This window comes from Trachemys scripta, chromosome 3 (assembly GCF_013100865.1).
Source record: "Trachemys scripta elegans isolate TJP31775 chromosome 3, CAS_Tse_1.0, whole genome shotgun sequence".
Taxonomy (NCBI): domain Eukaryota; kingdom Metazoa; phylum Chordata; order Testudines; family Emydidae; genus Trachemys; species Trachemys scripta.
In genome coordinates this window covers 159283101-159427279 of record NC_048300.1, presented here as the reverse complement: position 1 = coordinate 159427279, position 144179 = coordinate 159283101, and the positions used below count along the sequence as shown (strand labels likewise).

The 144179-nt window shown below is 42.4% G+C and overlaps 2 protein-coding genes across 4 annotated transcripts in view; both read left to right on the top strand.

Annotated features, from left to right (window-relative positions):
- Positions 1 to 17564, top strand: part of LOC117875227 (elongin-A-like) — a 55742-nt gene extending 38178 nt beyond the window's left edge. The window contains exons 10-12 of one of the 3 annotated variants that reach the window (XR_004645230.1): positions 4222 to 4355; positions 4496 to 7668; positions 9230 to 10469. Coding sequence is in view for 2 of the 3 variants with exons in the window: in XM_034766327.1 (XP_034622218.1) it covers positions 4222 to 4355; positions 4496 to 4557 (196 nt within the window). In the remaining variant the exon portion in view is untranslated. Of the gene's footprint in view, positions 1 to 4221; positions 4356 to 4495; positions 7770 to 9229; positions 10470 to 17150 lie in introns of those variants that run through there. The other 2 variants (XM_034766328.1, XM_034766327.1) reach the window with 2 other exon arrangements.
- Positions 17565 to 42632: 25068 nt separating this feature from the next.
- Positions 42633 to 142067, top strand: LRRC1 (leucine rich repeat containing 1). Its single transcript, XM_034766322.1, has 14 exons — positions 42633 to 42993; positions 61723 to 61840; positions 96539 to 96617; positions 101993 to 102082; positions 111529 to 111585; positions 113325 to 113388; positions 114541 to 114615; positions 116656 to 116800; positions 120504 to 120622; positions 124609 to 124692; positions 134939 to 135054; positions 135908 to 136080; positions 138228 to 138364; positions 140839 to 142067. The coding sequence occupies exons 1-14, from the start codon at positions 42835 to 42837 to the stop codon at positions 140995 to 140997; spliced, it is 1575 nt and encodes a 524-aa protein (XP_034622213.1). The 5' UTR covers positions 42633 to 42834; the 3' UTR covers positions 140998 to 142067.
- Positions 142068 to 144179: the final 2112 nt, after the last annotated feature.

The window sequence follows — 144179 nt, the reverse complement described above, 5'->3', positions numbered from 1 at the left end:
GGTGTGGGAATCCCCCCCCCCCCCGTGTCCTCTGAATCTAATCCAAAGAATTAATTTAGCTTGTCTGCAATCACCTTATCTTCCTTGAGTGCTCCTTTAACATCTTGTGGCCCCATTGATTGTTTGGCAGGCTTCCTGCTTCTGATGTACTTAAAAACAAATTGCAATTAATTTTTGGGTCTTTGGCTAGTTGCTTTTCAAATTCTTTTTTTGGCCTGTGTAATTATACTTTTACACTTGATTTTTCCAGAGTTTATGCTCCTTTCTGTTTTCCTCAGTAGGATTTAACTTCCAGTTTGTAAAAGGATGCCTTTTTGACTATAACCACTTTTACTTTTGTTTAGTGGTGGAGGCACGTTTTTGGTTCTCTGTTTTATAATTTGGGATATACATTTAATTTTGAGCCTCTATTATGACTTCTTTTTGTTTGTTTCTCTGCAGCTTGCAGGCATTTCACTCTTGTGCCTGTACGTTTTTTTAAATTTCCATTTAACTAGCTTCCTCATTTTTGTGTAGTTCTTCTTTTTGAAGTTGAATGTTATTGCAGTGGGCTTCTTTAGAGTCTTTCCCCCCCCCCCCCACCAGATGTTAAATTGAATTATATTGTGGTCGCTATTATGAAGCGGTTCAGCTATATTCGCTTTTTGGACTAGATCCTGTGCTGCACTTAGGACTAAATGAAGAATTGCCTCTCCCTTGGTGGGTTCCAGGACTAACTAACTGCTCCAAGAAGCAGTCATTTATGGTGCTAAGAAACTTTTCTCTGCTTTCCATTCGGCACTGACATGTACCTAGTGCATATGGTGATAGTTTAAATACCCCATTATAAAAATAGAAAATTCAATAATATCCTTTCTAGCAACATATTGGTTTTAACATGAAAAATAAGCATCTGTTCTGTAGGTTGTCTAACATTTACCCAATGACTGGAAGTTAGCTAATGTAATGCCAATATTTAAAAAGGGCTCTAGAGGTGATCCTGGCAATTACAGACCGGTAAGTCTAACGTCGGTACTGGGCAAATTAGTCAAAACAATAGTTAAGAATAAAGTTCAACAGTTTGTTTTTTTATGTGTCTGAATAATAGTCAACATGGTTTCTGTAAAGGGAAATAGTGTCTTACTAATCTATTAGAGTTCTTTGAAGGGGTCAACAAACATGTGGACAAGGGGGATCCAGTGGACATAGTGTACTTAGATTTCCAGAAAGCCTTTGACAAGGTCCCTCACCAAAGGCTCTTTCGTAAATTAAGCTGTCATGGGATAAAAGGGAAGGTCCTTTCATGGACTGAAAACTGGTTAAGACAGGGAACAAAGGGTAGGAATTAATGGTAAATTTTCAGAATGGAGGGGGTAACTAGTGGTGTTCCCCAAGGGTCAGTCCTCGGACCAATCCTATTCAACTTATTCATAAATGATCTGGAGAAAGGGGTGTGACGGGTTGGATCACAGAAACCCCCTTGGGAGCTGCCACCCGATGTGCAAAGACTACCCCTGCTTCTGTTTTCCCTGCCAGCTCAGGACTCCAGCACCCTGTCTTGCTGAGCCAGACACTCCCGTCTGGCTCCAGACACAGACCCAGGGTCTGAATCACTTGTCCCAAAGCTGCAAGTTTACCTGAAAACAGCTCACAGAAGTGTGCTTGTCTTTAGCACTCAGATGCCCAACTCCCAATGGGGTCTAAACCCAGATAAATCCGTTTTACCCTGCATAAACTCATAAATTGTTCGCCCTCTATAACACTGATAGAGAGGTATGCACAGTTGTTTGCTCCCCCAGGTATTAATACATACTCTGAGTGAATTACTAAATAGAAAGCGATTTTATTAAATACAGACAGTAGGATTTAAGTGGTTCAAAGTAGTAACAGACAGAACAAAGTAAGTCACAAGCAAAATAAAATAAAATGCGCAAATCTATGCCTAATCAAACTGAATACAGATAATCTCACTCTCAGAGATGCTTCAGTAAGTTTTTCTCAGACTGGACACCTTCCAGGCCTGGGCACAATTCTTTCCCCTGGTGCAGCTCTTGTTGCAGCTCAGGTGATAGCTAGGGGATTCTTCATGATGGCTTCTCTCCCTCTCTCTTCTCTTCCCCCCTTTATATATCTTTTGCATAAGGCGGGAACTCTTTGTCTCTCTGGGTTTCCACCCCCTCTCGCTGGAAAAGCACCAGGTTAAAGATGGATTCCAGTTCAGGTGACATGATCACATGTCACTGCAAGACTTCATTACTCACTTGCCAGCACACACATATACAGGAAGACTCACAGGTAAACACAGCCATCTGCAGACAATGGGAGTCATCAAGATTCCAAACCATCATTAATGGTCCACACTTTACACAATTACAATAGGCCCTCAGAGTTACATTTTATATTTCTAGTTTTAGATACAAGAGTGGTACATTTATACAAATCAGGTGATCATACTCAGTAGATTATAAGCTTTGTAATGATACCTTACAAGAGACCTTTTGCATGAAGCATATCCCAGTTACGTTACATTCACTTATTACCGTATTTTCTCTAAAACCATCTCAGTTACATTATATTGACTTATTATCAAGTTTTTATAAAACCATATAGACTGCACAACGTCACAAGGGTTAAACAGTGAGGTGGCAAAGTTTGCAGATGATACTAAACTGCTCAAGATAGTTAAGACCAAAGCAGACTGTGAAGAACTTCAAAAAGATCTCACAAAACTAAGTGATTGGGCAGCAAAATGGCAAACGAAATTTAATGTGAATAAATGTAAAGTAATGCACATTGGAAAAAATAACCCCAACTATACATACAATATGATGGGGACTAATTTAGCTACAAGTAGTCAGGAAAAAGATCTTGGAGTCATCATGGATAGTTCTCTGAAGATGTCCACGCAGTGTGCAGAGGCAGTCAAAAAAGCAAACAGGATGTTAGGAATCGTTAAAAAGGGGATAGAGAATAAGACTGAGAATATATTATTGCCCTTATATAAATTGATGGTACGCCCACATCTCGAATACTGCGTACAGATGTGGTCTCCTCATCTCAAAAAAGATATACTGGCACTAGAAAAGGTTCAGAAAAGGGCAACTAAAATGATTAGGGATTTGGAACGGGTCCCATATGAGAAGAGAATAAAGAGGCTAGGACTCTTCTGCTTGGAAAAGAGGAGACTAAGGGAGGATATGATAGAGGTATATAAAATCATGAGTGATGTGGAGAAAGTGGATAAGGAAAAGTGATTTACTTATTCCCATAATACAAGAACTAGGGGTCACCAAATAAATAAAATTAATAGGCAGCAGGTTTAAAACAAATACAAGGAAGTTCTTCTTCACACAGCACACAGTCAACTTGTGGAACTCCTTGCCTGAGGAGGTTGCGAAGGCTAGGACTATGGCAGCGTTTAAGGGAGAACTGGATATATTCATGGTGGTTAAGTCCATTAATGGCTATTAGCTAGGATGGGTAGGGAATGGTGTCCCTAGCCTCTGTTTGTCAGAGGATGGAGATGGATGGCAGGAGAGAGATCACTTGATCATTGCCTGTTAGGCCCACTCCCTCTGGGGCACCTGGCATTGGTCACTGTCGGTAGACCGGATACTGGGCTAGATGGGCCTTTGGTCTGACCCGGTACGGCCATTCTTATTTGAAACTGATTAAAGTTAGTGCTGATAAGGTGGCCCTAAAAGGGAAAGCTTTCATTCAGCATTGTGGACTGACCTTTTTAGCACATAGGATTACTTGTGCTCAGTTGGTTTTAACGAGGTACCTGCGAAAAAACAAATTAAAAAAACTGTAAGAAAGATAAATTGAAGCACTAGTTCTAAAGGACTTAATGACAAGCCATAAGTGATACTGTTGCTAAATATCTTTGCACAATCTGACATGAACTGTGGTCCCTGAAATGTGATTGGTTTTATCGGTCTTTACCATTAACTTTGAGTGGAAATATAAATTTGGGTGAAAGAATGAAGTACTGATGAAACACATTCCTGTTAAAAATATGGACAAGGTCTAAAATATGGCCCTTATAATCCCTTGGAGACAAGGTGGGTCAGGTTATTGCAAACAATATGATCTGTTGACTTCCCCCCTCCCCCCGAAACTTCAGTTTCATAATCTTAGTGATTGTTTTTCAGAACAGGTTAGTGTTAATGACTTAACCCCCTGTGAGGTTTTTAAGCTGAACTCTTCCCCTCCCCCTCTCATTTTGGTTATTTTTAATAGAACAAAGAATCCAGAAAGCAGAGACCGAAATAACACCTCACCAAGCCCAAACGCAACCACTAGCAATGTAACAAATGGAAGCTCCAGCACTTACTCAAGTGGAGTGAGTCAGGATATAAAAAAAACAGTCAAAAGTAAGTAGTTGCAGAATAATTCCCCTTCACTATTTCTATTTGGCTGATAATATCATTAATGATATTACTTTTAAAGTCACTTTGAGTTTGTGTTGAGTATTATACAACTATAATCCTAACTAAAATGTTTTCCTTTGAAGAAATTGCACCAATGATGAGAAAATCTTTGAGAGCATTCAAGAATAGAGTTGGACCACGATAAAACAGGATCTTGCATTTCTGATTAAACTTGTGTTAACATTTGCATATTCTACGCTATGTCTACGTAATATAAATTAGTGAATTATGACTATAACCTGCATTCAGTTAACAAAGTAGTCTCTTCAATGAAATAAAGTGGCAGAATGCACACAGTGGTTTGTGATTTAGAATAAAATCTAAATCCTTGATTATTTTTTCCCCCTGCGCGTCCGTCCCCCCCCATTCTTACTCCTTTGTATCCACGAACCAATTAGCAAAGTGAATTGAAACAAGGCAACTCCATAGGAGTCGAATAGTATCAATAATCTGTAGCCAAGGAAGTTCATGCAGATTTTCATAAATGATCCTTGTAGATTATGAAGACTTGTATATGAACTTCATTATTTTTCATTAGTGACTGATGCAGAACTTAAAATATTTATCCCTTTTTTTCTATTTGTTTAAAACAAAAACTTAAGTAGACCAAATTCCATTATAGTCTTGAATGTTTCACAGTACAATCTTTTGGTAGCCTCTAAACATCTCTGGAAAATGTGCAAGATTAGACTTGCATGAAATAGACAGTAAATGAGTAACTCAGAGGAAATGATTAGTGCTGCTCTTTGCCCCAAAAAGTACTACTACAAATAACTTGTATTTTGATGTTGCATGGACACATGAAGAGTGTCCCAGCTATGGCTGGTACAATACTTTCTATCAAAAGTATTTTTGGAAAAAATGGGATTTTCTAATGTATTTTTTTTTTTTGTGAAAGGTGTCCGCTTTTTCTGCGGAAAATTGCAACTTTCCAGTTTTTGAACAACAGCTTTTTGTTTTCATCTGGCCCTGTGTGGTCATGGAACTAATTCCTATTATTTTTCATTGTAATACTGCCCTCTAAACACACACAGGACCTACAGCAAGAGCAGAGAACCAGAAGACACTAAATTCCCTGAGCTTGTTCCATTTGTTAGGGATGGTGTTTGGGGATCTTGCAGGAATCTTGGCAACCCCGACACCCTCAGCATGCGGCGTGAAGTGTCCAGACTGGTGCTGTCATGAGACTTGCTACTTTAAACTCAAGGAAAACATCTGGTTGAAAGATGTGTTGGTTTCCACTGGGGTCTATTGTTTGCAGTTGGAAGAGCGAAGCTAGTGCAAGTATCAATAGAAGTGCAGCAATGGTATCATGGGTAGCAGTAGCAGAGGCAGAACTTATTCGTGCCGAGTACATACCCAAACTAGCTCTCATGGGGAGCACTGGATTAGCCATGCTGAATACAAACCTGCCTGAAACTGGTGGGTATGTGCATGCGAGCAGGGGAAATCATACCCCTAGCTCATAGTGCAGACATAACCTATTTCTAAACCAGTTTCTAATCCATTACAGAACTCTACATGTCAAAGTATAGCCACTCAATTTCCATATTTCTTCCCCGGAGGCTAATCACTCAAAAGCTTTCTGAAACTGTGAGTGAATTACATCAACCAATTCTCCTTTATTGACACTTTGACATGGTCAGACAAATAATTAATGAGGCATGGTTTTGTGGTGTGTGGGTTTTTTTTTGTTTTTGTTTTTTTAAAGCAGAAACTATGCTGGTAAAATTCTGTTGTCATAATTATCTGTATGTCTTAGAATTCTAATTGTAAATAACATTTAAATCGAGGTCGATCATGATTTAAATTTTTTTAAATTCGTTTACATAGATTTTTTTTTTTCAATTTGATTTTTATTTTATATGTTGCTAGTACTTCACTTGTCCTATTTTGCACTTTGCTAAAGTGAATGTTTTGGACTTGTTTCTTAACTGTCCTAATCGTTAGTAAATTTCAGATTTTACATACTTTTTTTTTTTATCTTAAGAAGCTTCACACTTTAAAATGCTATTGTATGGTGAAAAGTCCAGGGCCTCATTAACATCCTTACTGTGAAACAACATAAATTCAAGCATAAAATTGATAAGCAAATAGGCCTATAATAAGTTTCAACCAACAGCACCTTCCAATATGTTGAACTACCAAAAGTAAAGAAAAGTTGAAATTCTTTGGCCAGGCAAACCCTGAGATTTGACCAAACCTCCCTTACGGTTTTGCAGTTTGAAGTCAATGATACTTGTGCCCCTAACTCACATAGGTGCTTTGGAAAATGTTACCTCTATGCCTTATCTCCCAGCCTGTGGCAGCAGTAGACTTAGGCCTTGTCTACACTACAGAGTTTTGTCAACAAAATGTCACTTTTCCCAACAAAACAGTGGAGGTATACACTACAATGCTGCTTCTGGCGGCAAAACTCTCCAGTTTTGGTGACAAAATAATTCCCTTCCCGTCTTGATAAGAGGCATTGAGCTTTCTATTCGTGGCAGAGTTATATCAACAAAGTGTCAGTGTAGACACCACACTTGTTTTTGTCACTATAAATGGACACAGGAGGTGTCCCAAAAGCCCCATGCTGACCACTCTGGACTCAGCTGCCCTGTAGCCAGGTAAACAAGCATCCACCTCGCCTCCTTCTAAGGCCCTGGAATTTTTGAAATTCCGCTTCTTGTTTACTTGGCGTGGAGAGCTCACATCACATCTTCCCAGGTGGCCGCGGTGGCTCCACGTGGCAAATGCTTTTCGGCTTCTGCGAAGCTGTTGGATCTGTTGAGTATATGGGGGGAGGAGGCTCTCTAGTCCCAGCTTCACTCCAGTCTTAGGAACTTCGATACCTACAGGCAGACTTCTCGTGGCTCATGTGATAAGGGCTACAAATGGGACACTGTGCAGTGCCAAGCAAAGATAAAGGGGCTGAGGCAGGCGTACCAGAAGGCAAGGGAGGCAAACTGTCGCTCTAGTGCTGCTCTCAAGGGCTGACGCTTCTATAAGGAGCTGGATGCCATCCTTGGTGGCAACCCCACCTCCACCACCAAGAGCCCCATGGATACTTTGGCGGGGCTGGAGGCAGCAGACAGAGGACCTGACCTCCAGGATGAAGTCGTGGATGAGGAGGTAGAGTTGGTGGACTATATGGAGCCCATGGCAGGGTCGTCCGGTGGTGTGGCAAGTCAGCAACTTTTCCCCACTCCAGAGGTGTCTAGCCAGTCCCAGCAGTCCCTCTCTGGCTAGCAAGAAGCAGGAGAGGAGACTCCTGGTAAGTAATCTTTTTGAGTTACTATATCTTGGTTAAATGACATTCAGCTGTACATTTGCTTTGTAAACTATACAAGCGGGTGAAGGGATAGAAATGTGCAAGACTAGTATAAGGCACTGGTGAGACCTCATTTGGAGTACTGTGTGCAGTTCTGGTCTCCAATGTTTAAAAAAGATGAACTCAAACTGGAACGGGTGCAGAGAAGGGCGACTAAGATGATCAGAGGAATGGAAAACCTGTCGTATGAAAAGAGATTAGAGGAGCTTGGGTTGTTTAGTCTGACAAAGCGAAGGCTGAGGGGGGATATGATTGCTATCTTTAAATATATCAGAGGGGTTAATACAAGGGAGGGAGAGGAATTATTCCAGTTTAGTACTAATGTGGACACGAGAACGAATGGATACAAACTGGCCGGGGGGAAGTTTAGGCTAGAAATTAGACGAAGGTTTCTGACCGTCAGAGGGGTGAAATATTGGAACGGCCTTCCGAGGGAAACGGTGGGGGCGACGGACCTGTCTGGTTTTAAGATTAAGTTGGATAAGTTTATGGAGGGAATGGTTTAATGATAAAACATAGTAGTCAAGGAAAACCAAGCAATGGTACATGAACAACATAATGGCCAACAAGGGTCAGGCTAGAGACTCTTGCCTATATGCTCGGGGTATTACTGATCGCCATATTTGGGGTCGGGAAGGAATTTTCCTCCAGGGTAGATTGGCCGAGCCTCTGGAGGTTTTTCGCCTTCCTCCGCAGCATGGGGCAGGGATCACTAGCAGGAGGGTCTCAGCCGATTGAAGTCACTAAAACACAGGACTGGGGACTTCAACGGTAGAGTACAGGGAAGGGTCTTGCGGCCTGCGGCATGCAGGGGGTCAGACCAGATGATCATAATGGTCCCTTCTGACCTTAATGTCTATGAGTCTATGAGTCTATGAGCTGTGTTCGAGTGTGTTCCAAATTCCCCATTGCAGCTAAGCAGTGCGGCGGAACACTGTTGCACACCAAGATTTCATGGGAATTCTCTTGAGCTCTCTAGGGAACTTTCCTGGAGGTACTTGCCAATCCTCTGCCGAAGATTCCTTGACAAAGTTGCTTTGTTCCTTCCCCCATTGTAGGAAACTTTCCTGTATGACTAAGCAATCACTTGTTCAGGGACCAAAGCAGTGCGTGCACAGGCAAGCAGCATGGGGACCAGGTCTGAAGCCACACGTCTGCAGTAGATGCACTCTTGCATCCTTGCTAACCCTCAGGAGTGAGATCTGCTTCAGTGACCCCCCCGCCCCCACCTATGGAAACGGGTGGCAGAATTCACGATATTGTCCCTAGTAGCCTGCACTGATTGCCTTGAAACATCAGCATCACTCGTTGCCCCAGCTTGAGTGCCCTAAATCCACCTGGGCAAAACTCACCATGCGTAGGGTGTTCACTGAGATATGTGCTTGCCAAGAGTCAGTTGGAGAGTGACTGGTGTGTTGTAAGAGGAGTATTTTACTGTAATGATTCAATGCTGTGCGTGAACTAACAATCATGCTTCTGTGTATCGTTTCCTGTGCTTCTGCAGATGTTGCCTTCAGGGGAGCCCCCTACTCATGGGAGGAGTGCCTCTGCCAGATAAGGAAGTGACCAAAGTGTAGCAAGGAAGACGTGCTCCAAGTGGTGCTGCAATCCTCTGAGGAAGAACAAAGAGAACGCAGGGAGTGGAGAGAAATGAAAGGCGGGACAGAGTCGAGCTCATTCGAAAGGCCCATGGGCAGATGATAGGTCATGGCTACTTAAGTTCTTAATCAAGCTACAGTCAGAAGAGATGCATGCTCACCCCCACCATAGCCAATACAGAACTGTTTTCCATGTCCTCCCCAAACTCCTCCCACATATTCCCTTCAACTTTCTGGAACATCTTGGTATCCTGCTCACTCCACCCCGTCAGACCCCTTCCAAAATGATAGTTGGATTTATGCACAGCTATGAGAGCCTTCAATGCCCTGCACTGCTGCCTCCCTTCCTACCAAGTCTTTAGTGTGCATTCATTGGTGTTTAATAAAAGCAAACTCTCTGAAAGATAATCACTCTTTATTTGTGTCCTCCACATAGTGATTGCAGTTAATAGTTAAACACATACATGCAGTTTAATCATTTGCTGACTGCAATTTTCACTCACAAATAGTCACAACGGTTATGCTTCATTAATTGGAGTTTTGTTTGTTTGCCTGACAGATTTCTCTATACAAGCACACATTACTGGTTCTCTCTCAAAATGTTCCCTTAAAGCCTCCCTGGTTCGAATTTCCCCCCATTGTGCCCTTTTAATGGCCCTGGCATCAGGCTGCTCAAAATCAGCAACCAGGCAATCTACCTCAGCACTCCATCTCCTGGACAAACTTTTCACCCTTAGCCTCTCAAAGATTATGGAGCATGCAACAGGTAGCTATGACCATGGGAATGTTTCCCTCACTTAGATCTAACCTGCCGTAAAGGCAGCACCAGCATGCTTTTAATCTGCCAAAGGCACATTCCATGGTCATTCTGCACCTACTCAGCTTATTGTTGAAATGCTCCTTGCTCTTCTCCAGGTTTCCCATGTAAGGCTTCATGGAGAAGTAAGAAGCACGCTGAGTTTCCCAGGCTCACTATGGGCATTTCAACATCTCCCACTGGAATCTTTTGGTCTAGAAAGAGAGCTCCTGCTTGCAGCTTTCTGTACAGACTAGTGTTCCTGAACATGCAGGCGTCATGCACCTTCTCAGACCACCCTGCACGGATGTCAGTGAAATGCCCTCCGTTGTCAAAAGCACCTACAGTACCATAGAGTAGTATTTCTATTTCTTTCTATTGATGTATTCTGTCGCAAGATGGTCTGGGGACAAAATTGGAATATGCATGTCATCGTAGTGCCTCGCCGCAGTTTGGGTATCCCATTGCCACAAAGCCATCCACTGTTTTCTGCACGTTGCCAAGAGTCGCGGTCCTTCGTAGCAATATGCAATTAATGGCCCTGCACACTTGCATTAATGCTGACTCAACGGTTGACTTCCCGACTCCAACCTGATTTGCGACCGAGCAGTAGCAGTCTGGAGTTGTCAGCTTCCACACTGCAATCCCCATCTGCTTCTACACGGAGAGGGCTGCTTTCATTTGGGTTCCTTTGCACTGCAGGGATAAGGCGAGCTCCACATGCAGTTACAGGAAGGTGGCTTTCCATATCTGAAAGTTCTGTAGCCACTGCTCATCATCCCAGACCTGCATAATGATGAGATCCCACCACTCATTGTTCGTTTTGCAAGCCCAAAAGCGACAGTCCACCTTGTGCAGCTTCTCTGTGAATGCTAAAGGTGGTGTAAGCTGTGCCACTATAGCACTTTATATATGCGAACAGGAGAGGTTCTCCCATTCCTGTAGGTAATATACCTCCCTGAGAGGCCGTAGCTAAGTTGATGAAAGCATTCTTCTGTTGACCTAGCTCTCTGTACAATGGGGGTTAGATTGACTTAACTAGGTGTCTCAGGGAGGTGGATTTTTCTAACCCCTGAGGGTGTCTCTTCACTACCAGCCAGATCAGTGGGCAGCGATCGATCTAGTGGGGATCGATTTATTGCATCTAGTCTAGACGCGATAAATCTATCCCCAAGCACTCTGCCGTTGACTCCAGCTTGGCGAGAGGCACAGGCAGAGTCGACAGGGGAGCAGCAGCAGTCAACTCACCACAGTGAAGACACCATGGTAAGTTGATCTAAGTACGTCAACTTCAGCAACGTTATTCATGTAGCTGAAGTTGCGTAACTTAGATCGATCCTCCCCCAGTGTAGACCAGGCCTGAGAGACGTAACTATGTTGATATAATTTTTCAGTGTAGATCAGCCCTAAAATGTACATCCAAATCCCTTTCCTAGTTGGAAAGTCCCTGTTTAGAAACTAATGGAATTACCGGAATATATTTATTTAAGAGGGAATCTGATGTTTCTTTTCAGGTTTCCAAAACAACTAATTTTATCTTCTGTGCTATTTCTGTTGTGGAAAAGTGTACTTTAGTAGCACAGCTGCTGCTTCTCTGATCTGACATTTCATGGGCGTCATGTTTGGCTTTTCTTGTTGTTTTCCATGCCTGTAGCAGTACATAGGATCAGAAATCAACTTCTGAACTGGTATCTTTAATCAGGTACCATGTTGAGCTGTTGCCACGTCATTTGCTTGCACCCATTAAATTAGAGGAAAATTTGCTAGATTTTATATCTAAGGAATCTAAAATCACATCATGCCAATAGTCGCATCCAATTTTTCTGTACAATCTAGTGATTTACAATGGGGCTGGACTATGGGCGAAGCACACCACCCTTCATTCAAGATGCATTAACCAGTCACTTGTGTGTTCTGACAATGGACTGCCACTTTCCGTTTATGAAAAAGTAAGCATAAAAAAATTGAAAGAGCATGAGGAGGCTTTCAAAAATGTCAGTGCATTTGTTTGCAAACTGCAGAGCTCATTGCTTCTATTCAAAGGGAGCAACACCAGCTCGTTTTAATTTTTATCTTCCCACCTGCTTTCAATATAAAATACTGTGTTTAAAAAAAACTCCCAGTTCTGGCAGCTGTATAAGACAACACATGGTAATATAAGTGCTTCAGAAGGTTAGGGAGGCCTGATGCCACCAAACATTGAGAAGCTAATGTTTGCTTTATGAGTATTAATAGGAGTTAACCATGTAAATCCTTTGTAGTTTTGATTGGAGAATAAATCTGGGGAAAGATGTTACCTCTTGAAAATAGTAGTGGGCTAGATTGAGGGCATGTAGGATCTCACTTGGAAAAAATATTTTACCAATGGTAGGATTATCTCTTCAAAATCTTTTCTGAACAGTGTGCCAAGGATACCATTTCTGTATTAACATCTGTTGTGCTTGTCCTCTGAATGAGATGTATATTATCAGTGCTTGTATTCCTGACAAATGAAAAAAGTCTTGATGTAATGGAAAGTAAATTACAGATTGTCTTAATATCCATGCAGCCACTTGGTTTTTGGTAATTGTGAGCTAGCATAGTTAGAGCTGTGTTACCTTTCAGGATTTTTTGATTCTTTTATCAAAGAAAATGTATTACATAGCACGCAGATAGATCACGCTGGAAAATCAGGAAAAAGCTTACAGTAAGTGTGAATTTCAAGAAAAAGGGGGAAGAGGATCCACTCTAATCTGTGGGGGGAAAAAGTCTACTCACTTTCCCTAGAACACTACAGATGCATATCAGGAGAAAGGGAAGGCAGGTGCCAAAGCTTTGCACAGCTGTAATTATTTAAGAGAGCTGAGTGATAAAGAATAATTTTTACAACTGCCATCTTATTGAAAATTATAAAGTAGCAAACTAAGCCTTCTTCCTAAACCTCAATCAAATGTAAGATACTTTACAGAGGATGAAATTCACACCTGTGCAGAGGACCACTTAAACTCTGGTGTCTAGTCTTCACTGGGACTTATGCTGACTCTGTGCATGTGTGTGAATTTCATTTATTGTGCCTCTTGCTTTTCCATCATACTAATATGATACAAATACCAAACACAATGCTATCTCGAATGGGTTTCCCCAAATCCTCTATCCCTGCTGTAAGCCACAGTCTCCAGTCACTGAACTGAATAAACACACCTTAGATTGGATTTAGAAAGGTGTCAACTTGAGCCTTCTGCAGACTATCACTAGGGACAAAGTTTCACCAATGAGGGGTTTCTTAAAACAAAAAAACTCTACCACCAGTCCTGGAAAGTTCAATTTCAAGATCTGACTGCTCCCACTGAATCTGAACTGTTGTGATAAGAGAAACATCCAGAAAGGAGGCCGGTTAGATGGTAGCTTCTGAGTGATCTCATTGGTATTCCTAAACAGAGCCCATTGCAGTAGTCTAGGCTGGATAAAAGTATGAATGACTGCAATTGGGTTCTTATGACCTTTCCTCCTTATAAACCCACGGCCAGCCAATGAAGGTAAAAAAAGGCATTACAGGCCAACACATCTGTCTGGAAATTGAGGGTGAGTTTAAAAAAAAAAATGGATCCAAATAAGACTCTTGCAAACCATCTAGATGAAAATTAAGCAAACCTCCTCACTACATAGACTGGAGTGAGGCAGTGTACACTTTCTAACACTTTCCTCAACTGGCAAACATTACTTTGGTCTTATTGCAGCCAGCTGGCTTTGAGCCAGATACCTAGCTTAGTCAGGCACTGAGAAATAATGAGATTGTAGTATTTAATGTAAAAGGAGACAGGGGTCTGTTCTTATCTTATGAAGATATAGCTCTGCATGCTATACAGATTTTTATTGTGAACCTGTCAGAGCACATTTAAATGACCTACAGGAGGATTGCTTGATCACCTGTTATACAGTGGTGGCAATGATGCCTACGTAAATTCCAGATTATTCAGAAATAAGCATTTGCTACTGTTCACTCTTAGTTTTTGCTTACATTGTTTAATTTTTTTTTCTTGGTGAACAGCAGGAGGATCTCTTCCCCCCCCCCCCTTTCCCCCACCTCATTGCATCTCAGAGCTGAGGGATGGCCATTTAACAATAAATATTGCATACGCAATTAAATCTCCCACTAGCAGGAACTAATGATGATTGTCTTGCTGTTTCCATGGTGGGGTGAGCAAATACTGCAACTTTCTGTTCTGTTGGACATGTGAAAAGGGTGGTGGGGAGAATTACCTGGCTGTCATATCTGAGGCAATCTCTTCAGGAATGGGTACAAGTTTCTTAGCTGTGTTTATAATCAATTCAACCAATTTAGATCCTAGTGCCACACTGCCAGTATAATCTGTCCATAATGCTATTTTGAGAGTTAACATCTGCCCAGTCTCAGAATGATCCTCTGGTGGCATAGAGTCAGTGTCAGGACTCTTATGCCAATCACCCATCTTGTTGCCGGTGTAGCAAGGGAAAAGGGATGAGGACAGGAGAGGGGCATGGCCATGACATTCCTCTGCATTGTCAGTCCTCAATGGCTTTGTCATCAGCCGGTGGCCTTTGCAGAACGGCAAAGGTTAGACAGGCTGCTCTAATATGGTACCAGAGAATCAGCCATAGGGCTCAGTCCTGCAAAATGCTGAGTACCCTCAACTCCCCATGACTTCTGGCCCCATGCACCCACATCCCAAACTGCCAAATCAAATGTGCTCCAATTGGTTTTTCATCAGTTGCACAGTGTTGTGAGTGATTTTACCCAAGTTCCCAGGGGAGCTAAGTAAGGGCACTGTAAAATTGTGTTCTTTAACATGAACATGTTGTTGGATATTGTTTACATGCCTGATAGATACACAGTTCCAGAATGCAGTATGGCAACAGAAGTTATGAGAAGCAACACTAAAGGTTCTTGCAGATGAGGAGAAGGAAGAGAGAGAGAACAGCAACAACAGTTGGGGAAAAAAATTCTCATCCTTATTACTTGCCTCTAAATCCCAATAGCGAGACAAAGGAGTATAAATTCAATGGGCAAGCAGAGATAACCATTCCAAATACCCACAGTACAACTCCAGAAATAGTTTCTGTAGGAGACTGGAGATTCCATTTATAGTGGGAACCTAGGACTTGGTAGACCTGGGTTCAATTCCCTGTTCTGCCACACACCTTGAACTTGTGACCTTGAGCAAGTCATTTAGCCTTAATTGTGCCTCAGTTCCCCATCTGTAAAATGGGGATAACAATAGTTCACTACATCACGGGTGAGGAGAAACACATTAAAGACTGTGAAGCACTTTGAAATACTGATGCAAAATGCTATATAAGAGTGTGCCCCTAAGTGCACATCAGTGCCAATTGGCACACTGTGGTTATGATATATACCCAACAGGTGGCATGCAATATATCATTGAAAAACTAATAACGTATTGAACACTAATATTCTTGTGTGATGCATGTACAATACACCCACAAAAGACTTTATACATATGTTCTGGAAATATGTTCTTTAAATGTATCAGGCAAGCAGTACCTAAGCTATGCCTGTTCCAGACAAAGGACTGTCTCTCTAATGTAAATTAAGCCAGGTATGACCAAAGACAAAGAAAAGCACATACTTATTTGGTTGGTTTGTCTTTGTTCATTTTAGAGCTTTTGTTTTAGGGTATGGTGCTCCCTTGCTAGGCCTTCAGTGATGAAATGTTTGTGCCTTATTCTAAACATTTGTGTTATTGATGTTTAAGTACCTATTGTGGCAAGATGGCTGATGTTAGTATGATGGGTCCTGTGCTTTTCTTGGCAGGGGGCCTAAGATGCTACCCCTTGCCCCTGATCTTGAGGTGCTAAGGTCCCCACTAGTGGCCCAGGAAGGTGGTAGAGGAGGGAAGTGGGGCAGGGGTCTGGGTTTGCTCCTCACTCTGAGCCCCAGCCCCTCACAACCCCTGCAGGTTCTTCCCCCTTGGGTGGGGTACTTCCAGTCCTTAGATGCTGGGGTAGGGTCTCCTTTCAGTTCTCTGGTCGTTCAAATCTCACAACACACCTCCAAGCGCCAGTTTTGTGGTGTTGTGTGTGGTGGTTTTTTTGTTGTTGTTTGTTTTCTTTTTTTTTCTTTTTCTTCCTCCTCCTTCCCTGACTGCCTCAAGCAGGGGGTTTTATTAGGTTCCTGACAGGGCCTTAATTGACTACAGGTGCTTCAATTAACCTGTAGCAACCTTCCCTAGTCTACAGGGAACCACACCTTAATTAGCCTAGGGTTTATATATTTCCCCTCTACTACTCTTCCACTGTTCCCTGGCCCTCCTGTATCACACTATATGGAAAGGTAGTGGCTCATAAATGGACTAGTTTTTCATTTCTAGTTGATTGCTGTAATTCTTTTGTTTGTGAGTTTTGCACCAGCTCTTTTCTCACAGAATCAGAATTTTCACTTAGAACAAAAAATCAAACAAACAAAAAACCCCCACCTCTCTAATCTTTACATTCCAAAGAAGATAGCATTTCCAATATAAACTGATGTGTTGCTTCCCTGGCAAATAGTTTAGTCTTGCAAAAATATGCCGCCTACTAAAAAAAAAAAAATTATAAAAAACAAATCTCACCAAATTTTCCTCAGTGAGTTAGCTGAAAATCCTATAAATCTATTTGGGCCTATTGAAGTGTTAATACTAAAAACAGTCTTAAAAAGTCAGTAGTTACTGGAGTCAAAAAAGTACTTTAAATGATAATCTTTATGCTTTTCAGACTCCTTTTTCCCCAAACTGGGCTGCTTGCTTAATTGTTTTGGTTTTAAAAAGATTTTGAAGGATGTACATACCACATTAAGAAACAAATGTGTTTTGGGATATGTGACACTACGCCCCATATTCTTCATAGTGATATTATTATATGATTGACATATTTATAATGTATTTTATGCAAGAGAAGTCATGTGAGGTGTCATTGAAAAAGTTATGATTTGCTGAATATAATTATATTTGTATGCATGTATCATTTTTTTATCTGAAGTTATGAATATTGACTATGTATCTGTATTTCAAATGCAGTTACACCTGGGTAACGCCCACTAGACAAGATGCTTTCAGTCTAGATAGTGGGTGGGGAAAGGCCTATTCAGGGCAATGGGCCATTAAGAAAAAGCAAGAGGCCTTAGGAGAAGCCCATCTGGGAAGCCTTCCTGAAAACGCTACAGACAGTCTCCAAGTAATGGCTGCTATCACTCTACAAGGACATGTGATGAGACCATATGCCTCTGGACTCCATCTTGGAATGTCAGTATTTTTCCACAGACTGGTCTGGGAACAAAGCTTTGGGAACAAAGGGTTCCCGCCACATGCAAAAGCAATATAAGGCAGGGACTGACATCATCTGGTGTTCACTTCCCACACAAGAAGATGCCTGGAAACACCTGAGGAACAAAGACTGAACTGGGGAAGTGCTGGACCCAGGCTAAAGGGATTTCAAGCTGTAAAGGAAGTGAAGCTTGCCCCTTAAGAATCTGCAGCCTGCTTGTATTATCTCTTAGGATGAGAATCTGCTAATTCATATCTAATCTATTTAGTATATTAAGCTTAGTTTGCATTTTTTTATTTATTTGCTAGGTAATCTGCTTTTGTCTGTTTGCTATCACTTATAATCACTTAAAATCTATCTTTTGTGGTTAATAAACTTGTTTTTGATTTATCTGAACCAGTGAGTTGGAGTGACATGTATGGGAATCATAGCTCAGGGGCAAAGGTTGTTGCATATTCCTCTCCTTGTTGGGGAAGGGGGTGAACTTTATGAGCTTATGCTGTACAGTTCCCTGTGCAGCACAAGACAGAATAATTTTGGGTTTATACTCCAGAGGGAGTGCATGCTGGGGAGCTGCGAGTTGCCATAACTGTAGCCTTCCTATTCAGGGGCTGGTCAGAGAGCCTGCATGTAACTACAGCTGGGTGTGTCCCTACCTGTATGAATGCTGATGAAAGTGCAGGGTGGAGAGCTCTGCAGCTTGTCACAACAATACCGTGCAAGAGGGAGCCCATGTTGGTGGGTCAGTGGGCTCAGTGGTACCCCAGTTCTAGGTGGCATCCTGGGGGCAATCCAGTCACATGAGCACCAAAGTGCTGCCTGCAATTTGAATAAACATTACCAGGTACATTCAACAAACCAACCATAGGTACTTTGTTAATTTAAACCAGTTGCCTGTGGATAGAATTGTGAATCACCTCTAATGAGATACAGCTCCCAGATACCACTAGGCCTTTGCTATATTCCAGGAGTCATTTGTTCCCTACAGCTGGCAGCTGAATTATATACATCTTTCTAGTCTATCCAGGTCACTCTCCCAATTCTTTGTCTCTGTGGTTGCCATGGTCAGTTCTAGAAAGTGACCACAAAAATGGCATCATAGCCTTCATGTTTATTATAATAATTAAATGTATTATTCCTATTACAGTAGCATGTAAGATCCCCACTCAGGGAGCAGGCCTGCATTGTACTAGATACAGTAAAATAACACAGTGACAGTACCTACCTCCAAGAGTTCACAAGCTTGGAGTCTGACAATCCACACCAGGTGAATTAGCGAGAGGGTGGGAAGACAAAGTAACAGTAAAGAAAGGTGTGCTTGAATAAATTGTAGTCACGGACTCAATAGCCACTAGAGGGCCCTGAGCCTAGCGAGGGCTGAGTTTGATGGCTCTTGCAATGAGAGAAGAGGGCAAAGAGGACAAGGCTGGCTGGGTCCCATTAGAGTTCCAGCCCCGCAGGACTTCCAGGGTAACTGGAGGTCTCATGGGATTTGGCACAAAATTTGGAGCCAGGATAGGAGCCCTGTGCTTAGGGCCATTTCCTGTTTGCTGTTTCCAGCAGCCAAGGAGGACCAGAGCACATGGATCATAGGCAGCAGTTGAGCAATGACCAAAACCTGTTTGATTATGCAGGACACATGGCTAGCTGGCTACAGGGCTGGGACCTAGACCCAATGGGACATCAGGATGGGCTAGGAGATGATTACAGCTGCTTGATGCAGGGAGTCGTGTTGACTCTTCTGAACCAGGAGGCCGGAAAAGGCAGGAAGGATAGAGGAAAGAGCAAGTGGCCAGGAAAGGAAGCATGTCCTAAGAGACATGGGATAGGGCAAGTTGTGGAGATGATGCAGTTCAATTTGGATCAGCTTGGAGCCCAGGAAAACAAGGGTCAAGTGCAAGAGGAGATGCCCTGGGTCCTGCAGCAGGGGGAATTCACAAACAGTTGGGGCTCAGTGGGAGTATAGGGGGCACTGGTGGTCCGTTCCCTCAGTGGGCATTTTAGAATTCAGCACGGTCCTCCTAGTGTGGCCCCATGGTCTCAGGCAGTCAGTTCTGGTGGGAGCCATGGTGGGGCTCTAGGTGGCTTCAGACCTTTCGGGGAGGCTAAGGGGGACATGAATGGGGGGTCACAGAACATGTTGGGTGTCTGTGGGGGTGGTACCCAATGCCCTGGTCTTCCAGCTGTCGATTTATGAGCCTCTGGCCTTACTGCTTCTGGTGTCACAGCTGCTAGCCCCATGGCTCTACAGTCCCTGGCTCCCCCGTTCCCAGCCTTATGGTCTCAGACCCTCACTACTTGCCCCACAGCTTTTATTGCAGCAACCCAGTAGTTCTACTATGTTGATCTGCATGCCGTCTCGAATGCAGCAGCTTCTGATCAGTTGGGGCCCATCTTCTTCAGTCAAAACGGGACAGGATATGGCAGGCAGAGCATATGGATGTATTTTCCCTGCTGTTCAGAGAACCTGTACTAGAGGAGAGGGATAAGGCTGAGAGAAGAAAAGATAGGATAAGATGCCACAAAAGCACCTGTGTGCAGAATGGCAACAGGTAACAGTAACTGGATAATTTTCTGTTTGCAGGGAAGGCCAGATCAGGTGAGTGTGAGGGGCTGCTTTGGGTTTTTCAAGAGCTCACAGGCAAATTGGGTGTTCCCCCAATTAATGAAAAAAACTGGGGCCCTGCTACCACATTGACATACCTAGGCATTGAGTTTGACATGGTAAAGGGGCATAACGCTTTCCTCTGGACAAGCTCATGGTGCTAAAACATATGGTTGTGTGTCAGCAGGGCCAAAAAAAGGTTTGTTTGAGGGATTGCCAATCCCTGTTGAGCCATTTGAATTTTGCATGCAAAATCATAGCTCCTGAGCACACCTTCTGTGTGCAGTTCACTACTTCTACTAGTGGGGACACCAACTATAAGGGTCACTGCAGAGATGAAGGAAGACCAGGCGATCTGGCACCATTTCCTCACTCATTATAAATGGGTGTCTGTATGGAGGGATGCTTACATGCTTTAGGCCAACCTGCAGGTCTATTTGGACACAGCAAGTGGGATAGGTTTTGGCTCATATTTTAGGGTTTGTTGGTGTGCCCGTGAGTGGAAGAAGTCTGGAATTTGAAGGATTCCATTCCTGGAGTTCCGGTGGTGGTCACTATCTGGGATGGGTCTTTCAGAGACAAGAAGGCCAGGTTTTGGTGCAACAATTAAGCAGTTCATGTGGTGAACTCTCAGTTTTGCCAAAAAAATCAGGATGGCTGGGACAGAGCTTAAAAAAGGGACTGTACTGACCAAAACGGGACATACGGTCACCCTAAGCATTGGAGAAACCCCTTGTTGGAAAAGCAACCAAGATGACAACCAAGGCCCATTGTCATTGTCTGTCAATGATTCTAGATCAAATCATTACAAGGAGGTAGATGGTTTTCTACTTGTCATCCCTGCACACTCACCCTCCCTCAACCTGAGTTCTTTCTGGCTCCATTATTTTAAATGTTATTATAATTACTCGTCAGAAAATCTTGGGTAGCCATTTAATGCATACAGTGGCATTACACAGCTATTACCAAAGGGAAAGTAAATGGATGGAGTACTGTACTGAAACAATCTGCAGGTGTGCAAGCAGCTGCAAAGGCTGATTTCTATTGGATATTATCGAAGATATTGTACATTTTCATTCTGTGAGTCCTATTTATTTTGTACAGTGGAAACATGCTTATCCTACAATTTTATGGTTTTTGAGTTGTCCGTTGATTCAGTAGCATTACAACAAAGGATGAATTTGGTCAAGTATGTTTTGCTTTAATTCATTTTTAAGTTTCTCTTCTAAGATGCATATTTACAAATTCTATTAGCTTCTATAAATAGCACTTAAATGCTATAATAATAAGAGCTTTATAAACAAAAGTGAAAATATTTGAACCTGGATACCTACAATTAAACACCTAAGTCTGTATTGAAACACCCAAATACAAACAGCCTGAGTTTCAAAGGTGTGGAACACTTGTAGATCTCATTCACTTCAGTGGGATTTGTTGGGTGCTCCTCACACTCATATTTACTATGGGTGCTTAAAAATGGGTGTAGGGCCAAATGTTAGATCCCTGGCTTTGAAAATGTTGACCCATGTCTATTCACCTGCAGTATGTGAAAGTTAAAAAACACAGAAAGAGAAGAAAAGACAAAAACAATATGAGTGTAAAGAAACTGCAGTGCACACTGGCTCAAAGATTGTACCAGTGATACTTAATCAGGACACCAGCTGGTAAGCAGCTAAGTCTTCACTGATCATTCACTCTGGGTGAAATTCACCCCAGTGCACAGGGCCTCTGCTGTCACTCAAGCCTCATTTAAGCCCAATGTTAAGTATTTAAGTGTGGTGTAAATGGTACATTGGCTTTTTTGAGAGTCCTCGGCACTGGGGTGTATTTAATCCACTGTGAACTCCTTCATAGAGTCTGCTGCTACCATGTTCAGCCACTGGATGTCCTCCTTCTCAAAGGTCCAAACCTATGAAGGCTGCTAGCAAAGGAGCCTCCACACAGCAATGACCTCTTTGCCCAGAGTTACACAGAGCATCCGTAAAATATCACTCAGATTGTATACCACCAAGCCCCAAGGTTAATATACATACAACAGTGGAAAGCAGTTTCACTTCCTAATGTTATTAAATTCCCTATTGTATTTGGAACACATTTATACTCTGCTCCTCTTCACTTTCTCTCCCTAATCTCTCTGATGATCGAACTGTTATTTCCGCAGGTCTGTTCTTTATGAATTCTCACTGCCTTGTCCTTTCAAGTTTCTGTTCCTTCCCAAGGGCAAATCCTTTGGTCTCAGCATTTAAACACACCACAGAAATTACCTGTTGCTGACAATAGGTGTCAGCAACAGGTGCTGCTGAGCCAGTGCTGAACACAGGTTAGCAGCAATGTAGACAAAGGCAAACCATGCTCAGCACTGCTTCAGCTGCATCCATGGAGTCAGAGACAGGTAATGGTGATAGTGCAGTCAAGTCATGGGGCTCCTGTCATACATTTCTAGAGAGCTCAGTCTCGCTCCTGCTCTAAAGACCTAATTTCTCCTGCAGTTTCTGGGACATCATCACCTGCTTTTGTTTGCCACAAGTTTACATGATGCCCACACATCTTATATGGTGTTTCCCATCCAAAGCTGCCTCTGGGGCACAAGCCGCTCACCAAACCTACCGTTTCTCCTTCTCAGCAACTGTTTTCCCAGCTGCTGTGAAACCGTCCTCTTGGCCAGCATTCCTCTCTCTGGATTATTAAAGGGACATCACCAATCAAATCTTTTATGTCAATATAACTTGGGAAAAGACTTAGCCAGAGAAATGGGGGAAGGTGTATTTGATGTGGAAATCTTATGCCCCTTTAATTAGGCATGCAAGAACATTTGAGTTTCATACACTGTCCAGACCTTTTAAAAAAAAAAAGTTTTGGGTTTCATGAAACATGTGTTTCTCTTAATTCTCTTTCTTTTCATTTAAACCACTATTTTCCAAGGGAAATTTAATTTCAGATCTTGTCTTTCCAATTATGGGGAAACTTGTGCTATGTAAATACTAAAGATTCTTGTTTGTCAGCAAGGTGCATTTTGCTTGAAGAAGGACTCAATGAAAACTGAAGATACAATTTTCTCTTTACACAGGAAAATCCTCACTGTGAGGAGTGGGATTCAGAAAAAGATTACAGATTGAACTGTACTACCTTTCTGTAGAGCTCCACAGGACTGTGGGGGGTGGGGAGAGGGGACAAGGGACAGCTCCCCTCACACTGATATACACATACACCCTGTGTAGGAGTTGCAGATGTGTATATAGAGTGTTCCCTCTGATCACAAATCAAGGGCACAATGCCTGGACCTTGGGTATGGACCTCAGGAGTTAGACCAAGTCAAATAATGTTTCCAAATTTGAAAACTCCCAACCCAGGTGCAAAATGTTTCATCAGAGAGTCACCCCAGTCTTAGGCATTTCACACGCAGCAAATAATATCAGATTTACTGTAAATCCAAAACCCTTTCTTCCTCAGCAAAGGACTTCACTGCAGCTAGAGGGAAAAAATCAATCAGTAACTTTCCGTATTTGTAAAGCTGAAATCAAAATCAACCCTGCTTTTTGGCTATGGCCATAGGCGATGGGTATAATAGGCCAGGGAAGCTAAGCCTCCCCTGTGGCACAGCCGCCGACCCGCTGCCTTTGAGAGCACAGATGCCTAGGCCATGGTGGCCCCTCCCTCTTTTCCCCTGTGGCCCTGCCCATGCTCCACCTCTTCCTGTCCCCGCTCAGACCCTCCCCAGAGGAACTCACTGCTTGCCAAGTCCCTCCTCTCTTCCATCCCCTCCAAGCCGCCCGCCACTCACTGAGTCCCTCCCTTCCTCCACGGGGGTTGAGCAGAGGAGCGACATGTTGAGTGGTAGGGGTCTTGGGGGAGAGAGGTGGAGGAGAGGAGGGATGCGGCAACTGGTGGGTGGTGGGAGTCTCAGGGGAGATGGGTGGAGCGACTCAGCAACCAACAGGCAGACGGAGAGGCCTTTGGGGGAGAAGGGGGTGGAGGAGAGGAGGGATACAGCGGGCAGCAGGCGGTGGGTATGTCAGTGTGACATTGTGTAGTCTATATGGTTTTATAAAAATATAAGTGAATATAATGTAACTGGGATATGCTTCATGCAAAAGGTCTCTTGTAAGGTATCATTACAAAGCTCATAATCTACTGAGTGTGATCATCCTATTTGTAGAAATGTACCACTCTTGTATCTAAAACTAGAAATATAAAACATAACTCTGAGGGCCTATTGTAATTATGTAAAGTGTGGGTCATTAAGGATGGTTTGGAATCTTGATGAGTCCCATTGTCTGCAGATGGCTGTATTTACCTGTGAATCTTCCTGTATATGTGTGTGCTGGCAAGTGAGTAATGAAGTCTTGCAGTGACATGTGATCATGTCACCTGAACTGGAATCCATCTTTAACCGGTGCTTTTCCAGTGAGGGGGGGTGGAAACCCAGAGGGACAAAGGGTTCCCGCTTTATGCAAAAGATATATAAAGGGTTGGAAGAGTACAAAGGGGAGAGGAGCCATCATGAAGAATCCCCTAGCTATCACCTGAGCTGGAACAAGAGCTGTACCAGGGGAAAGAATTGTGCCCAGGCCTGGAAGGTGTCCAGTCTGAGAAAAACTTACTGAAGCATCTCTGAGAGTGAGATTATCTGTATTTAGTTTGATTAGACATAGATTTGTGCATTTTATTTTATTTTGCTTGGTGACTTACTTTGTTCTGTCTGTTACTACTTGGAACCACTTAAATCCTACTGTCTGTAGTTAATAAAATCACTTTTTATTTAGTAATTTACTCAGAGTATGTATTAATACCTGGGGGAGCAAACAACTGTGCATATCTCTCTATCAGTGTTATAGAGGGCGAACAATTTATGAGTTTGCCCTGCATAAGCTTTATGCAGGGTAAAACGGATTTATCTGGGTTTAGACCCCATTGGGAGTTGGGCATCTGAGTGCTAAAGACAAGCACGCGACTGCGAGCTGTTTTCAGGTAAACTTGCAGCTTTGGGACAAGTGATTCAGACCCTGGATCTGTGTCTGGAGCCAGACGGGAGTGTCTGGCTCAGCAAGACAGGGTGCTGGAGTCCTGAGCTGGCAGGGAAAACAGAAGCAGGGGTAGTCTTTGCACATCGGGTGGCAGCTCCCAAGGGGGTTTCTGTGATCCAACCCGTCACACCTCACAGTGGGGTAAGTCGGCTCCGATACGTCGAATTCAGCTATGCTATTCGCGTAGCTGAGTTTGCGTATCTTAAATCGACCCCTCCCCTGTAGTGAAGACCTGCCCTCAGATCCACAGCGCAGATGTCTACTACTGGAGCTAGGAGAGTAACTGGTATCAATAGTTAACTGTTGTCCAGTGATGAATCCACTTAGAGGCTAGGAGATGCACACTTTGCCAGTGAGTTTTACAGCTATTTACTAACAGCAAAGTAATATAGAGACTGTGGACTCCTGGATTCAATTTGAGATTCTGTAGGGGGTGTTCTCTAGTAGTTATAGTCTCTTCTGTCCCTAGCCTGTCTCTGTCCTCCTATCAATCACCCCCCACCCCCAATCCTTGCGCCTGCCCCCTTGGTGTCTAGCCACCCTCATGTCCCTTGGTTCCTGCCTACTTCCTGCTCTTCTCTTATCCATTCCTACCACCCTCCAGCTCTGGCTCTCCTGCCTCCCTCCCCTTGTGCTTGTGGACAATCCTTCTGCCCCTTCAGCTGTCCCCCCACACCCACTCCCTCTGCATTCAAATCAAGTAACTTCTTCCTTCTCTTCTTCATTGTCTTGGCCAAGGAGGGGCTCACTGAAATCAGAGAAGAGAGAGACATTCTTCATGCTCTCACTTCTGGTGCTGATGCTGCAGCTGCCCCCAGATTCTGGGAAGAATGATTACTGAGAAAATCCTTCTCAGCCCCTGGAGCCCTGGGATGGAGTATGTTCGGTTGCTCTGTGGCGATGGTGCATGCACCATTCGATTGCCATGTAGGACCTATGTTGTGGGGACGAAGCATGCTAAGTGCACATAGGATCTTTGGAAGTTTAGGTTCAAGACTCTTACAAACCTCTACTGAGCATGTGCAAATGGAGATCTTTTTCAGAGGCTTGTAGCTTGGCCAAATTTGCGTTGTTTTTCTTTTTTCTTTTCTATCAGAACAACAAAGGACACATCCCTGACAGTTGGGAGACTGCCCCACTAAATTTCAAGTCCCCGCCCCAAAGTAGGGGGCAATAGATTGTCTCAGTAAAACAACTGTAAGAATATTTTCAACATGGGCAAGACAATATAATTTTCTCTGACCTTGTTCTCAGAAATAGCGGAACATTTTTAGCCAATTAAAAAAAAAAAAAATCAGCTGGAGCTATGGAAAAGTTCAGTCCAAATGATTAGTTTGGCAAAATTATAAACAACTGGAACAGGATCTTGTAATGGGAAGTGTTGAACATCATTAACTAGAGGCATCGTTACCACCTTGGCTTATAATTATTGGCAGTGGAAGGAGGAAAGCTGCCTCTTTTTTCCCAGTGTCACTTCAAAATGTTAAGGGGGTTGCTTTTAGTAAGGGAATTTGAAATTGTGGAAGAGTTGGAAGGAAAAATACAAATAAAGGAAAATGACAAGATTTAAGGTATTATACATGAGTATAGATTTTTATCAGTGTGTCTTTAAAAATGTCTCCTTGCAGTTATAAAGTGCATAGCATTGGCTTGATCTGTAGTTGTCTCATCCTCTCCGTTTCTTTTCTCTCTGCTTTTGGTCTTGAAGCTTAATTGAGATTCTAGGAGAGAGCGTCTCATCTTTCACAGAAAATATGTTTATAATAAACATTATTTTGCTCTTAGAAGAGAAATGGGGTAGGGGAGCAAAGAGAACGACACAAGGGAAGAGTGAAAAAAGTGTGGGGGCTGGGTGAGGAGGACTGCTGAATCTCAGCAACATGTTAAACATGCACTTAGCTTTCTGTGAAATTATAACTATTCATGCTTATGGACTGTATCCTGAGATCAATACGGAGATCTCACTGGGACAAATCCAGCCCCCTTATCTGTAGCTGTGGAGGGGCCTTTGTGGCAGGATTGGTGTGGTTCTGGTGTGACAAGTCGGAGAAGTCAAGAAGATGGGGGGGGGAACCACATAGGGCATGCGCAATAGCTGCAGGAGACGGAGTCTCACTCTGCAGGGTCTCTCTTCACAGTAGCAAAGAGTCCTGTGGCACCTTATAGACTAACAGACGTATTGGAGCATGAGCTTTTGAGGGTGAATACCCACTTCGTCGGATGCATGTAGTGGAAATTTCCAGAGGCAGGTAAAAATATGCCAGCAAGAGTGAGTCAGGCTAGCGATAATGAGGTTAGTTCAATCAGGGAGGATGAGGCCCTCTTCTAGCAGTTGAGGTGTGAACACCAAGGGAGGAGAAACTGCTTTTGTAGTTGGCTAACCATTCACAGTCTTTGTTTAATCCTGAACTGATGGTGTCAAATTTGCAGATGAACTGAAGCTCAGCAGTTTCTCTTTGAAGTCTGAAGTTTTTTTGCTGCAGGATGTCTACCTTTAAATCTGCTATTGTGTGTCCAGGGAAATTGAAGTGTTCTCCTACAGATTTTTGTATATTGCCATTCCTAATATCTGATTTGTGTCCATTTATCCTTTTACGTAGGGACTGTCCAGTTTGGCCGATGTACATAGCAGAGGGGCATTGTTGGCATATGATGGCATATATTATATTGGTGGACGTGCAAGTGAATGAACCGGTAATGGTGTGGCTGATCTGGTTAGGTCCTGTGATTGTTTCGCTGGTGTAGATTTGTGGGCAGAGTTAGCATCGAGGTTTGTTGCATGGATTGGTTCCTGAGTTAGTTACTATGGTGCGGTGTGTAGTTACCGGTGAGAATATGCTTCAGGTTGGTGGGTTGTCTGTGGGCGAGGACGTGAATAGGACTACTCAAGGTAAGTCCTACTGCTGGCCTGGAACTAGTCAATTTGAATTCTGTTCCTCACTTGGACACTGACCTGCTGTTTGGCCATAGGCAAGTCACTGTATCTAATTTTCACCTCCCACCCTTTGTCTGTTGTATCGATTTGGACTGTAAGAGCTTTAGGGAAGGGAATGTATCTCTCTCACGGGGCCTTTTCCAAAGCCCACTGAAGTTAATGGAAAGACTTCAGATAAGACCCTATCTGTCTGTACAGTGCCTAGCTGGGACAGCTAAGTGTTATTGGAATATAAATATATAATTTTAACATGAATAAGGGTTTGCTGGATCACATCCTCTGTTTGCACAATAGCTGTATAACTACAGAGTACTTGAAAAGATTACTGCCCCAAATTATCGGGCTATAGTTAATGGCAATTCCACGTGAAAAGCATATGTGTGCAAGCCCTTTGGTTATATATTTTACCACATCTGGTATATGGAAAAGATCCACATTGTATTCTCCAGATGTAGCTAGAATATAATTATGCAATTACTTTTTCAGATTTTTTTTTCGCAAATATTTGCTATCATTTCAAATCTATAGAGAAGCAAATGAATTTCAGCACATTTACAGAGGAAAAAGAGCATTTTTAACAGAGCACGTTTATATCGGGGAAAATCTGTTTCCCAACTGAAGGGGCTAAAGTATGGTTGGTAAAAGTAGCTGCCCTTTTGGAGCTCATTAAGCATGTCATAATATTTGCCTATGTGCCAGTACCAAGCTTGAAAATATCCATCTGTCAGTTCTGCTTCCCATTTACTCTTTCCACTGGTCTAGAGCACTTTATGGTGCCTATGAAAAATCCTTGATCTCTCACAGTAAGTCTGTTGAGGAAATGTTTACTTTATTTAACCTATATACCTTTAAAAACAATTGCTTATGACAGTTGTGACACAGGTTTTCTAGAAATGGACAGCTGTTTGATTGATGTTGTGACCAAACAGATTAGCTCTGCCATATTTATTGTGAATTTAATAATTTTATTTTTGCCAGGACTTTTTTAATTCGCTTATAATGGTTAATATTTTCTTTTCTCTTGCCATATTTTTATGTGACTTCTCGAAGTTGGAGCAGTCCTACATATGCCCTTAAAACAAACTATAAATTTTGCTTTTGGTGTTCTGAGTAATCTTTCCCTTGAAGAATCATGTCTAATTCCACAGACAATTCCCCTTACTAAACTGTCATGTACAGTAAGCCACTCAACAAATTCACATGTCTCTGCTTTCATCTTGAATAGTCACTATGAATAGGCAATTTCAAGGCAGATAAAAAAATCTTGTACCTACTGCAGCCTCATCCAGTAATTTCTTTGATTCATTTTCCATTGAGGGTTGCAAATAAATTCCAGATAAGATTCCTTTTGCCCTAGCTCTCAGATTTATCAACTCAACAAATTTCACAATATGTCAGTTCCTCTTTTCAAATGGGGAAATGTCTTTAATCTCTCTCTTTTAATGCTACTCTTCTACCAGGATATTTGAAAGACAAACAGCAAAATAAAATGATTTTTCTTACTCTTAAAGCTATTAAAATATAATAATCTAATTACCATGCAATATATCAGGAAAGTATCATAACAGGAAACTGATGTGAAAAATGCAAGTTTTAATATTGATTCTATCAATAACTGTGTGTGTGTGTGTCCCCTATTTCATTATACTAAGGGCACTAAACTTCCCTTCCAGTTAAGAAGGAAGAGGGAACAATGAAGTTAGGAACCACAATAAAAATTACAGATTGGAAACAAAAATGAGTCCGTTAAAACATTTCTCACCATCACCTAGCCTGCTGGAGCCCCAATGCTGATTACTGTTATTTGACTTCAGATGGACTGGCAAAATATTCTCCAGACAGGGCCAGCCTTAGGAAAAATGGCATACTGGATGAACTTGTGGATGCCCCCCATTGCCTCCTGTGGGCTCCCCACCCCCGTCTTTGCCCCTAATCCCTGCACTGTTGCCCCTTCACCCCTTCTGCATCCCTAATCCCTGTACTCCTTCCTTTGCCCCAACCCTTGCACCCCTCCTCCTGCACCCCAACCCCTGCACTGTGCCCCTTTTGCCCCAATCCCTGTACTCCCCTCCTGCGTTCCAACCCCTGAGCCTCTCACCCTTCACTCCTAATCCCCGCCCTGTGCCCCCCCTTTGCTCCTGCCCCCTCCTGCACCTCTAACCCCTGCACTGTTCCCCCTGGACCCCTAACTCCTGCACCTACCTCCTGTGCCCATACAGGGAAACTGACTCGGATGTACGGACCAGCTGGCAATTGCTGCTCACTCCCCCCCCACCTTGAATGCTGCTCCTCTGTGCATCCCTGGGGGGCGGGGAGGTGAGGAGCAACATCAGTGCCCCCTGCATCCAGGTCACTTTCCCTACCTGGGCTTTGTAAGGGGAGGGTAGGAGAGTAGCAGCTCCTGATGCTCGCCTCACAGCACAGCGCGGGTGGGGAAAGTGGATAAGAGTGCTTAGTGTTGCTCCTTGCTCCCCACCCCCAGTCACAGCCACCTAGGGGGTCATGGAGGAATGTTGGGTGGGGGGACAAGCAGTATCTGTGTGTCACCACTCGCCATCCCCACCCCCATGTTCCTCCACCAGGAGGATGCAGGGAGAAATCGAGGCACCCTTCCACACGGCACTCCCCTACCAGCCAAGAGCAGTTTCTGACAATGCAACCGCAGTGCGCACCTCTGCACTGCTGCACAGCATACCCTTGACCACCAGTGCCCTGGGCAGTCATCCAGGTGGCCCACCCCTAAGACTGACCCTGTCTCCAGATATACCATCCAGCGTTGGAAACAATGTGGCAGGACTGCCTCTGATGTATATCTACTTGTTAGGCCTCCCCCAAATTATCTCCCTCCAACTCAGCAAAGCATTAGATTGTAAGGTCTTCAGAGCAGGGACTGTGTCTTCCTGTGTTTTTGTACAGGACCTAGTACAATGGTCCCCTGATCCTGATTGGGGCCTGTGGGTTCTAATTCAGTACAGATAATAATAATAATAATAATGAATAATGATGTGTTGGTCATTGTCTAACAGGGTCCCAGAGTCCTGAGCAAAGACTGCAGGTGGAGTTTAATAGATTATACTGCCTGTCCAGATTGGGAATATGTATGGGCAGCTTGGCTGAGGGTGTTCAGGTCTAGCCAAATCCAACAACTCAGTTTTCTCTGTTGCATCTGCAGGAGTACAGGACCAGACCACAAGCAATTAAGGGACTGGAGAGCCAACACAGCTGTGATTTGTTACACTACGCTGATGCCTATAAAAGGAAAAGAAGGATGCTGGACTCAACCTGCTAAGAGACCCTGGTGCCTGCCTATACCCTGGCAAGGGGAGGACTTTTGTTTGGGACAAACCCCTGGACAGAGAGGAATGCTTTGCTTTGCAGGCTGGTAAGGGAGAGCCCACCCTGTGACACTGGCCCTCATTAGGAGCCTTCTTTTAAAGGTGTCTCAAGTCAGCGTCTGATTTTGCATCTGCAGTTAATTGTGGGTGCAATATTTGAGGCTGTTTTTAAAAACAGGCCTGAATGCTTGTCTCTGCCTGCTGTCCTCATGATGGTCATGACAGTGATTGGGAAAGCAAAGAATCCCTCTCCAGAAATAACTCCCAAATCCTCACTTGCCAGAATCCCAGCTCTATTTGCTCTACTTTTCTGGCTTCACAAATGTAGTCAGCAGAGGGGTTCAGCCCTTGGAGATGGGTGCAGTGTAATAAACCATGGTTTGTAAAGCAACAGGCTTATTGCTAGCCCTTCCTACAAATCAAATTTAAGTAAATCAGATTAAATCAGAGGACTGCTGCCTGATGTGATTTACAACTAATTATTTTTAAACAAAGGCAGAGGTTACAGTGTGCAATCCCCTTTTTTAGGGTGAGGAGAGGAGAAGAGATGCTGTACAATGGCTCAAAAGTATTACTATTTATACCAGCCTATAAATACATTGACTGCATTAAATGCATTGTAATCAGCACACACCACTAAAGCTTTGCTCAAGAGGTTTATGATGTCACCAGAATTCCTAGATTTTTTTTTTTTTTTTTTTTAGACTTAAGCCTTGTCTACACTGGCAAGTTTCTGTGCAGTAAAGCAGCTTTCTGCAGTGTAACTCCTGAGGTGTACACACTGCCAAGCCACTTAGTGCGCAGACACTGCGCAGTTGAGGTACTGTTTAAAAAAAGAAACCACGTGGATGTGAGGTGTACAGCTTTCTGCACCGGGGCTACAGTGCTGCAGTGCCAATGTAGACACCCTGGTCAATTACAGTGCTGCAATTGGCCTCCGGGAGGTGTCCCACCGCACAATGCCTGTTCTCACCTCTCTGGTCATCAGTTTGAACTCTACTGCCCTGCCCTTAGGTGACCAACTTTGTCATCCCCACCCTGTAAATTCCTTGGGAATTTTGAAAGGCCCCTTCCTGTTTGCTCAGTGACGCGTGCAGTGGTCTTAGCTTATCTTTCCAGGTGACCATGCCTCCTCCACAAACCAGGTGATCCCCTGCTTGGAGCAATGCCAAGCTGCTGGACCTCATCAGCATTTGGGGAGAGGAGGCTGTCCAGTCCCAGCTGCGCTCCAGCCATAGGAATTATGATACCTATGGACAGATTTCACGATGCATGACAGAAAGGGGCCGTGACCGGGACACACTGCAGTGCAGGGTCAAAGTGAATGAGCTGTGGAATGCCTTCTACAAGGCGCGGGAGGCAAATCGCTGCTCCGGGGCTGTGCCCACAAGCTGCTGGTTCTGCAAAGAGCTGGACGCAATACTCAGTGGCAACCCCACCTCCAATGTGAAGGCCACTGTGGATACTTCAGTGGCTCGCATGCCAGTTCGGAGTGGACCGAGCCAGCAGGAGGAAATCTAGGATGAGGATGTGGAGGGGGATAGGGGGACCCTGAGGGAGAGGACGACTCGAAGGTCAGAGATGCATGCAGCCAGGAGCTCGTCTCAACCCTGGAGGAGGCTAGCCAGTCACAGCTGTCAGAGCTTGGCGAAGCGCAAACAGGAGAGGAGGCCCCTGGTAAGTAGCTTTGATTTTTGGGAATCACTGAAGCAAGTTCTTGGGGGCAGGAGGGTTGCAGAAAACAGGCTTGTGTCTATATGATGTGTGTGCCACCTCATACCTAGTCTGAGCGGCGGAACAGGATGTTGTTTGACTCCCTCACTTCATGGAAATCTGCTTCAGATCTCCATGAAACTCTCATGGAGATACTGGGCAATCAGCTGCTGCAGGTTCTTTGGCAGACCTGCTTTGTTTCTTGCCCCATTAAGGGTAACTTTCCCACGCCACTCTGCTGTCGGGGGGGGGGGGGGGAGGTGGCATTGCTGCACACAGGCGAGCAGCATAAGGCCCAGGAAGAAGCCATAGTCTTGGAGAAGACCCTTCCTTGATTCCCTGCTCACCCTCAGCAGCAAGATATCTTCCATAATGAACACAGCCTGTGGAAAATGTGAGGACAGTGCTTATAAGGCCATCCCTACAGTGCTAGCTCTCCCCAAGAGCCTTGTGCCCAGTGTACAGTATGGTCCTGGAACACTGACTTCCCCTGTGGTTACTCACCATTTTGGGGGTCTTGTGGCTTGTGTGCTTGCCTGGGGTCAGCCAGTTAGTGACAGGTATGTGAATTGTGGCTGTGTTTTAAATCACTGAATCAGTGTTCTGTGTGTTGCAAACAATCAATACTGCTTCTGTAAAATGTTGCATTTTGGCTTCACAGATATGATCTTGGGAGCCTAGCCTCCCTCTTTATTATCAACAGCTGAACAGCTGTGCAGAATTAGAAAGTGGCCGTGAAGAACTAAAGAGGACTTTCCGCGTGATGTCACGATGCCCTCCATGGCCGAAAAACAAGAATTGAAGGAGTGGCGGGACAGTGAGAGGAGGGACCAAAAGTAGAACACGACGTGCCAGAATGAAGCCATGGAGTGGCTCTTAAACGTTATGGAGCACCAAGCGGACACGGTCCAGGCACTACTAGCACTGCAAACCGAGCAGCTTCATGCCCGTCGTCCCCTGCAGCCGCTGTCGCAAAACTCTTTTCCATGCATCCTCCAGACACCGTCAACAAACTCTTATCTACCTCCTGGCTCCAATCTGTACCTGCTGCATTCCAATCCCTGCCCCGTCACAGTCCAGCCCTGTGGACTCCCAGTACCCACTGCACTCAACACCTGTCCCTCTGCAGTTTAGCTCTGCTGAAGTACAGTACCCACTGCACTGTACACCAAAGGACAAGGTTGCACATGATACCTGGATATACACAAATCTTTAATTGTCCTGGGACCCTACCTCCTCCTCGGACCCTCCCTTCCTCCACCCCCCACAGTGCTGTGTAGCTTTTGTTTTGTTTTTCTCTCTTCTCCGGTTGTTGGTTTTTCAATAAAAGAATTGTTTTGGTTTGAAAGCAATCTTTTTCATTAATTGAAAGCAAACAGAGCCCTTCAAAGCACCAGGCAATTTTCTTAAACCTTCATAGTGCATCATCTGCACCAATCACAGTCACCACCTAGCATTACAAGCACTGCAATTCTGAGCATAGCAACAAATATTAATGGCTTTCAGCTTCAAATTGCTGTCTGAACGCATCCCTGATCCTTATGGCCCCATGCTGCGCCCCTCTAATAGCCCTGGTCTCTATTGGTTCAAATTCAGCCTCCAGGCTCTGAGTCTCAGTGGTCCAGCCCTGAGTGAAGCTTTCACCCTTCCCTTCACAAATATTATGGAGTGTACAGCATCCAGCTAGAAGCATAGGGATATTGTCATTGGTCAGGTCCAGTCTCCCATATAGGCAGTGCTAGCGGGCTTTTAAATGGCCAAAAGCACATTCAACAGTCATTCTGCACTTGCTCAGCCAGTTGTTGAACCGCTCCTTGCTGCTGTCAAGGTTCCCTGTGTCTGGCTTCATAAGCCACGATATTAAGGGGTAGGCAGAGTCTCCCAGGATCACAATGGGCATTTCAACTTCCTCTACAATGATCTTCTGGTCTGGGAAGAAAGTCCCTGCTTGCAGCTTCCTGAACAGGCTAGTGTTCCGAAAGAGGTGTGTGTCATGCACCTTTCTGGACCAGCCTGTGTTAGTGCCCATGAAATGCCCACGGTGATCCATAAGCTCCTGGAGAACCGTAGAGAAATACCACTTGTGATTAATGTACTCGGTGGCTAGGTAGTCTGGTGCCAGAATTGGAATATGCGTGCCATCTAACTCCCCTTCACAGTTAAGGAAGCGCATTTGTGCAAAGCCATCCACAATGTCACGCACGTTGCCCAGGGTCACGGTCTTTTGGAGCAGGATGCGATTAATGGCCCTGCACACTTCCATCAACATGAGTCCAACGGTTGACTTTCCCACTCCAAACTGGTTAGCGACCAATCGGTAGCAGTCTGGAATAGCTTGCTTCCACTGTGCAATCGCCATGCGCTTCTCCAGTGACAGGGCAGCTCTCATTCTTGTTTCCTTGCGCCGTAGGGCTGGGGCGAGCTCATCACACAGGCCCGTGAATGTGGCTTTTCTCATCCCAAAGTTCTGCAGCCATTGCTCATCATCCCAGACATGCATGATGATGTGATCCTGCTACTCAGTCCTTGTTTCCCAAGTCCAAAAGTGGCGTTCTGCTGTGGTCAGCACCCCTGTGAATGCCACAAGCAATCTCATGTCATAGCTACTACGCATAGCAAGATCAATGTCAAACTCCTCTTGCCTTTGTAGTTTAAGGAATAACTCCACTGCCACTCATGACATGTTAGTGAGAGCGAGCAGCATATTGGACAACAGTGAGGGATCCATTCCTGCAGACCAAGAGGCAGAGCATGCAGTACACAAACCATTGAAAGATGGCACCAAATGTGAACGGAAGCTCAAGGATTTCTAGGATGCGCAGCAATGCATCACGGGGCATTGGGACAGGACCCAGGATGCCCAGCGACCCCCTCCGCCTTCCCACAACTCTTAGTGGCAGAAGAGGAAGAGATGCACTATGGAATAGCTGCCCAGAGTGCACTGCTCTGAATACCGCTACAAGTGTCACAAGAGTGAACACGCTATTGCACAGGCAGCTGTCAGTGTGAACACACAACAGCGGTTTCCCTTCGGCACTCTCTAAGTGGCGATGTAAGTGCCAGCAATGAGTGTTATTTCAAACATGTCTGTTTATTAAGTGACATCTGACTTGTGCACATGAAGGTGTGACACTTTAAGAGTTTGGCATGATTACACAATAGTGAATTATAACAGCTTGTGTTCTGAGATAAGAAGGAGATAATTTACAATTGCACCTGCCTGCTGTTTTAAAAACTCCTTATTTAATTATTTCAATAAAAAGTAAGCGCTAGAAGTGGTTGCAGTGATTGGCAGACCGACCTGAGAAAGGAGAAGCATGTCTCTCATTGTGAATTTACTCTAGTAGTCAGCCCAGTTTGATTTTCAGCAACTCTCAAGACTTTAGTTACTGTTTGTTTGGTAGTATGTTGATGTAATTTGTTTGAAGGGGGTTGGTAATTCCTCTTCTCTTGCAGGCAGAATCAAAAATTTAAGATTGAGAGTTTTACTCAGATTATTTTTTAAAGTAACTAAATCCAATATACCTTGTAGCACTTTACTCTCTAGTTACTTTTTTTCTTACTTTTTCTGCTTTGCCCCACCTTCTCTATTTTTCTGCCTTGTGCTCTGTTTGTGTCTCTTTCTCTTTCCGTTTCCTTGTCTACATAAGGGGAATTCTGGGGGGGGGAAACAGTCTCTTAGGACAGGTCTACACTATGTGGTTAAGTTGACATAAGTTACGCAACTCCAGTTACGTGAATAACGTAGCTGGAGTCGACGTACCTTAGATTGACTTATTGCAGTGTTTACATTGTGCTGGGTCGACGAGAACATAAAAACATAAGAATGGCCATACTGGGTCAGACCAAGGTCCATCTAGCCCACTATCCTGTCTTCCAACAGTGGCCAATGCCAGGTAAAACTCTCCCATTGACTTACCTTATGCTTCCTCGTTCCAGTGGAGTACCAGAATTGACGGGAGAGCGACCGGCGGTTGATTTAGTGAAGACCCGCTAAATTGACCCCCGGTGGATTGATCGCTGCAGCGTTGATCCACCAGTAAGTGGAAACAAGCCCCTAGTGTAGTTAAATTGCTGGAGCCCTGTCTTATTTTTACTGCATTAATTAAACCTGTCTTCCAGCAGTTTAATACGGTGCTAAAAATGCCAACAGCCACCAGAGTATCCATCACCATTGCAATCTCTATTTCCTTCTCCCCTCTTTTTCTTTCTCACCAAAGCACCAACAATAGAAGGGAAAATGAAAGCATATTGCTCTCCTGGATCTGCCCAGGCTGCACACTAGTGTTTTCCCTATGGCAGTGCCAAAAATAACTCCAAAATTCACAATTAATTGGTGAATAACACAAAACATTTTGAAATAGTTGGACTTAATTATTTACCTGGGAGGAACAGGTTCAATGCATTTGCACACATAACTGCAAATTGATGTATTGCCTTTTATGCCATTCTTCACTTTCTTTCCATTGTTTGTTCGACAGAGCAAACAAATGAGGCATTCCTCACATTCCTTCTGAAAGAGTAGAAAGCTGTTCTGTCAAATCTCTGGTACTGAGCAAGTGACACCCACAATTTGAACTCTCACCCACTGATTTCAAATAATAACCCTGTGGATTGGTAGTGAGATCAGTCTAATCTACCTAGGTATTTACATGTGGTATCTGACTGCTTTGAAAAAAATCAGAAAAAAACACAATGATTTTTCATTTCTTTTGTGCAAAAGCATGTAATATGGAAACTATTTAGAAAGGGAGATGGAGACTTTTAGATTTGATGGTCCTGGTATGAATCCAACCCAAGTTATTAGCGATACCAGTCTGTGACTGTTTCGTGGTCTATGTGAAATGAGTTTGACTGCCTCAGTCCATTCCCAGAGGACAGCTGTCCATATCAGAAAAACTGACACTAATTGAGACCCTTGTTGGTCTTTCCCAGCAGAGATGCTAAGGAGGTCAAGATGGAACTACCATCTAACACTTTTAAAGCTGATCCCTGCATTATAGAGTAGAAGCAGGGCCGGTGCTTCCACTAGGTGACCCTAGGCGGTCGCCTAGGGCAGCAGGATTTGGGGGGCGGCATTTTGCCATCCTTGGCAGCAATTCAGCGGCGGGGGTCCTTCTGCTCCGTGTCTTCAGTGTGCTTCGGCGGTGGGTCCTTCACTCGCTCCGGGACCCGCTGCCGAAACGCCCCGAAGACACGGAGTGGAAAGACCCCCGCTGCTGATCATAGAATCATAGAATCATAGAATATCAGGGTTGGAAGGGACCTCAAGAGGTCATCTAGTCCAACCCCCTGCTCAAAGCAGGACCAATTCCCAACTAAATCATCCCAGCCAGGGATTTGTCAAGCCGGGCCTTAAAAAACTTCAAGGAAGGAGACTCCACCACCTCCCTAGGTAACGCATTCCAGTGTTTCACCACCCTCCTAGTGAAATAGTTTTTCCTAATATCCAACCTGGGCTTCCCCCACTGCAACTTGAGACCATTGCTCCTTGTTCTGTCATCTGCCACCACTGAGAACAGCCGAGCTCCATCCTCTTTGGAACCCCCCTTCAGGTAGTTGAAGGCTGCTATCAAATCCCCCCTCATTCTTCTCTTCTGGAGACTAAACAATCCCAGTTCCCTCAGCCTCTCCTCATAAGTCATGTGCTCCAGACCCCTAATCATTTTTGTTGCCCTCCGTTGGACTCTTTCCAATTTTTCCACATCCTTCTTGTAGTGTGGGGCCCAAAACTGGACACAGTATTCCAGATGAGGCCTCACCAATGTCGAATAAAGGGGAACGATCACATTTCTCGATCTGCTGGCAATGCCCCTACTTATACAGCCCAAAATGCCGTTAGCCTTCTTGGCAACAAGAGCACACTGTTGACTCATATCCAGCTTCTCATCCACTGTGACCCCTAGGTCCTTTTCTGCAGAACTGCTACCTAGCCATTCGGTCCCTAGTCTGTAGCAGTGCATGGGATTCTTCTGTCCTAAGTGCAGGACTCTGCACTTGTCCTTGTTGAACCTCATCAGGGTTTTTTTTGGCCCAATCCTCTAATTTGCTCTGAGGAGGAGCGCTGCCGCTTAGGGTGGCAAAAACCCTGGTACCGCTCCTGGGTAGAAGCACATTGGTGGGACTATCTGGGGAAATCTTGCACTATGGTTGCCATGCTGTATATGTTTTCTGAATAAATGTAGGATGCCAATTTTCTGGGCTGTCAGTCTGGCACTGAATATTAAATTTGCATACAAGATGGAAAAAGATCATCCAGATGCTACTTTTTTTTTTTTTACTATAAAATGTAAATAAATGGTCTGCATGCTCAAGATGGACTAAGATTAGCTTGTAAACCTGATTATGGTTTTCTGGAGTGAAATACTGATCCAATTGTGTGAATAGGAATTTTGCAAATTACTTCAGCGGGGCCAAGATTTCACCCTTGATGTATTAGTATTTGTATTACTCATGACTCGTTGGAAAGCCAACCTAGCTGCTGTATTTTGTTGTTTTCTAATACGTTTCTTGTGTGCTAAACTTAATCTAGTCGGTGTTAGATCAGCAATCATTACAATTATTTGATCTACTCAATCTATCAGCTGTTTCCATATGCAGTTTCTTCAGATGTATTCAGGGCCTGCATTTTTTTTTTTGTAAACACTGGATACATGTAAAAACAAATTAAATTTCTGGTTCCAAACAGATATGTCTTGAGGTGTTTGTAACAAAGCAGGAAACATTTCAGGTATTTATTTAATATTTTGTAGGCTAGTTAACTGTTAGCAGTGTACAAAATCCTAAAATGTCAGGGCACATTTAAAAAATATCATCAGATAATTGCAAACACTGCAGAAATCAGACAAATGAAACTTGTGAGATTTAGCAGTTGATCTAACGTGAGAAATAATACATTAGATTTTAAAAAGACTTCCAATATTCTTACTATCAAATAGGAATTATTCAAGATTTTAAAAAGGGGGAAAGAAAAAAGACAATATTGGATTCAACCCCCTCCCAAAAATATATTTTCCATTTTCCAACTTTATAATTATTAATAACATATTAACAAGTTCTAATGTTAAATAGTTATTTTCCTAATCAAGTTATACACAGTTATGTAGAATCCAAAAATGGTATAAGGAAACCCAAGAAACAAGATCTTTGAGACTGAGTTATCTCAGTAAAGCTCTGTAGCCATCCCACTCTCAAAGGCATGAAGGAATGAAGTTTGTAGTAACAGATGGAGAGTTGTTTGTATGTTTGCCTCCGCTAACCCTCTTGACCTTAGAATTAGCCTTTTTTTCAAATGGGTTGAAAACCTTATTTTAGAAAGCCTTCAGCACAGCTCATTGGTTTGTTTTCATGCTATAATAATTTTAGTTTGTAAGGTGCATAAAAATTGTTATAACATTTTCTTTTTTAATTGCTTCAACAATATATTATGAAGAATGTAATGTAAGAAAATGTATGCAGTCTTCACACAATCTTGCTCTTAAAAGATAAAAAGCATCTCAGAGAAGAAAGCTTAGACTTCTCTGGCCAACACTATGGTTAAGCCAGGGAAATTCAGCTGGCCAAATCAATTCGTCTCTTTATTCACACAATATAGTTTGTACTATAATATCTGAATGAAGATTCAAATTAACATTACTGTACTTGAGTCTGCAAATTCTTACACCTATAAATAGTCCCACTGCAGTTCAATGGGACTAGTCACAAGTGTAAAGTTACTCACCTGCTGGATTAGGACCTATGTTAAGTACAGTAAGTTAGAACAGCAGTTCTCAAGCAGGGGGCCGCAAGCAGGTTTCAGGGGTTCCACCAACCAGGGCCAGTGTTAGACTCACTGGGGCCTAGGGCAGAAAGCTGAAGCCATGTCATGCAGGGCTGAAGCCCGGGGCCCTGAGCTCTGTCACCTGGGCTGAAGCCGAAGCCTGAGCAATTTAGCTTCGTGGAGCCCCCTGTGGCTTGGGGCCCGGGCAAATGCCGGCTCTGGATTTTATATGCAGAAAAACTGTTGTTGTGGCACAGCTGGGCCGTGGAGTTTTTATAACATATTGGGGGGGCCTCAGGGAAAAAAGCTGAGAATCCCTATGTTAGAATACTATTATGTACCTTCTAAAATACTTTTATTAGATACTTCTCTAAATTATATATTACATATGCGATAGTAGTAGTATAAATTAGTACCACCAGGAAAAAGTTCTGCTCGTCCTGTCCTATATGAGGGCTGATTCTGCATACACTTAAATAAGTGCATAACTTTATACAAGCGAGTCCTCTGGTGTCCTTAGACTCTGTTAGCCTTGATGATTATCTGTTCTGTTCATGCCCTCTGGGGCACCTGGCATTGGCCAGGTGGAAGAGAGGATACTGGGCTAGATGGACCTTTGGTCTGACCCAGTATAGCCGTTCTTATCAGTAATAAAGTTAAGCACGTTGCAAAAGTATTAGCAGGGTTGGGGCCTAAGTGAGCCTTACTATGGACTGAGTGCAACATGGAGCTACTATTTATTTATGATTTTGTTTTATGTTTAAGATATTGGCTAGTGTAGTATGACAAAAGATTTGTTATAAAGCAGTGTTTCTGTGTGCTGAGGTATACAGGAAAACAAGGTTTTGTCTAACTGGGGCTTGATCCTGCAAAAAGCTATGAACGTAACTTTCCTCAGATGAACAGTCCCACCTGTGTAAGTGTTTGAAAGACCAGACCCTTGTGACAAGAGCTGTGATTACAATCTTTCTACTTTCTGACAATATCAAATGGTGTACTGACAAGGCTGCTTTTCTATGGACGAGGTTTCAGACACTGAAGAGCACAGTCAGATCCATCACCTATTAAAAGTAGAGATAGAGTGGAAAAATTACAATTTCAAAGCAATATTAGTGTTTGTACAAACTTCTGTTTATGGGATTTTACTGTCTATATTTACAGAACCCTTCATTTTAACCATCCAATCAATCAATAATCCATCAGATTCTTCCCCTCCCCCTGGGTGTGTAACCCCACATTCAGCTTGTTTTGTTTTGCTGGTAGAGTGGGAAAGTTTATTCCATTTCTTAATGGGCAGGAAACTTTGAAGGGGGCAATACTCCTGTTGCCTCTTGCCTCATGTTGTTACTGCAGCAAGGAGCAGCAGGAGAAGAGGTGCTCTGGATTGGTGTCCCAGAGCCTCGGGGTCAGATACTAGAGTCAGGAAGGGAGAGGGGGAGGGATCAGGGAGTGATGATGTCAGCCTGGAATGAGAGGGAGGGAGGGCGAGAGCGAGTGTTCCGGGTCAGGAAGAGGAATGAAAGGAGGGAGAAGAGCAGAGCGCCCAGGGACCCGTGCTAACGAGATAAAGTGATTGGCGAGCAGTAGGGCCCCCATAGGAGACCATAAGACGGGCTTCCCCTGCTACTCCTGCTCATTGGGCTTTCTGGAACTGGTCTAGGGGGGAGAGTTTCCTCCTCCAGTAGCGTGTTAGATGCTGGTTCCTGTTGCGGTCTTACTGCCTCTGCTGGGACTCGCAGTGGGAAGAGGAGGAGCAGGAGGGAGGAAGCTTTGGAACCCGTAGTGGGTTGCCGGCGACGGGGCGCTTTGGAACCCGGCGGGGGTTGCTAGGAGGGAGGGGGGCGGACGCTTTGGAACCAGGCGCCGGCGGGGGCTGCTAGGGGGGCTCGCAGCCCTGCGCGGGCTGTTGAGGAAGGAGCGTCGGACCCGGCCGGGCTGCTGGGTGCGCTCCCAGTCCCGCTCTTGGCGCGGCCGGCCGGCAGTAGCCGGGAAGGCGGCGGCAGGGAGAGGCGATCCTGCCAGCCCTGCAGCGGCCGGACCCCTCGTGGGCGGCGCTGGCTGCTGCTATGTTTCATTGCATCCCCCTGTGGCGGTGCAACCGTCATGTGGAGTCCATCGATAAGCGGCACTGCTCGCTGCTCTCGGTGCCCGAGGAGATCTACCGCTACAGCCGCAGCCTGGAGGAGCTCCTGCTGGACGCCAATCAGCTCCGCGAGCTGCCCAAGGTGAGCGGCGGGGGAGGCCCTCGGGGAGGGAGGCAAGGTCCAGGGATTAAATTGCCCAGCCGGGCTCATCAGCCTGGGCTGGGGCTCCTCCCCCTCCTCCGCTATTGTTACAGCCTGCTAGGGTCACAGGTGTCGGCTTTGTGGCGTGGCTGTAGCCGCCTCCCCGTGTGGGGCTGCACCAGGTGAACAGCCCCGGCAGGAGCCCGTGGGCCGGATAACCTCCCTCGGCACCTGCTGAGGCTGAGCTGGGAGAAGTGCTCGCGCTTTGGCCGCTCTCTGAGCTGTCACAAACCAGGCTCCCGGGAGGTGTTTGGAAAAGGGGCGTAAGGGGGGCGGCGGCGGCAGCTCAAGAAGGGCCAGTCAACCCCCCCTTTCCCCCAAGGCTGTGGCCAGCTCTTTTGAAAACCTGCAGCTCCATCTATTCGAGAGCCAGCTGCCTGCTAAAGCAGGCAAGCTATAAAGCAGAAGGGAATGTACTGGACTCCACCTTGAATCCAAATCCACTCGCACAGCTGGTGTTTCAGGTACAGCGTGTCCCCCCAAGGCTTGCAGCAGCGTGCGAGCCATACGGCTCAGTGGTGGTGGGTGGGTTCCCCTCCCTCCTCACATTAGAGCGATCCATCTGAAACAGTGCAGCTCCTCCCCTACCAGTCCCCCAAGGAGAAACCCGCTGGGGATGGGGTGGGGTGGGAAGAAGGGTAGCTGTTTCTGGCTTAGTTTGGTGTTCACCGTCGTAGAGTATTTGCTGAGGCTGTTAGTACTAATGACCCAATAAACGTGTTTAACCTCTGGTGTGACTTGGTGCAGTTCACCAATTAAACAAGAACAAACTTGTGATAGCAATGTTTGCCTAGCCAGGGTGTCATCTAAAAAACAAACAACTCCCTTCCCCCTCCATAAAAATAAAATCGTAATAGATCATAAGATCCAGGCAACTTTCTTTCTTCTAGAAGAGGAAAGCTTGTCAGAATTAATATAGTCTTAAATCAACAGCACAGCCTGCAATCAACTATTATCTGTCTAATTAAAGGGACACAAAAATAAAACTTGATTAAGTTAATTACTATTACTGATAGCACCCTAGATAATTGCAAGTGGAGGGGAAATTAAAAAAATGGTTTAGTTTACGCCACCAGTGTTTATTTACTTCTGGTACTTTTCTCAGGTCTGTAGTATAAAAAATAAACCAATCAGTTTGGCTGTCTGGCTTGCATTCACATTCTGTCGCAAATGTCTAAAGGGGCACTCCATTTCAGATCTTGTTAGTGTCAGAACATGAGTTAAAAGTGATTTTCAGATGCTACATGCTAATATTGTGGGTTTAAATAACTCTCTACTGTGTCTGAAAGGACGTGACCCGATCCAAATAAACAAAAGGAGTAACTTGACTATACATGAATTACTGTGTACACTACAAAGTAAACAGACTACATTTTACATCTATGATGAGGTTAGGTGTTTATATGTAAAACACTCTTAAATGAGTTGTCACTGTCCATTTACGTTTAAGCCAACTATCTTCGTTTAAGCTTTTTAAACCAAGAGCAATATTTTTATTGATGTTGGTTCTAAATTCTGGGCCTAGGCTTGCTTGATAATGCCCATTTAATGTATTATAATGCAACTGGATTATCAAACTATATGCTGATTTTTGGTAACTCTAGTAGCAGAGGAAAATCATAATGTTGGATTAGTTTTTAGTGTTTCACCATGGCTCAAAGTGGTGTAAGTGGCCTTTCAGAAACAATATTTCAAAATCCTAGTGGTGTGGAAGTAGTATAGTACTTGCTGTGGGAGAACTGGGGGGATTAAAGGCCTGAAGCTTGCTGATGTGAATGACAATGACAACATCTATTCACATCTGTCTTTGTGCTGGTGAGTTATAAGTACACTTTAGTATATTAAAAAAACCTGGCTAGATTGAATCTGTAGGGCTGACAAATTCTCTTTTTCCCCCCATGATGATAGTGATCTTTCCTTTCTTGTATTCTGCTTCTGGAAACTGAATACGTGTGATTCTTATTTTGTTGTACTATAGATTTGCTCTTCCTGTTGGTATGAACTCTACTAGGTCATCAGTGTTCTGCTTCATTTACAGAAAGCATTCACCAGAATTTTCTGTGTAGTACTTTGTTGGCATAGTTTGTCATGTTTGACAACATTTCCTGTACAACTTCTAACAAATTAAAACTTGCTACTAATCTGTTGTGAAACATTAGGTGTTGCTACCATGAGTGTCATAGAAGCATTTTATGATTCTGAAAAAGCTACAGTCCAGAGTAATTTCAAAGAATAACTAACTAAAAAAACTTTGTAAAAGGTTTTAGGATGGGAAAAGGATTAGCCAGTTGGTAAATTGTGGGTGTGTTTAGTTATTTGTGGGTGATGGTGTGCTACTTTTTAAAAGCATTTTCTTAGGTACAAACTTTGGATCCTAGTGAATTGCAGTGGTGAAAATCTAACACTGGAAATGAAACATGCTTAACTGGAAACTGAATTTAATAGGCAGCTGAATGTCTGTTAACTCAGAATTCAGTTAAAACAGCCTATGTAGCGGAACAGAAATGGATAAACCATAAAGGAGGAACTTTCAGAGGTGTCCAGTATTATTTTTCTGGGATCAGGGGAGTATAATTCATTCTCTGAAAAATAAATGATGGTTTTATAAAACAAGTTTTCTTAGAGGAGCTATGATTGTTTTTTGACTCTTTTGTAATAAGAGTAATTATGAAATGGTAAGGCGTGACTTTGCATAGTGAAACTAGGAGAAGTGTTTCTAACTGAAGGGAATACCTTATTGGTCCAAGTATCATCTCTTGAAATAATTAGACTCCCTGGAACAACAGGTTTGAATCTTGGCATGCCTGACTCAACTCTCCATCCTTATGAGGTAGATAAATCTAGTTCCACACAACTCAAGCTTGTGTGAGTCCTTTCAGGTATGCAGTGTAGTTGTAGCTGTGTCGATCCCAGGATATTAGAAAGACAAGGTGGGTGAGGTAATATTCTTTTATTGGACCAACTTCCGATGGTGTGAGAGGCAAGCTTTCGAACTCAGAAGAGCTCCGTTTAGCACGAAAACTTGTCTCTCTCACCAACAGAAGTTGGTCCAACAAAACATTACCTCACTCACCTTGCCTTTTGGATAGGTTCTCTCTTAAAGTGTCATCTGCTCTGCATGGACTGAACACCCTATGACTCTTTGTAAGAGTATGGCTATCTGACCAAAATTTTCGCTCCCTCTCAACTCCTTCCTTGTGCAGTGTACTGTGCTCTCACTGCTTACTGTAACTGCTGTCACTCTGCCTCAGACAGGGCCTTATTTCAGGGGTGCAATGAGAGTGCATGAGGGGGTAGTAGATCCTATTGAGACCTAAGGCTCTGTATAAATATAAAATTGCTCGGTGCTATAAATGCTAAAGGCAGAATGATCCATGCACTTCTTGCAGTCATTACTTCTTCTTTCCTGAACAGTGGTGTTGATGTCTGTCAGGGAACAGACAGAAAAAATTATTGTATGAATCACCTATGAGATCTTCTGCATTCAGCCTACTTAATGATGGCGTATAAATCCTTCTCTACTCAGTGTATTGGGAGTCCCCCAGGTATAGAAAATAGCTGACGAATAAGAACAGGTGTGCTGGGGTTGCAATACAGCAAGAATCAGAGTTACATCTTTTTACCTACCAAGATTTATTTTTATTTGAGAACAGTTGCAATCTAGTCTGAAGATTGTGCATGGGTTTTTAGAGGTACTTTATGTGTGGCCAATGCATACAGTTTATGGAAACTGGCTGTCATGATGTCCTTATGCTGCCTGGCTTATCAGAAGCATGTAAACACATTTTATTAGACTGCCTTTTGTAATGTCCTATGGACTTTTCTTCTCCATTGTTCTACTGTGTGTCATTAACAACTTCTGATAAATGGACTCAACTGGGGTAGTGTCTGAATAGATATAAGAAATAACAACAAGTGTGTGTTATAATGCTCTTCTAATCTGTTGAGATCAGAGACCAGTTCTCTAAAAACATTTGCTGTAATGGAAATTTTAAAGTTGTGCTGTTTGGAATAAAACTGCCTTGGAAGAGTAATGTAAGAACTTAAGAAAAAAAAAAATATATATATATATATATTTTTTTTAACTGTGGAACTTTACATTGCACACAAGATGCTGTAGTCATACCTTTATATTAAGAGAAGAGCGAGGCACAAATTTTGCAAAGAATTGGTAAAGGGGCATGTTGTGACCCTCTCTAGGCAGAAGATGCCATTGAAATTATTGAGGTCTGTTTATGAACTGATGGGACAATATGGACCTAAATAGTCACAAATATTATTTTTATAGTGTGCCCTAAACCCACTACAATATTTTTATAAACAAATTCTCACACAAAGCAAATGACTCTTAAACAAGGCTCCCAAAGACTTCCTGAATTCAGCAAAACCCTCTTTAGTCCACAGTTAGAAACTCCTCTTGCTCAGTACCTGCGTTCGCCATGCCTGCCCAGGAAAAGCTGTGGGAAGTTAGGGTCTTGCGACATGCCTTAAAGTTCATTACGTGAAATGTGCAAGTGAAATCATTGCAGACCACAGAGTGAACTGATTCTGTGGCTTACTCTGCAACAATACACACAAACATTTGTTCCTGGTTTAAAATGTCGGTACTTGGGATTGGTTAAAGGAATTACTTAAGGCAGTTCTCAAGGAACTAAGTAAATTACATACTTGACAGAAATGTTTTTGATTGTGCTGCTCAGAGTTGTAGAGGTTGTCAGTAGAGTAAGAAGTTACACTTCTGTAGACAGATTCTTCATGCCACCTGCTACTTCCTTATTAGAGGGCAAAGTCTGCACCTGAGCTTTTGCTGCCATGCATTAGAGCTGATGTAGTTCTGTGGTGCTGAAGGACTGACTGTGGAGGGGCTAGGGAGGGGTCCTCAAGAAGCAACATAGTCCAGTGGATACAACACTGGACTAATGTCCTGCAGTTTTGAGTGAGTGCTATTTAGGATGACCAGACAGCAAGTGTGAAAAATTGGGGCAGGGGGTGGGAGGTAATAGGAACCTCTATAAGAAAAAAAACCCAAAATTGGGACTGTCCTATAAAATCAGGACATCTGGTCACCCTAGTGCTATTCCTACCTCTGCCACAGACCTGTTGTGTGGCTCTGGGCAAGTAATTTCCTGTCTCTTTTCCATCCCATGCATTGCCAGTCATGTCTGTTTTAAATATTCAGTTCTGTGGGACACATTTTGCACGTTACTGTGTTTGTTTGTCCAGTGCCTGGAACGATGGGGCCCTGATCTTGGAGCCTGTAGGTGTTTCTGTAACATCACTATTGATAATACAGGCAGGAGGGAAGCAGTGTGTAGGGAATGAGTGAGATGTAGCCATAGTCTCACGTAAATACGTGGACACACTGGCCAAAATCTCAGTGTCATGCACTGCTACAGTCTAGAGGTCCATGCTTTGGCTGAAGGTTGGTGGAATAATTACACACTCACCGTATACAAACTTTTTGTCATTTTGCTTCAGGCAAGGATGAGAATTTGGCCTCTGTAGGCTTTGCTCTAAGGCAGTGTTTCCCAAACTTGGGATGCCGCTTCTGTAGGGAAAGCCCCTGGCAGGCTGGGCTGGTTTGTTTACCTGCCGAATCCGAAGGTCCGGCTGATTGCGGCTCCCACCGGCCTTGGTTCGCCGCTCCAGGCCAGTGGGGGCTGCGGGAAGTGGCGCGGACCGAGGGACGTACTGGCCGCCGCTTCCTGCAGCTCCCATTGGCCCAGAGCGGTGAACCGCGGCCAGTGGGAGCTGTGATCAGCCGGATCTGCGGATGTGGCAGGTAAACAAACCGGCCCGGACCACCAGGGGCTTTCCCTACGCAAGCGGCGACCCGACTTTGAGAAGCGCTGCGGGCAACAGTCACTTTCGTAATCAGCTTAAGTGAAATCACAGTAGGACATTCTTAATTTTTGAAATGTGTCCACACAGAGACTTACATAGAAATAACAAAAGATGTGAATTAACTAGATTTTAGTTAGTTCATCTCTAGTTTGTGCATAGACAAGGTCTGAATGTGTTGCAAGGATTTCTGTAGAAAATCATAGACTACAGGGCTCTCTCTCTCTGTCCTACAGCCCATGATGCTGCATTTCCACCCCAAAACACCCACCCATTCCTGAGTCAGAGCATTGTCGGGTGGTGAACGCTAGGAATATAAATCAGTGGTGGCAACTTGATTGGTTGGTGGCAGTAGCCTTCCATTACTCCACTCAAATTATTTAAAACACAAAAGCAGTCATGGAATTTATCCCCCAACTGTCACTAGCTTATTTATAGGTTCTTTGTTTCTAACATGCACTGTACTGTATGTTCTGGTAATTGGTCGCCTAAGAAATCCTTATAGTGTTGTATGTATCTGATCTTGATTGGAGAAGAGTTTCTTGAGAACCAGCTGAGCAGCATAACTTCCCTGTGTGTAAACAAAGATATCTGCTCTTTGTTCACCCGGTTCTTGTGTAGTTTAATCTTCCATAACTCTTAGGGTTAAGATTAAAAAGAAAAAGTTGATTTGGTTGACCAAAATCTAGGAGTTAAGAAAAAGACCTTTATAGTCCTCACTGAGTGCCTCTTTTTAACATACAGTATGTGATTGATTATATTTAGTTTTGACTGGAAAAGGACAATGCATGGCCACAACAATGTTCTTAATCACTTGCAACTTTTTATTTATAAACCAGGTTTCATTAAACATATCCCTTCTTTACTCACCTGCTGGAAAGAGTGGAAATAGTTTTTTATTCTTTCAACTTAATTTATAGTTAGCTATCACTTGCTATGGTAAAGAAACTAACCCTCACTGAAGAGTAGGGCCTTTTTAGGATTATTTTCATTTTTCTTAAATTCCTCTTTCACTCCAAATCTGAAGATGCTAGTGGGGTAAGAGACAAATAGACTAAACCCACAAAGCTTTTCTGAAAGGAAGCAAATACACATGCTTTGTGACTCACTTCATAAACATATTTATGTTCCTCAAACATGAAAAGGCACACACCAAAAGTTAAAAGCTTTCAAGTCTGAACATAAGTCTCCAGTCAACTAATGAGTTGCATTTCCCAATCTTGTTCTTTGTATTGGCCCTTAATAAAAATGTGTATCGGTAGTTAACTTCTTTACTTTCCAGCACTTGACCTATAACAAAGTTTGATTCAAACCAGTCTGAATGTTTAAAAACACTATCAGTGCTGAACTGGTTGGACAGAAGTGCAGGTCCTTCAGAATTTTAGCAAATTTTCAGTTCAGCAGTCATGTCTTGTCATTTTACTTCCAACATTTAATGCAATGAATTGAGACACAAATGCTTCTGTATAGATTTGGGGTAGAAAACTGGGTCGTCTTTTCTAGCCTTTAAAACTGAAGGAATGAATGGAGGATTACATTTCAGCTTTTCTTCCTGTTTTGCAGACAACCGGTGACCTTTGTGTTTGGGATCAGTTATGTTGGCAAGTAACGAAAAGGTTCCATGACTTCTCTGAATGGCTTTTCAGTTTTTGTCCTTGTGATGTTCCAGTTTTACACAGAAAAGTAGAGTGGCTTAAACCAATGCAAACCTGTGTGTGGATACTCTTCTTTCATTTTAGTGTGGCTTATTTCAGTTTAGCCAGTTAGAGCAGGTTTAAGCTAAATCGAAATAGCCACTCCTAAAATGAAATGTGTATCCACATAGGTGTATGCATTACATTAAATTCACACCTTTAATTAAACTGGTGCAATTTTCTGTGTAGACCAGCTCACAGTGGTGTGTGTCCTCCCTTTGTAATCTGTCAAGTCCCACTGAAATGTCTTGTAATTTCTATAGTATATCTAGTACCTCTTTGCAGAGTCCCTGTAAACTGAATGAGTATTTTTTTTCTTTCCTCCCCCGAAACTGGTGGGTAAACTAAAAAACCCAAACTTTCAGATTTCTTGGGTCAAATTGAATGTTTCGTTTGCTACAAAATGAATTTTTTTCTTTTAGTTTTGACTTGGTTTTAGATATTTTTACCTTCTTTCTTTTTTAAATTTGAGCTAAATTTAAAAATAAATCATGGTTTCTAAATGAAATTCCGAAGTATTTCATTTTGAAAGTGTCCTAACACAACATTTTGAAACATTTTTTTGGAAAAATGTTTTCTTTCGTTTATGTTGAATTTGGTGAATGTTTTTTGCCAAATATATGAATATGTATTTTTTGCCAACCCAAAGTTGCATTTTTTGGCAAATAAACTATTTGTCTGAAAAATTTCACCCAGCTCTAGTCCCTGTATTTATAAAATGTGTGCCATGTCTTGATCAAAATCTTCCTCATTCAGGATAAAGTGCTATGAAAACTCTTTAAATATAGGTCTTTCCTTCTCTTTAGAATATGTGAGACACTTGTATACTATTTAGTTACAGGTCTGTCGCATCTTACGGGCATTTAACATGCGCAATTTCAACTTTACGTGGTCGGCAAAAAGAAAAAAAAAAAAAGAAAAACAACAATTTTAATACTATACCTGTAGTGCGGACGATTTCGCCCGCCATTGAACTCAATGGGGTTTTGGCTATACGCGGTTTTCGCTTTACGCGCTAACCGCGGAACGGAACCCCCACGTAAGATGAGACAGACCTGTATATGGAAGATGAAACTTAGCTTCTCCCCTTATGTTATGCATTATAATTGTCCTCAGTTATGATGACATATTTCTAAATAGAATTTTTTTAAATTTGTAGAAAAAAGTGCGGCATTTGAAGTTGTCATATGTGGGGAGGAGAGGGTCCAATGGAACGTAGTCCAGCATGCTACCGATGGGATTATAAAAACAATTGTGACTAGCAGTATGGTGATGGCCTATACAAGGGGTTAAGGTTAAACTATAACAAATTACATTTCTATCAGTAGTGTTTAATGGTTCTTGCTGTAAATACTATTCTAGAACTAGCACCTGGAAACATTTCATGTCAAATGCAATTTTAAATTTGCTTGTATTTCAGGCTAGAAATATAGATTGTACAACAAATAATTTTCAATAAATTCTGTGCATTCCCTTACACAAAATTCAAGTAGCATGCATATGCTCTGTGAAGATAATTGAACTGAAAAAATGTTTTTGTGACCTAACTAAAATTATATGATACTAAATTTATATTTTATAAATGTCTCCACTCACTCTCCCTCCCTTTTTAAAGTCTGTAATACACACTTGCACTGACAGTTAAAATAAATGATGCCTTGCAGAGAATTTATACTGTTATTATGTTAACATAATAGTGTAACTATACAAGAACACTGTGTGCTGATTGCTCCAAATTGCAGTAGGTTACTACTGCACAATGTTCATTTAAAATTGTTTTTTGTCCTTTTGCTGGTTGAGGCATTAAGAAAATAATTTTGTATTTTTAGTAGATTTATAAACAAACAAATCTCAAAATTGCCAACGAAAGAAGAAAACAAATTCAGCATAAGTGAATGTTTAGACAGATTCTGCAAAGCCTGCACATTCCCTGTTAGTGCCTCTGAGAATGTGGCAGAATACAAATGCTTTCAAAAATCAGGATTTCCTCTGAGGTCCTCTTGATTTAATATTTCTTTCCCTTTTATTTTAATTTGGGAGCCCCCTGCCTACGGTCCTGTAGAGGCGCAGTTGCAGTGGCATTTATCTCCGATGGGGGAAGAAAGAGGGCGCATGTCTCAAAACAGAGTGTTCATTATGTTTTACTGTAAAACATGGATTGCTTTAGCAGATTGGTGCATGCTACAGATTCATTAGTGAGAAGAAGGGCTGTCTTGCCCTGCTTAAGGTGGGCTAGGGCAGTTTAATTGCAATCTTAGCAGCACCAGTCATAATGCTTGATCACTGGCCTCTCCTGCAGCAGCTAAAATAAAATTGTTTTCCTCCCCCTTCCCCCCCACTGTGATCCAATGTCTGTGGCACCAGATGCTCTTTAATCTTTATTGCTGCTTAGTCCACATAAAGGAAAAAGTAAATCCTTGCCTACAGGAAAACAAAACGAAGCAACCTTTTCAATGTGTTGCATTACAGAGAGGGCATGTGAGTAGAGATGCAGCAGCATGTGAACTTTTAAGCCTGGATAACCCCTTGTCCCTTTTTCTCTGTTTTTGTAAAGGTGAGCGGTAGCAGCATAGTCCTGGACTCAAAACTGGCCAGTTACTGATTGTAGGTCAGGGATGGCATGCCTTTTGAGCACAGCTGCCAAAACCTAAATTGGTGGTGGTGGAGTGCCAACCTTAGTGAGGCTTCAGTTATCCCATTCATTCTCTCTCTTCATTGGCCTCCCCCCCCCACCCCGCCTTGCTGATTTTGTATCTCAGACTTCAGTGCATCCGTTGGAGGGAAGAGAGGGGCATGCTGCATTTCTTATGTGTCTTGTCAAGCACGTCATTTAGAGTGCATGCCAGTAGAATTTGAATCATGAACTGTAGGTCTGTGCTTTCTCTTGCCCTGAAATTTGGCTCTTCTCCTTCCCTTCCTTTTGGTGTGAGTTGCACATGTAGGTGAAGCTTAAGGAAAAGATAGAATGCACTGCATGCTGTCAAGAAGCATGAAGCAGGAGCTGTGGAGAGTGGGGGGGCTGTGGAGGGGGTGGGCTATGGGAGGAGGCAGGGAAATGAAGGGTAGGGGTTATGGAGGGAGGTGAAGGGAAGGACTGAGGTGGGAGTGCTGTGGAAGGTGGGGGGCGCTATGGAAGCTGGGGCCTATGGGGGGGTGGGGGTGGGGGGCTCTGAGGCAGGGGCTGTGGAGGGGGGAGCTGCGGAGGGCAGGCTCTCAGGAGAGGGGGCACTGAGGCAGGAGAAGGCTGAGGATGGGCCCTGTGGAGAGCGGGTGGCTCTGGGGTGAGGCCTGGGGGGTCTGGCGGGCGGGAGGTGGCTCTGGGGTGAGGCCTGGGGGGGAGGTCGGGCGGGCGGGAGGTGGCTCTGGGGTAGGGTTACCGTACGTCCGGCTTTTCCCAGACATGTCCGGCTTTTTGGTCCACAAATCCCCGTCCTGGAGGAATTTCCAAAAAGCCGGACATGTCCGGGAATATAGGGAGGCATGGTAAGGGGACCACCTCCTCTTTGGGCTCCAATTTTCCCGGCTCCCGCCGCTCTCCACCGCAGTGGGGCCGAAGCAACTTCCCCAGCGCAGCAGCAGCCAGGGGGCGGGAGGGAGGAGGGGGAATGCGGGGTGCTCAGGGGTGGGGGCGGAGTTGGGGCGGGGCCAGGGCCCCGTGGAGTGTCCTCTTTTTGCAGTATTGAAATATGGTAACCCTACATTATTCAAATTCTTAAAATTATGCAGTGCCTCCCAAAAGATGAAAGCACTACTCTAACCCAGCTGTAAAATTTTGGGGTGGATGTTTGGAAACAATCCTTACCCATGCTCATCCCCATCCCTCTGCCTGGATCGATGCTTTCTCCAAAAAAACTTCTAACAGGCTCCTTTTCACTGTGATAAATACTGTCAGATGACTTTTTTTTTTTTTTTTTTTTTTTTTTGTGAGGCATCCACAGGCTTGATTCATTGTACAAAAGGCGACTGATTCTTTGGGCCATCTGCTGCTTTCTGCTGCAGAAATGAGGTCAGCTGGTTATGATGAGGTCCAGTAGTTGTTGGAGTTTTTTATCTCATAGCAGTAGTAGGTAGAGGCCTCAGACAGATCAAGGCCCTGTTCTGCTAGGCAAACAGTTAAATGACGGACAGTCCATGCCCCCCAAAAGTTATAATCGTAATATTTTTTCTAAATTGGTGGTTGTTCAGAATAAATGGAGGGGAGCAGTGTTCGTCAGATCCCGTTCTGTTCTGCACCCCACTTACTATCCCAGTAAGTCGTGAGAATGCAGAATTTGCTCACTTGCTGATGGTGAGGCCACTGGGTAGCTGAAAGATCCTGACTTCAGTTATGTTATAATAACTGGCTTTCTGTTAGACACAGAGCTGCTGCTGACTATCCTACAGTTCATGAGACTCCAACAATACATTAATGATGTTCTAAAACAGACTATTAATATACCACCACAATATCACTTCTGTGAAACAATTCATGATAGGTACTGACATAGCCATACAGTAACTTGATTTCCACATGGGAGGCATCTGTTAACCCAGCAGGTGTTCACAGCTGAAACATTTGCTGTTCAATATTAGCAATATCTCTTACATGTTAAATTAGGTTCTTCTTCTGAAGTTTGGTTGTCTTTCCAGTGTAAAAGAGGTTTTTTTTAAACTTAATATATGCCATCTAGCTATACTTATTCAAATTTACCACCAGATTATCTACAGAGTTGATTGAAAAGTCTTCTTCAAGAAAGAAATAATCTTGGAGCTTGTTTCTTGGGAAACAGTGAAGTCCCATGGTAGTTTAAGAGATGAGGCCTTATCCTTCTCATAGAGGATGCTGGTAATCTATCAGTGGGTGACTACTTTACTGCTTTAGGCCCAGCTGCACTTTATGTAGGGGAAGGTCAGCCTCTTATCTTTGGTTGTGATGGATCCTACATCCATGAATGCTGGCTTAAGGTTTTCTTGCCTTCCTTTTATTTTGCTCCTGAGATATATATTGATTGGCTGGAGACCTCCTCCTGGACATATCTTGGAAAAGTGGAGAATTGCCAGGTGTCATTCAGTTGTTCTTTTAGCCATGCAGATACGCAGGTAGTCTGTAAACTGACTTTTAAGACGAACGGGTCTGTAACTTTCAGACTGTTGATCCATTTTTATCTGAACTTGAAGAGACTTCTTTCAACAGAATTTAAATTACGCATTAGGTTTTTTTTACTGGCCTTTAGGGGTTTGGCAGTCTCTTTTTGCTGTAAAAGTTCTTCTAACGTTTTTCAGTTTAGTTTCAGCTCTTGGAATAAGCTCCAAAACTAGAATTCAAATCTGAGGTTAGGTTGGACATGGTAAGTGCAGTTGGCACAACTCCTCACACTTTTGGAACTTAAAATTCAAGAATAACTCTATCGAGGATTACTAGTTAATATTCATTTTCTTACTAGGACAAATAAGCACTTGGAATGACACTATCCTTATATATTCAACAGATGAAATTATGCTTTTAGCAAAGCTAATCAATGGCATAGGTTGCTTAGTATATAAATATCTACACAAAGAACCAGTCTTGTTGTCTGTCATATTTTTAAATGTATGTAATCCTCTTTGACTTAAAATTGGAGACCAGTAATTTTGAAAAACATATACCATTTATTAAAACTATATTTAGATGGACTCTCCAGCCCATAATATATGCAGGCTTATAAAGTTAGTCTGAATTTTCTGCATGCAGTGTAATTTGTAACTGTATGTGCAGTGTTCTGAAAGATTCCATGCTCATAATTGTTTTCTTCTGTGAAAATTGTGTCTTAAGGTAAAGATTTATTTAAACGTTACATTTGAGCTGACTGCTGGCATGACATCACTTGTGACGCCAGCAGTAGAGGATTCCAATATCCAATAAAAAACGTCTGAAGTAAACCCACCGCAACAGTTATTTCCCTCTTCTGATTATTTTAACATTCTTACTCCTAAGGGAGTTCTGTGCCACTGTGCATGTGCAGAATTTATGACCCCCACAGATTTCTTTGCTTCCCCGCAGAAAAATGACTTTCTGATGGGGAAGCAAAGGGAAGCCGTAAGAGCGGTCATACGACACTCCTCAGCAGTATGTTTCTGGTGCCTAGGGCAGCTGGCAGAGAGGTAAATCACTGTGGAGCAGGGGGCAGGACTGGAGAAGACCTGGCTGGTGGCTCCTATCCTGCACCGAGGTCACCTCCTAGTCCCAGCTGGGCTAGGAAGGACGGGACTTCCTCTTCCCCTGCATGGATCTGGGGCCATGTCAGACCCACCACCAGATTTCTCTCCTAGCTGTTGGAAGCTCTGCAAACTCTCTTCTTCTCCCCCCCCCCCCCCGAGCCCCAAATCCCCTTGCGCTTCCTGTACCGATCGCTCCTCAGCTGCAGGGGGAGGGATCACTGTAAGGGGAGCTGCTTCCACATCCACTAAACCCCCATGCATTCAGACCCCCTCATTACCCAGACCCTCCCGCCGAGCCTCATCCCCTCGCACCCACATTCCATCATCCACATTCAAAGTGATGCTCACTCTTTCACACTTTATCGCTTCAATGATATGTTAAAACTGTGCTGCATTTCACTGTTTGGAAGAGGATTTATATCTTTTTTTCCAGTGTCAGCCCCATAGCAAGCTGATGCAATGTTCTTAGTTACAACTGCAAAAAATGTAAGCTATGCCAGATGTTTTACCATCCCAGTACAAAGGTGCTCATACAGGTTATACAAAATGTTCATACCATATCTATGCTATGACAAACATGCATTTAAAGGTATCTGTAATCTCAAAGATTGTGAGATAATTTGGAACAAATGCCTTTCCTTTTAGTTGTCTCTTCTTTCACCAAAACTTCCTTTGGCTTCTGCCTGTTTGCCCAGAGAAAAATTTGTGGTTGTGACAGAGTTTCAAATCCTCCTTTTTTCTGGGGCAGCACAAGAGAAGAATAAAACAGTTTGAAAGAAAATGATTCTAATCAGTGTCCTGATAATTACAGAAACATAAACTGCAAATAGATTATTCAGAACCTGAGGGCTTTTCTCGTTTTGGTGGCTTTCATACTTTGGTGTTAAAAATTGTTGCCGAAAACTAGGCTTCTAAATAAGTGGCCTGAAAATAAGTGTGGGTTTATGAGCGTAACTAAAGGCCCCCATTTAAAAAAAAATCTTGTTCAAATTGTTTCTCAATTTACTGTACATGAGGCTTTTTATTCTCAATCTTTTCTTCCTAAATCTGTAACTCCTATATGCCTGTTTTTCATTTTTTAAAGCTGTAGCTGCCTTAAGACAGGGAAAGTTTTGACATCTGTTCAGTTATTCTGTGCCTTGATATTTAAATTATAGGTACTATATGAAATAGTAAGTAAAATAAAAGTTCCAGTGACTTTCAAATATCCCTATCAATATGTTTGTTTGTTGAATTTGAAATTCCAGCCTTTATTATCTGAAGAAAAGTTGACACCAGAGCTGTGTTACGTATAAAATGCTTAAGGGGCTATTTTAAAATAAACTTTTAACTGCTTCTCGTGTCCCCCCCCCCTTCAAATAAGGCTTCAGTTTTCATCAAATACAACACTGAGCTTGCAACTCATAGTCTCTTCATGGCAACTTACTGTGGATGTAACTGTTGGCGTTTCTTGAAAATCAGGCTCTAATGACCTTTCTGAGTTGCATGCTGCTAGTGGTGGAAGGAAGATGTTGCTTGTGATGTTAAGCATTTTGGTCAATCTGCTGAGTCAAAGGGAGATTATAAACTGACTTCACATGGCTTCAGTGTGGTTGTATCATTGAAAAGAACACTTAAAGCAGCCTAGCTTCAAGAGTGTTCTTTAGCCTTTCATTATCTACGTTTTGTTATTGTCTCTTGCTTTCATCTGTTCCTTATTGTTATTCAGGCAAGGGATTGAAATATTCAAGCAGGATTCTAGTGCATTAATGCTCTGTTTTCTTGCAAGAAGGGAGCAGTCAAAGAAATCAGCAACGTGTGTGTATTTGGCCAGTTGCCCAGCAGAGAAGTTGGAGTTTCATCAATCCTTGTTAGAGACTGACTTTATTTATTTTTTGGTTTGCTTGTTTCCAGATTCAGGAGGACCAATTATAATGTTTGATTTCATTAAGGAGTGAATGTTTGGTGTATAATTTTTTTTTTGTCATGAACATAGAAGGATAAAAATTGATTTACAAGCTCTTAACTTGTGAAATGTAGCTAGTCAGTGTCACAAGTGACCCTCCCCCCTTCCTTTGCAGCAAAATGAACAGTATTAGCATTGAGCTTTGAAGTGTTCCTCTTAATATAAATCCTTATAACACAAGGCTGAGCAAAATGGATAATGTTCCCTTTCTTTTCTTTTCTTTTTTTTTTTTTAATTGAGAATTCTTTCACTAAAGAAGCTGTATTTAAAAAGTGTTGCCAAAACACATGCAAAGAAGTTGGATCTACAGTCAAAACCATGCTGTTGCAGCATATTGTGAATGCTGGGTAGACACTGTGGTCTGGCCCATTCAAATATCAAGAAATTATTATGTTGCACTTGCGTTCCTACCAGAGAGCTTTGTCAGTAGAGTCAGACCATTATGGTAATTTTCGTAATGAGCCAGGTCTATCAGATTACATGTAGCAAATATTTAAAGCAATATGCTCTCTTGATGAGTGTAATGTTCCCGTGTATATAGATATATAAATATTTTAACTAGTAAATACTGCTATTTTGGCCACTAACGAGCAATTGGCAGAAGTATGGGTAGCTCGTAGACTACTTCAAGGGTTCAGTAAGCATTGACAGTGTAGCTCTTGCTTAACTATAAATAGGCATTATCTGAAATGGGAATAGAATCCACTAAAATTGGAACTGAAAAATGATTTAGGCCTGTATAAAAAGTTTACAACAACTTTAAGACTGTTTTTTCACATTTTTATAGTTTATAATTTATCTAAATATGGGTGTTGCCTCCTCAACTGGTGCGTAAAATGGAAATGTAGTTCTTAGAGAATTTTAAATGTATAAAATTTAGTTCATTTTGGGAATAGTAACCTGGCTAAATATCTTGTAACTTGTTCCAGTTTAACTGGTCATATTTGGTCCCTATACATTTTTATATGATGTTTGTAATATATATTGCAGACATGTGTACATGCTGTATATGTAATAAACACTGTGTGGATGAGGAGTCCTCAAATGTTCCTAGTGTGCACTATATATTAATAGCGTCTTGTGAACCATCTCCTCTTCCATATGCAATTGTGTGCACCATATCCCTTCCCATTTGCTCTAAAATCTCCCCATAACACGTAACTTGACACCTTGGAGTCAAGTAATATCAATATTAGGGTTACCATATCTGAACTTTCAAAAAAGAGGACACTCCATTGGGGAGAGTGGCTGTCCCCTAGCCACTCTCTCCCACTTCCCGCCCCCTAACAGCCCCCCCAGAACCCTCGACCCATCCAACCCACCCCCCGCTCCCTGTCCCTTGACTGCCCCCCTTCTCCAACTCCCTGGCCCCCTTACCGTGACGCTTGGCTTAGAGCAGGTTCTGGCTCCGCGCCCCAAGGAGCGCCCCGCCCTAGCGCTGCCGAGCGGCGTGCTGAGGCTGTGGAGGAGGGAGGAAGCGGGGGAGGGGCTCTGGCCGCTGCTGCCAGCCCCACCGCCACGTTCCCTCACAGGCGCACAGCCCCGCCCCCCAGCGCTGCCGGGCGGCGTGCTAAGGCTGCAGGGGATGGGGGGGAGCCGGGAAGGGGCTTTGGCTGCCGAGGCCCCAACGCGAGTGGCGCTCGGCCGCCCTGTCAGCCGCTTTTCGGTCGATAAATAGCCGACCGGGGGAAATCCTGGACATTTTAAGATTTTTAGAAATCCCCCCTGGACGGCTATTTAAAGAGCGAAAAGCCGGACATGTCCGGGGAAACCCGGACGTATGGTAGCCCTAATCAATATAGTTTTTGTGTTAGTCCTTCATTGTTGCACAGTTGTATTTCAAGGGAGTTCTGGATGTTTCTTGGCTTCCCAGTGAGTAATAAAAGTCAGTTTTATTAGTGATGAGTCTAGTATTGTCAACCTTGAGGGTTAAAAAAATCATATGTCAGGCCCTCCTAAAAATTAGATTTAAAAAAAATAAAAATTGGGGCTTCATTTTATTTGCCATCTGTGGGTGTTTTTATTTTTGATTATTTTTTTTTTATCCTTTAGAAAACACTTGGTCCATGTTTTCACTGCAGCCATTAGGGCTAGAAAATTTTCTAAATGAAAGCTGAGATTCTTGTGTAATCACTTGAGTCCAGGAGCTGGGGCTTAAACAAAAACAACCCCCTCCAAATCTAAATATCATGAGACTTGCAATAAAATTTTGAGTTGGCAACACTGTTTTTCTTTTGTAATGTCGTCTTCTGAAAAGCACTTTTCAAAGTAGAAAATTGTGGTATCCAAATCCATAGCTATCACAAGATAGTCGTAGAGATGATGTTTTATTGACTTGTGTGAGCACAATATTTCCCTGCAGTATTAAAACTATGGGAATGGAACTTGCAGGCTTTTTGGAGTAGCGAGTTCTCTTTGTGCTCTAACCATCATAATTGGGATGTGGATATCTGTGTATGCGAATAACTTTTATAATTAATTTATTATACTTTGTGAGATCAGAATAATGCTGACTCTGAGATGTTCTCTGAGAGAGTTGCTGAATAAAATAATACCAAAATAGTATTTATCTAGAAGTGTAGTCAGCAAACTATTGCTTAAAAGCAAGCCTCTAAGTCACAATTAGGTAACTGTCTAGCCATTATGAATCTGCTGTGATTCATAATGGCTAGAATTTTATACATGTTCTGAAAGCTACACTAAACTTTATTTTTCAAAAAAGAGTCCTGCAAAGTCTACTCACCTTTCATAGCAAGGTCAGTACAAATACCTAGATGGAAAGTGTCTTCTCTGGTTCTGAAAAGAATTTGGCTTCTTTTTAAGTTGCTTCTGTACTTGCTTTTTATCAGACTTAGTTGAATAAGAAGATTTGTGAGGCAGTCCCTGGGATTTTAGATGTTTATATCAAGCAGTGCTGCTGTCCCTCCAAGAAACTTCACATATGTGAACTTAACCAAGTTGCAAATGCATTATGTGAATAATAATAATTAATATGGGATTTTCTTTTTTCAGCCCTTTTTCCAGCTTGTAAAATTACGGAAACTTGGACTCAGTGATAATGAAATTCAACGGCTCCCTCCAGAAATAGCAAACTTTATGCAGCTGGTGGAACTTGATTTGTCTCGAAATGGTAAGCTAGAGTATTCACAGACTTGTTTGGTTCTGTTCTATTTATTGTACACAGGAGAACCTCCGAGTTACAAATGCCTCAGGAATAGAGGTTGTTCAAAACTCTGAAATGTTCGTAACTCTGAACAGAACATTGTGGTTCTTTCAAAAGTTTACAACTGAACTTTGATTTAATACAGCTTTGAAACTTTACTATGCAGAAAAAAATGCTGCTTTTAACCATTTTAATGTAAATAAAACAAGTACAGAAACAGTTTCCTTACCTTGTCAAATCTTTTTTTTTAAACTTTCCATTTTGTTTTTTTTTTTTAAGTAGTTTACATTTAACACAGTACTGTACTTGGTTTTTTGTTGTTCCTTCTCTCCCCTCTTCGCCCCCCCCCCCCGTTTCTGCTGCTGCCTGATTGCGTACTTCCAGGTCCAAATTAAGTGTGTGGTTGACCAGTCAGTTTGTAACTCTGGTGTTTGTAACTCTGAGGTTCTACACTGTGATTCTCAATATGCTACTGGGGTCTTGTATGCCTCTGAAGCTTCTAAATACCCTACAAAATGTGCTCCTAGATAATGCACAGAGTTTTCTGGAGTGCTAGACTGAGTGTGCTATGCTTCAGTGCTAAGGGGAACTAGCAGTAGAACTATAGCATTAGAGTTCTGTTCTTTTTTCTACCCATTCCTTTCAGAAAGGTTAAATACCGCTGGCTGAAGTGTGTGTGTGTGCGTGTGTGTCCATCTTGTTTTGCTCTCTGTGTGTCTGTTTGGTAAGGTTTTCAAGCACAGTTTATAAATATACACCTAGAAGGCAGAGACCAAAATGAAAGATGTGGGAGAAAGCCCATCGATGTACAAAGACTATGCCCTGGTTAGCTGTCCATTCCATTCCTCATCTTCTTCTGTCTCTCTCCCCCTAATCTTTTGTTGTTGTTCCTCGCTGCAAGTAAAAAGCATACCATTTGTTGAGTTCTTGCGCTTGCTTCAACTGCTGTTCCTGCTTTTCCAAGCAGTGACAGTGAAATTGGTGTGACTTGTCAGCTTCGTAGCCTGGTGATCCCTTGGTAACTGTGGGAGATGTTTAGGACCTGCAGGGCCCCCTCTCAGCAGCTTGCTGCCCTGATGGATTAGGAGTATCAAATCAGTGTTTAGGACTGGAGCATGGTCTCTTGTTGTCTGGGCCAGCAAATATCAGGAACACTGCAGAAGCAACACACCAGGCCCCTGGGCAGAGGGGTCGTACTCAGTGATATGCTTCTGGTTTAGTGAAGGAACAAGAGCCAGTTAAGTGCAGAGGCAGTCATGTCTATCCTTTTATATCTGGAGTGTTGCTTCAGGGTATACTCATGAAAATTGCTATGTATCGGGGGGACGGGGACAAAAATGTAACTGAATATAAGGAGAATGAACACGGAAGAGCTAGAGAAGTGAAGTTAAACTGTAAGAGAAATTTGTATTTTGTTTCCATTTGTAGAGTCACCCAACCTTTCCTCTTCTTCCCCACCCACTCATACCTGTGTGAAGGTGTCATGTGATTGCAGTCTCACCCCTCCCCTGGACATTCAGTGATGAAATGCAGCCACTTCTGACCCCCATTCCCAAAAGAATTACTGCAAGACTTCCACTGTACTGTATCATTTCATGCATATTCACAAAGCTTTGTAGGAAAAAGGCTGTGTGATTGAGCAGGAATTATCTGGGAGCCAGAAAGAATGCATTCAGTTGGTTAAGAAATTGCATTGTAAAAATGGTGTATATGTCTGTGTGTTAATGCCATTGGCTTTATGTACAGCGTTTGGCTGTGTAGGTCTGCCAAGAGATGGCAACCCTTTAATTCCAAAGGAAACAGTACTTTGGCTCAACTCTCATTTTTCCCTGCAAATGAATAACTGACTGCAGAAAAACTGATGAAGCAGAGCCATTGAACATTAAGCAGCCTGATTTCACTTGGAAGTTGGCCTGAGAGTTCAACTCTAACAAGAATGGATAGTGTGAATGAATGTTTCTGTGTGAAGGGTGGTGGTGGTTATAAAATACTTCCTTGTGCAATAACTTGTGAATTGATGGCTTGGACTAAAGTAGGTTGCAGGAAGCAATTTCTCTTGTACATCCAAGGTCCAGTCTTAATCACCCATTTTATTGTGCTATTTTCTTGTCTTCCAAGTTCATAACCTGAAATGACTGGCTTAACTTTCTTCAGTTTAATACAGTTGCATGTAACTGCTTACAACTTAGTTGCTTTTGTCAATCTAAAAAAACCTTGTGTAAGGATTCGCACAATATTCTAAATATCAGAGTGTTCTGTGAGGTTCCTACTTCTATTATTCAGAACTGCTTTACTTAGGAGAGAGAATCTCAACATGCTCCTCCTCCAGGTTCCTCCTACCCAGTGACTCTCTGTTAATCAGTCTTTGCTATTTATGTACTCAGCAAAAACTACAATCGTGTGTTTCTTTCAGACGTAGAAAAACAGCTCTGCTTGTGAAAACATGACCTGCTGCATGCATAGGGACGTGTGGTGGTGACATCTTAACTCTGGGCACAAGAGATCATTGTTCTGTTCTTGTCCTAGCTGTTTGCTTAGTGCACTAATGGCTTTCATTTCTGACCGTCCTACTTCCTTCAAAGATGGAATACTAATACCAGTTCATTAAATTACAGTTACCACCGCTGGCCGTTGTACCAGACTATTCCCCACAGATAAAATGGGATACTCTGAATGTTCTACCACAGGATGAGGTGGAGGAGAATTTACTGAATGAACAGAATGCTTCCATCCTTCTCCTATCCTAGAGCTAATGTTTCTTCCTTTCTCCCCACCCTTCAAGTGATAAGCTGAGGGAAACTTTACATATCAGATGTATAGACTACAGAACTGCATTGCAAATCGAAAAAGGTGTGTGAAGAGCCAGTGGCATCCCCAGCACCGACAAATATAACTTGCACAATATTTTAAATTCCAAGATATAATGAATTGCTACATGCAGGCAACACTTCATCATGCTGTCAGCAGAGTGAGTCTCTCTCTTATGTTGGCACGAAGGGAGGAATGCTACTCAGTGGAAGCTTTGTCAGGGATGGTGAAGATCCATTCCCTGCTGCCTTTGCTCTTTATTACTCCCCAGAAGTCCAAGCCCTCCTGTGCTTGCCACCCAAGTGCCCGATCTCCTAACTCGATATACATTATACTAGGATTTCTAGGACTGAGGGACATCTTATGCTCCCCATTGAGGTAGCAGCAGCTGAGAAGGAGGAATAATAATAAATTCCAACAAGGGACACATTCAGTACTTCAGAAAAGATGTTTGTGAAAATGTAATCATTGTACGTGTCGATTATCCCTGCATATGGGACTGGAAATTTAGGAAATTTGCACGAGGAATTAAGCTAATATACAGTGGACTGAGTTTACTTCTGAATGAGAGCATCCACACAGGAGTCTAAGGATATGCCTATACTTAAACAGCTACAGCTGCAGATCTGCAGCTGTAGCGCTTCAGTGGGAACAATCCCTACTCCAACAGGAGGGATTCTCCTGTTAGCGCAGGTAATCCACCTCCCCGAGAGGCAGTAGCTAAGTTGATGGAAGAATTCTTCCATTGACCTAGTGCTGACTACATCGGAGGTTGGGTGGTCTTAGTTACATCTCTCAGGAGTGTGGATTTTTCACACCCTTGAGAGACGTTGCTATGCCAATATAAGTTCCCATTGTAGACTGGCCCTAATGTGCTTTAAGTAATACACTTTAAATTCACACCTTTAATTAATTTGGTTTAATTTCTTTGTAGACAAGCCTTTAGGATTCTTGAGTTTGACTGACAAAAAGTTGCTCTTCCTGGTGTTGGCAGGGTTTCCAGCTCAGGTAGCTGGCACAGGCCATCTGCTTGGAGGAGATTATGCCTACACCAGAAAAGTTGTGCTGGCATACCTATGCTGGTATAGCTATAATGGCAAAGTGTCCTACATAGATGCAGCTTATATCAGCATAGAAGGGCTTTTGCTGGCATAGTTTACACCAGTTCCCCTGAGAGCCATTAACTATGCCTGCAAAAGCTCTCTTACGCTGGTGTGTGTAGACTAGGGGCTGGTCTACACTAGAAAATTAGATCGACCCAACTACGTGGCTCAGGGGTGTGAAAAATCCACACTGCTGAGTGACGTACTTAGGTCAGCCTAAGTTCCTGTGTAGACAGCATTCAGTTTATAGAAGAATTTTTCCATTAACCTAGCTACCGCCACAGGGGTTCTCCTGTCACTGGATTAACTACAGTGCTGCAGCTGTGTCACTGTAGCGTTTTTCAAGTGTAGACAAGCCCTAAGACTTATAACTAGGGTGACCATAGCTTCCCAAAGAGAAAATGGACACTCCCAGCAACTTGCCTGAGGCCCTCCCCCCCCCCCCCCCCCCCCCCCCCCCCCCCGAGGCTGTTGCCTGTTGCTGGAATCCTGCTGGCCCCCTCCCCATGCTGGAATGTTGCCTCACCACCCCCCGTTCTGTCTTCCTCCCTGGTGCGGGGAGGGGGCTGGCATCTCCTCTCGCCCCCACCAAACATTCCTCCCCACTGCACCCCACTTTTTGACACAAGTGGGCATTTGTCCCGTTTACTCTTGCCAACTGATCAAGTCGGCAAGAGTAAACGGGACAAATGCCTACTTTTTGGTGGGGGAAGTCTGGATGGCTGGGGCCATGCTTAAAAAAGGGACTGTCCTGGTCAAAACGGGACATATGGTCACCCTACTTATACTGGCATAGCTATGTCTGTTTAAACAAACAAACAAAAAAACCCCACACGCCTAACCAATATAGCTATTCCTGTATAAATTTTAAATGTAGACCAGGCCTCAGCACTGCTTCTTGCCTCAAAAGCAGCATGGCTTCTGCAGATGCTAGCCCTACCATGACTAACGTGAACTGTTATAGCATTAACTTAACACTGGCAATGTCTGGGGCTTATAGCAGTGAGGATGATGGCAACTATGCCCTTTTCTATCCTAGCTGTTCACTGTTCCTTGTCAAACAGTAGTTCTTCCACCAACTACTTCAGTCAAACTGAGGGGATGAGAATTTACCCATCTTAGGGCTTGGCTACATTGGCAGCTGTAGAGCGCTTTGGGTTAAACCAGCCTTCAGAGAGCACACTAGGGAAAGCGCTCCAGTCTGTCCACACTGACAGCTGCAAATGCACTGGTGTGGCCACATTTGTGGCATTTGCAGGGGCATTGGGAACAGTGGATTGTGGGCAGCTATCCCAGCGTACAAGTGGCTTCAACGTGCTTTTCAAATGAGGGGGGTGGAGTGTGTTGTTTGTATGTGGGGGGGGGAGAGAGAGAGTGGGTTTTTGGAGTGCTGAGAGTGTGTCAGCACTCCAATCTTGTAAGTTCAGATCCCCCTAACCCCTCTGCCCCCCCCCCCGTCTCAGTAAACGTTTGCTTTGCCCCGTTGCAGATAAGCAGCCACTATCTGAAATGGAGCTCTGAAAAGGCACTTCCGCATTCCTCAGCCATTTCACAACAAAGAGAAGAGAGGCCACCTGACTTAAGGGGATTATGGGACGTTTCTGGAGGTCAGTTAGAGCGCTGTAACATAACTCCTCATTCACACTGGCCCTGGGGCGTCTCAGCCAATACGTGACAGCCGTTACTCCACCTCCACGAGAGGGATACCAGGAGTGCTCTAGCCAAGAAGTCAGAATGCTCTACGTGCCGTGCCAGTGTGGACGGGGAGTAAGGTAGAGCATTCTGGGAGGCTTTATTGCGGTATAAAGTGCCAGTGTAGCCAAGCCTCTAATTTCTAGAGTACTCGTGTGCTCGCATGATTGAGGTGCAAAAAGCTGATGGCCTGAGGGCTGTTTCTTCTCTTGTGGGAAATAATAATAATCATTAATAATACATGGAGATATCCTATCTCCTAGAACTGGAAGGGACCCTGAAAGGTCATCAAGTCCAGCCCCCTGCTTTCACTAGTAGGACCAAGTACTGATTTTGCCCTAGATCCCTAAGTGGCCCCCTCAAAGATTGAACTCACAACTCTGGGTTTAGCAGGCCAATGCTCAAACCACTGAGCTATCTGGTATGCTGTCACTTCAGTTGCATGAGAATAGTTCATACACAGAAGTTCCTTCCCATTACATGTGAAATAAAAAAGCTACCTTCACCTGAGGATCGATTCTAGGGTCCCATTATTAGGGGAGTTTTTTGTAAAGTAGAATTTGACTAAAAAGCCAGCATTTTGTTGTGCTTTATAATTTATATAAAGGATGAAGTCTCTCCAATTTGCTGCTGCTCCATTGCTTAACATTGGTAGCTTTGTTTGGCCTTTCGGACAATAATTTGGAGCCTTGTGAAGATCACTGCTAGGGGGTAAATGTTCTCTTTGCCCCTCTCCTCCTCTTCAATAGCACCAGGCCTGCTTCAGCCTGAAATTAAAACAGGACTTGCCTTGCACTCATAGTTGTGGTAGATAAATATTATCTTTCTTCTAATGAAATAAAGTTTTTCTTTTAGAATTCCTTAGGGGCTGTCCTGTAACTATTGTCTTGCTGCCTTTTCATTCTGGCCTTGTTTCTTCTCTCCTACTCCCCTTGTATTTCTGTACCATTATATTTCTGTCTGCTGTTGTAGATTACTTTCTTTGCTGGGATGGTCCCTGAATCTGTTGTGTACAGACTGCTGTGTGGAGTGACCCTCTAACTTAAGCTTCTTTTTCGAGGCGTGTCCCTGTGGGTTCTCCGCTTCAGGTGATTGTACATCCATGCACCTTTGGTTGGAGAATTTCAGCAGCAGTGCTCATCTGGCTTGCAAATGTGCTCTCCCCATCTTGTACCATTGTCAGCACCTAACTAGTGCTGCGCAACTTGACCCCCCCCCCCTCAGATCCTTCTCAGCTGTCCTCTGTCTGAGATGGATCTCCCAGCAGTGTTAAAACCGATAACTATACTTAGTGTTTAGAACTGTCTTTTAGAGTGGTCTTAAGTACCTTAGTTAGGCTTACTTATCCCTTTCTCCCTGTTTATTTTCTTAAAAAAAACAAAACAAACCTTTTTTTCCTCTCTCCTTTCTTCCAAGTTTGTATACCCCTTAGCATAGTTTGTGTTCACTGTTAGGATCAAACCACTATAATTTGAATCATGCCTGGTTCACTGGACGTCAAATGCTGCCTTTCCTGGTGGGAGGTGATCCCAGTTTCAGATGGACACTCAGTACCTCTGGCGCCTAGGTGAGAGACACGTCCCACAGAAGTGCTCTCTCTGCACTAGCTTAAAACCTTGTGTCAGGAAGGACAGAGACCTATGTCTCAAACGTCTATTAATGGAGAAGTCTCTGTGCCTGGCATCAGATCCTGGTCCACAGAATCCCTCTGGACTATAGTCTCCAGCAACTTCACCCTTCTCACAGTGGAAAGCTTCCTCCTCCAAAAAGGTAGTGAGGAAAAAAGCATTGACTTCCTCCCCTAAAGAGCTTCTGAAAAAGAAGTGGTCTCTGGCCCGCTCCATACCTTTGGAACCAACTGCACTGCAGCTGAGTACTTACAAGCACAGCGTACCATGAAAGCGGGCAGGCTCGGCGTCAAGGGGCAAACAGACACCTACCTCCTCTGCTAAGGCATAGACAGAGCTGCCTAAAGATACGGCACCACTTCCTGTCCCAGTAGTGCAGAGCGCTCAGATGTCAGCACTGACAGCTGCAATTGCAACAGCATTGTTGGCGCTGACCACCTCAGTACTGAAATATTGGCACTGCACCATTTTCTACACCACAAGGACTTGCTTTTTTCATTGACGCTGGAATCACCTCTCTTCGGTATCAATGTTTCTCCAGCATGTTCAGCACCACGTCAGCCCATTTCATCTTTGGCCCCTCCATTTTCCAGCGAGGAGGAAGATGAGGAGGAGGGTGCCTTTTGCTGTGAGGAGGATGGCACCGCCTATGCTATTCCCCACTCAGTGGGCCTACTGGAACCCCTAGGGACTATATAGGAGACAGTACCCCAGGCCCCCGAGACCCCCCCCCCAAGGGAGAGGATTTGATTTCCCCCCACCATCCTCAATGACTGCACCATCAGAGCCCCTTAAAGAAAGCTTTGAAGAACAGGAGGCGACCCTGGAACAGGACACGACACCGGCAGCTAACATTTCTTCTTCTTCTTCCCAGAAGAGGCCATAATGCCACCGCCACCCACATTTCCAAGAGCTCTTTAAAAGAATCACTGTTTCCCTAGAGATTCCTCTAGAGGAGGTCCCAGAGTTCCAACACAAATTACTGGATATTTTCCAAGCATTCTCTTCATCGAAAATTGCACTTCTGATAAACAACACACTCATGGAATCGGCTAAAAACATGGCAGACCCTGGCTATGATACTGCCTACTTCCAAGAGAGTGGATAAAAAGTAGTGTCCCCTCAAAGGAAATGGACTTTTTATTTTCTCACCCCACATCAAATTCCTTAGTGGTTGATGCCATCAACCAATGAGGCAGGCAGCATCAATCCAGATCCACTTTGAATGACAAAGAGTAAAAACAGTTAGACCTCTTTGGCTGCAAGGCCTATTCATCAGCCACTCTTCAATTTCGGATCGCCAGTTACTCTGCTCTAATGGCAAAATATGACCACACGAACTATTCCAAACTCTCAGATTTTATTGACATAATTCTATAAGACAAAAGAGATCAATTTAAAGCCATCATTTCAGAGGGCCAACTCCCAGCTAAACCACCTAACAGGCATCTTTAGATGCGGCTGACCCGGCGGCAGACTCCACGACCACTGTCCTAGTTATGCATCAAGTTTCGTGGCTTCACTTGTCTGGCTTCCCAAAAGAAATACTATCCACAGTGGAAGACCTTCCATTTGATGACCGGAAGCTGTTTGCAGCAAAGATTGATGAGTCCCTTCACACCATGAAGGACTCTCTGGTGACTCTTCGTTTCTTTGGTATATACACACCTACATCAAAAAGAAAACAGGGTAAATACTATGCCACCCAATGTACAAGGTCTGTCCCTTATGCCCAACAACAGAGGAAATATGACAGGCACAGACAAAGCATCAACCACCCTGAGCTCAATCATTAGCATGCCACCAATCCTCTGAAAAACAATAATTTTGAGGGTTTGGTCAAAGGCCTCCCCCATTCCTCAGTGCTGACACCATCACTGGCCAGCCCCCATTTTATTTAGCGTGGCAATCCATCACCATGGAAAAATGGGTTCTAGGAATAATTTATTCAGGCTATGTGATACTGTTCATCTCCATCCCACCCACTTTCCCTCCCTGTACCTCTTCAGGGATCCCTCTCACAAACACCTTCTATGGCAAGAAGTAAACCACCTCCTACATCTGGGTGCCATACAACAGGTACAACACAGAGGGAAAAGCTTTTTCTGGGTTAAGAAGTAGTGGGAGTAAAAGAACAGTGGATGGAGGTCTATTCTATACCTCAGAAAACTCAACAAATTTGTCCAGTGGTTCACAATGGTCACATTAGCAACAATAATATCAGCATTGGAACAAGGGACTGATTTTCAGCCCTCGACCTATAAGATGCCTATTTTCACGTAACCATACATCCTGCACACAGGAGGTTCCTCAGATTTACTCTGGGGACAGAATATGATCAATACAAAGTTCTGCCTTTTGGCCTTTCGGCAACAGTGTGAGGTCCTCCTCCCCCCGGGCCCCCAAATTCTTGCGGTAGTGGCGGCACATCTCCATAAGCAGGGAGTGACAATATTTCTCGATATGGAGGGTTGCTTTCTAAAATCACCAACAGAGGCGGTAGATGCTACAGACATTCTGCACAAGATAATCACCCTCTTCATGCGGCTGGGATTCCAAGTAAACATTGACACCCATGCAGAAACTGGACTTCAACGGGGCCCATCTCAAAGCTCTAGAGGCCAAAGCGTCTCTACCACTGACCAGATTAGTTACCATAATCAGTCTGATCTTCACAGTACTGAATAGCTCACAGATATCGGTGCAGACCTATCTCCAACTGGTAGGCCATATGGCAGCAACCACATCCATAGTATGACACACATGACTTCACATGCTCTGCATTCAGGGTTGGCTAAGAACTATCTACATTCCATACAAACATGGCCTGATCAGGCACCTCACTCTGCTGCTCAAAGTCAAAAACTCTCTGCACTGTTGGACCCAACCCCACAACATGTGTGTGGGAGTCCCTTTCATGCAGACTCCACCCTCAATGCTTTTCACAACAAATGCCTCCTTGATTTCAACTTCGGAACGATCTGAAGATTTTGCCTTTTCCAAGCAGACTGTCTAAATGGATTTCTGGATGCAGCCACCTTTGCTACCAACAGGAGGATATACAGCTCTCAACAGGGATCTGAACACATTCCACCAGGTCCGTATCAACCTCAGTAGCCTTTCTCAACAATGTACCAATCATGGACATCTGTAAAGTGGCCACCTGGGCATCCGCATACATGGTCAGAAAACACTATGCAATTGATCTGAGTTCAAGTTTGGTTGAATTGGTAGGACTTAGTATATTATCATCAATTACCCATGCAACTCCAAAGCCCCTTCCATTGACCGAAGGGCACTGCTCAACAGTCACCTGAAGTGGAGCACCCACAGGGACACTCTTCAAAGAAGAAAAGATTTCTCACCCTGTACAGTAACTGAGGTTCTTCACGATGGTGTTCCTGTAGGTGCTACACTACCTGCCCTCTTACCCTCTACTTCTGAGTTCAATTTCTGGACTGTATGGTAGAGAAGGAACTGAGAGGGGGCTGGTTGTATGGTGCTAGATAGATGCTGACAATGGCACGAGATGGGGAGAGCACATGCATGATCCAGATGAGCACTGCTACTGAAATTCTCCGATCAAAGGTGCAGGGATGTACGATCACCTGAAGTGGACTACCCACAGTGACACCATCTTGAAGAACCTCAGTTACTTCACAGAGTGAGTAACCTTCTCTTATTATTCTCTCCCCTCACTGTCTTCTTACTGCCAAGTATTAAAATGACCTGTTAATTGTGTGTATTTTTAAATGGCTTTTTGTCTAAAAATGGAATCTGAAGTCTATCCTGGACTTTATTTGCAGATGCCCTCACTAAAAGGTGAACAGGAAAGCATTTGAGTGGTAGTGCTTTCTTAAATATTTAGGTATATTGTTAAGGGAAACCCATGGCTACATATTTAGTTTCTCGCAAACTCTCTTGTGCTAATACTGAATATAAGACAGTGAATTTCCCTATTTGAGAGAGTCTTAGTTTGACATCCTCAGCAGGCCCTACAACCTCTTAACGTTACTGTTTGTTTGCCAGTATAGAAGCATGAGGTGGTTTCCTTTTCTACATTGCTTTACTCCCCCCCCCCCCCCCCCCGCCCAAATCCTCCTGGCGCCAGGGACAGGGGAGAAGACTTGAGTAAACTGCATAAGCAGCATTAACTTAACTTATGTCTGAGGTAGCATAAATATGCAAGTAATAGTTATCCCATTGTAAGGCTGTGTCTGAATGGGGATTTTACCAAAATCATTCCCACCAGTGTCATCCCCAGTCATCTGTAAAATTTCTTACTGTAAACAAGGCTGTAAGGAGGAATAAGTGAATCAGGGATGTGAATGTCAAAGAACAGATAAGGTGCGGTAGGCTGATTTCCTAGCAGATCTATGAATATTTTAAAGGTTATTAGGAAACACTTACACCCCTATTCCTTCCTCCCTCCCTCCCTCCCTCCCCGCTCACTTGAAAGTTGACTTGCTTTGTCAGAAAGGGCCACAGAACAAACATCTTTTTGATACTTTGTATTTCAATTAGTTTCCCATCTGATGTTTCTCAGGTGTTATTTCCCAGTCTACAATGCGTACTAAATAGTGACTTTTAATGGTTTTTAAGACCTTGTCTACACTACAAGTTTTGTTGACAAGTCAGCTTTCATGCACAAAACAGTGGAGGTTTACATACTGCAATGCTCCTTCTGCCAACAAAACTCTCCTGCTTTGCCGACAAAATAAAACCACCTCAATGAGAGGCATAGAGCTTTATGTGGCAAAGTTTTATATTGACAAAGTGTCAGTGTTGACACTGTGCTTGGTTATATTGCTATACTTGGTCTCCAGGAGGTGTCCCACAATGCTCATCCTGACCACTCTGGTCAGCAGTTTGAACTCCACTGCCCTGCACCCAGGTACACAGGCATCCACCCCTTTCCCTTTAAAGGCCTGAGAATTTTGGAAATGCCACTTCCTGTTTGCTCGGTGTGAGCAGCTCACATCGCATTTTCCCAGCTCATCATGGTGGCTCCATGCAGCAAACGCTCTCCCACTTGGAGCACACCTGAGTTGTTGGATCTGTTGGCGCTGTGGAGAGAGGAGGCTGTGCAGTCCCAGCTCTTCTCCAGCCGTAGGAACTTCTATACCTAAGGTCAGATTTCTCATGGCATGTTGGATAAGGGCTACAAATGGGACACGCATCAGTGCCATGTGAAGCTAAAGGAACTGAGGCAGGCCTACCAGAAGGCAAGGGAGGTAAACGGTTTCTCTGATGCTGTGCCAAAGATCTGCCACTTCTATAAGGAGTTGGACACTATCCTTTGTGGCAACTCCACCTCCGCTGCCGAGAGACCAGTGGATACTCGGGTGGGAGTGGACAGTGGACTTAAACTTGCGGACGAAATTGTGGACGAGGCGGTTGGTTGAGTTGGAGGATGATGTGAAACACATGCAGGGTCATCTGGTGGTGTGGTGAGTTAGGACTTCTTTTCCACTCTGGAGGGATCTAGTTCCAGCTGTCTGTCTCTGGTGCTCATGATGCAGGAGGGGAGAGCCCTCTTAAATGATATTTTTGAGCTGATGCTGATCAGAGCAAGGAGGACATGTTCAGAGAGGTGCTCCAATCCTCAGAGGCTGAAAAAGGAAAATGCAGGGAGTGGAGAGAGACCCTGAAGGAAAAATGTAAAATAGGAAGAAGGCAGGACAGAAAGGAGAGTGAGGAGCGCATTGTAAAGGGCCAGGAGCGGATGAGAAAAGTGATGGAGGAGCAAACAGATGTTGAAGTCCCTAATCACGCTCCAGGCAGAATACATGTGCCCACCCCCTCCCTCTCCCCTGGCTGATACAGAACTGCTTTCCCCAAAGTCCTCCCGCACATACCTTGCAACTTCCTGGAATGTCTCGGTACCCTGTTCACTCCACCCCTTTGGACAGTTTCCAAAATGAGAGCTGGACTTGTACACAGCTATAAGAGCCTATATGCCTTGTATTCTTATCTCCCATCCCACCAAGTCTTTTGTTTGTGTTTGTTAATTGGTCTTTAATAAAAACAAACTCTCAAAAAGATAAGCAATCTTTATTTGTCTTGTACACATGGTGGTTGCTCATGGTAGTAATACATAGTGTCAGTTTGATCATTTGCTGACTAAATCCCAGTCAGGAATCATCACAATTTTCATGCAAGGTGGCAAGTTAACAAAGCATGGCAGAATGCTATGCAGAAAAACACATTACTGGTGCTCATTGTCAAAATGTTGCTTCACAGCCTCCCTGACTCGAATAGCCTCCCATTATGCCCCCCTAATAGCCATGGTATCTGACTGGTTAAATTCAGCAGTCAGGCGATCCACCTCTGTGCTCCACCCCGGGGAAAACTTTTCACCCTTAGCCTCACAGATCTGGAGCATGGCTGCTATGACCACGGGAATATTTTCCTGGTTTAGGCCTAATCTGCCATTAAGGTAGCACCAGTGCACTTTTAATCTGCCAAGGCACATTCTGTGGTCATTCTGCACCTGCTCAACCTATTGCTGACGCACTCCTTGCTGCTGTCCAGGTTTCCCATGTAAGGCTTCATGAGCCATCGGAGTAAGGGGTACACTGGGCCTCCCAGGATCACTATGGGCATTTCAACATCTCCTACTGGAATCTTATGGTGTGGAAACAAAGTTCCAGCTTGGAGCATTGTGTGAACATGCCCAAGCAATGTAATTATACCGGTTTTTGCTAGTCAATGCCAGTGTTCCTGAAGATGTGTGTCATGCACCTTCCCAGATCATCTTATGTTTATGTCAGTGAAATGCCCACCGTGATCCACAACCGCCTGCAATACCATAGGGAAGTACCCCTTTCTATTGATGTACTCTGTCGCAAGATGGTTCAGGGCCAAAATTGGAATATGCATGCCATCTGTTGCCCTGCCGCAGTTTGGGAATCCCATTGCTGCAAAGCCATCCACTTTTTCACGCATATTGCAAGAGTCACAGTCCTTTGTAACAGGATGCAATTAATGGCCCTGCACACTTGTTTTACCGCAGCCCCAACGGTTGACTTCCTGACTCCAAACTGATTTATGCCCGACCAGTAGTAATCTGGAGTTGCCAGCTTCCACACACTGATCGCCAACTGGGTTGAGCTCTGCACACAGTTCCAGGCAGGTGCTCGTCATCCCAGGCCTGCATAACAATTAAGTCTGACCACTCAGTGCTTGTTTCCCAAACCCAAAGCAATGGTCCACTGTGTTCAGCTGCTCCGTGAATTCCAAAAGTAATCTGGTGGTGTTTGTTTCTATGGCACACAGCAGGTCAGGCAACTCTGATTCCTGTTCAGATTGGGAGCTCATGATATCCTGCATGGCCATCTGCAATGTGCTCATAACAGTGACTACAACAGTAGATAGCAGTGCGGTATCCATCCTTTCAGACCGAGATGGTGGGTGCACAGTAAAGATGGAGCTGTTAAAAAATGCTACGAAATGCAGTTGGACGCCCGTAGAATGCTGGGACAGAAGAAAACCTGCATCATGGGATATAGAGCCCACACATGTGATGCACTGCAATCCATTCTGCCTTCCCACAAGTCCTAGCTGCAGAAGGTGTTGAGTAGCCCAGTGGGATAGCTTCCCGCAGTGCACTGCTCTCTCTGTCGGTGCTAGAGCACCAACTGGATGTGCTCTGCTGACTGAAAGAGCATTGTGTGAACACGCACAAGCAATGTAATTATACTGGTTTTTGATAGTCAATGCAAGTTAAACTGACAAGGTCTGTAGTGTAGACAAGGCCTAACTAACTCTGTCAAATATGACAAATTTTTAAGGGGAACAGCAAAGATATATCCAGGTCAATCTCAAGTCTTGGTGCAGATCATGAGAACTCTTCACAGAATGGTCAAAAAATATATATTGGCAGTGTCAGGCAGCCTTCATAGGGAAAGTAATATCACCCTCTGTACTAATATGCTTTCTTGGTGTGTAAATATACCAAACTCAAGTATGGGTTTAGTGGCTTTAAGTATGTGACTATCAGTCTTTTAAATTGGATATTTACTTTGTACTCAACGTTGGATATCTTCTTTGAGCCAACGTTTAGACGAAGTACTTATGGAAGAAGAAATGCATATTATGTCTAGTTTTAGCTCTGAATTCTGGCAGCGTTCTGTTCTTCCCATGACCCTGCAGAATTCCTTATTCATTTGCTGCCCAAAAGAAAAAAAAATCGCTGTGCAAATGATTAGTGGGTCAGAGGGTATGTCCACTACAGACTAAATGAATTGGATATGCACAGCTTATTTGTATTCTACAAGTAGCCGTAGAAATGAAAGACAAGAATGAATTACAGTTCTTTGCCTAGTCAGTATGCAAGACTAGTGAAGATGGAAATGTAAGTTTTTGTTAGTGATTGGGAAGGGAAGGATCATCTTCACAGTGAGGTCTTGCAGTGGAATGATATAATTAGGGAAGTTAAATAAGGGTGTGGATTTCCAACACAGAATTTGGCTAAAGGATTTTTTTTATCTCTCTGTGTTGGACAAGATGGCCCCAAAATTAGCTTCTAATCTTATTCAAGGGTGAAGCCTATAACTGTATTTCATCTGTGTACTACGGCAAAATCATCTTAGTCTTCCTAAATCCTTCAGTTTTGGATGCAGACGAATAGGGTCATACTACTTTGTCACTTCAGAAACTGAGACCATTTCACTCCTACCCATCTCTGGATCCAAGACACAAAATATTCTTATCAGAAAGCTCTCCATGGACTTGCTCAGCTCCTACTTTGTCATCACCTCTGTTCATTCGTTCCATTTGCCTTTACCTCCTGCCCCTTTAGTATGACTCAATACACTTGGGCTTCTCCGTGTAATTTACCTGGAACTCCTCCTCAAGGACACACTTTCTTTTCCATCTCACCTTTGAATCTTTCCATCTGTTTCATGTTAGCCTATAATTGATCACCTCTACTTACCCATTCTTCCCTGACATTACTGATGGCTTAAATTCATCACTAACTAGTCTGCAAGACTATTTTTTTTATTTTAAATTTCACCCCTTCTTCCTTGTCTGTAGTGTCCCTTGTTCTGCCTGTGTAACCCACATGCTTTATAAAGTAGTATCTTGCTGACTTTTTTTGAAGCCCAAAAAAGGAAGAAAAGCAATGGGGAGGAGGAATGGATTTGCATCTCTTGTTCACCTGTGTGCACAGCGGAGTAGGGAACATGATTATAAGTTCCAGAAGAAAGGCATGGCAATAATTGTAAGCCCTTTGGAGCAGGGATTGTCTTTGTTCTGTATTAGTACAGCACCTAGCACAATAGTCCTGGTCCTTGACTAGGGATCTTAGGCAGTGGTACTAATTGAGGGGAAAGTGGCAAATGCCCTTCTGCCCCCAGGTTTTTGCACATTTTAAGTATTGGTCCCAGGCTAAATCAGTACAGCTGTTGCCAGAGCCAACTGGAGTATCACTTTGGCTACTTGGCTGCAACACCACTGAAATTTGACCCAGCTGCCCCTTTTTACAGATGATGGGGCATCGGAGCCAAATATTAGTGAATGGCATTGCAACCTGGCACATGAGGTTGCAGCATCGCTCACATTTGGCCCTGCTGCCCCATCATCTAGATGGAGGGGTGGCTGGGCCTAAAAGTGTTGGGAGTTCGTTCCTGTACAGCGGAGCCTGCTGAGAACTCTACCCCTGGCAGCACCGGCTCAATGAAGCAAGTGGATAAAAGAGAGGGGAGACTGAGGCTCCCTGGCTGAGAGATACCTGCTGCCCCAGTGTGGGGGAGGTGGTTGGGACAAGTAGGACCAGAGCGGGGTCCTTTCTGTGGAGTTGGTGGGGACTGGAATTGCCCCCCCCCTTCCAAATATCTGAATTGATGCCTCTGCCTGTAGGCACTTACCTTACCAGTGGTCCCCAACCCTTTTTTGTCTGGTGGACGCCAGACGACGAGCCACGGAGGACTGTGGCGGCGGCCGAGCATCCGCCGAAATGCCGCCAACAAGTGGCAACATCAATAGGTGTTGCTGCCGAAATGCCGCCGAAAATTGGCGGCATTTCGGTGGCGACGCCTATTGAGGTTGCCGCTTGTCGGCGGCATTTCAGTGGATGCTCGGCCGGCCAGTACCCGGGTGCACTTAGACACCCCAGCGGGCGCCATGGCACCCGCGAGCACTGCGTTGGGGACCCTGCCTTAGACCTTAGTCTATCCTGTGCTTTGCTGCACGTTGGGCTATCCACATTTGCCATCCTTGCCTATCAACTACCCTTCTCTCTAAATCTTTCCATTTCATGTTGGGGTGCTTTATGTCATTCAGAACTGTTTGTTTCCATGTTGTTCATGGTCTTCCTCTTTCTTCTTGCATTTTCTGGCTTCCATTCAAGGGCAGTATTTGGTAAGTGTTCTCTTTCCATTCTCAGCACATGTCCCAGCCACTGATGTCTTCTTCTGTAGATTATTTGTGAGGGTGCCTTGTCCAGTAATTTTTCTGGCTTCTTCATTAGTCTTCCTATCTCTGTATGTTATTCCCAACGTTCTTCTCAAACATTTGTGATTAAATGCATCCAGCTTTTGCGTATCTTTCTTGGTAAGTTGCCATGTCTCACTGCTATATGTTGTGTTGGCGATAACAGTTCCTTTCTACACATTCAGTTTTGTCTTGAGGGAGATGTATTTGAGTTGCCAGATGTTTTTGAGTCTTCCAAATGCAGCATTTTCCTTCCCGATTCTTCTTTCCTCGGAACTGGTACCATCTTGGCTGATGGTACTTCCAAGATATGTAAAATTGTTCACCTTCTCCAGTTTCTCATCTTCAATTTTGGTTTCTGTCCCTGTAGTCCCCATTAACATTACTTCACATTTCTTTGCATTGTATCTCAAACCTATCTTCTCCATTACTACTTCTACTTAGTTTGGGCATTTTTGTTGATGAGAGCGATGTCATCAACAAAGTCTAGATCAAATAGCCTTGAATTGTTCCATTTTTAGGCCATATGTATCACTATCACATTGTTTTAATCCATAGATGATGACTAGCATAAACAAAAAAAGAGACAGGATGCACCCCTTCCTTACACCTGTCTTGATGCTGAATGGCTTACTCAGTCCATTTTTCATTTTAAAGCAGCATTTTGAGTTGGCATAGAATGCCTTCATAATGTTGATTAATTTTGTTGGAATTCCATATTGTTCAACAATTTTCCACATTGTTTCTGTTTACACTATCGGATTCCTTTTGAAAGTCCACCAAACTGATGGCAAGACTGCCTTGGAATTCAATTGTGTTCTCAATAATTTGTCTCAGGGTGAAAATAGTGTCTGTGCATGATCTCCCTTGTCTAAATCCAGATTGTTGTTCACATAGGATGGTATCCATCTTTCCTTTCATTCTGTTCAGGAGGACTGCTGCTAATTCTTTTCCTGTGACAGATAGAAGTTACTCCCCTCCAATTTGAGCAATTGTTTAGATCACCTTTCTTTGGTGAGCCTAAGTCTCATTTTCTTTGGTAACTTGATTATGATACCGAGGGTCCATTCTTCTGTCACTTTCTCCTCCATCTGTATTTTGTTGCATAGTGAACAGATGACTGATTCCACGTCTTCGCCTCCATAGTTAAACATCTCAGGATGAATGCTGTCCAAACCAGGTGCCTTGTTTGTTTTTCAGCTTCTGCAATCCTGCTTTTACTACTTCGATTTTTACCTCAGATATATCTATATCTAGGTCTAATGGTTTTTCATTGTTAAATTCCAGTCTTGTAATTGGTTCTGGTTAGTTTAGCTCTTCCTTGAAGTGTTCCACCCATCTGTTTCCTTGTTCCTCCTCTGTTTTCAAATTTTCACCTTGTTTCCCTTTCACTGGGACACTTCTGAATTTTGATTCGTATCCTGTTAACTGTTTCAGGATCGTGTAGACTGTTCTTGTATTATTTTTTCTCCTGCTTCTTCAGCTTCACTAGCCTTACTTTCTATTCAGTTTCACTTATTTTTTTTTGCATTGTTTCTTTACTGCTTTGTCAAGGTTCCTATAGGTTTGATTTCTTTCTTCAGTCGCATGTTGTAGTATTATGTTGTAGCCTTTTGTTTTCTTCTTTTGTCTATACACCTCTACCCCGATATAACGCTGTCCTCGGGAGCTAAAAAATCTTACCGTGTTATAAGTGAAACTGCATTGTATCGAACTTGCTTTGATCCGCCGGAGCACGCAGCCCTGTTTCTCCCCCCCCCCCCCCCCCGGACTGCTGCTTTACCACGTTCTATCCAAATTTGTGTTATATCGGGTCACGTTATATTGGGGTAGAGGTGTAATTTTCCATGTTTCTTCTGAGATCCACTGTTCTTTATTGCTTTCTCTCTTTCTACCAATTATCTTTTCAGCTGCTTCTAATATAGCTGTTTTGAAAAGATCCCAGTATTTTTCCACTTCGTTTTCTTCAAGATCTTTAAGAACCTCAAACTTGTTCTTGACCTCTAGCTCGTACTCTTTTCATATCCTGCAATCTTGTAGTTTCTGTGCATTGAATAATCTGCCTGTGTTGTTTCTTTTTGAATGCTTTAAACTTCAATTTGATGTTGCTTTCAGCAAGTAGTGATCACTCCGCATATCTGCTCCTCTAAATACTCTTGTGTCTAACACTGATGTTTTCCACCTCTGACTAACATAGATGTAGTGTATCTCATTTTGCATACGGCCATCTGGAGAAATGCATGTTTTTTTGTGTGTATGTTTTTATGTTGGAAGAAAGAATTGCTAAGCTTGAATTTTGTGCCAAAAACAATAAGTCTTGTGCCATTGTCTGTCGTTGTTCCAGTTGCATGTGGCTGATGACTGTTTGTTTCCCAACCTTTTCTTTCATTTCTGTTCTGGGCATTTAAATCTCCCATAACCAGGACAAGATCGTGATTTGGTATTACGTTCATTACATCGTTCAATTCTGTATAGAATCTCTCTTTATCCTCTTCATCTGCATTTTTGTTTGGAGGTATGCCTGGACTATAGTGCACTTAATGTGCTGAGAGTGGAATCTAGCTGCCAGTAGCTTATCTGATATTGGCTGCCAATTTGTGGTTGGTGGGTTTTTTTTTTTTTTTTTTTTTTGCAGTGCTATTCATGATGATCCCTACACCTCTTTCATGTTTGGTTCCACCTGAATATAACATTGTTTTTTCTCCAGATGTTATCATACCTTGATCTTTCCACCTAACTCATGGAGGGAAATATTACACAGATAGGAGCTATAGGGAGCCCTACCAAATTCACGGTCCATTTTGGTCAATTTCACGTTCATAGGATTTTTAAAATTGTCACTTTCATGGTTTCAGATATTTACATCTGAAATTTCATGGTGTTATAACCAGGGGGTCCCGACCCAAAAGAGGGTTGTGGGGACAGCAGTCACAAGGCTATTGTAGTGGGGTCGCAGTATTGCCATCCTTACTCCTGCACTTCTGCTGCTGACAGAGGCACTACCTTTAGATCTGGGCAGTGCAGACGTGGGGGTGTGTATCAGTTGGGGAGTGCAGGGCCAGCCTTACGGGTGGGCAACTGCACAGGGCCCTGTAGTTGGGGGGCGCTGTGGCCCCCCCTAGGCAGCTCACGGCTCCTTAGTCCCTAAGCGCAGGGCCCAGAGCAGGGAGGGGCAGGGCTGGGTGTAAGGGTGCCGGAACCTTTGTGGAAGTGAGGGGGCCACCGGTGCTGGAATCAGGGGTGGCAGGGACCATGCCCTCCACTTTTTAACATGGGCATAGTTTGGGGGCATAGAGCGAGGCATTGCTCTCCCAAACTGCAAGCCTTTGGGCAGGCACAAAGTGGCGCTGACAGAGGCTGCGCTTCGTGGTAGCATTGCCTCCGGAACTGCAAACCTTAGGCAGGCGCAGAGTGGCGCTCAGCTCCTCTGCCACCAAGAGAGCAAGAGAGGACCTGGCATGAGTAAGAGACGGAAGGAGGCCTCAGACTAGGCATAGCCAATCCCCAGATGCAGCTACAAGGGGGCGCCCCAGCAGTGACTAAACGCTGTTACAGAGTCACATTTGGCTAACAGTTATTCGCTTGAAATGGGGACTCTGTCTGGGTAAAGAGCTCAGAGACTGAACTTAGTAAGAAAGCGGCGTGTAACTGCCTATTTAACTTGATGCTCTTCTTTGGAAAAGAGTGCCTTATCCAAATTTAGGGAATGAGTATCTTACATGTAGACATGTCAAAATCTGCAACACTTAGCTACAGGCAAAGTTCTCTGACTACGCAAGTTGAGCAGACCAAGTCAAATATTCAGAGACCTGAATGCTGCTCTCTACAAAGATAGACTGACCAGACTGAAGTGTTTGGCTATGGACTGCAGTTTTTATTCCAGTTTGGAAGAATTGAGGCGATGTTGGGTTTTGCAGTCAGTGCTTGATGTTTTACTAAAATCTGATGGTATTCCACCTGCGCAAAGCATGTCTCTGAACATTTTACTGCAGCATGCCACAGAGAATGGAACTGAGCAGAGTACAAACAAAATAGATACACTACCCTCTATCAGTGTTGCCAGCAGCTGGTAGTCCAGAGGCAAGTGGAAGATGAACTGCACAGGGAGGGAGTTATGAAAACTGAAGCATTCTCTCTTCTCCTGTTCTCCCCCACTCCGCCACTGTCTAAATTTAAAACTGGCAGTTAGGCTTCCCAGAGAGATACAATATTGTTCCATAGCTATATCTCAGAGGAGCCAAGGCAGAGCTTTAGAACCACTTCAGAAATGTTGAGTAAAACTGCCAAATATTAGCAAATATGAGCTGACAAGATTAACCAGCCGATCACAGTATTCCATTTCTGATTTGGGATAGAAAATTGATCCAGAGACTGACTACACCTTCAGAAGTTTAAAAAAACAACCCACCCTCCCCTTTACAGGGGAGCATGGAGCGTTTCCAATATCTTGGAAAGTGAACAGGGAAAGGAAAGACTTGGCCGAGCTGTGGGAAACTTCAGTGTGATTGTAGGCACTAAGGCATTGCACCACTGAATGGAATAATTACTGAATACCTTTTAAAAAAATCTGAGCCTAAGTCTCATTTTCAAAAGTGATTTAGGGCATGTCTACAATATAAACTTTTGCTGACACTAGTTACGTTGGCATAAAGCAGCTGCAGTTAGTATATTACTTGTGCATATTCATGCATGGCTCCTTGCGTCTGTGCTGCTTGCACTGTGCATTAATACATTATGGCTAGATATCCCAGAGCACAAACTGGTACTGTCAAGCACATTGTTTTGGCAATGCATGGTGGGGTAGAAATGAGTCATACAGGGGTGACTGGGAGCAAGGGGTGAACTTCCCAGCATGCAACTGTCTCCATCCCATAATGTCATCTCTATCCCATAATTTTTGCACCCTTTAAAAAAATCCCATGAACGTGTGCGGTCCTCGCTGTCTGCCATTTCTGACAGAAGCTGGAATGGAGCTGGTGCAGCTCTGCACTATTGTCCATAAGCATTGCAAGCACAGGCTGAACGGTCCTCCAGTATTTGCAGAGCTTGTAAGAAAACCCCAATTGGCATGGAACGTGATAATTTCATGGAGGATAGATTGCTGTGGGACATAGAACCAATTCAAGGTGGTTGTTGGTGTTTACAGAGCAGCTATTGATGGTGGATCATGTTGGTTTAAATCCGGAATAAATGTATTTAGATCAGAGGGGCACCCTCCACATTTATACTGGTAACTGAGGTAATTTGGCCCATAGGCTGCAAATGCTGCCAGAATTTGACCCTCTATAGTGACTAGAGTGCCACTGCCAGTGTCTTAGCCATCCATTTTTGTATCTGCAAAATAGTTAGCTATTGAAAGCTGTGTGAATTGTTGAAGAGTGTTTAATAGATACTGGCAATACAGCCATTAGGTAGGCAAATGAAGCAACTAATTTGTTACTTTTAAGTGCTTTGGGGGACATGGAGCACAAGTAGTACATAAAAACACATTTTATTCTGTGTAGAAGTGAGTGGCTCAGTTTTAAGTGGTTTCCAGAACAAGGTTGTTTTCACTATATGGTGAAAACCTACTAGGGAAAAAAAAGTAAAATAGTGCTAAACTGAACATGAGATACATAGCGGTTTTTGGTTAAAACCTTGAAGGAAGTAGTGCTTGGGTTATACAATGCAGGGAATTCTGTAGTCAGACTTTTTTTCTCCCAAGGTCATTTGTACATTAAATATAGCAAGCTTGCTAAATTGTCAGCGATAAGCATAATTTCTTCTTAAACAAGGGTAATAAATTACCAGAGAGAAACCCTGCCTGGAAAAAGGTATATCCTCTTACATACATGACTGCTGAGCTTGATTTTATCTTCTTGGGTGCTGGCACAACTTTCGCTTGCTGTCAGCATGGCTGCATTGTCATACGTCATAGAGCTTATGAGTGCTTTATAGACTTGCTATTTAGCAGTGCTTGCACATAGTCTGGGTATGCCAGAACATCTGGGGCAGCACGTGTAAATGCAGAGCATTCATCAATGTGCAGTGTTTTAAAAAAAAAAAATCCTGGATGTTTAAGCAGGATTTGAGTCTGTTATCCAGCAACAGTGAAAAGTGTCTTACCTGGCTTGCTTTAGTATTGGCACGGATGTACTGTTTAAATATCAGCTATGAAACCTAATAGTGAACAGAAATGGAAGACACTGTATAACCCACTGAAATTTAACACCGTCTCAGGGACCTCAGTATTTTATACTGGTCATTGTCATTTCTTCCATTATGGTTATTTCTTCTATTATAATTATCAATCTAGGATGATTCTTGATAGGTACTGTGTTTCATCCTGGACCTTATTTCATATTTTTCCCTGCTCACCTATACCCTTTAATTTTCTTTAACTGTTAAATAAAAGGAGCTCAGAAATATTGTTTAAATCTACCTTCAGTGTTCAGATATTGCAGCTTGCTTGATAATCCTTTCCTGATAACTTCATTTTTCTTCATTACATGATAAGTGTCAGCCTTAATTGATTTTTTTATCTACTTTTATGATAGCGTGATTCAAGTGAATATCGAATTCATGTTTTTGTTGGGGTATGTGTGGAAAAAGCTGTAGATGGAAGGAGAGAAGACACTTTATGGGCAAGCCTCCTTTTCCCTCACTTACCCAAATATCCTCAGTATTTGTTTCCAGTTATTGAAGGCATTTCTGCTTCTGTAGTGAAATCATAATCCTTGGGTTTTACATGGGTCTGAAATAGGAGAAAATGGGCCAGGAGAGCATGTTCTTTTAATCTATGACTTATAAATGATCTAAACAGGCTGTCTGCGCTTCTTTATAATAGGAAACTTTGCATACTAAGAACACACACACACACACACACACACACACACACACACACACACACAATTTACCCCTGTCCCTGCCAGAGGAGGGAGCGCTAAGTCCGGCGAGGCAGAAGGGGTGCCTTGCCACAATGTCCTGTTTCTATATGCCTCCTCCAAAGCTATCCAGACCAGATTGAAAATAGTTCCTCCTTTCATTTTAGAGACGAGGGAAATATAGGTACTAACTGTGTTTGGGTTGCACCGAGACAGGATTCTAGGTGTTCATTAGTTTTTAAACTGTTGTGCCTATCACTGTAGCATCTGTCTTAAGATAGATATTATATAGTGGTGACAGTGTGCTTTGATGTTATACAAAGAGATATACCTATCTCCTAGAACTGGAAGGGACCCTGAAGGGTCATTGAGTCCAGCCCCCTGCCTTCACTAGCAGGACCAAGTACTGATTTTGCCCCAGATCCCTAAGTGGCCCCCTCAAGGATTGAACTCTCAATCCTGGGTTTAGCAGGCTAATGCTCAAACCACTGAGCTATCCCTGCTTTTGAGGAGCTAAAATCTAATGCTAACTGAAATATAGTTCAGACATGTCAAAATAAAGCCCAGACACTCAAGGAAGTGCAGGGACAAATACAGTTGTTCTCTCCCCATCGATTGGACGACTGTCTGGTAAGGGGGCAGGAAGGAGTGAACTATGGGCAGACACATGGGTCAACCATCCTGTATGCTGGCCAGCAACAAAGGACTATGCTATAACAAAGGGCTATGGCGAATTACTTGGGAACTACAACAGGCACTGTGTGGCTAACTCTGAATGCCAACTGGTGCCTTCTTTCTACCCCTGTACTGTGCCTAGTTTAGTCCTGTATGAGCAATATTCAAATGGGGGAATGAGATGAAAGCTGTCTAATTCAAAAGTCAAACTTGAAACTTATATTTTTGTGCAGGGATTGGTAGAGTCTTGCATTTCCCTTTGTACAGGGCATCTTAACATGGCGAATTGTAAACTTGTGGGCTACAAACTCTGCCATTCCTGTGATAGGTGAATTTAACTAAAGGTGGTCACAGCAGATGCTTCTTCTGTCTTGGAGAGATCCATAGACTGCAGTGATCCCCAAACTAGTAGGGGGGGGGATATGGAGGAACGTTCGGGGGGAGCATGGCAGGGCCCTGGACAGCCCCCATGGGGTGGGGGGTGGGGAGTGCCAGCCTGCTCCCGGCCCAGCTATGGCTCCAGCCCCTGGCTCCCAGCCCGGCTGTGGCTCTGGCCCCAGCCTCAGTCCCCGTACCCCTGTCTGTGCATCCTTCACCTCTGGGAGCTGCAGCCCTTCTCCTGGTCCCAGCTCCTGACCGCAGTTCCTGGGAGTGGGAGGGCGGACGGGGACACAATGTGAAAAGTTAGGGGACCACTGATATACTGGATAAATTCTCAACATGCTGGTAGTTCTCTTTGAGGATGCACAGAGGGTCCATGTGTCCTGCAGATCTATGAAGGTCTTTTCATACCCTGAGGAAACAGGTATCCGACCCCAGCTACAAGGCAAACAGACTTCATGTGCCCACTCTAACAGATACAACACCTAAAACCAGCATAGAGAAGACTACAGAGAGAAAAGATCCAGTGCTGACAGCAGCACTGGCACACAAAACATTGTACCAAGTGTCAGTACCAGAGCTGTCAGTGTTTTGCTTCAGGCCCAGAGCAAGGATTCCCCAAACACCGAAGCAGAGATTCTAGATTGAGCTCAGGGCCTACCCACCCATGACCGACTGCATAAGGCCTCAGGAGAGAAACACTAAGCCTCACATGACATTGAGGGCTAGTGACAAAAAACAGCCTGTGGCATAGAGAAGAAATTATCCAGTGCCAACCCTGGTATTGGTGGCACAACCTTTGGCATTGATGCCTACAGCTGAACAAAGACCACCTGATGATGTGCCCCCAGAAGAACCAGGCATGTCCTCAGTACAGTCCTGGTATAGAGAGCTCTGTAAGCCCCAGCACTGCTCTTACAGATATACTCCTTCACTAGGGTGCATGTTCTCACCTGCTTTGAGCAGAGAATCCTCTCCTCTGAGATCTGTGGGTGACACCACTGAAAGACCACTTGGCTGACCCTACAGGGTTCAGCCATCGTCACATCAGGATTGACATTGAACTGGCCAATATCAGATGTGCCAGCCACATCCATAGGACATGCCACCGTGGCCCTATTGAACGTATTGGGGGTCCAACCTCCATGTGCTTCTAAGAGCCAATGTCTACCACACTCAGGAGGAGAGAGATCACTGTTCCTAGTGGCATCCATGGTTAGCTCACTGACACCAGGGCTGGGGGAGAGGAAGGAACCAGGAAAGAGGAGACTTGGGACCAGAGCAACACCTCCACTGTACTTTGCCACCTAAGGACTTTTCATCCTTGTCGGGTGATGGAAATGGTATCCTCAGTGTTGGCTTACTTCAGGAATTCCTTATGAGAGTTGTAGAGACTCTAGAAATAGACACATCTGTCATACAAGAAAAAAACCAACCGTTGTTCAACATATTGACAACTTCTGTCCTGGTTAGGATTGCCATCCATATACATGAGGGATAGACCCATTTGCTATGGGTGGCAAAATATCAAGCCCTTCTGGCCAACTATGATTCTTTGACCTGGGTAGAGCAATGTCCTCTTTATCAAAGCTCCCACCATAGAACAGGGAAAAGCTCAAAGAAATAATCATAGATGACCAATTGGGGGCCAGATGGCCCATGGCTGTATTTGTGGCCACAGCGGTGACTGTGTGCGGAATTTCATGGCTTCAAGGACTGGGCATTAGCAGGGACGCATATAAGCCACAATTGAGGACCTGTCATTTGAAGGCATGGAACCATTCAGTGAGCAAACAAACAATGCCGTGCACTCCTTTAAAAAGATTCTAAGGCCACTTGGAGATCCACATCTCAGCCTTGTCTTGCAAGCCATACAGTCATCAACCCCAGATGAGAGAGTGCCATTTTAACGCACCAGACAACCTGATTACCGTGGCCCTGTTGAACCCAGGTTTCTTCTTGGTGCCAGCCTTCCTTCTCCCCTGCATCTATGGGGCATCGGCAAATTTTGACAGGATTTTTGGGAGCCACAACAGAGCCAGGCCAGAGGGCATGATCTTTTCCCTGGGCATGATCTCTGGTAACATCAGGTGGGTGCTAGAGAGGATTGGCCATGGCTAGTCCATCCAGTTCCACTTTTAACCCTCTAGTTCCCCCCCTTCCTGGCCCTCTTAAGGGACATTTCTTACAAGAGGCTGTTTCGAGCAGAAGTGGTCTCATTGCTTTGTTTAGGACCCATAGGGGAGGTTCCATGGGAGTTCAGGGGAAGAGGCTTCTAGTCCCAGTATTTCCCTATTATGAAGAAGAAAGGAGTCTTCGTCCTATGCTACAGCTGAAGAAACTCAACGAATACATATGCTGCCTCAGGATAGTAACTCTTGCTTCCATCCTTTCATTTCTTCAAGCTCATGACTGGTTCATGGCTCTCAATGCAGGATGTGTACTTCCCTATAATGAAGTCAACAGGAAGTACCTCTGGGTCAGTGTGACTCAACTATTGCCAATAAAGGGTATTGTCCTTCAAACTCTCAGCAACACAGTTTTCACAAGGTGCCTGGCAGTGGTCGCAGCACATTTAAGAAGAAAGGGAATCCACATTTACTCATATCTACATGAATGGCTGATCAGAGGCAGGTCCCAGGAGGAAACTGCAGCAGCTCGGCACTGTGTTCCTCTCCCTGTTCTCCCAACTAGTACTCTGGGTGAACTATAAGAAATCATGCCATCATAGTCTTCCCAGAGGTCAAGTTCCATTTTCTCCAGTCGATGACAGACCATCTTCAGACAAATCTGTTGGCTGTGCATACATGTCTGGAGCTTCTAGGCTACATGTTGGCTTATCTGATTTCATTTGCAGCCCTTGCAGCGGAGATCTGTGTACGCCCTGTCCAAACATCACATGAACGAAAGTCATGCTTTTGTCCCAAATTCAATGAGTACTCGCTTGGTGGTTGGATGCAGAGGACATGAAAGGGGGTTCTCTTGTGCCCCCTTCCTGACAACACTAGTGACAGACTCCTCAAGGACAGGATGGGGTACCCACCTAAACCATCTGCAGATGCAAATAACTTGATCTCAGGACAACTTGAAACTACATATGGAAGGCCTGGAGCTCAGTGCCATCTGGTTGGCTTATGTAGTGGTCCTGCCTGTTTTGCAGAAATCCACTAGGCAGATCTTGACAAACAAGATGTAATAAACTGGGAAATATCTGTATTTTTTTTTTTTTTTTATTAAATATATCTGGTGTCAGCCTCTGTTTCTTCATGATGGGTTACTTGCTATAGACTGAGAGCAAAAGGGGTTGTTATTGCAACCAAGCAGGAAAGGTAAAACGGGCCTATATAAGGAGCATCCCAACAATCAAGCATAATAGCCAGATTTAAAACTGTGAAGAGGCGACTCCTTGGCCTCAACTTGTTGACATAACTGGTTTGCCAAGGCTGTGAGAGAGAGAGAGAGAGAGAGATCAAAGGGAACACTAAGGGCATGGCTGCCCTAGGGAGATTACAGCGGCACCGATGCAAACTCTCTATGTAGCCGCCCTAAGCTAGGGTGACCAGACAGCAAGTGTGAAAAATCCAGATGGGGGTGAGGGATAATAGGAGCCTATATAAGAAAACGACCCAAAAGTCGGGACTGTCCCTATAAAATCAGGACATCTGGTCACCCTACTCTAAGCCGATGGGAGAAAGCTCTTCTGCCAGCTTAACTACTCCAGTCCCTGTGAGCAGCAGAAGCTGTATCGTCGGGAGAAGCTCTCCCACCGACATAGCACTGTCCCTACCGGTGCTTATGTTGGAGTAACTTTCGTTACTCACCTCTGAGTGACATAAGTTATGCTGACATAAGCTGTGATGTAGTTATAAGGTAAATTGATTAGGACCCTGGGCCTAGGGAAAAGGAGGAGTGGGTTTGGGGAAGCCAAGGAAGGTTTCCCAGGGAGTGTTAGTTAAAGTTGACATGATACAGAGGGAACACACAGACCGTGTCTGCTGCAAGCAGGATGGTCTGTTTCTCTCAGAATGCCTGGGGAGAATGCTAGCTGCAGGGGAACTTAGAAAAGCTGGCAAGGAAAAATTAAGGTGACAGTAAGATCCAAACGCATAGGACACTTACTGTTTAATTCCCTTTGCCCTGTGTGCTCTGCATCTTTGGGGGAATGAATATAATGCATTGTTTTTGTTATGTAGAGATGTGTTTTTTTGAGTCACTGGAATGTTTAATCAGTTTGCCGTTCACAGGTCCCCAGAGGGAAAGGGCTCACAGGTACCAAATGCAGTTGGGCCTGTGCCATTCCCACTTTTGGAAAATGGGTACTGCAGGCCAGAGATCCAGTGTATGTCACTGCTGCAAACAAAGGTGTGACTTTCTTTTTTTATTTAAAATCTAGCTAGTGCAGCTAAAAACAGCAGTGAAGATGCAGCGGCGTGGACTTTAAGCGCTCACCCAAAACCCTGAGTATGTACTTGTGAGGCTAGGTCGCACTAGGGTCTGTGCTGCCGTTTTTAGCCATGTTAGCTAGCTTAAAGCTAGTGTGGCTGTGTCTACATGAGCTGCAATCACACACTTGATTGCAGTGTATACATCCCTCCAGTCTGAGTGATTGGACCATGGTATTGCCCAGAGTAAGATGCAGAAAGTTAGGCCTGTCTTTTGAGTGGGAGAGGTGCACTGAAGGGGGAGACTAAAATGATTGGAAGGTGCTGTTTGCCCTGTAATTGTGACACAGCACTTCCCTGATGAACTATGTAAACAAGGAAGGAGGCTTTTGGTCATCTCCTCTCTATCCGGAAACGATCAGGATGTGGACATGGTGCCATTATTGCAGAGTAATCCCATTTGCTCTGTACCTTCTAGGAGCCAGCTGTGACCTGGAAGACTTCTTAAACGGACATGTGGTAACCAGCCTTGAGTGGTTGCTGCAGAATCCATCATGGACCTAATATTTCACCAATACTGCACTTGAAATACGCTGGACTGGCATTTGATTTGTTGAAGTCCACCTGGCAGCAGTATCGGTGTTGGTCTCTGATACAGTCATTCTCTTTTCTCATCTGATATCAGAATTCTCAAGGGCCTCCTACCTACGTACCTGCCTGCTAGAAATACTACTCCGGTGTGGCATCTCAACATTGTCCTCCTAAAGCTCATAGAGCCTATTTCAAGCAGCCCTTGAATTGTTCGATTCATCATCTTACCCTCAAGACAGTTTTTCTAGTTGCTATTGCCTCCAGCTCGGAGAGTCAGCAAGCTACGAGCCCTTATGACTGGATCTCTTCTGGGGCAAGGAGGTACGAAGGTAACACCTTCAGTTCCACCCTAAAGTGGTCTTGAAATTTCACCTAAATCAGTCTATTAACTTACTACTTGTCTTTCCAAAATCACATCCGATGCCAGGAGAGAAGCTGCTTACTTTGGAAGTTTCAAGAGCCTTGCTTTATTATCTTGACAGGACTGAGCATTTTAGATTATCGCCCCACTTCTGTGGCTATATCTGGCCTGTCAAAGGGCCAAGCTATGCTTTTGTAAAAGATATGCTCTAGGACTTATTTTGGTGAAGTTCTATGGCCTGAGTTGTACAGGAGGTCAGAGTAGTTGATCACAATGGTGCCCTCTGGCCTTGGAATCTGTGAACCACAGGGTGTCTCTAAGATCACACAGTGTCTTTCCATCTGTGGTCAATTAGCTTGTGAGCCTCTCTTTGAATGTCAAGTCGCACTCCACCAGGGCTCAGGCATTAACAGAAATACTAGTATAGCTTATAGCAAGGTAAGTAAATAGATGCAGCTACATGAGCGGTGTCCACACTCCTGCACACGCTGCTTTAAGCTACTTTGCCTTTGAAGCTGTGTTCATACTGTGCAGTGCTGTGTTGATCAAAGCATGTTGCACCGTGAGTAGGCATCTCAGGACACCAAGTGCTACTTTTAGGTGCTACACTTTCTAGGTAACTTTCACGGCAGATTGTGGAATATTTCCTGGATGCTCAAAGAATCATGAGATTACTGAGATCACAGGAATCTGAGCACTAATCTTTTAGTGCTCATTTGCCTCTCACTGACAGCAGTTTAAAAATGAAAGAAATGCAGATAAACACTTTGATCCTTTATATATATAATCAGTAGGATGATCTTGTCTTGTAGGTGTGCTTGGTGTAAGTTGGTGTGCTTTTTTTGTACAGTTGTGTGAGGAAGCAAAGGAGGTTACCAGGGAAACACTCCTACATAATCTCCTCCATTGAGCATCTAAACTTAGTTGAGCAGTGCTTCTGCAGATGGTCTTGCTTGCTCTTACTTCAGTTCTGCACTTGAAGGTCATTCAAAATAAATGTTTTCCCACAGGCTTCACAATATAGTTGTGGGAAAGCTTATTTGTGGGGGAGGGAGGAAGTCCTGCTATACCTAAATCAGGTTTCTAGAGTTGAAACTCTAAAGTTAATGGATCAGATTGGAACACACTTTCCAAATTCATTTTTTAAATGAAATATACATTTCCCCCCACACACACATGCCCCACCTCACAATAGGCTATATAGTCCTGCTGGCCAGTAAAGTCCGGGGGACTATTTGTGGAAGTAATTGTATCGGATCACTGTCTGACTACATTTCCTGTGTGGTTAGAATTGGAGGAATATATGTAACAAACTTAAACAGGGGATATGGTCTGGGAAAAATGTGAGGAGGATGGAAGGGAACTGAAAAGAAAATCTATAACTGGGAAATGGCTACTACTTTTTTGAGATTTACCTTGGTTTCTTCTGACTGGAGAGAATTTAGATATAGTTCTAGTATGCTTTATGCTTGTTTTTAAATGCGTAACGTTCCTATGCAGGTTCTGGAAAAATTGAGAAAGTAGATAACTACCTTTTTGTTGTCATCGTCCTCATTGTCATTGGTTTGACCAATATGAGACCAAAACACAAAATAAATCAAAATCTGGTAGATTTAAAACATTAGATCAAACTAATTACATTGTCACTGGCAAACTCCTCTAACCAGAGCTTCCCACTTCACTGTCCCCGGTATGAGTGTTTTGCCTCTTGTGAAAGTGGCTGAACTAAGTGTTCCAAAGATGAAGCAGTGGCATCTACATTTTAAGGTAAGTTTAATAGAAGTAACAAAGAATTAGGGTTATTCTAAAGATAAACATTCTGAAAGTGCTTTCTACTGTCTAGTCTATCTAAACAAGTTATAGATGAAAGGGGGACTCTTCTTCAAAAGAGGATGCTTGAAAGGAAGCGACGTATGTACAAAGGTTTAATTGCTGTTAATATTTAAACATGCTGTTTTCCTCTATGCTTATCTCTATCTAAGTATTAGTATAAATTTTATTCCTTTCAAAGTAAATGATGGGATCACAAATCTGAAACTTTTAAAGCAAATACATCTGACTAGTGTGGGCATTATTCTTGTTGGAATTTGATGCAAGAACTTTTAAGGGTCTTTAACACAGGTTGCTCATGAAAATAGCATTGAAGCATGAAACCTGGCGGGCAACTTTTTAAAGCTCTACTCACGTACTGTACAGTATTTGAAACTTCATGTTTATGTACAAATATCTGATTATTTTCATTTATATCAAACCAGACCTCGGACGGCTCTACTCTTACCACCATTTTCATATCTGCTTAGTGAAGGTGCTACCTCTGCCAAAAGGAGAGCTTCTCCCCTAGATACTCCACCTCCTCAAGTGGCAGTAGCTGTCTACACTGGGGTTAGGTCAGTATAACTATGTCACTCAGGGGTGCAGAAAATCCACATCCCTGAGTGATGTAGTTATGCTGACAAATTCCTAATGTAGACCAAGCCTGAGTAACAGTATTTTGCATTTATTTTGAGACCTAGATTCAAGAGAGTAGTACTAGAAGGTGGTGGTTTTCAAATTTTTTTTCTGGCGACCCAGTTGAAGAAAATTGTTGATGCCCACAACACAACAGAGCTGGGGATGAGGTGTTTGGGGTGTGGGAGGGGATCATCAGGGCTGGGGCAGAGGGTTGGGATGAGGGCTGCAGGGTGGGGCTGGGAATGAGGGGTTCAGGGTGTGGGGGGGGGCTCTGGGTTGGGGGAGGCTTAGGGCTGCAGCAGGGGATTGGGGCGCGGGCTTACCTTCAGCGGCTCCTGGTTAGCGGTGCAGCCAGGGTGCAGAGGCAGGCTTTCTGCCTGTCCTGGCACCGCGGACCACACTGTGCCCCGGAAGCAGCTAGCAGCAAGTCTGGCTCCTAGGTGGTGGCATGCAAGCGGCTCTGCGCGGCTCTTGCCTGCAGGCAACCCCTCTCCCGCTCCAGCTCCCATTGGTTGGTTCCCGGCCAGTGGGAGCGCGGAGCCAGTGCTCGGGGCGGGAGCAGTACGCGAAGCCCCATGACCAACCCCCCGCCTAGGAGCCAGATCTGCTGCTGGTCATTTCCAGGCCGCAGCGCAGTGTCGGAACAGGTAGGGACTAGAGTGCTGACCAGAACCGAAGTGACCCAGTCCCTTCCATTTCGTGACCCAGTTCTGGGTCGCGACCCACAGTTTGAAAACCACTGCTATAAGGTGTGAGATTTTAGTGTAGTAGGAGGGGATGGTACTGTGCCCATAAGTGTACATTTAGGCAGAGATATTTACTCTCTTCTATTCCACCCTCACACCCTGCCAACACACCCTCTAAAAAAGTGCCTGTCTTAATATTGACTCAAATTGCCAAAGGGCTGGATTAGATGGATTAATTTAGAACTATGTCCTTAAAGTGGCTGAATTTGGCTTTTGCTAAACAGAGGGATTGAATTCCAGAGAATCTTCTGTCAACTGACAGACAACCATCATTAGGACAAATGAGCATTCCAGGCGCTTTGAGCAAGGCATGTGAGATAAAACAGTCTCTAAAATGTCTGGGTCCCAATTAATTTTGGGCTCTCTAAATGTTAACTAACACCTTGAATTGTATTTGGAAATATCGGTAACTTTTTTTAAAAAAATCACAACACAGACCAAGGTAACTTCCTTGATTTGAAATGACCAGATACAGTATGTAATGCTGTGACCATTTCCAAATAAAAGGTCTTCTAATTATTAACAGTGCATTTGTTTGTTTCTGCAGAGATTCCTGAAATTCCAGAAAGCATCTCCTTTTGCAAAGCACTACAAGTAGCAGACTTCAGTGGGAACCCACTGACCAGGTAACACTCCCCCTTATGCTAAGTGCTTTCCAGGCCAGCACTACAACCTTATTTAACTTGCTCAGTTCTTAAAGCAAATCTAGTGTGTGTGTCTGAGTCACGCAGGGTCTATTTTTTTCCACAGGGTGGTAGCCAGAGATCAGAGTTACAGGAACAAGTGCACTCTTCCTTTCCAGGGGGTTGATGGTTACAGGCTACTCAGAACAAATGTGAATTTAGTTAGTACTTAAGAACGCAAATCCAAATGACAAAAAGCCCAAGAATTTTTCAAGCAGGGCCAGCAGTATAAACCAGCAAAGCTATGGTGCTGTATTTTCCACTGTCATCTGTTTCTTCCAAATCTAGCCTTTGTCTATACCTGGGATTTAGCAGTCCGTGACCAGCAAACCAGTGTAGCTGCATTGGCATAGTTTGACTGCTTAAAATTGGGGTTAACTCAACAGGTGCAAATAATGGCTCTCCTTGCATACGCCTGAGGCTTGCACCCGTGCCATGTCCCTATCCATTGAATTAGGGCTAATCCAACATACTTATACAGTGCCATGTGGCCAAACTGTATTCCATCTGGTGGTGGCTGCTGCTTCTCTAATATCCATATTCCCCCACTCTGTGCAATTGCATGGTTGCAGTGAAAGCAGTTCATAGTGGCAGTAGTCATCTCAAGCTGCTCCCTCCTGTCTTGGCCTAGGAAAGAGTAATAGTTGATGGTAGGTCTTCCTCTCATGTTCTGTACAGCACCAAATAAATCGTAAATGATCATTTTAATAGTGTCCTTTAGATGTTGCTTGATTGGCTCAGTTTGGCAGGATTCACTTGATTGCTGTGACTCTGATTCAGTCTAATGAATTAGTGTTATTTCCCTCACCCCCACCACTCCACATAGCAAAGGAGAAAAACAGGCTCTTGGGATATCAAGGTGGTTGATAGAGAAATCAAATAGGGGGCAAATGAATGATAGGGACTCTGTGCAGGACCAGCTAGGAGAAGCGGGGCTCAGCTCAGCCTTCAAGTGCTGAGTTTCTACCAGATGCTGCAGCAGCTGCTATATCTTCCTTTAGAATCATAGAAGATTAGGCTTGGAAGAGACCTCAGGAGATCATTTAGTCCAATTCCCTACTCAAAGCAGGACCAACACCAACCAAATCATCCTTTGCCCTAGCTGGTTACATCTAGCTAGAAGGGGGTAAAAGGAAAGCCTCTAATGCACTGTGACTGATTCTAGAGGTTTAGAAACAGGGAGGGAATCCGCATAAGTGATCTTTCCCTGATGGAACAGAGTAGCATGTTTGTCATGTAGAAAGGTCACCAATCCAACACTGCATAGACATAGGGCCTTCTGTCAGTAGCTGTCCCTCTTCTTAGCCTGGAATATTCCAGGCTAGTGTTGTCTAACATGATGGGACTATAACATAGCCTAGGCCATAGCATTCTCTAACTAAGCAATTGTTGTCGTGTCCATGCTAGCAGTAAAAGCGTTGTTAAAACGTGGATGCCACAACTGTGTTATGGCTTGTTACACTTGTGCCGTTAGGCCCTGTGCTGCTCATTCTATCAAATAATTAATTTTTCTGATTTTTCTATATTTGATGTAACAATGTTTAAAAGGGTTGGATTATTCATAGGCTGAATCCTTCCCTATTTCCTAAACTGTAGAGAAAGTCCCAAGATGTTAGAAAATAGCAAGCTTCTAATTGCTGGGGTTTAAAATGAGCAATATGCAGCACACTTCTTGATGAAGGAAAACAGTTGTATTGTATTGGGGGCGGGGAGTCACTTAATGATTTACTGAAAATAAATATGTACTGGTCTTTGTCTAATATACGTTATATTGCATTCAAAACAACTACATGAAAAGAACGGTAAGGTTTCAAAATCCAGGGTTCAAAAGCTGGAAACTGTCACAATTAAGGTTGCTTGGTACAATTTTAATTCTGTCTCCTTGTACATACGCATTATGACAACCTTCAGTTATATCACATATTACTTTTCCACAGGACCCTACCTCTTTCAGTGCACCAGATGGATGGTGCTCACGGAATGAGCAGCAGCTGTTCAATATTTTGTTCTCATTGTTCAACATATGGCCCCAAGTCTTATTTACTGCACAATGTCGAAGTCCTGCTCTGAAGACAAAATTATTAACTTCCTTGTGGGCTTTAGTATGGTGACCATCACTATAGAATCTGAGTATCAGAGGGGTAGCCGTGTTTTGTTGCTTTTTACAGATTCAGACTGAGGGTCCTGTGGCACCTTTAAGACTAACAGAAGTATTGGGGTTCTTACCCACGAAAGCTTATGCTCCCAATACTTCTGTTAGTCTTAAAGGTGCCACAGGACCCTCTGTTGCTTTTTATAGAATCTGAGTGCTTTAGATAGTTATTAATTTACCTTCACAAAATCCTGGTAAGGTGGTAGTATTATCCCTAGATTACAGAAGGCAAATGGACACCGAGGGACTAAAGTAAAAATTGTCTCCTTATCTTGGATGCCCAAATTGAGATGCCTTGGAACTGGTTTTGAGATTATTTAGCATTTTATAGCATTTCATGCGTTCCAGCACAACTCTTATTGATGTCAGTTACAGCTATGAGTGCTCAGCACTTCTGCATATTAGATTCCAAGGTATCAAATTGGGTATGCAGAAGCTGAAGAACACACTCAACCAAAATGTTCACGTTTGGCCACTGAATTCCTTGCCGAGCATCACATAAGAACTCTGGCAGAGGCAGAGATAGAATGCAGTTCTCCTGGGCAATGTTCAGTTGCCTTAACCACAAGACCACTCTCTGTCTTCTTGCAATTCCCTGCCTCATTAACTACTTCCCTTCCAACTTCTGCAACAAATGAGAGAGAGGTTCTACAGACAACAGCCTCTTTCACTATACAGTACTGACTAATCCCTAGAGCACAGTTCATCCTGTGCACTGAATGAGGAAGGGTATGTGGAAAATACAGTATGTGATTATGTAATTAAAGACTGTATTCTAATGTGTACACAATAGGGGTCGAGTTAAGGTTGCACAGGCAATCTTAACTTTTGAATGCTTAACTATTTGTAGCTTTCTAGGTGTAAAAAACAAACAAGCAGAGATTCAATTACATGGAACCATGTTGGCACTCACGTGGGTCATTAGCAAGGTTGCAACACTTTAGATCCATTGCAAAGACTTGGGAATCTTGGGTTTCAATCTGGATTTTGGTGGAGTGTGCGCTCTAGTGGTCACACATCTTTCTGCCCTGTCTCCTTCTGTCTAGCCAGTCCTGGTCTACTCCTTCATCCTCTCTCAGGTCAGATTCTTGTCCTCTCTGCATTCAAGTCAAGTGGGATCCAGCAAGCAGGAGCATTGAGAGAACAGGAAAAAGTTTCCTTGCATTTCTGGTCTGATGCCATAACAGCATAGCAGGCTGGAGCAGCAATTACAGGGAAAGTTCTGCTCAGCCCCCACAGCCAGGGGCTGAGTATGCTCAGTACATATGGAATCTTTGGAGGATCTTAGAATCCTAGAATATCAGGGTTGGAAGAGACCTCAAGAGGTCATCTAGTCCAACCCCCTGCTCAAAGCAGGACCAACCCCAACTAAATCAGGATTTAACTGCCAAACTTAACAATTCTCTACTGAATGTGTGCGAACTGAGATTTTGCAAATTTGGGTGTGTTTTCAAGAGAACAAAAAAAGATATGTCCCTGACATAAAGGCAACCCCTGTACTGCGTTTGAAGTCCCTGCTCCTAAGCATGGGTGCTGATTCTTCTCAAGAAAACGGTTGAATGACTTGTTTAACGTGGCAAAAATGTGTTTTTTCCCTAATCTTGTTTTTGGAAATGGCTGAACCATTTTTTCTGAAACGTTTTGAAATATTCAGCTTGAGCAATATACCTGGCATGAAAAACTGCAGTCCGAAGGGTTAGTTTGGCAAAGTTAGAAGCAACTGAAAACAATGTCTTATAACGGAAGTGTTGGGTAACCTTATGTATGGGCAGTGTTATCAGCTCCATCTATCTAATATAGTAGCATGAACATTTGTGCAATCTGTTCACGTAGATTTGTGTATCCCAGTCATCGCCTCCTTCCGTGTAGTAAATGCCAGTCAAAGATCTTTCCAACTGATGACCTGCTGCTGCTCCAATGAGTTGCCTCATTGTTGAGGCTCCTGATGAATGTCATTAAATACTCAAGCAAGAAACAATGCCTGCAGAATAGGCATTCTTGTTTCCTGTGGTGTATCCTCTACTGCAGTTGTCCCAGGGTCAGGGGCATGCACAAGGCGAGGCAAGCAGAGGCACGCTGCTTCCCCCACCCCCAATAATCTGTGGGGGCACAGAATTCCTCTGACCGCAGGGCTGCGGTGGGGAAGAAGCTCCTCCAAAAACAGTCAAATTTAAATCCCCGCGCATGCCTCTGTCCAGTATATTACTTAACCATTCAAACGCCATCATAGTATTATCTAATGCTTTTTCTGGATCAATTTTTTCTTGTGTTCTATTTGTATTTCCAGTATTTATAACACTTGCCAATGTAGTAAGCTTCAGTTTTAAAAGTGGCTGTCAACCCACTTTTTTCCATCAGATTTTTATTTATTTAGATGTAGGCCCTTTTGTATGTATATCTCAGGCTAGGCATTTTGACTAGCTTTTAAAAAAGGTAAACTCTACCAGATAAATAAGACTGTAGTTTAATCCCAGCCTTCTAACAATTAGAAACCAAAAAAATCAATTGACATTTGAAAATGCACCGATGTCCCCAGTCCTCTGAATCTGTGAAAAGAAATGGTTCTTGCTGCATGCCCTAAAGATAGCTCATGTTATCAAATCTTATCTGATCACTAGGCCAAAAGGTCTCTCCCTGTTCCACATTAGGTCACCTTTTCCTTAGCATGATCCATCTCTCACACAGCTGGGATCAAGCCCCCTAGTATTTAGCAATTTAAGATGGCTAGAATGGCTGCGCAATGTGATCCAGGCTCTAGATGTCTTTAACAAATAGTTAAAAATACAAAAACGGCTGCTCCATAGCCTAATATTGAACAGGCGGCATGAAAAAATAAGCCAAATTTCTCATGCTTCCCAAACAATAACTCTTCCCTCACAGTATATGCTGCTTCAACAGCTTTTGAATGTATCTTTTGAGGTGTTCTTATTATATGGGATATGTGTTGCCTTAATACATACAAACAAGTAGAAAATTAAACCCATTTGGTTTACTTTAAACTTTTTTCTCTATCTAGTGCCTTTCTCCTTGTCTTAGTACTATTGTTTTGTTTTTTTATAGAAGAGCCACCTCATATCCTTTCCCAAATATATATGATCTGACTATGCCAGTATGAATAGTTATTTTAGTACAAGTGCTTGATTTATCTGAATTACTATCTCCATAGGTTGCCTGAAAGCTTTCCTGAATTACAGAATCTAACGTGTCTTTCTGTAAATGACATCTCACTGCAGGCACTACCTGAAAACATTGGGAAGTAAGTTGTTTTTTTTGTTTTTGTTTTTTAAATCAAGATATATATTTAATTTGTTTCCCTGACTTAGAGGTATATGCAAAAATGTAAAGATTAAATTTACAAGTATGTTACACAAATTAGTAATTGCGTCAGGGTATTGCATTTTCTTAATCCGTTTAAAAACCTCTTGTGTTTCTATCGGTCACTCACTGAGGTGACTGCACTAAACTTGGGCTATATGTGCATATGTTTAGTCTTTGGGAGGTATAAATCTAGGGAGTTGGGAGAAGCTGGATAGACTAAAGGATGAAAGACTAAATGGATGTTAACAGTTTGATGATTGCACCTCTGTTCAAACTTGTTACCTACGATTCTTCATCATGCTGAGAGCCACAGATCTATTAGAGTAGGGACTTGAGTCTGGTTGCAGCTCACAGAGAGGCCCAGACCTGGCAGCAGGAGAATGCCTCACCCGCTGGAGTTCCATGCAGTTTTATGTGCTTCCGCAGTGGCTGGTGGCTCTGACAGATCCCCCTGCCACAGAGCTTTTCTGAGGGGAAACTGCAGACTCCCCCTACTCTCCCAGGACCAGGGCCGCCTCCTCCACCCAACCTAGCGGCACGGCACTCCACCTCATGGCGTGGCTGCTCAATGGTTAGGTTGGGAGGAGAGGACGTGCTTGGAAGGGGTTCACTGCATCTTCTTGGAAAGCAGGCGATTCTCCACACGTCAAGCCTACTTAGCAAAGTGGTCTCGGTTCTCCCGATAGGCAGATTAGCGGGGCGTTTCCCCCATGGCTGCCCCGACGCAGCTCATTTTGGACTACCTCCTTCACCTTAAAGCCCAGGGACTGGCGCCCTCATCTGTCAAGGTGCACTTGGTGGCTATATCAGCCTTCCACCCGCTGGTGCAGGGCCACACGGTATTCTCCCATGCTATGATTGGCCGATTCCTTAAGGGATTGGATCGTCTCTTCCCATATGTCAGGCCCCCAATGCCACAGTGGGACCTGAACCTGGTGCTGGCCCACCTTACGGGGCCCCCCTTTTGAGCCACTAGCTACATGCTCCTGGTCGCACCTCTCATGGAAGGTGGCCTTCCTGATGGTGATCACGTTGGCTAGGTGGGTCTCAGAACTCAGGGCTCTGACCGCCGAGCCCCCTTACACCGTTTTCCATAAGGATAAAGTCCAGCTCAGCCCCTGTCCTTCGCTCCTCCCAAAGGTGGTTTCTGCCTACCACATGAGTCAGGACATTTTCCTGCCAGTCCTCTGCCCCAAACCCCATGCGTCCAGTGAGGAGTGCCACCTCCACATGCTGGATGTGAGACGGGCTCTGGCCTTTCTACCTGGAGCCGACTAAACAGCTGTTAATCGCCTCGGCTGAGCACATGAAACGTCAGCCGATCTCCACTCAGCAGCTCTCCAACTGGATCACATTGTGCATCCGTACCTGTTATGACCTGGCGGGAATCCCCCCGCTGTCAATTGTGAGGGCACACTCGACTAGGGTGCAGACCTCGTTGGCTGCCTTTTTGGCCCATGTCCCCATCCAGGACATTTGTAGGGCTCCCACATGGTCTTCAGTTCACACTTTCACCTCGCATTATTTGATCGTCTCCCAAACAAGGGAGGATGCTGGGTTCGGCAGGGCTGTGTTCCATCTTGAGAATTTGTGAACTCCTACCCACCTCCAACAGGTATAGCTTGGAATCACCTATTGTGGAATACACATGAGCAATCACTCGAAGAAAAGACAGTTACCTTTTCTGTAACTGGTGCTCTTCGAGATGTGATGCTCATGTCTATTTCACATCCCGCCTTCCTTCCCCTCTGTCAGTTGTCTGGCAAGAAGGAACTGAGAGTGGAGGGAGCCTACAGTGCCCCTTATACCGCACTATGGAGGGGCCACTCCAGGGGTCACGAGGGGTGCTCCCCTTTGGGTACTACTAGGGGAAAAACTTTTGACACCGGTGCACGTGGTGAGCACGCACACCTATTGTGGAATAGACATGAGCAACACATCTCGAGCACCAGTTACGGAAAAGGTAACTGTCTTTTCTTACCCTAAATGTTGTTTTAGGATTTTAGACAGGTTGCAAAGTTTCTGTGGCTCAGAGTTCCAGTTATATTTCTTTTCAGACTGGACCCCTGTCTCAGTCTGGACTCCCCCCTTGCCTTCCCTTCAGATGGCTTTAGCAGTCTCTTCTTGGGCAGACAGACCATGGGGAGGAGGAGTCCTGTTTGCCTCCTTCCCCACCCTTAAATAGGACATAAGGCGGAAATCCTTTGTTTCTCAAACTTGACACACACACCCCTTCACTTCCAGTGGAAAGTTATAAGAAGTCCCAGATAATGTTTAGTATCAGGTGACAAGACCACCTGACCTGGGAGTGTCACAGTTACGTCCCCGGATGCTTCCCAGGAGTGAGAGCGATTCAAATCCCTGTCAATTCTTTCTCTACTTCCACACCTCTTCATTCTGAAGCTATACATTTCTGAAAAATTGCTACTTCAAACAGGGTTTCCAGTGTGTTCCATATTCCGGGCCACCCCAGTGTGCTGAGCTAGTAGGGAAGGGCTAGCATCTTTCATAGCCTTCTCTATAGGATAACAATTTCTGGCCAGATTCCCCTGTCATGGATATGGTGGAGGGGGAGAGGAGAAAAATTATTGCCAGTGAGATGGAGATGCCTAACTTCCTCCTTTTGGCTTGGGAAGAGAGGGGGAAACCAACCCCCCCCCCCCCCAAAAAAAAACAACAACATGGCAATGTTTAATCTTGAGAAAAGATTGGGAGGGGGGACTTGATAAGCCTTCATATATGTTAAGGGGTGTTAAAATAGGACAGTGATCACTTGTTCTCTATGTCCACTGAAGGTAGTACAAGAAGTAATGGGCTTAATGTGCAGCAAGGAGATTTAGATTAGATATTAGGAAGAAAAGGTAGTTAAGCACTGGAATAGGCTTCCAAGGAAAGCTGTGGAATCCCCATTGTGACTGGTCCTCCCCAGGGTACTACCTAGAACTGGGCTACCACTGAGCCCCCTGACCCACTAGCCTGGGCTTCCTTTTACACTGTACTGCTGTGACAAGCTGCAAAGCCCTCTATCTAGCCTGCACTTTCACCAGCATACATACAGGTAGGGACACACCCAGCTGCAGTTACAGGTGGGGTCTTTAACCAGCCCCTGCCTGGGAAGGCTTCAGCTAGGGCACGTCCCAGCTCCTTAGGCATGCACCCCCTCTGAAGTGTAAACCCAAAATTATACCGTCTTGTGCTGCACAGGGAACTGTACAGCCTAAGTGCCTAAAATTCACCCCCTCCCTCAATGTGGAGAGGAATAGGCAACAGCTTTCTGCCCCTCAGTTATGATTTCCACGCACTGGTTTAGATCAAGCAAAAACAAACTTATTAACTACAAAAGATAGTTTTTAAGTGATTATAAGGGATAGCAAATGCAAACTAAGCTTAATATACTAAATAGATAGGGTGAGAATCTGCTATACATATCCAAAGTGATGATACTAACAGGGTCCAGTACTTCCCCCAGTTCAGTCTTTGTTCCTCAGGTGTTTCCAGGAGTCTTCTTGGGTGGGGAGTCACTCCCTTACCTTATATAACTTTTGCATATAGCAGGAACCCTTTGTTTGTTTCAAAGCTTGGATCCCGTGCTAGTCAGTGGAAAAATACTGGCATCCCAAGATGGAGTCCAGCACCAGGTGACCTGGTTGAGTCCCTGTAGAGTCACAGCAGCCATCCCCCACTGGCTGTTTGGAGCCTTCACAGGTAGGCTCACCAGGTGGGAGATAAGCTTCTCCTAAGGCCTATTGCTTCTTCCTAATGGCTCATTAACCTGAATGGGCCATCCCCAACCAGTCATGTAGACTGAGAGCATTTTGCCTAATGAGTGTTGCCCAGTAATAGCTACATGTGAAATAGATACATCGTCAATATTCATAACTTTGGATACAAAATGATACATGCTTACACATAGGATAACCATATTCAGCAAATTATAACCTTTCCAATGACACCTCAGATGCCTTATATTGCATAAAATACATCATAATTGTGGGATAATTATATCATACTAATATCACTATGAAGATATGGGGTGCAGTGTCACACCCATCACTGAAGGTTTTTTAAGAACAGGTCAGACAATCACTTGTAAGGGATGGTCTAGGTGTACTTGGTCCTGCCACAGCAGAGGGGGCCAGACTTGATGACCTCTCAAGGTGCCTTCAATCCTTACATTTCTATGATTAATATTTACCAAGCCTGGGATGATTTAGTTGGGATTGGTCCTCCTTTGAGCAGGGGGTTGGACTAGATGAATTCCTTAGGTCTCTATTGTGGGGAGGGATAGCTCAGTGGTTTGAGCATTGGCCTGCTAAACCCAGGGTTGTGAGCTCAATCCTTGAGGGGGCCACCTAGGGATCTGGGGCAAAATCAGCACTTGGTCCTGCAAGCGAAGGCAGGGGACTGGACTCAATGACCTTTCAAGGTCCCTTCCAGTTCTAGGAGATGGGATATCTCCATTAATTTATTTTTATTTATTTATTTTATTTTTTTTTAATTTACAATGTTTATATTCATAATGGGGAAATCCTATTGACTTCATTAGTAATCTTTGTAGATTTTGACCATCTTAAAGAATTATGTCCCTGCTACTATTGAATCCTATAGGATGCTTCCAAAAGCCTATAGAATAGTGTTAAATTCTGTCGGCTTTACAGCCTAGTTAAATTTTATGAGACTCTTCATTAAGAAGAGTAAAAAGGAGGAACTAATTTAGTCATAGAATGAGTTTTACTTATGTTCATTGTTACGCATGTTGTAATACATATTTACCCAATTGAAGGCCCCCAAAATGGGCACCTAATCAAAACCCCACTTAAAAAAAACTCTGCTTAAACACGGCTTCACGAAAGTCTCCACAGAAAATAAAATTAATTTAAATTCTATATCATTTGCAGTGTACCACATAATAGATATGAATCATTTTATGACCATTTCAAGTTCAGTCTGAAATGCAACTTTCCATAATTACATATGATGACATTAAGCACTAGTTGCAACTGTAAATATGCATATAGTATTTGACCGTTTGAAGGAAAACCATGGTAGGAAAGTACATCAGTGGATATAACACTATAATTTGTGAGCTGTACAATCATAGAACTTTTATGAAATGCCTGGAATGTAATCCTCTAGAATGCTACTTTTAATTGATTTGTAAAGGAAATCTGTTTACACCAAAAAGCAAAACTGCCTAGGAGCCCAGTTCTTCAAACACTTCAGTAAATGCTAAGCTTGTGGCATTTGCAAAATAAGGCTTCTAAGTAGTAACTGATCAGTACATGGAGGTGAATGAAGACAGGCACAGGGATGGATTTAAGTGACAGGTTGTGGTTTTAATTTTAACACTGGGTTGAAGCACTATAGGCTTATCCACCCCAGACTCTCCTGTGCTAGGCATTTAACTGAGTCAAGTGCAGCGTTACAAAGATTCTATCATATAACCAGTAACTCATGCATACAAATAACAGCCCCAAATCAGCAGCCCCGTATGGGGAGATTAATATCTCTGCCCTTTTTTAAGTGCAGTTGCTTTTAAAAATAGCAGAATAGTGAGGTGTCAAAATGCAGCCCTGGTAGAGCTTGCCCTGGCTGGATATTTGCCAGGCGGCTGGATTGGGACCTGATACACTAGATCCATGTAAACTTCCCCTGGTCTAAGTAGGCTCCAGCACTCCAGTCCTTTGGCTACTCTGGCACATTTCCTAGGCACAGGCTCTATGTCTTACCCCTTTACAGAAATGGGACCAGGCTCTAGGACCAGTGCTGAACTCTCAGGCTCCCCAGTAGTTTAAGCGATGCATTTTCCCAGAAGAGAAAGCTAACAGCCACAATGACAGGTTTTGTAAGAGTTTCTAAATACAATTACTCTTTGCTTAGCTAGCACAGAAGATACACAGATCTAGACAAAAATAATAAACATATCTATATATATTTCTCAGCCTCAGTTTCCTCACCACTCTGGAGCATTCTCTGGGGTGAGAGCAGAGTCCCGGATCCCTCCTCCTGCACATGGCTTTTCCTCCAAAACAGTATGTCTCTCTTCCTCCTGTAGATCAGCTATCTTCTTTCCTTGGCTATTGCCACTGTTAAACAGGAACCCCTGCTATGGAAGCATCCCCCTCTTCCTCTCTCCTGCCTAAAGTTTCCTTTCTCTTGCTCTGTGAGTCCCTGGAGTTCATAAGTTCTATCACTAACACTTGGAATTTCCCCAGCAACAGAATGAAGGAACCATTTTCCAAATGCTAACCTGTTTCAGAGATGTTGGAGAAAACGGACTTCCTTCAGCCGTTCTCAGTCTGCCTGGGCTGTGTCTATTCCCTAGTTAATAGACCTTAAAGACCGACTCATTCAAAGACAGGCTTGTGGGCTCCACTCGCCGGCATCACCACCTCTTGGAATTTCAGTCCAACATGGAGCTAAGAAAACAACAGAAGGCAACCAACTGCACCCTCTAAATGGAGTTTGCTGTCTGCTATAGCTAAGCAGAGTGCCCAATATCATAAGTTGTACAAAGAAGGTTCCTCAAATGTTCACGTAGGGTTATTTTCTGTCCAACTGAATTTGGATGAAGAGGCGCATGCAGAAAATTGATCACTGTCGCTACATCTTTGACACCCAAGCACAGTGAGATCAATAACTAGTGTCACCTAAGTCTCTTGACATCTTTTGAAGATTTGCTTGACCTGTAGCTGCTTGTTCATTTTAGCGTAGTCATTACTAAATAAGCATCTGGGAAGTCAGTAGCCAAAGCTAGCTGAAAATAAATTGACTGGACAAAACTATCATGATTAATTTGTCCTATGGTCACCCAAAAGTGTACTAGGCACTTCATAGCAGACAAAATCACAGACTTTGTCTTGAAGAGGTTCAGTTTTAGTCATCACAAAACTTAGAGGGTACAGCAAGGAAGGATCAGAGTTATAGCGCTATAATCACATGGCTACTCATTTTGGGTATGTAGACCTGGTTTAAAGTTTAAAATTATTTATTATTAAACCAGAACAGATCCTGAATATTATTGTGGGAGAAGTGAGTTTCCAAGGGTATTTAATTGAGGTGAGGGTAGTGGTTTGACAGTACAGTATAATGAGGTGATTCCAGATGGATAATTTTTTGTGGAAAACTTTCTGTAGACTAAATAGTTACAAAAGGTAAATTCCAAGGTAATTAAATTTACCTCAGATTTTAGTGCATTCTGGACCATGTGGCAATAAGATTAAAATCACATTAAGAAGACTTGAATTAATCTCTGGTTGATGTGTACGTAGGGCTTTTTGGAACTGCAGTCGATATATATTCAGTTTATCGTGGTGGGTTATTGTTGCTATCTGAAGTTGTAATGTCTTCAGTAGAGTAAATCCCTGTTAGTTCAACCTCAAATTTACAGAATAAGCAAGACCATGTTTAACTCGGACATGCATTGATTTGGTCTTATTACTTACTTTGAAGAGACCCTAATGATCAGTTCAGAGACAAATTAAAGATGCTGACCTCTGTAAGATTTGAATTGGGCCAATATTCTCCTTTTGGAAAGAGGTTGAGGTATATGCCCTAATCTCTGGAAGGGGTTTATTGGGGTTATAGGTAAAATGTACTCTTCTAACTCTCTTCCCCCCCCCCCACACACCATTTTTTAGGGTTAATGTGTTTCTTGTGGCTCTTAAGTCTGCCCACAAAAGGGAATCCGGGTAGAGATTATGACAGGTGTGGTGTAAGAACTTGAATAAAACAGCTCTACTTAAGAGTTTGTATTATTCAAAAAGAGGGGGGAGGAAGGAGAAGATGAACATGGGTTTATAAATTCACAATCTTGAGATAGCTTAGTGGGAATAAATGCATCTTGGTTTTTAATCTACTTTTGGTAAAAGTAGATCTTGGAGATGTTTGGGTCTGAGAGAGTGGGGTATGAAAGAGAACACAGAACTCGAAAGAGATTGAATAGGGAAGGGGGAGATTGTGTGGAGAGATATTGGAAGGATATAGGAGAAATATAGTGGTAGGGAATCACAAGCGGTATAGCACAGACATTTAAGAGTTTTTTTTGTGGAAATTAGTCAGCGATGTCAACAACAGGAGTCTTGCAACAGTCTGGTGGGAGAACATGTTGAATGGAGAGCACACTTGCATTCTGTTGCCCTGGGATCTGTTTGACAGGAGGGATACAGTTCTGCCTCATGGTCAGTCTTTTCTCTTGATACACTTGGCTACATGAGGAAGTCAGACACTATATGACCTTGTAACTTGCAAATTATTATCTATCAACTATGGTTTAACAATTTTTAGATTACCAGGAAACGTGAGTCCCACCATATGTTGTTGGACATTAAGGAAAAAAGCTAGAAAAAAGGTACTAGCATCTCATCATTGGGGATACTTGATCCACCAGTTTCTTGTATTGATTCAGAAGAAAAATCTTTATTTGCAAATATTCTCATTGGTGGGTTTTTATACTAAGGTACCCATTCAACTTCATGTATCCTCATTCTAGTAATAAATTCTCCAGTGTTGGATATAATCAGTGTTAGAAATGTTTTAAATTTAGTTCTTGTTTGAATTCAGATTTGGCTGAAGAATAGGACAGTGATTGCATTTCTGTTTGCAATAGTAGCTACAAATACTTTATTTTTTTACTTCACTTTGTCCAAAAACAAAATTATACCTTTAGCACTCAAGTAAGGCAGGGCATATTATGTCATAGAGAACTGCTTTTTATTTGTAGATACAGTATCTGGTTTTTATTTTTTCCTGGGATGCTAGAGGATTAAAACAGATTATAGCATTGGGATAATGTCTGACTCCTTGTGTTCCATTTAGTCATAAATAAAACCCTGAAAAATCTGAATGTTACTATGGTGATGTTAGTAAAAGCTTGGCTTATGGAGTAAGCAAACGGCTTAGAAACATACTGTCACTTATGATAATGAGCATGCCATAGTTGTCAAGTTGTGTATAGCCAGAGATGAGTTTAGTTGCTGCTGCTGTAACTTGTTACAGCCCACATGTCATAATCTAAAAGCCAATAAGTAAAATTACTTTCATATCATGACTAAAAAAACCCTACATTCACTTTTTGGTAATTTAATACCACTGACCTTTTTATCAAAGTGAAAATGTGGGGTTTTACTTCCTGCGTTGATTGCTTCCTTTCTTGATTTGTGTTTTAACAAAAAAAAGTCTAATTTTTAAAATTTCTCTCTTTAGTCTATCAAGCAATCATGTGAGATGAAGTGTGAGGAGATTTTAAAAAAGAAATTATTGCGGGATGACTTCCATTGGAGATCACTGAAATACACTGTATAAAAACTTCCTTTTTCCTTAGTTACTGAAATTATTAAAGAAAATATCTTAAGATGGTTTCAAAAATTATTATTTATCTTTTAGCCTTTTTAACCTGGCCTCCTTGGAACTAAGAGAGAATCTGCTGACATACTTACCTGAGTAAGTTCCATTGCATGTGTGTCTGTGGTCATGTGTGCTTTAATATATGCCCATCCTAAAAAAAAAAAAAGTCTGAAGTTAGTATTTTTTCTGGCCCTCATTTAATTTGTGGATGAATACAAGGTGTTTTCAGTCTCCTGCGTAATGAGTGAAGAGTTACGGGCTGTACCTCTCCCTTAATAAATAGCAAGTTGCCTCAGGAACTTTGTTCATCACTGGTTAGGAACAGGAGTCTGAAGGCTGTGTGCAAATCAGTTTTACCGGTGTAATATGTCAATGTAATAGAAATGTGCAGAATATACTGAATAGCTAAATACGCTAAACTAATGCCAAGTTATTAAAGAGGTGGAAGCTTGAATCATTTCATGACCAATATTAATTATTATGCAAATGAAAGTAGCTCTCATGTTCAAAACTTTTAACATTCACTATGTGAGCTGTATTAAACCTGTGTGGAGCTTTGCATTTTTATTTTTTTTTTAAGTGTAAATAAGCACTTAGAGGTTGAGTAATTTACAGAAACTTTGCAAACCTGGAGATAAGTGCCTCTGACATCCCCTGACAACATCTAATGAGAAACTCAACCTCACTCCCTACTCCTGCTGTGAAAGAAAGAAAGTCCTAGGATTTCTACTGGGGTGCTGTGTCTGCACCAGGTACAGGGAGTCAAGTCTTTTTTTTGTGTCCACCCCTGCTTGGACATCTGACTGTTTTTGAACTCCTTAGTCCCTTTTGGCTACTGGAAGAGGAAGATTTTTCCATTCTTTCTTCCCAGTACCCCACAGTCTCCTCACTGCTGAGGGACTAAGGGAGTAAAGAGTCTCTTCTTTTGGCTTCCTGGCTGCTACGATCAGGGGATAGGTGTCTCTGATACTCTGCTCCTATGTTATCCTCTTTTAAGTCTTCCTCTCTTGTGGATGTATCCAGTAGTTCCCCAGTTGCTGCTGTTCGTAACTGTCTCAAGGTGCTTCAAACGCCACAACGAATTGTAGAGTATGAATAGATAGATTTTCCACGCAGCATCAGAGTAAAACTGTTTATAAATGGACAATCTTACTGCTGCTCAGAGTTCTGAATAGCAGTAGTGAAACTGACCCGTCTTGTCTTCATACTGCTGCAGCTTGGGGAAAGGTAAGCAGAAGCTCCAGAGGAGGGGTCTGTTCTGAAGTGTGTCAGGAAAGCTCTGTTGTTTGTTCACATTCAGAAGGCTTCTTTTAAAGCCATAAATGCTCAAATTCTTTTTTTTTTTTTTTAAATTCAAGCTGAAATTCTGCAAAGCTGATGAGTTAAGACATTTATTCATCAGGGAAAAAATCTTTATTTGCTCTTGGTGAGTAGGCATATGAAGGACTTGTCAAATCTTGACCTACATGCTTTATAAACCATTTAATTTGATCAATGCAGGGTAATGCAAGACATTTTCATCCAGCTGTAAATTGGTTTGGATCCATTTTGTGGAGGTTTTCAACTTATTCTAAATTATGTGGTATTGACTGTGGCTAAGACTGGTGATTAGCATAATGGACAATGATCTGATCAATTATAGTGCATTTTATGCTTCAGAGCCACAACATTATACTGACAAACCCAGTACTCTTCAGTATCATATTAATATACATAATCTATGCCCAATAAAATCCTTTTCTAGAAGAACGTATGGTTATACAGTGGAAAGAGCTCATTCAAGTATCTAGGGGTTCTGATGGTCTAGTCTAATTGGGTTCTCTCTTTGCTTACAGATCACTCACCCACCTGCAGAGACTAGAAGAACTTGATTTAGGAAACAATGAACTTTATAACTTGGTAAGATATTATCAGTGGAATATAGCATTGATGTTGGTGTTTCATGTGGAACTAAAATATCTAGAACAGAAATTTCCCAAACTGGAAGCGGTGACACTTCTGGAACATTTCTATACATATAAATGAAAAATTGGCAGTGATATGCTGCCATCATGTTATCTATTTCTGGTGATCATCATACCATACAAAACAATAAGTTCAGCTGATGTACCTTGATACTTTTATGTCCCTATCCTAACTATTACTATAGTTATTAAAATGATGTGCTATGCAATCTGGTATTTCAGCATACTTTATTAATTTGTGGTAGAATTATTTTTCTGCAGAAAAGGAAAGATCCCCACAGATCTTTCTCTGCAGAAACAAAGCAAGGGACACAGATTGTTTTCTCTGTTTCTCAGTTGTGCCCTAGTACTTATCTTTTGTCATTTCAAGATTGAACTGAGGTCTCATTTGGGTGTTACAATATGAAATAAGGCTCTTGTGCAGAAACAAAAATGCTTACACTTTGCTCTTTTTAAGGCATATTTTAGTGATTGCACTAAACACTTAAATTATATTAATGTTACAATTATGGTTCCACCAACAACTCTAATTACGCAGTTGTGCTATACTGTGTTCTCCCGTATATGCTTATGGCATTCAAATATGACAGTAATACACAATATTGTGTGTGGGGGGTGGTGGTGGGAAGGGGATGGGTTAGAGTTGTTTTGGGAGCTATAACTTGGAGTTTAATTTTTTAGGTAAGTAAAAAAAAAAAAGGAGGACGACCCTGTATAGTCACTTGAATATACATTTTTTTCTGATTCTGTCTAATGGGTTGTAATTGCTAGCCTAATACCTATCTCTCCTCTGCATGTAAGGGTGTTAAACTGTCTGAGAATGTGGAGTCCCCTTTGTTAGTCTAACATAGTCTTAGTCAAATACATAAATTACCTGTTGGATACTTACCAAAATATGTAATGAATACAGATAACTTATAGTCATACTTGGTTCCATTTTCTAAATCAGATCTAGTATTACAACATAGTATTAAAATCAGTGTGTTAGGTCTCCTGGGCAACAAGTTTTTCTTCTGTTGCATGTATTGCTTGTTTCTGAATTACCCTAACTACCTTTTGCTCTTTTGTTTTTGTTTACATTTTGCAGCCAGAAACAATTGGTGCACTTTTCAGTCTTAAAGATCTCTGGCTGGATGGAAACCAGTTAACTGAAATACCTCAGGTAAGGTAGAGTTCTCATGAAAAAAGTATGTGTGAAGAAAAAATTATTTGTGGCTAAACTACAAATATCAAACTTGCTTTTCTGGGGGAGGTATGTTTTTAAACTTTGAAGTTTATAAGCTTTTTTTTTGGAAAGTTCAGCGAGTATCTTTAGGATTTCTGCCTCTTAGCTTTAGAAGGTTGGGCATGATGCCTTTGTCATATGCACCAAAAACTGTTGATAGGCTTCAAAGGGTTTATCTGATGAATGACAGGACATTTCCCCCTTCCAGAAATTGGTTATTCTCAGTCTGTAGTCAAGTATCAGGGGGTAGCCGTGTTAGTCTGTATCTACAAAAACAACAAGGAGTCTGGTGGCACCTTAAAGACTAACAGATTTATTTGGGCATAAGCTTTCGTGAGTAAAAATCTCACTTCTTTGCATCCGAAGAAGTGAGGTTTTTACTCACGAAAGCTCATGCCCAAATAAATCTGTTAGTCTTTAAGGTGCCACCAGACTCCTTGTTGTTTCAGTCTGTAGTGTTCATGGTTCAGGGATTGGGAGACCAGTATTCAGTTCAACTGACTCTCACTCTTCACACTTGTCAAAATGCAAGTAATCAAAGTTGTGTGTGAACTGTCATCTTCTGTAGCTTTCTTCTGCTGTTTAAAATACAGTGTACAGAGGAAATAGGATAATAAAATTCCCTCCGTAAATAGAATTTTGAGATCCCAGTCTTGCAACTGGATCCATGCAAGCAAATACCCCATTGACTTCAATTGCAGGAAGAGGGGCCTTAACAGCTAAGGTATTTCTGTAATCTAGTAAGCTTCCCTGTCCTTAGTGCATTGAGAACAGCTTTTTTAAGATTCAAGCCAAAAAATCAGTCAATTTCACTGGTATTCTATATGCTGAGTTCACTGTGGGTGGTGTGGAAATCTTGCATGCTGAAAATCAATGCAAAAACAATGGTGTGTACAAGTGAGCTTAGTGTATGCCTTTTTCTGTCATTAAGACTAGCTACAGTAAGTACTTGTAAGAGGCTCCAATTAGACTCTGCCATATCTGGTTTTCTGTGGACATCTGAAGTTCCGCAGCCATTTTTAGAAATAAATAGTGGGTTTTGTTAATGGCCAATGGAAAAATCCTAAGAAAAAGCTTTTTTTGAGCGACTTACTTTATGTAATTCATTGTTCAAATATTAGAAAATAGAGAGAAAAATCTTTGCTATCTAGCATGATCAGTCTTCAGCTTTTCAGTGATCTTGTTGCTACTCTGTAGACATTTATATATGAAATATTAAAGTTGCTGTTCTATTTTTTATCTTTATTTTCAGATGTGTTGGTACAGCAGTGCTGAATGTTTTGATGATTAAAGTCAGCTATGACAGAATGTGTGTAGGAGTATACTCATAGTGAGGGTGTACTGAAAGATATAAAAATAAGAGGTGTCAATTTTTTCTAATCAGATCTTTAGATAAACTATATCATTGTCAAAACTAAGTAATTGGTATAATTTTATAGCTTTATAAAGTGCAGCACTTCTGATTTGTATTTCTCCATTTGCTGCAAAGGAAGGAAAAAGATATGAAATCCCTAGATATTGATAGTTACGGTTTGTTGAAATATCCGCCAAGAGGGGCCTATCGTAATTTGCCTTGAGTTACTTGGGAGAGAGAGACTTTGTATGTTGGATTTGAGTTCTGTAACTCTGAGAAACAACTACATTGAGTTTTTCTTCAAGAAAAAGACTGTTTTGGCTTATGTTTCACTTATACTGTTTGCTTGTGGTTCCTATTATGTACGCAATGTTTGAGATGGAAACATTTTTGTCTAAATTACCTAGCCTGTGCTAGTCAATATTTTTATCATAAGAAGCTGCTGTTGTCTTTTTGTAATATCTCCCAAAATGAAAATGGTCATCTTCCAGCATTTAGAAAAGAGGTCCTCTTTCTGAGTTCCTCATGAAATTTAAGTGTTGTAGGAAACTTTAAGTGACTTGGTGTTGCAAGTTTGGAGATGACGGGATTTTTTTGTTTTTGTTTTGTTACATGTGATGTAGGAAATAGGAAATCTGAAAAACCTGCTATGTCTGGATGTCTCTGAAAATAAATTGGAAAGACTTCCTGAAGAGATCAGTGGTCTGACTTCCTTAACAGATTTGCTCGTTTCTCAGAATTTACTTGAGGTGCTACCTGATGGTATTGGTAAGTAGTATAAAGTAAACATAATAATAGACAACTACTGGAACTGGTCTAAATAACAAGCTCATGTGTCCTGAATATCTTTTGCAATTTCTATTTATGTAAGAGATGAGCCTATCCCAATTTTTTTTTTAAATTATACACACAGTCCTCCTAATTTTGCACTTCGAATATTTTTATTTCTACTATGGAATTGATGCCTCACCATTTAGGCTGCCTAAATTTATTATTAACTTGCTGAGCAGAGTATGAGACAGTACATCGTATGTGATCTTTTACCATAAGAACCAGAAGGTTCAGTGTCATAGTTCAGGGCAACTGCCCCATGCTCCCTCTGCATGGGGTCCACCAATGGCATCCACTCTAGGCTCCCGGCTCCTCAATTGTCATTTCTCTTGGTTAGAGACCTGGATCTCTCTGACTCTTGACTGAGTGTTTTGAGGCTGCACAGTTTCCTGCATACACTGTGATATCCCCAGAAAGCCAGACTACCTAAACAGGCTGGGATCTTTCTCTTCAAGTGCTATAAACAGCTGTAATTGCCAGCAGTCACAAGTTACCACACAGCCCTTTCTAAGCATTTATTCATAACATGAAAACATTACAGAGAACACATTTAAAAAACAAAAGTTCCTTATACACATGCCAACAGCTTTCCAGAGGTGACCCATCAGTAATATGGGGCCTCAGTAGGCCCAAATCCTTCCAACCCATCCAGGGAAGGATTGGGTCCCCCTTGGACCTGTCTGTTGGCTGGAATGGATCAGAAATAAGACGCTAAGTTATTTTAAACTCAGTTTATCCAGAAGTCCTTTTTTTGCTGGTTTCTGGAGAATCCTATTTGAACTAGTACATGGGAGCCTCTCCAGGTGGTGACATCTCTCTGGAAGTGTTACAGTCTGAGTGAATTTGCATAATCTCTCCCCTCCCCCCGTTAGTTCTTGCAGGAGCTTTGGTCACCGTCTCCCATGGAATTGAATGATACATAAACTTAATACAGTAAGATCTCCCAAAGATACTGCAGGAACTTGCTCTAACTGTCTCAGTCTGGTGTACAAGTTGATTCATTGGAGGTTTTATAATCTGTAAATTCTATTTTGTAGCACATCAGATGTAAAATTATTTAGTAAATTTCATTGACCATAGTTCTTTAAATACAACATTGTGTGGTTTTTAAACCACAGCAGCTCCACCACTGGCTGCCTTTTGCATCTGAGGGGAGGGAGGAGAGTAACTCTGGCAGTTCCATTATCTGCTTCCCTGTTGGGTTGTTAGAGCCCTATGAAGAACAGGACTGGAGCTTGACTGATACTGCCGAACCTAGCACAGCCACTCGGGGCAGCTCAGGAGAGGGTAGAAGGAAGAAAACTTAACTTGGCACCCAGTGATGACTCTCAGGTTTTCTGTCTACAGCAAAAGGAACAGAACAGGACAGAGTCTGTCCTGTAGTATCAGTTGTGGCTCACTGACCTTTTTAAAAGTAATCTTTGGCTCTTCAGCTGAAAAGGTTAGACACCACTGACCTTGAGGAAGACGTGGTCCTTTCCCCAAGAAGCAGAGTGGCACTTAATGCGTATGCTAACTATCCGTGTCCTTAGCTACAGTGATTCTGTTACAGAGCTCTTTGACGGTGACAGGGCTTGAACTCATTTCCCAGAATGACTTTCTTTGAATTCTGACCTTATCAGTTACTGCATCTATCTTTGTTGACCAGGCCAGTATGAGAATAACTAGTGTTTGTACAGCACCTAGTGGATTTGACCATGGTCCTATTTGGGGCTTTGGGGTATGCAACCTCAAACTACTACTGTTTACTGTTAGTATTACTACTTCTAGTTTGTATTGCTAGTAAAAACTAACAGTAGTAATAGTCTGGAGTTTTTGTGGTCATTTTTGTGAGCTTGTTTTTTTAAAAAAGTAGAATGCAAAAAAAAAAAAGTTCCTATTTGGTGCCACTTGTAGACATTGAGGCTGATGTGCAGAGTTCAGGCTACAAGTCATGTACTGATATTAGCAGATGGGGTTGTTAGAACTTTCCCTCTATGCCTTTGGTCTTATCCCTCTTCAGTAAATATGCAGACAGGATATTAAACTGCAGCATTTACCAGTGTAACCTCCTTGGGATCCTTTATAGTATGATTTCAGTTACCTGCTAAAATCACTAAGAATATTTTAGGTGAGGCAAATGCTTGAAAATTTTATGTTAACTGTCATAAGAACGCACAGTGGAAGGACACAAAGCAAAAAGGGAAATCACGCAAAGTCTTATATATTCATAGAAAATTCATTATATAATGAAGGATCTGGTAATCTAATGTTTGTGATTTATAATTTTATTTTGTACAAAACTAGCATATTTGTATAGTAGTCCAGCACAATGATAAGGATAGATAAGGGCATCCTACATCACATCTTGGACCTGCCTATTCTAACTAAATGCAGAATGTTTTGATCACAGAAAATTAAATAAGGTTCAGTTTTCATAAGTACTGAATTGTTTTTAGTATCTGTATCTAATGAAATACAGGTTACTAGAGGCTTAAAATTTCAACCACTTTTGTATGCTTATCAGGATATATTGTATGGCTTGATTTTCCCCCCTCCCCTCCCCCCAAATCTCCCCAGTCATATTTGGATGGTGAAACATTTAACTCCTGATTATCCCACACTCTCCCTGTGTAAAAGGATTTCCCATTTCTTAACGCATGGATGTGGTATACTATTACCTCTTTGTCAAACTTCAGACTCACGAAATATAATTAAAAACACTTTTTGTCCCAAGCAAACCTTTCAGTTATTGGATTTTAAAGGCATTTATTATTGGGAGCATTTGCTCTCAAGTTCACAACTAACATTTTTCCTTTTCACATACGTTTATGGAGTCAATATTTGAGGAGGATGGTATATGATTTTGAGCTCCTCTTCCACCAGTAACAATCCTACATTTAAAAAAAGAAGAACAGGAGTACATTTAAAATTTATTTATGGATATTTTATTATCATTGTCTAAAAGAACTATAGTGTGTTTGCAATTCAGCACCTAAATCAAAGTGGAAATGAGCATTACATATTCAATAAACTGGAAAATTCCCCTGTTTGGCTTATATTTGTGATGTCTAGTTCCAAGTGAGCTTTCATTGTCCATATCTGACACTTATCCTATTTTTGCTATTGAACTTTACTCTAGAAAACTCTTGTCAAATACACCAAAATTTTCCAACAGAAGAAAAGTTGCACTGTATTTTGTATGATTTTAAATTTTCAAACCGTAGGTTATGTGCAGTTTCATGGTCTCCATTGTCTGCTGTTGAACATGCTTAGAGTTCCTTATTTTATTTTATTTTTTTGCTCTTACTGTTTGTGTTCAATCCCCATTAGCAATGCAATCCAAAGCATTAAATGTTTTCTGAATTATAGAATATTTAGTATTGATGTAGCTTTACAAAACTAGTTAAGGTTATCTGAGGAAACAATGCATTGTAGCATTTGGTTTTACAAAAAATTGTAATGCAGTAACAAAAACTAACATTCTTAAAATGTTCTTTTTAAAAAAAAAACTATTTTAATATTTAGATATTCACATGTATTGCAGATGTGCTGGAATAATACAGTATCAGCAACATGAAGTGTTAATCTTAAAGGGAACATCTGATGCGGATATAGTTGAAGCCAACCACCAAACTTAACGGTTCTCCTCTATTTATAGGAAATTTGAAGAAGCTGTCTATCTTGAAGGTTGATCAGAACAAACTTGTTCAGTTGACAGAAGCAATAGGAGACTGTGAAAGCCTTACTGAACTAGTTCTAACCGAAAACCAGCTGCTGGTGAGTATGGTCTTGACCAGGGCCGCCCAGAGGATTCAGAGGGCCTGGGGCAAAGCACTTTTGGGGGCCCCTTCCATAAAAAAAAAAGTTGTAATATTATAGAATACTATATTCTCATGGGGGCCCCTGCAGGGTCCAGGGCCTGGGGCAAATTGCCACACTTGCCCCCCCCTCTGGGCGGCCCTGGTCTTAACTGCTCAAATAGCTGGCAGTAATTAGGCCTGCTGCTATGCACTGATTCATTTTGATTGTAAGCCTTTATTTTATTTCTCCTCGTATTATAGTTACTGCTAAGTACAATACAATGGAGTTTGCATTAAGTAAATGCATGATTGTTACAACAGTCGTGGTATTGTTTCCATATAGAATATATTCTGAATATTTAAATGACAATACATTCAAGAGAAACTTGCCATAATATAAAATTGGTAAATCAAAGTTCTCGTTTTTAAATAATTGTTTTTCTGCGAGTGATTTATATGAGAGAATGGCATTGTGGAGTTACAGATTTGTCTTATTGACTCTTATGGAAGGTATGCTCTGTTTACAAGTATAAAGATTTTCTTCTCCTAATGGCAAGACCTGTGGACTCAACTTTTGAGCGAAAAATCAATTTAGATTGTTTTGAATATGTGAATCCTTATCAACAACAACAACCCCCCGCCCCCCAGACAATTGTTCATGTTCCCCAGGTGTAACTAAAGGCAGCACTTGGCTCAGCAATTAGATTTTAGTTCACAGTTCTATTGATGCAAAAAGCAGAGTGGAACCCTGTTCAATTTTAGCTATTTTGGCTCTGCAATACTAATAAGTAAAAACTTATTTATCAAAGTCAACAGATGTGACGATCCTCGGTCTTTTTACTCTGTTCTTGACCATGGTATGAACTGTAAGCACCGATGACTGAATATGTATAGAGCAACAATGCTGAGTAGCAAGGTGCCATTTTTACATGGTCCATATTTTGAAGTAGAGCTTCACTTTAACTTGTGATTTGCTAACTTAATCTAAAATTATATACTAGGGCTGTCAATTAATCACAGTTAACTCACACGATTAACTAAAAAAAATTAATCACAATTTTCAAAATTAATCAAGATTAATCGCGGTTTTAATCACGCTGTTAAACAATAGAACACCAATTGAAATTTATTAAATATTTTGGATGTTTTTCTACATTTTAATATATATTGTATTCTGTGTTGTAACTGAAATCAAAGTGTAATTTTTATTACAAATATTTGCACTGTAAAATGATAAAAGAAATAGTATTTTTCAATTCACCTCATACAAGTACTGCAGTGCAATCTCTTTATAGTGAAAGTGCAACTTACAAATGTCAATTTTTTTGTTACATAACTGCACTCAAAAACAAAACAATGTAAAATTTTAGACCCTGCAGGTCCACTCAGTCCTACTTCGTGTTCAGCCAATTGCTGAGACAAACAAGTTTTTTGGTTTTTTTTTTTTTTACATTTACAGGCGATAATGCTGTCCTCTTCTTATTTACAGTGTCACCAGAAAGTGAGAACAGGCAGTTGCATGACACTTTAGTAGCCGGCATTACAAGGTATTTACGTGCCAGATATGCTAAACATTCGTGTGCCCCTTCATGCTTCGGCCGCCAGTCCAGAGGACATGTTTCCGTGCTGATCATGCTCGTTAAAAAAATAATGCATTAATTAAATTTGTGACTGAACTCCTTGGGGGAGAATTGTATGTCCCCTGCTCTGTTTTACCTGCATTCTGCCATATATTCCATGTTACAGCAGTCTCAGATGATGACCCAGCACATGTTGTTGTTCATTTTAAGAACACTTTCACTGCAGATTTCACAGAACGCAAAGAAGGTACCAATGTGAGATTTCTAAAGATAGCAACAGCACTCGACCCAAGGTTTAAGAATCTGAAGTGCCTTTCAAAATCTGAGAGGGACAAGGTGCGGAGCATGCTTTCAGAAGTCTTAAAAGAGCAACACTCCAATACGGAAACTATAGAATCCGAACAACCAAAAAAGAAAATCAACCTTCTGGTGGTGGCATCTGACTCAGATGATGAAAATGAACATGCTTTGGATTGTTATCGAGCAGAATCAGTCATCAGCATGGACGCGTGTCCTCTGGAATAGTGGTTGCAGCATGAAGGGACATATGAATCTTTAGCACATCTGGCATGTAAATACCTTGCGACACCGGCTACAACAGTGCTATGCGAACACCTGTTCTCACTTTCAGGTGACATTGTAAAGAAGATGCAGGCAGCATTATCGCCTGCAAATGTAAACAAAGTTGTTTGTCTTAGTGATTGGCTGACCAAGAAATAGGACTGAGTGGACTTTGTTTTATTTTTGAATGCAGTTTTTTTGTACATAATTCTACATTTGTAAGTTCAACTTTCATGACAAAGAGATTGCATTACAGTACTTGTATGAGGTGAATTGAAAAATACAATTTCTTTTGTTTTTTACAGTGCAAATACATGTAATCAAAAATAAATATAAAGTGAGCACTGTACACTTTGTATTCTGTGTTGTAATTGAAATCAATATATTTGAAAACGTAGAAAACATCCAAAAATATTTAAATAAAGGGTATTCTATTATTAATAGTGTGATTAATCGAGATTAATTTTTTTAATCGCTTGACAACCCTATTATATACATCTTTTACTTGAGTTAGTAGAGTTTATTGAACTGCAAGGAATAACCTGAGTAGTTTAGTAATAGGGGCTTGCTTCCCTGCCTGCAACTTTTTGGATAGGTGAAATGATCAGTATTCTTTTAGATAATAACAAGAATTGTTTATCTGCTGTGTGTAGGATAGGAGGAGGAAATTTGGTTTTGCCCCCAACAAGCTCAACTGAGCACTTGTAATCCAGAAGGAGATGGCACTGGAGCCTGTATAAATACAAGAAATAACCTAATGTCTTTGTCCGTGCCACAGTGTCCCAAATGAGAATTCATACTGAGTCTCAGATAGGGGAAGTAGATGATATCTGAAAGTGGCAGCCAGAATTTATACTGTATCTAGCTAAACCGATTCCCCAGTCTTTTACCTCTAACCACTGAAGGTTCTGACTTGACATGAAGGGAAGATTTATTCACTTACATATTCATTTTAAAGTCTTTCATGATTAATAAGAGAATTGGAGAGCCTGTTGTGTAGGAAGCTTTTACTTTGGCTTTGTCTACACATGAACATTCCATTGGAATAAGATAAAGTATGAATTTAAAATGAATTAACTGTTCCTGATTTAATTTGGTATGTTGATGCTCTTATTTCAGAATAGAGCATCCACACATGAATTTAAATTGGGAATAGCTCCCTGTGTAGACAAGGCTCCCCTTTGATGCCAACTACTGCTGGGCATATTTTGATAAATAATAGTGGAGTCAAATTGCAGGCCCCACTGCTATGTGGTTGCTCTTTGTGTTACTCCCTGCTGTGTTAATCAGTTGTTTCAGCCGACGCAAGTTTTGCCGACGCAAAAGCTGCTCGCGGGGCTGGAAGTATTTTATTGGCAAAAGTGCCGACAGAGAGCGTTTAAACGTGCTGACTTTTAGCGACAAGGCTGCGTCGACACAGCCTTGTCGCTAAAACCTGCGTGGTGTAAATAAGCCCTTAGTTACAGTGGGAACTTATTTGTTTTTCTGCTTCTTCAAAACTGCCTTCAAAAGGACATTTAAATAATGTATCTTCTACCTTGTGTATATGGTCATTTTAGTACAAAGCTAACATAAGGAGTGCAGTTTGGTTAGAAGCTGAAGCAAACAGGCCAGTTCTGCCCTCAGTTACAACCCTGGAACTCCACTGAAATCAGTGGAGTTGCACAGTTGTGACTATGAATAGAATTAGTCCCTTATATGTAAACTTTTTGATGATAAAAAGGGCTCTGTCTCCTAGATCCTATTCCAAGTGAGGTAAAGTTTTTGTTTTGACACTGTGATCATAGAAGGCTTGTTCATGTGTCACTTTCTATTGAAACAGAAATTGCCGAAGAGCATTGGAAAACTAAAGAAGCTGAACAATTTGAATGTCGACAGAAACAAATTAATGTCTTTGCCCAAAGAGGTATGTCGTGTGCAGTTAACCATTATGATTATAGATCGTCTGTTACAAATGGTGACTATAGCTGCTTGTAGGAAGTAGTAAGCAGCTTTTGTTCTATGTGAATTACTAGAAAATATTCCTACCTAACAGGCTATGACCAAGGCTCTGTCTATTGGATTGCAGAGGCCTTGACAAAAGTAAAGGTGGTTTGGTTTCTAGTGAGTGGGCGGTATAATGGAACATAAAGTCCAAGACCTAAATAGTGTCTTATAAACTGATATATGATTGTACATGTCAGACCCAGCACTACTTGAAGACAGGTTTTTAAGGTCTGGTTATAACTCAGTGCACTTGAACCAAGGTGTAATTTTTTTCTGCAGGTAGAATGATGATACCACAAGAAATCCTGATCTTTAAAGTTGTGGCTGGAAAGCACATGGTGGTGGGGTGTTTTTTTGGATATGAGAGAAAAGAAATTATTTGGGGTGCTACAATTTTGGGATCTTTGTTTTATGAAAGTCTCTATAGGCTTGTGTCATTAAACAGCCAGACCTAAAGCAGTGATTGGTGTAATACTCAGCTTAGCGATACCCTAGTTTTATAGCTGTGATCACTGGGGCGTCTTGCTCATCTTAAGCAGTGTATGAAGCGAAACAAAGGTAGACTAGGATTAAATGTAATGGTGGTCTGAGAAGTTGGTCTAGTTCATCAGTAAAACCTGGAAAGGTTGGTATTTCTGGGTTAGGCAGGGAGTACAATAGGGAGAGCCAGTGTGATGTCACTAAAGCATGGGACAGAGAGTTAAGAGGCCTGGATTCTAATGCCATCTGTGCTAGTGATTCAGTGTGTTAATTCCCCACCCCCACCGCTATGTAATTTAACTCTGCCTTCTGCCTCAGTTTCCTTATCTGCAGATAAGTGGCCAAGCAAACCAAGATGCTATACTCAACTCTGCATGCATGTCCGTTTGTAATGTAACTTTGGAACACTGCATCTAATCAATTCCAAAAATGTCAGGGAATGTTCTAGCTATCAATGGGCAGAACCCTTTTGTTTGGTTGGTTTTTGTTTTTTGTTAATCTAATTTGCACCAAAAAATATCAGAAAAGCCTGATTCAGAGGAAAATCAGAGCGCTCAGATTGCCTGGCTGCAGGCAGAGCAATCTCTTTGCTGCCCCCTGCTGCTGCCTACCCATATCAGAGGTAACAGCTAAGCGTGCTGCAGGGGGAGATTGTAGTCTGAACTAGCAGAAATAAGAGCTTTACAGGGAGAGTTTATTGGGGGAAGAAGGGAGGGGAGGAGTAGGGACCAGGCAAGGGGAAGAACAACCTGGAGTGGGGGCCTGGGAAACAGCCAGGGTGGGACTGTGGTGGTGATGGAAGCAGAGACCTGGAGTGGATGGGGAAGTTGGGGCAGGGGGAGAAGTTGGGGGGGCAGGCAGGGATCCTGAGGTAGGTGGGGGAGGGGAAGTGAATTTGATGATGGAGGGTCAAATCAGGGACCCACAAGATGGGAGTAGTGGTGATGAGGGAAGCCGGAAACCTGGGGTGAGAGGGAAACTGAGCCACGTGGTTGTGGAGTCAGGAGAAACAGAGATGGTGTTTGGAAAAGGGGGGACCACAGACCCTGGATTGGGGTGAGACAATGCTATACCTGGCTAGGGGGAATGAGGGAGCCACACATAGACCTGGGCATAGTGGGAAATGCCATTGGGGAGGGCAAAATGCTCTGGAACACTAATGCTGCACAAAGCAAACGCACTTACGCATGATTTGCTAGCCCTTGAAACTTCAGGAAATGCAGTCTGTTACTTTCTGTTACAGATTGCTATTATAGCCTTTCACCTCAAAGTCAGTGGTTTGAATTCAGAGTTGGTAATGGTAGCAAATGGAAAATAAGTTACACTCTTGGATCCATGTGGTAGCTTCCGCATTTGCTTCACTTGCTTTCATAAATAATGTCTCAGAAACCACCACCTAACTGCTGTGAATTAGCATCTGTGGCTGTCTCAGTTCTTTGTGCTTAGACAGACCAACATGAATACCTTTTTGGATTCCGCTCCCCCCCAAAAAGACTTATGGAACACTAGTGTGGTCATGTGGAGAAGCTTGTTGTGCTGCTCATGCTATATGTGCTTGGGTAACAAACAATTCAGTTCCCTTAGTGTAACCATCTTAACCACAAACGCTAGCTTTAAGCAAAACCTAAGTGTTTTTTCTTATTTGTGGCACAAATTCATGATGTAAAAGTGTTCGTGTGTGTGCGGGGGGGTAAGAGGGAAATGTGAGGAGGGAATGAATGGAGATTCGTATGTTCTACAATTCTAAAAGAAAAAGAGTCTGAACCACCTACTAGGTGGTATGGCATATGCAGTATGCGGCCATGCAAACAACCCAGGCTCAGGAGTGGCTTCAGTGATACGGATAAAGTTGATTGCTACTCCAATGATGAATCTCATCATGGAGGAGATTCGCTTGGTCTTTTGCTGGAAGATTCAGCGTCCACTTCCCTGCTGAATAAAACAATGTTGTTACAAATATTGAAGACATTTTCATTCACTCATGTTGGTAAGAGGAGGGAAGTATCCTGCTTGTGACTATTTAGTAGAGAGATTGTACTGTATTCATTACCACTTTCTCATTTATTCTCATCTCAAGCTGATTTTGATACAGAAGTTAAGCAAGGAGGTCTGAATGTTCACTTCAAAAACTGCCATTGGTGACTTGTTCCCTCTGTGTATTGAACTCAAGATGGCTGTCGGGATGGCATTGGGAAGATGGTGGTCTCTGACCTCTAAATGTCAATAGTCAAGTGTGAGCTGCTAAACACACGTGTTCTTCCCCTTCCCTTCCCAGCCCTCTAGAATTTCTTCCTGAAGCAGAGAGAGAACTTATACCTGTGATGTCCGAAATTGTATTTGTTTTAATGAAATATATTGCTCTGACAGAACTATGAATTGTAGTTTTTTAAACTTTATTTTAGGCATGGGGTTTGGGTAAACTTGTCAAACAAGTATTTATGTACTTATATTTATACACACTTGTAAAACCAGTCTTTCCCTACTGTAGTAAGGTGACATTGACACCTTATTACATAATTATGGTATGGTTCAAGATTATTCTGAACCTTTAGCATAATAATTCCTTAGATGTTTTCTGGTTCAAAGGTTCTTCTGAACCTGATGGCAGTTCAGAATGAGAAAATGTTAATGATTGAACAGCTGCCAGATACTCAAGTCACTTGACAAGTCATGTATTCAGTATCTGTATTTTGAAGATGATTCTGCTGTCATTGAAGCTAGTGGCAAAACTCTGACTTGAGGAAGAGCTGAATGTGTTTAAACTTGTTCATTATCACAAATGGTTTATTCCTTTAAACTTGAAAGACCTGCCCGGTGACTTCCTCTAACCCTAAATTCCATCCTGCGGTTAGAACATGAGTGAAACTAGTGTGCTGAACCACCTGTTTAGGATACTTTAAAGTATCCTAAATTGTGTAATTATGTGCTCATTAATGAGCCTGCATCATCTGCAGAATCTGACACCGAGAACTACCTTGCATAATAAGTAGAGCTGGTCAAAAAAAATTTGTTGGAATGATTGTCTGTCTGACTGAAAATACCCATTTTGCAAAATCAATATTTTTCCTAGGAAAACTTCAGTTTTCCCTTGAGGGGAGAAATCAAAATGATAGTTTACCTGTTGCCCACTTTGAAGGCTCTTGTCAGTTTCTCTTTCTGCCTTCCCCAGCCATCCAGCTGCTGGAGAAGCTGAGCATTGGGCTCTCTGGCTCCTACAGCAGTGAGGGGAAGCGGGAGGCTGAGTGTGCTGGAATCTCAGGCAGCCAGTCTGGAAGGCTCATGTCCGTTTCACTGGGAAGCAGGAAAATCCTGTTCAGTCTCCCAAAATAGCGTGTTTTTTTTAAATCCCTTCCCTTGAAATTTTTATCCGTTTTGACTTTTCCACTCCAGTTTGGGATTAAAATTTGTTCCAAAAACATGATTTTTTTTTTTTTTTTTTTGTGGGAAGGGATTCCTATTTTCCAGACAACTACAATAATAACTAAACAAGTAAAACCTCTGGTGTGAATCTGTGGATTTGTTTGGGTAGCAGTTGTGTGTTTACTTTAAGGCCTTTAGTTTTACATCATTCAGTTTCAATAGTTTCTTTATTTCGTAAACTGGAATTGTAGGGTTTAATCCTTCAACCACAGCCACCCGGAATTCATGAGACTGGCAACAGGTAAACCGAATTTGGGGCAGCTGAGGCCAGGGCAGCACCATGTCAGAATTTGCAGTTGGAGTAAAGTCATGTAGAGGAAGCCCAGCTTTTCCTCTTGCACTGTTCTTCAGCCCACTACCCTTTCCCAGCCATGGCAGCACTAAAGGCCATGCTGCCCTTAGATGTCTGCCCCTGGTGTACTGTCTCTCAGGAGGAGAGTCTCAGCACGCAGCAGGTGATGATACCGTTGAGTCAGTATTAACAGAATTCCTGCATTATATCTTCAGTCTTGGGGCAGGGAAACCAACTGCTTCATATGTGTTCTCCCACCCTTGCCCTGTCCATTTCTTCCCACATGGATATCTTGAGGGGAGAGGGGGAAATAAAGTGTCAGAATGGAAGGATGGAGGGAAAGCTGCTTTGAAACACTTCTCTGCCATAGTTTTCTCCATCAATTTTTTCCTCACCACACTGTGCAGCAGGAATGTAGAGCTATTGAAGCAGATGAGCCTCTTTCATGTATTGAGGTTTTTCATAATCCACTGAGACCTTCAGTCACAGCTCTATTAATGTTAATCAGGCAACTTCTTGAACCTTAAATGTGTGCTCTTCTTGTTTATCAGAGGGACTCTTGTGCTTGGGCTGGGGTTCAAGACAAACCCTGACTTACTTCTGTGCGTTTAAGTCAAATTTCTGGTTGTGTCACTCTAAATAGATGTGTGTAAAAATTTGAAATGTTATGACTATCTAAATATAGCTGTGATCTTTTGTACTAAAATAATATTTTTGTGATGTTCAAAATGATTTTTTTTAAATGAGGATAAACAGTTTTTGAGAGTAATACAAATACATGGAACACATTAGGGGAAAAACATAACAGACAAGTAACCAATTCTCTATACTTAATATAATGAGTAATCAATAAAAGATGTGATAACATTAACAGTTAAATTATAGTTTTCTTACACTGATGAATTATTTTAAATCTTGAAGTACAATAAGATTGTCTCCATTTGGTTAGTGATTCAAGCAGCTACCAGATTTCCTTGGTTCCTTTAAAAGATTCTGTATATACTGCAGTACCACCTCAAAGAGTTTAGTCACTGAGGCTACATCGATTTATCGGGGATCAATATATCGCGTCTCGTTAAGACGAACGTGCTCCCCATCGACTCCGGAACTCCACTAGAGCGAGTGGCGGTAGTGAAGTCAACAGGGGAGCCGCGGCCGTCGATCCCGTGCCGTGAGGATCCAAGGTAAATCGATCTAAGATACTTCAACTTCAGCTATGCTATTCACGTAGCTGAAGGTGCGTATCTTAGATCGATTGCCCCCTCCCCCCCCCCAGCGTAGACCAGTCGTTAGAGGCAATACAGGTGAGCCTCATCTTACGCTGGGGTTACGTTCCGCTGTCAGCGCATAAAGCGAAAATCGCGTATAATCAAAATTACATTGAGTGTAATGGCGGGCAGAATCATCCGCACTACAGGGACAGTATTTAAATTCTTTTTCTTTTTCTTTTTTTTTTTTTTTTTTTTTTTGCCGACCGCGCAAAGCTGAATTCGCGTATGTTAAATGCGTGTAAGATGAGACTTGCCTGTACACTTCAAGCAAAGTGACAAAGGTAGTAAGAGTTATGTCATGTTAGTTCCATCTCTTTTTAAATTGTCCCAACTGATATGACTATAATTTACTCCTGCTGTATTGTTCATAAGAAAAGAAGTGAGCCTCCAGGATGGATATAAATGAGGAGAGGGTAATGGCTTTGCAGACCAGTTCAAGAAGGGCATTCCAAGTTGCAGGGGAGGAGTGGGGAGGAAAAGAAGCAGACAAATGGAGCCTTGAGGTTTGCAAAATTTGCAGAGGAGTAGCACAAAAAAGATTAAGTAAATGAATAAGGAAAAGTGAGTGATGCAGGGCCTTAAAGGATAAAATCAGAGTCCATGATGCAATAGGGAAGGGGAGAGCCACTGGAGACATGAAAAGTCAAGAGGAAGTGGTTTGGCTGTATATTGGTAGTGGGTGAAATGGTTGTCAAGTAAGCGAGAGGCTGCAAGAATCAAGACTGGAAATGATCAGGGCATGAGTGAGAGAACATTCTTGTGGAGGAAGACACAGCAAAACATGGACATATGTTGAGAATGAGATAAAAGTTGCAGATGATCCCCAAGTTGTGAGATGAAGGATGGTGGTTGACTGACTGGGAAAGGAGGAAGAGTGGGAGAATTTTGTGGGAAAAGATAGAGCTCTGCTTTAATCATGTTAAGCTTTTAATTAATGGTGAAATATCTGGTAGAAGATGTTGGAGAGAAATGGCAACGTGCAGTTGAGCAGACATGGAAAGATCAGTGGTGGGCTGAGATGAATTATCAGCATAGAGATGAGAGCTGAAACCATGGAAATAGAAAGAATCGCCCATGGCTAAGGTTTAAAGGTCATCCACAGTGGGATAAGGGAAGAGCAGTTACTGCTGGAAGACCAGTCAGATTTAGGAAAACCAAAAAAGCCAAGTGAAGAGTTTCCATGTTATCCAATGCAGTGTATTTTCTGTAACACTTGCATTTTAATATACATAATGAGCATGTGCATTATTTGTATGTAATTTTTTCTAAATTCTAAACACTTAATTTTCTTATTATCAGATGTAGGCTGCAGAACTATCAATCTCAAGGCTCTGGAATCTTATTTTAAACATATGTAATTCAACCTTATAAATTGCCATCTTTCCATCTGGGTTGATTTTATTTGTTTTTTGTCTTTAATTTTTTTTTTAAACATGGCTGTTATGCAAGTCTGTTGACCTAGAAACTTGTTTTTATAGTACTAATATATATTTTCTTATGTTGTGTATAGGATATACTTTAAAATTGGTTATGTATCAGCATTTTCCATGGTGTATAGTTTAGTAAAGACAGGTTTTTTTTTTGTTTTTTTTTTTAAAAAGTCCTCGCTTTAAGCGGCCCCAACAGAGCACTGAAGTGTGCACTTTCCTCAGATGAGTAGTCCCATTAAAATCAATGAAGTCCATATTTAAAGTTAAGTATGTGCTTAAACGCTTTGTGGAATGAGGGCCAAACTGTTGTATATTTAGCATATATGTAATGGTTTGAATGTGTTTGAAATTGTACATAATCGATGTTGCCAAACCAACAAAGGCATGGCCTGAGTCCCTGGCTCTTTGTCAATTAATGACAGGCAGCCAAGTAAAGTACAGTGTTCTGGTATTGCATTACTTCATAGTGGGCACAGTGACATATTTTTCTTTCAATATGCTATTTAGTACATGCAGTCTACTTCCACGGCTTTTGTGTTTTGGTCCTGGAGTCTTCCTACAATGCCGGGTGGATGCATGCTTTTCTTGACATAATAGCAAATACTTATCTTCCAAATGACCCATTTATCCTGTCATACAGTCTTCTCCTAACGTTAATTGCTCAATATACGCTGTCTCCCCCACGGAAGAACATAGTTTCATAAACAGCTTCCAGTATTTTGTCTGTGTAATTTTTTCTTTTGAAATACAAATGGTCTGGACTTGAGTTAAATCATAACTCTTATTAGACTATGTTCTGATGAATAGCTCATGATAAAGTAATTGAAGGCAGCAGCAACCACATGTGAATTTTGGCAGTCTTTAGGGGAGATGGGATTTATGTTTTGTCTCCATTTTTAGCATAGTGCAGTCCATCCAGTACAGATGATGAAGAATAAATCAAATGAATGTCTCTTGTGTTTTCTTAATTGTTAGCTGCTTGGAAAATTGAGTCAGGTAAATTTGTAACCTTTTAAATATTACTCAGTCCACAGTTGCTCTATTACCTCTCATTTAACTGCTTTAAATGCATGATGACTCAAACCAGCTGGCTCCGCTGCACATTTTTCATTGTCAAAGTATAGACATTTCCAGCTTACTGGGGTATCCCAACAGAGCTGCATGGCTTTTTCTGTTTGTCTGGCAAAATTGTTCAGATCCTCATGCTCCCAAGATTGAATTACTCAAACTTCATTCATAGAAAAACAAACACTTTGTGTATGGTGAGTCCTCACTTGCCAGCTCATCTAACATTCACTAACTGTAGCTGTTGTCCTCACAGCTCCTCATATTAGACGCACCAATTAGACACTGAATAGATTTGTTTTTTTTTCTAGATGGCACCTCATATGCTGTGAATTTGTCAAGACAACTTAATTAAGAATTTGAGTGAGTGGTCACTTGATGCTGCCAAGAGGTGGTGAAATAAAGTAATTAGCAGACAAATTGTAATTTTAGAACTTTTGCCTATGTTTTCAATGCCAATTTCTAGTATAATTAAATACTGCATTCTTCCATGAAAATATATGTAAAGGTAGATGAAGGCAGAGGATGTTTGTTTTGTTTGTTTTGGATAGATTTTTTTAATCCAATATGTTAAACCCTTTTGTTTATCAAGAAGAAAGGGAATAGTGGGTTAAATGCATATTATCAAAACATATTATTTTGGATGGGAAAACTTAACACACAACTAAATTTGAGATGGCTCTTTATTATTGTCTAGCTTTGGCCAAGGTAGAACTTGCTCTAGTAGCTAATTGGTACTAACACAAAATCTTTGATTGCGGATCCTCAAATTACTTAAGAGCTTTGAATGTTGTTTGTAATGAAAGAACCGTATTGTTTACAAAGGAGCCTACTCTTTTAGCAAGAGAATGGGGTTGTTGGTGGTGCTGACTACAGAATACACTTCATATTGAAGAGAAAGGGGAGGCATCCTGGATAATATAAATTATATGTTGTTAGCTTGAGAGAGAGAACAATAATTAAATAATAAAATATTATTAAACTACTTAAAGTGTGTGTGTGTGTGTGTAGAAGAAGTCTTACTTTTTAGACTAGGATCCACATCAATTGCTTTTGCTTTTACTAATGCAGTCAGGTTTTAAATCAACTTGATCTGAAAGTTTCAAAAGGCTTCTGATATTTTGGTCGAATACATGGATTAAGGGGAAAGAAATCTATTTTAAAGTAAGAGGGATTTTTGTTCATTTTTTAAAAGGATGCGAAATTAGCAATACTGGTTTGTGAACATATATAAGATTAGCAACCCTGAGGTAAGTAAGGTTCTCATCTGAAGGAAAACAGCCAGTCAGTTGCATGAAGAAGCTTTCTACTGGGTGAATTCAATAACCTCAGTACTCTTGTTATCAGTAGTTGCCATCCAGAGCAAAGGTCACTGAAGCTGGATTTTACCAATTTAATGCTATTTTTAACTATGCATTTTATGTGAAAATGTATTTTGCATCAAAGTCAGGGTGTAGAAACTTGTGTCTGTGATGAACAGAGAATACATTACCCATGTGGAATGCTGTGGATGAGATTAGCTTAGTTGGCAGTGTGGAGGGAGGCAGATGATCACATCTGGAAAAAGGCTGGAGGCAGAGGATATTAGAGTAGATTGGGCAGCTTGTATGGGAAAGAGGGGTTGAGTTTTGGAAACGTCTGATAAAACAATGGTGCCCCATGTTTGAGCTATACCAAAGACATTTGTAAGATGTTACTTTGTCTCACACTGTTGCTAGTTGCTGACTCTAGTGACCGCAATCTCAACAAATGTTAAGAGCTGACTGGTTTATTTAACATTTTATATTGCCCAGAGCTCTGTTGTGCTTGATGAGGTACAAAAACAATCCAAGAATGTTAACATTGAAATATAAGGTCAGAAAAGGTTGAGGGGTAAAAACTAACACTTGTTGGGAGAAGCAGATAGGTGACCTGTGCAGCTAATTGGTCGTGAGGTTGAAGGCAGGAACAGGTGAGGATGAACCTTGACCTTTTTGGTTCTGAATAATGAAATGTATAGTTTTACAAGCTTATTGTTCATGAAAGTACTAAAAGAGACTGGCTAGAGATCTCTTCTTATCTCATTAATATTGTCTCATTAAATTGCAGTCTGTGACTTGAAGCCATTATAATTTGAATGTGCTGTGACATCTTGTGTGATCTGTGCGACATGCCTTTCTTACAATACAGTTCTGCAACAAAAATAGTTTTCCTCTCTTTTTAATATAGATTGGGGGGTGCTGCAGTCTTAATGTCTTTTCTATGCGTGACAACAGATTATCTCGAATTCCCTCTGAGATTTCACAAGCCACTGAACTGCATGTCCTGGATGTAGCTGGAAACAGGTGAGAGATTTTTATAGTGTCCTGTTGCTGTAATGGTTTTGCTTCATACTCAGTCAAGACATGTAGATTAGATGTCTTAGAATGAAGCAACAAAAAAAGCTTGCACTCCAATTTCACTAGTCCCAATACTTTGAAATTGGCAATATGTTCTTGCCCTCTGGCCAAATGTAGTTCCAAACCCTGCCAATACTGAGCACACGTATGTGTGTCAAAGCTACCTTTGTGACAAATACACATAAAAATACAGGATTTCAATCATGACTTTCAGGTTTTCTTCAGCCAGAAACAGAAAAGTCTCCTAACTTTTTCACTTCATGTACTTCTGACTTTAAATTAAAACAAAGAGATCTTGGCTTCATGTGAAGTCTGGTGAATTGATGCATTAATGCCAGCTGATCCTTCTGAATGGGGAGTTTGACAATCAAGTTAATCATATAAATGTTACTTTTTTATCTGCATAAAAGCTTGGCTTACTGATCTCATGTCATGCAGTGGTGTTTTGGTGGTTCATTTATTTGTTATTTTTATTGTTGCACAAATAAAGGCCCAAAGTAGAGCCCCATTGTGGTCATCAGCACCACACGCGCGCACACACGCACACACGCACACACACACGACATTCCCTGCTCCACATTACATCTAAGCATAATGAGAAACCGCTAAGTAGAACAGACCGGGGTACAAGGTATAAAATGAGATGGTTAGCCAGTTCGTTGAGTCATCTCTCTTTTTACTTGAAATCAAATCATATGCACGTGTGCAACTGGTTCACCGCCTAGTTGGGCAGGTTGATTTATTAAGTCTCTTAGAAACTGGCCTGAAATTTCAGACTTTCCATTTCTTTTTAAATTAGGCTGATACATCTTCCTCTGTCGCTGACTTCCTTAAAGCTGAAGGCTTTGTGGTTGTCTGATAACCAGTCCCAACCTTTGCTGATGTTCCAGACTGACACAGATCCTGAAACAGGAGAGAAAATTTTAACATGTGTGTTACTTCCTCAAATGCCTTCTGAGCCCAGTTGCCAAGGTATGGTATACTTTGAAAAACATTTCCACATACAGCAGAACTGTCATCTTAAAAATCTACTGTCTCGTATCTTTGTCCCACAGCATTGTGCAAAAAGCTTTAGTTTATCATTTTTGTTTAAAAAAAAAAATCAGTTAATCATTGGTAACAAATAACATTTTAGTTGTTCACCATTAAAGAGCTTCTCTTCTGCCTTTCACTATTCACTGTCTCAAAAGATTTTAACTCTAGTGGGTAAGTTGGTAAGTAAATTGACTTACCTCCCCTCTACATCAGTTATATAAGCATTAATTTATTTAATTAAAATACAAAGTAAGCAAGCATAATAATCTTGTTACCCCTAAAATCCATGAGAGCTCAGTAGTGGAGCCCATGTGTACAAAGTGGATATCTGTTTTTCAAACTTGTGTATGTGGCTATGGAACAGAGTTGGAAGGCTGAAGGTTGAAAAGCTCTGAGTCTTGACTCGAAAGATCAGGGTGAGTTAATAGCAGATGTTGTTGTGTGTGTAAAAAAAAAAAAAAAAAAAAGGGGGGGGGGGGGGGGGGCATTATCATCCCTAGAATATCACCTTCCTATCAAAAAAGGGGCAACAGGCTTTCTCTCAAATGTAAATAATGAGCAGTAACTTTGTATTGCAGTTTTAAAATAATAGGTGAGGGATTGGTGGGGTCAGTTAAATTACGAACTCTCTTTCGCTTTGTTCCCTCATGTGTAGCTAGTTCCTTAAGGGCTCAGTTGAGTCTTTAGAGTCCTTTGCATTGGTTGCTGGGTTGCCACTTTTGTGATAACCCAATATCTGAAGGTTCAGATATGCCCACAAAGGTACCAGCTGTTTATTGGTACTCAGATACTGTGGTGATTGGGGACACACGAGAAGCTCAGTGTTGTCAGTTCTCACCATTTTATTGTGATTCTCTATATTTGATATCTGTCTTAAAGGCCAATGCCAAGAGTCAGGTGGACTTCATGAGACTCTATTTAATTTAAAAACAAAAACAAAAAAACCTCAACCCTTTAGTGCCCATAGTTGCAGAGACAAAGATTGAACATGTGAATTCTAAAATGTCAAAAACCAGAAGGCAAATAAAGCACCAAGATCTTATTTGTTTGGCTTAAAAATCATGATTTTTAAAAAATCTCATGTTATGATTTTTGAGAGCCTGGCTGATTTTTGAAAACTTGGGGGTGGCAAGAGTGGAACCTAGATAGGCTGATCAGAGAAGGGGGGTCACTGATAGGAAACTGGGTGGCAGCCAAGACCACAGTCCTTACATCAACAAAATAAGTGTAGTAGGTCCAGCTTCTCGGCTTACCAGCCGCTGTCTCATCCACTTGTTTAACATGACATCATGTCAGCCAGTGACAGACAGTTGATAAATGCTGTTGCCTATTGATTAGCTACAAACCTTTTGGCTCATTTCTTAGTCAACCAGATTGTTAATCCAAAACTGTAGAGTGTATGTGTTTGGTTAAAGCTATATATTCCTTTGTGATGAAGGCAGTTCTTCCATTAACAAGCAATCTTTCTCTTCTGTCAAAAATAAAATTGCTTGCCTAAGTGAGTGGTCAGTAGAATTTTTGCATGGGATAAGTAGGTAATAATTAGGGCTTCTAATTTTCAGTTTTAGCTGATAACACCCCCAGTACAAAAAAAATGAAATTGGTGTTTATTCAATAAACACTGGAAAAATGCCAGAAGTGGTTACTTAAGGGCTTGTCTACATGGAATACTAATGCAGACAAGGGTGTGATGTCTAAAATTCACTAACATGTTGCACATTAATTGGCCTGTATCGAGGTGGTAGTGTGCACTAAAGGTTCCCTAGTGCATTTTAGTGTTGTGCTGTTTGAAACAGTGCGAAGTTAAAGTGCATAACATTTACCAAGTAACATTTACCAGGTAACATTACCAAGAGATTACTCCTTACAGTAGGATACATTGTAACAAGAAATGTAATTAGTAATGTATATTATATACAAAGAGCCCCCAAACCCACCCAATTTTTGGACATCTACATAAAAATTAAAAATTACTAAAAACAAACCCTGCAAAATGAAATTAATTAAACCCCAGTGTCCTCGTAATATATGTTAACATGTTCTTTCCTGAGAAGGTTCAGCTTTGTTTGTTTCCATTATAACAGATAACCTGCCCCGATGCGGTGCGTTTGAGAGCTTGGTAAATGAAATGTCAGATGAAACCTGGAATGAGCGTGCAGTAAACAGAATCAGTTCAATCCGCTTTTTAGAAGATGAAAAAGATGAAGAGGATAACGAAATGGTACGTTTCTCAAACATACGCTATTACACATGTAGTAACTAAAATGCAAAAGAGTAAAAAGTGTTTGAACTGTCTACATCTTACCTTAAACATTCCAAGTTTTAAACAGTAGTAGCGGATTTTCTGTGTTTATAGCAGAGCTGTTAAATATTGGTTTTATAGTGGTTTAAAAAGGCTTTTTAAATTTGGTACTGTTTATCTGCTTAAATCAAATACAACTTTCAGTTCTGCTAAAACAAGACTCTCTTACTGTGGAAAATTTTAGTCTGTTTTTTCTTTATTTCTTTAGGATGGTTCCTTCCAGTTTTCCAAAAGCAGGATAGGAGTAGGGTCTTCTTCTGCTCTGTGGAAGGTGTAAGCCTTGGACCCTATGTCCTTTAGGCAGTAACTTTAAGTTATTACACTCTGACATGGGTCCACATTGAGTTTTCTACCCCCCCCCCCATCATGTTTGTCTTTCCCCCACTTTCATTACCCCTCCTTCATCTCATGACCATATGTATTGATACCAACATAGTGTCCATAATCAGATGGCATGTGGCACATTGGTGCATGCTGTTTCCCACCCAAATGAAGAAGGGCTTTTGGGAGCATCTGTCACTGTACTTATGAGACCTCCATTAAATGGTCATTTCATACTCCCTGGAAATCAAAAATTTGAGGTGGTCTTTGAAATAAAGCCTTCTTCTGTAATGGCTTTGCTTCACTAACAGCAGCTACATGTAAATATTGAGACTTTTAGAGCCAAATTTTCCGCAGACCTCTCAATGTCCCCCAAAACTTGCTGATTGTACCAATTTTGCATGCAGATTTTCAGAGGCATGCTGAAGTCTTAGCCTTCAGCTTAAGTTGAAGTGAGCCTCGAAACACAAATCTTAAAAAAATCTCCAAACATGGGGATTTTCAGATCTGTACTCTAACTCAAGAACATCTTAGATATAACACTCCAGATGTGCTAGTACTATGGCTTTATTCTGAAGAGTGACTTTGAAACAGACAGTATTTTTTGCATATCCGATATGCTCATTTTACAAGTATACAGATGTGTTTTTCCTTACTACCAGCCCTGTACACTGAACTAGGGATCTGACAAGCTAGGGTCCATCCTTCTCAGAACCTGGAGTAAAGGGTTTAGCAGATCAGATTAGTCCTTCTGACATCTGTGCCAACTGTGATTGCCTCCTATTGGTTTCCACAGGTGTAGCTGATGGAAATTTAGTAAGCAACTTTTGGGAATGCACAAGGGGGAATATAATCTAGTTTACCTTCTTCAGTTGTGTCATTTGTAGAGGGCTAACTGGAGTAAAAAGTAGTAAAACTAAATTTGGTCATTGAAGGCAGCATGTGACTGGGGCAGCACACAGCAGAACTGCATTTTGAATAAGGTGTCACTTTTCATAATTGAACCACATAAAGTTGTGAAATAAGAATCTTTAAACTCTTAAAACTTCCACCTCTTATTATTGATCCACTTGTAATGAACTGGGAATAGCAAGTACTTTGAAACAATATTAAAAATTCAAGTGCAGGACATTACTTGGGGATTTAGAGACTGCCCTGAAGCAGTCCACTTTTGATATTGGGGGAAAAAAATAATTTTGTGCTCTAGTCAAGTGTTTTATTCAGCTAGTCATTAATTTCCAATGTATGCCCCTTATAGTTCACTAGTGCTACTGTAATAATGTAAATAGTACACAAAACACTTCCTTTAAAAATTACATATATATGCACCTGCACACACATTCATGCTGTTATATTTAGTGCGGTATAGATTTTTTTAAAAAGAAAATTAAAAGCTAATTCACTGGTTATCCAAATTATGGAAGTAAGTTATCTTTCTATTTAGCTTTTGTCAACTTTCCTTGCACATATGCCAACATAAGGCATATCCTTCTCTAGCAGCTAGTACAGAATTACCGAAAATAAACTATTGGAATGTTCCCTCTCTTTCCCTCCAAGTTCCTAGTGTCTATTTGGCAAAACATAATCTAATCCATGTCTTGGTGATGGAAGGAGAGTAGAACATCACACAAACATTTACTTGGCAATATAGAGAGACACCACAGAGAGGTGCTGTGGGATTTTTCAAAAGCATCTGTTTGGTTTGGTTAATGGAATTAATTCCTAAATCACTTAGGCAGTTTTGAAAATCCCATATAGTTCTTTCATGGACACACCCCCCCCCCCCCCCCCCCCCACACACAATTGGGAACTGTTTTTCAACTTCTGTTGATGTAGATTTTCAAATTAACAGGTCATGTTAGGGAAATTCTGTGCCCAGAGTCTGTTCTCCCCCCCACCCTCAAAAGAAGACCTCTTTCACTGACTACATCAACAAGCAGCTATGAAATTAACATTATGATTTTTTAAAATCATGTTATAGCTAATATTTGGTATTAAATGCTAAAACCTTGAAAGTGTGTGTGTTTCAAAAAGACAAAAGCAAAACCGTTTACTCCACTGTTTGTTTTTAGAGAACACTTCTAAGGCGAGCCACTCCACATCCTGGAGAGTTAAAGAACATGAAAAAGACAGTGGAGAATTTACGGAATGATATGAATGCTGCTAAAGGACTGGATTCAAACAAAAACGAGGTCAATAATGCCATTGACAGAGTGACCACTTCTGTGTAGAGTTTCATCTCCAGGTTTTACCTCCTGTGTCTTCCCCTGCTGTTGAAATGTTCCTGTCGTCTTCTGGGATGTCATTCAGCCCCCTTTGTTTTTAACCAGAACCTGATTCATCATCTCCTTGTATGTGGAAGGTGCTGATCACTGGAAGAAAGTGCCTTATCTCAGCCAGGCATTGAACCAATACTCTCCAAATCAATATTGTACTTTTAATAGTTTAGTTTGTTTTTAATAAATAGAGTACACTACTGTATAGGTAGTGCCATATTTTTGTCTTACATGTGGGGAAATATGATTTTTCCTAAGTGCTGGGGTATCTTCTTCCCAGTTGCTAGATATGCTGGTGAGAAATATAGTTTTATGTGGAAAATGGATACATTTTTACTCTTTGGCAGCTCAGATGGTGTAAATTTTAAAATTTTGTATAGGAGTTTCATAACAAAATGGTGTATTTCATTTTTAAAAAGAAATTTATCTTAATCGGTACATATTTTAGTATTTGTGGAAGAGAACGTGAGTTTCATGGACAGTTGTATTCATTTGTTGTTTGTACTGCCCACTTGTGCCTTAATGTGTGTTATATGTCAGACTAGTCTTAAAAGAAAACAGAATCCTTGGGCAGAGCAAGATTAAAACAATGGTGCCTGTTTGGAAGTGTTCATTTCAAGCAGTAATTAACTTTTGGGGTATTTTACAAAAAAGGAAAACTGATGTTTATATCACAGGATTCAAATTTGTGAAGCACAACTGTTTATTTTATTGTATGCTGAGTTGAGATTAATGATCAGACTGCTACTGTTTATTACACAATGCACTCACACTTTAACTTAATCATAAGGAAACCTCTTGTTTTGGATGCAATGATGGATTGCAGTCAATAGAAACTCATGCTCCCATTTTTAAAGTTGAATGTGCCATTTGTAAAATAAACAGAACAAAATGCACACTAGACTTTCAGAAGCATAGTATGGAACTAGTTTTATGTATGACACAAGAAGAGTGATATTCTTTTAAAGTGCTTTGCAGGTTTTATATCTATATATAAAACCCCAATAAAATAAAAATATGAAAGCTTCAGTAGCTTTTTATTGTATCATTAAAATTGCTATGATAAATATTAGAATTGACTTTATCTGTACATTTTATTTGTGCTACATCTTAAATTAGTGAACACTGGCTTTATTAAGTTAAGTAAACTCTGTTAAACTGAATGTAATACTGTGGAAAAGTACCAGTTTTAACATACTTTGGAGAAAGTAGTCTCTCAAATGCAGTGCAAGTACAACACGAACAGGTGCATTGTAAGGTTTCTCACATTGTCACTGTTAATGTTCCTGGACTGTGGCATACAGATGAGACCAATTGTCTCCATATATATTAAATTCTTGGAATTTCTGCTGAGACTTGAAACAATGTTGTCAGTTTTGATTGTATCTATATTGTGTGTCTGTGTCCACTAGGAACTGGGCCAAGACTGCTAACTTATTCCATGTAGACAACTGAATAGCCTTTAGGTTCAGAACAAAGGTTTAATATACCTAATGGGTTCAGGTGCAAGTCGATAACTGAAATGAACAGACTCAAATTGGATCAAAATAAATGTGTTACTTCAAGTAAGTCCCTCAGCACATAATCATTTGGAACTAAATCTTCTTGTAAACATTTGAATGTTTGAAAGGAAGACTTGAGAAACTTACAGCAAGGAAATTTTGTCCAGTTTATATTGTTAGGAAGAATATTTTGAAGGCCAAAAAAACTGGCAGTTTTCCTCTAGCAGGCACAGAAAGGGGAGCGGGGGTGGCAGGCAGAAACAATAATAGAATTTCTTCAAGTAGATGCAGCTGTGTATTCTACTCTAGGTATGTGCACATCCAGTGGACTGGCGCCAGAGAACTTTGCCCAGCAGTACCTGTAGGGGAGGTGCTCACAGCCCTATTCCTTCCCCTAGCCATACAAGGGCAGTACTGCCCTGACCCCCTCAGTCCCTGCTTTCAGTGGCTACAGTCGGAACTCTGTGTAGTGTTTTTCACCTTGTACTTTTGGTCTGTTTCTGATATTTTTTTTTTCTTGTATATAGTAGTTAGTAGTACATTAGGTTAAGTTTAGTATGGTATTAGAGTAGTTGGCTGTCCTGTGTGATGCCCTCAACAGGGTTCCAGCATTGTCCATTGTGTCTGGGGGGGACCATCCCCAACAGCGATTCTCACACAAGGTGCTTGTGTCTCGGTGAAAGATGTTTGCAGATGGAGCACAACTCTTTAGTCATTCAGAGAGGACTTAAGTGGTAAGACACTTGCAGCTGAAGCAACACCTGCTGCAGCAGGCCATGAGGATGAGGGCCCTCGTGTGATTGGCAGTCGCCTTCAAGTGATGTCACTCGGCACTTTGGCTTGGCCATTTCCCTAAAGAGGAAGGGGTCGTATTCCCTCTTTTGGTACAACGAGGAAGAGGTGACATAAAACAAATAAGGACCACTCAGGCAGACTCCACCTCATTTTCTAAGAGAAGTGCTGACTGGCACCATACTCTGTCAGGCACATGGGATGGAGCAGTCCATCCAACTGCTCCCCGATACCACTCCAAGATAGGGCAAGAGCCTGTACCATCAACTCTGGTTCTGGCCATGAGGTGTCTGAGACATTGTCACCAGCGCTGACTGTCTCCACTCTGATGACATACCAGGCAGCATCAGACCTGTTTTGCCTCTCAGTCCTGGACACGCCACTGGTTTAGGAGTTCTCTGGTGCCCTGGCTTATACCGTCTCATCCTATGTTGTGCCATTGTCCCCTTCTGGTTGCATCACAGAGCTGCTGGCTTCGTCAGCACCACAGCTCGCACCGCCCAGGCCTCGGACAGGAATAGAGGGTGATGCAGGGCCCGGCATTGAAGGGCCTATTGATGCTGGTGCATCCTTTGGCACCATTGTTGTGTTGGCAGCAGATTCTTTTGAGTTCAGTACTGCCCTTAGCCTTTCCCAGAATCAGATGGGAACGTGTTTCATTTGGTACCACTGGTGCCAATCTCCCCATTCCTCTTCAGCACCGATGCTGCCCCATATCGGGCATCAGAGTCTGACCATTGTTTGCTCCATTGGGGTGGGCTCCCTCATTGTCCCCAGAGTATCTCCAAGACTTCTCCGGATCAACAGATAGGCACCAGAGATAAGCTTTGGCTCACCATTGGT

Bases quoted from the DNA above. Each gene is read 5' to 3' on its own strand.
- LRRC1 (XM_034766322.1), top strand. From the start codon at position 42,835: ATGTTTCATTGCATCCCCCTGTGGCGGTGCAACCGTCATGTGGAGTCC. The intron at 120,623-124,608 runs GTGAGTATGGTC...CTATTGAAACAG, and splicing joins TAACCGAAAACCAGCTGCTG to AAATTGCCGAAGAGCATTGG. The intron at 136,081-138,227 runs GTATGGTATACT...CCATTATAACAG, and splicing joins TTCTGAGCCCAGTTGCCAAG to ATAACCTGCCCCGATGCGGT.